Source organism: Aulonocara stuartgranti, assembly GCF_965226115.1.
Source record: "Aulonocara stuartgranti genome assembly, chromosome: 8".
NCBI lineage: Eukaryota > Metazoa > Chordata > Actinopteri > Cichliformes > Cichlidae > Aulonocara > Aulonocara stuartgranti.
In genome coordinates this window covers 16,453,569-16,572,103 of record NC_138959.1, presented here as the reverse complement: position 1 = coordinate 16,572,103, position 118,535 = coordinate 16,453,569, and the positions used below count along the sequence as shown (strand labels likewise).

Below are 118,535 nucleotides of genomic sequence, written 5' to 3'. Positions count from 1 at the left end.
CTTTGAGTTGAGTGGAAGGTAAGAGTAACTCAAACAACCACTTCTTACAAAGTACAACACAGCAAACCTTGAAGCAGATGAAAAAAAAAACACACCAGGGGCCACTCCTGTCAGCTAAGAACAGGAAACTGAGGCTACAATATGCATGGGCTCACCAAAACTGGTAAATGGAAGATTTGAAAGATGTTGACTGATAAAAACATGGATCCATCCTGCCGTGGATCAACGCTTCAGGCTGCTGGTGGTGTATGATGTGAAGGCTATTTTCAGTCATCAGATCTCAATCCAGTAGAGCATGTTTTTGACAATACAATACAATACAATTTTATTTATATAGCACATTTAAAAAACCACAGGTATGCCAAAGTGCTTCACAGAATGAGTTAAGAGCAATAATAAATACAAATATAAAGCACAAAATACAAATAAAATATACTAACAGGCGGGTGACATAACTAACCAATAATACACCAGGCATAGTAGGCACAACCCGAAAGGCTTAAGGTTAAAACATTATAAACATTAACAAAATTATAAAGATAAGTTCCAGTACACTAAAAATGTGGGCTCTAGGAGGCGGGGAAAGCAAGGCTAAACAAATAAGTTTTTAATCGAGATTTAAAAGATTGAATTGTATCAGACGCCCGAATAGCTAGGGGGAGGTTATTCCAGAGGTAGGGTGCGACAGCAACGAATGCGCGGTCACCTCTGGTCTTGAGCCGAGATCTAAGTCGCACCAGGAGCATTTGGCCTGCTGATCTAAGCGCTCTCCCAGGGGTATAAAAGCTGAGGAGATCCGTAAGATAGCTGGGCGCGGTGTTATTTATGATCTTAAAAGTGAGCAATAAGATTTTAAAATCAATATGAAATTTAATAGGGAGCCAGTGGAGGTCGGAAAGAACTGGATTAATAGACTCAAACCTGCCAGTTCCAGTTAAGAGACGCGCAGCCGCATTTTGAACGAGCTGCAGTTTGTGAACAAGGGCAGAATGGAGACCAGTATAAAGGGAATTACAATAATCTAACCTTGATGTAACAAAGGCATGGATAAGTTTCTCCAGGTCCTTACGTGGTATGTAGGGCTTGGCCTTAGAGATTAGACGTAGTTGATTGAAAGTCGATTTAACTACGGAGGACACATGTTTGTCCAACTTGAAGGAACTGTCCAAGACAACACCCAGGTTCCTCAGAGTGTCAGAAAGGGAGTCAGCAAAGGGCCCAAAAATACCAGTTAGTTCAGCCCGAGAGAAGGGAGTATCAAAGATTACAATTTCTGTCTTCTTATCATTTAAAATGAGAGAATTGCTCAGTAGCCAGTTTTTAACTTCATTCATACAATCAAAGAAGTGTTGCAATGACGACGTGACATCCTCAGCTAGTTCAAAATAGATTTGAATGTCATCCGCATAGAAGTGAAAAGAAAAGTTGTATTTATCAAAGATTCGGCCCAAGGGTAACAAGTATAAAGAGAACAGCATGGGACCCAGCACAGACCCCTGGGGGACACCAGAGGTGACAGGGGCAATGGAGGAGGAGTAGGTACCCATGGTGACAGAAAAGGACCTTTCTGAGAGATAGGATTTAAACCAGCTATCCGTGGAGGAACGGGATATTCATATTACTGATGTGCACCTGTGACGGCAAGCCACACATGGTAAGCTCCACACCTCACCGCCAGTTGATTCACTTTAGTTTACTTTGCAGTCACTACTTTAAATATATTCTATTTATTGTCCAATATTGTTTCTTTATTAAATGTATTTATTTTTTCATTTCACCTTCCAATGTTTGTATGGCTTGCACACATATTATCACCGCAAGGTCAAAGTTCTGTTTTATGTTATATTAATACATCTGTCTTTGCTTGAGTTACCTGGGGTTTGGCTTCCCCTTCCTGGCTGGCAAAAGGTGTGGCAAAGGGCTGGGAGAGCTGAAGAATAGCTGACAGCCTAATTGGGTGAAACCAAATGATTCAAGTTTGTTTAATTGTTTTGGATTAGTTAATGTTATTGCAGCCATTTTCCCCCCCTTGTGTGTCATTTGATTTAGCTAAACCATTAATTAAGTTCCCTTGAACTTGAAATGTATGGCTGTACTTATTAGTATAGTCAGACTGTGTAGATGACTGTACTATACATACAGCATTATGAAAAAGTCTTGAGCCAACCCTTAGTAGTAGTAGTATCATTATTTTCTTGACATTTCTTTAAGTAGTCTTTAGGAATAGTTCTCCGGGCTTCTTAGTGGACATTCAAAGCTCTTCTTTGGATGTTTGTTGGCTTTTGTTCTGTTCTCTGTCAAGATGATCCCACACTGATTCAGTATACCGAGGTCTGAACTCTGGGGAGACCAATCCATGACTGATACTGTTCCATTATGTGGTTTTCTAACACTGTATTGGCAGAAGAATTAAGCTGTTGCCAATCAGATGCTTTCTCAATGGTATTGCATGGTGGATAAAAATCTGATGGTACTTTTCTCTGTTCATTATTCCATCAATTTTAACAAGAACTCAGACACCAGTAGCTGAAATGGCCCCAAGCAAATTTTACTACTCAGACATGCAGCTACATGTTTGCAGTTTAACTGAGAAAAAAATATTTCATGTTTCTACAAGAGCGGATGCCGTTGAGCGTTCAGGAAGACTGTTAATGTCCTTGGGTGTGGACTAAAGTATGATCAACTAGTAACAAACAGAACTCATTTTACACTGCATGTTATTAGTAGCTGTTCTTTGATAACTTTAAAAAACAAGAATTGGGTCCATAGGTTTGACTATAGTTTGGATTTTGTCTCATAGACAAAGGGTCAAAAGTATACTTGCACCCCCATTTTACATATCCTTAAGCAAGGCCACTTCAGAAGCCTAATGTTAGCCTGCTTTATCCTTTCATAAACCAGTGTTGATGTGTTTGGCATCATTGTCCTGGTGGAACACCCAACTGTGTCCACGTTCCAACCATATAGCTGTTGATCTGAGGTAAAGTTGAAGAATTTGAAGGTAGTCCACTGCCTTCATTATTTGATCCAATACCACTAGCAGCAAAACAGCCCCAGGAGCATGATGCTACCTCCACCATGATTGACGGTGGTACCGTGTTTTCTTTTTTGAAAGCCTCAGCTTTACTTCTCCAAACATAACTCTTGTCATTGTGGCTAAATAGCTCAATCTTTGTCTCGTCTGACTATTTGGCTTGTCCATGTGGGCAGCTGCAAATTTCAGTTGAGCTTAGGTGTCACTTTTGGAAGGGGGCTTCATCCTTGGTCAGCACCCTCTCACTCTATAGCGATGTAAAACTTACTTCATTTTGGACGGTGATGCTGGTGTTGTAGCAGTTTCCAGTTCATGGCACGATTGAGCTTTGGTGGTTCCTGGGTTGTTCCTGAACATCCTAACCAGTTTCTTCTCATCTGAGGGTGATAGTTAGTGTCATCTTCCAGACCTTGGCAAAGTGGTGACACATCTGGATATCTTATACTTAATTGTTTGAACTGATGATCTTGGAATCTGCAGTTGTTTAGAAATGGCTATAGGAGAAATCCTCAACTTGTGTAAATCTACACTTCTCTTTCTTAGATCTTCACTGAGTTCGTTAGAATTTCCCATTGTTCTCTGTGTTGATTGATCCAATAAGTTCTGTCAAACAAATTCTTTTTATGCTGGCAAAGAGAAACTGGCAGTTGTAGTCTATCATAGTCAGTAATATGAAGTTCATTGGCCTTGGCCTTGTTAAGTTAAAAGACACTGAAGATTTAGGTGAGTATATGTACTGTATATATATTAGACGCTGTATATATACTTCTCACCCAATGTGGGTAAGAGAAAGTCCCAAATACATGTAAATGTGTAAACCCAATTCTTGTTTTTAAAAGTCATTAAAGACTTTGTACAATCATTCCATCCTGGAAAAGAAACAGTTTGAAGAAATCATTAAAATCACATAGTTGCCATAACATTTATGCCCATAATGAGTATAAGTAAACATCTGACCATAACTGAATAATGACTCCTTCAAACTCTGATATATATATCTATATCTATATATATAGATATATATATATATATATAGATATATATATATATATATAGATATTATAGATAGATAGATAGATAGATAGATAGATAGATAGATAGGTGTGTGTGTGTGTGTGTGTGTGTGTGTGTGTGTGTGTGTGTGTGTGTGTGTGTGTGTGTGTGTGTACGTATATTTACAAATGGCTGTACTTTATTCATGATTTAACGTCTTTACAAATCTGTAATAAACCACAAAATATAAAGAGTAATTTCACGAGCCTAGTTAGGAAGGTCACTCATGTTTATAACCTTCATGGCAGATTGCTTTTGAATTTCACCTTGGCTTATGTTTGCGTTTTACACCGACAGCTGGCATGTGCATGTGTTGCACATACATATACACATTTGCTACCCAGCACCAACTGAGTAGTGTTAGACATGGATATCACTGCCAAGCCTGAACAAAGTAGCATTAATTGTCCCGTTATCTGCAAGCTTCCCTGGCAAGGTCTGCCAGGCAGGGCCGTGACCCTGTAAAGACACTAGGCATGTCTGATTATGTGCAGCTGAGGGCTGATAAGAGATACATTTATTGGCTGTTGCTGTTCACTTATAAACAATGACTCTACGGTTCAAAGATGTAGCCTGTACCACAGAGAATGGGGCTTTATTCTTTGTGCACATTTTCAGTGTTTTATATAAACAGATTAAAACGTCTGTGATTTTGAAAGAAGCAGAGTTAATATTTGCAAACTAAAAATCGAGCTGAAATAGATTGCTTCCCTACGTGGGATCCATTCAGCGTTTCAGTGCACAGAAAACAACAATTTGCAAAATGCGGTGCTGTGACTGGTGCAAATTTCTCGTCATGACATGAGATGCTGCCGCCCGGACCTGTAGGAAAGTAGCTGGCGCAGCAGTCCAACAGTGTTGAGTCAACGTTGCATCTGGGAGGCTGAGAGAGGAGAGGAGGCAGCGGCATCTCTGCTCTGCTGTGGCGAGACAGAGGAGATGACATAGCGACTGGACCAGCTACAGTCACTCTGACACCTGTACCCGACTGCGCCATTGTCTTTTGTCATCTGTTTAATTAGATACTGCTATTTCTGTCGCATGCTTCCCACCGATGCCCTCGGTGAGCTGCCCTCATACAGATTTTGATCTAAGTTGAGGCACGCTAGCGCTAGCTCGCTGCTGCTACCCTTCAACATTGAAGTGGTCACATAAACATGCGGATCATCGAGGCGGAGACCCCCGGGATACCTCTAAACGCTTTCAACAGGACACGACTTTCGACTGGCCGCTGACTGGACTCTGCAGAGTCGCCGTGTAAATGTTGCATAACAATTTCTTCCTCTATTCTAGACATGTGTAAACTCCAATCCGCTAGCCACGGTTAGCGCTTAACGGAGTCTGTTAGCTGCGCTGCTACTGCTACAAACAAATAACAAGCTAACGAAACAGTTTAACGCCACCGTGTCTTGTCCATGAATTAGCGAGAAAATACAGACGGGGACACAGTTGACGATTAGTATTTATGTGGAGGTGCTAGTATCTCTCTAACTGTTGTTGTGGATTGATGGATGGTGTCGGTTGCCAAGCCAGTGGTGACTAAAGTACCACAGCTAGCGCTAGCTAGCGTTTGTACTCATTGTTAGCGGGCGGTTGAGGGGTGCAGACAGTTGCTGTTGCCTGCCGCGGGATGGCATATAATGTTGGCTATATCGTTTTGTACACTGAGCATACATGCATACTGGCTGACCCAGTTTTTGTCTTATTAGGACTTGGGAGAAGAAAACGGCAAATCCCGCTAACTCGCCTTGCCACTCTGCCGCTAGTTAGCTTAACTAGCTGTTAAATTTGGAGAGAAAACGTAAGTTAGCGTTTGCTCAGGAACAAGTAAATTTGACACGTGGTCTCCTTGAGTCTGCATCCCGTCAGAGCTTGGGCCAATTTAAAAATTAAAGGTTAACTGACTAGACTAGGCTGGGTCGCCAATGTTGTCAGCATAGCTTATTTGTATGTGAATCAAAAGCGTAACCTGTATCTGGTTATCCAGACAGGTTAACCTCGGCTAGCAGTGCTGCCAGAAGCTTTGAGCAGCAGTAGCATTACATGCAATGTCAATATTTTCGACGTTTGGGATTTTAAAAATAGCGCAATGCGTATTTTGCTAATGGACTTCAACTTTTAATGAGTCAGCTCCTCGACTATGTGCAAACTGTAAAAACCGCATAGTAAAACCACATGCTTTTATATGTATAGGTGTATATATATATGCATATAAATGCATATAGGTAAAACGGCATGTTGCACAAAGGCGTCTGCTCACTGACATCCTATCCCCGTGTAGTCTCTCAGCATTCAGTGCAGTGCACCCTTCCCTTACCTGAATCTTAGCTCTTCTTTGGCCTTTCAGTAGAAAAATCTATTCCCACCAATGGTAGTCTAGAATAGTATTTGCGACATGCTTACACCAGGGAATTGTAGTGCGCTCAGTATGAGCCCTCATTCACTCTGTCATGTCTCGTGTTTTTCAGAGAGGTGAAAGAGCGACAGATCTCAAGGACCAGATTGCCTGCTGAACTTTTTGCCTCAACCACAGATCGCCAGGGAACATGCTGGCCATCCTAGCTGCTGGCTCTATTTTCTTTCCAGGCCTTTTCCTGCTGTCCAAACAATGCCTGAAGACCATTCCAGGACTGAGATGGAGCGAAGGGGACGCAGTGATTGTATCAGCTAGGTTAGCCCCTCTGAAGTGCTTTTGAATTGCTGTGTTGTCTTATTTGCAGTAGATGTAGAAATGCCATCTAGAAACTCGACCCTCACTCTGTTTACCTTTTATGCCAACAGCATGCCCTCTAAAATTATAGCAAAGTGGTGCTTTTACTGCAGTGCGATCAAGGTTGTTTTAGACTAAACCTCTTATTTTTTTTATTTATTTTTTTGCGTAACAAGTGTGTCAGATTAATGTGGAAGCTATTATGTTTTTACAGGTACTTTGAGCTGTGTTATTTTGCACATTTTTAACATGTGTTAACTAGACAGTGAATGCTTGTCATTTCAGGTTGGTGTCCTCAATTCAGGCAGTCATGGCTTCCTCAGCAGGCTACATCATTGCCTCTTCCTGTGAAGACATCATTGAGGACCAGTAAGTCTATGAATACATTTCTGGAATATATTCTGTCACATTTGATCAGGCTTTGATATCATGATTGGTCATTTCCAGGTCTGTGTCTGGACTATGTATAGGCTCTCTGGTTTTCATGTTCTACATACAGATGAGGGACAGAGTTATTAATCCCTCTATTGAAATGCCCTTTAAAAAAAATTTTTTTTAAGTGTTTTCCAAGTGTTCTCAAACAGGACAAGGAATTTTTAACACAGCTTTTCCAAACATCCTAGTTTTACTTTGGATGCTTAAATGATTTCACTTTTCACTTTGTTGCTAAAAGCCAATACTGTATCCTTTTTGCTGGATAACAGCGTGCCGTTGTTTCTTCTTGCACATGTCTCGTGTAAATCCCAGGCAGTTGTTCTTTGGCGAAACTCTCAAGCCCCTCCAGATGCAAGGTCTTATAGCATGGACCTTGGTGTTCAGTTTGCCCTACAGATCTTTAGTGGGATTAAAGTAATGGCTCTGTGCAAGCCAGTCAGCAGCGTTCACTTAGTTCTTTACCGGGGCGATATATGTTTTTGGTTGTTGTCATGTTGGACGACAAAGGGACGACCCAGACCTAGTTTTACTGTTGAATGCTTGAAGTTTTATTTCAAAATCTTCCCATATCATTCATCAGATATCAAATATCGCCTTTATGATTCCTTCCACCTCAAGGACATCCTCAGTTCCAGATGCACTGAAGGAGCCCCACAACATAATACTCCCTCCACCACTTTTCAATGTATGGATTGTGTTCTTTGGGGTGAATGCCCCTCCCTTCTTTCTCTAAACAAAAGCAGCATTTCTCTGGCCAAAGAGCTCTAGTTTTGTCTCATCTGAGCCAAAGATGTGCCAGGTCATCATTAACATACTTCAATCTGGCTTGAACGATTCTCTTCTGCAGAAATGTAGTTTTTCTTGATATGAACCTCACAGTGCAGGGTTCCAGTGGTTGTCTTCTTTGACACTACAATCCATCTCATGCTTTGTGAGAATCAGCATTTGTTTTTCTTTTGTTTTTGACATAATACTTTTTTCAAGTGACAGCTCAAATCCTTGCCGAAAATTGTGACAAAAACTTTAAATGTCACAGGGGGGAGGGCCTAATAATTTTGTTCTCATCTGTATGTTTTAGGTGGGTTTTTCCAGTTAGTTTTTTCATTGCAGAGGGGGCAAGCTTTGTTTTATTAAGGGTTGTCATAGTTTATATAGCTAATTGTACTTGGCTCCAACTTGGCAGGCAAGTGCAGTATTAATGAAGTTGTGTTCTGACTGTTAGTGAAGCTGTGTCCCTCCTGTTATGCTTCCAGGCACTGGCTCACGAGCAGTTACATCATGTTCGCCGTTCCCTACTTTGTGTACGACATCTACGCCATGTTCATGTGCTACTGGTACAAGCTCCGGGTCAAAGGGCACGAGGAGGCCTCAGCGGCACCCCAGCACATGAGCTCGGCGCTGACCAGCTACTTGCGTCGCGAGTTCCTCATGGTGCTGCACCATGTTGTCATGGTCACCGTCTGCTTCCCCGTCTCTGTGGTAACTGTCATACATTGCTCTTTCTGTTGAGCACGGATCTGAGCAAAGCAAGAAAAGTATAGCAGTGAATTATCTACCCACACTCAGGTATTTTAGTCTTGTGAAAAGGTGCAGTGTACTTGTGGCAGAAGTGTTTCACGTTTTATTCCCAAAGCAAAACTTACTGTGTAGCACAAAAAGGATATAAGTCCAATTTAATAATCATTGTCTCATAAAGCAATTTATATGGTGTACATTGTATTTAATGTACTGTTAAGTCAAGGAAAAATAGCCCAGTGCCAAATAAGAACCTGATAATTCTCTGATTCTTCTTCTCTCATTTATAAACAAACTAAACTAAGCAGTACGTTTTTTCCAGGTTTTAAAACTATGCCCTTGTTTTAATAGATTTAAAGTTATTCACTGTTCTGCAGCGTGTTCACTGTTCAGCTTCTAGAGGCATTAAAAAGCCGTCCACATTTGTCTGACAGAGTAGCAATTAAGTCTTCAAACTATTTCAGTTGACTAGCTAAACGTTCACTTCCAGAGAAGGGGTATTTTTATTGCAGATGTACTAACAAGTCCACAAAGGAACAAAGCGGTCTAGACAAATAATCAGCCTTCTTTTCCCTCTCTCCCTAGTTTTGGCGACAAGGAAAGGGCGATTATTTCCAGGGCATAATGTTCATGGCTGAGCTCAGCACTCCGTCTGTCTGCTTAGGAAAAATACTCATCCAGGTAAGCATCTGAGTTCAGCCTGTAGGAAGACTGAAGTGCATTTTTATTTTAATTTTTTTTGCATGTGCATGTGTCACACTAAAGTTCTCCTGCACTCTCTACTGTTTTTTTTTTTTTTTTTTTCCTTCTCCCTTTTTTAATTCATCGGAGAGTATATTTCCAGCCATTCCCAGCATGCAGCTTGTTCATGCCCAGCGGCTCCTGTCAGCTGCGTCTTACATGAACAGCTCTGTCAGAAACATCAGTCTTTAATTGGTAACACAGTCCGCTGCTGGAGTTGCACGTCCCCCCTGTATTTGTTTTTAGGTCTGTGTGTTTCAGTGTCTGCTTGTACTCCAAAGTGAGGCTCCCACAGCTGTTTGTCTCTGAACATAGCCCCTAGATTTACACTGGATGTTCAGCAGATACACTATCTGCATGTCCTTCTACCCTTTATCACTTAGCACCCTGGCTCTCCCATTCACAGTGCACATGGCAGTTTGATAAACAGCAAAAGCTGTGTCCTTAGACCTCCCTGCTTAAAGAAATAACTAAAAAAAAAACCCTATGTAATACAAAAGGGTTCTTATTGATGGGATGCCATGTAATTCTAGCATGTGAGATTAGTGAATGGGCACGAGGAAAAACCTCTTAGGCAGATGTGTGTTTGTGCTCTGTGTTATCTCACGAAAACAGGTTCAAGATAAAGCTTTAAGCTAATGAGGGTGTAAAAAGGGGCTGCTGCAGCATCTCCCTGCCCTCCCACCTTTCCAGCCAGGAGCATTACACTGTGCTTTCCACCTCGTCTTGTTTAGATAGCATTAACAAATATAACAATATTAGAATTAACAGTATTACAGTCAAAGATTAACATCGGTGGCTTTCACCAAACTGTACCGCTTGCTTTTCTTTCTCCCTCTCTCTTTTTATTCCCGCTCTCAGTACAAACAGCAGCACACTCTCCTGCACAAAGTGAATGGGGCTCTTATGCTGATCACTTTTTTCATCTGTCGAGTCCTACTCTTCCCTTACCTCTACTACGTCTACGGAAGGTATGTCTTTCTTTCCATCTCTGTTCTGCTGTCTGGCTGAACTCGGGTCAGTGACTTGCACAGCCACTAGAAAGGTTTGTGAGCGCACGTTTTACAACCCTGCAATTTTTTTTGTCTCCTCCCCGTTTTGGGTCCAGGTACGCATCCATTCCCTTCCACATGGTTCCGCTGACGGTGCCCTGGCACTGTAACCTCGGCGCTGCTCTGCTTATGGCGCCCCAGCTCTACTGGTTCTCCCTCATTTGCAGAGGCGCCCTGCGACTGTTCACGGGCACCTCCCGCTCGCAGAGGCCGCACCCGACCGCCGCCGCCGCTAAGGAGCTCCAGAGGGATGGCAACGCTCTGCCCCAGCCCGCCAACGGCTACAGCACGCTCCCCACAGAGCCCGAGCTGGCCACGCACTGAGAGGAGCGGTGTGGAGGGGAGGCTGGGGGCGGGGGAGGGAAAGAAGGCGAATGTACCAATGAGTATGTAAAGGAAGGAACGCTGCAAGGAGGAAAGCGAGACTTGAAACGAGCTGAGACGGTGGCCTCAGATTGTGCTGAAGTGCTTGTAGCCAGCAAAACAGTTAAACGCTTCAGCGGCTAGCCTTCAAGTACTTCAGCCTCTTAGTTTGTAGGAAACATAAAGGAAGTGTTGGCGCGCTCAGTATTTAAGATGTCTTCGGGCACTGTGACAGACAGGAACATGCACTGACTAGAGAGGAAGTTGCCTGGATGTACAGCAAGCATAGGTGGCCGTTTCCCCTCACGTAGATCAAATTCAGTCCTCTCTGCCTCCTGGAAGAGCAGGAAAATAGGAATGTATTATATTGTATGTTAGTATGTTCGCTGTAGATGGAAGGCCTAATTCAGTTTAGTAATGAAGAAGACCTTCAAAAAAGAAAAAAAAATCCCAGCTAAACAGTATTTTGACTTGTTAGTGTTTATTATCTGTATCCTCTATGTAGTCACTGTCACTCTAACAAAAATGTAACCGACCTGCAGACTGACTCATCTTTAGAACGGAGATAATCTCATACGACTGTATTCTGCTGCCTTATCCCTCCCTCCTGCTCCCCTCCCCCTGATTCTTTATGTTTTAGTTTTTTAAAATATTATTATTTTTTACTCTCAAGAAAGAAGGAAGAGGCTTTCCCTCGGACAGAAAAATGTGATGGTTGTACATAGCAGATGTTTTAAAAAAGAAGAAAAAGTCATTCCATGTCAGTATTAGGTCAGTGTTTATTTATTTTCTTAGGCTTTGTCCGACTTCTGCATCCGACATTTTTGACAGTTCGACGTTAAGACGGAAACATTTCACAGTCTTACAGCTTAGTGAACGCAAACTACCCTCAGATATTTCCACAGTGGTCCTCGTTTCAGTGTAGATAAAGATTGTGTAGATTCCTTTTCATCACTATTATTATTATTATTTTTACATATAAGATGGTTACTTTTAATTGTTTGGTGTTGTACAACAGCACCAATTACTTTGCAGGAATATTTCACAAAGGGATCTGTGATGTTTGAGTGTTTCTAGCTCCGTTAGGGGGTCTCGTAATGTCAAAGTTTGAAGGGGAACAACAAAGACAAGGAAGCACATTTGTTACTTTTTTTTTGCTGTTAAGTCTGTGAGTTAAGCCTTTCAGCCCTGTATGAAATGTTCCAATCATTTGAGCCACTGGTTCTATGAACCTTCTTCGAACAAACAAGCTTGTTTTGTATGATTTCATGTTTGTTTTAAGTAGCTACACTTTTCTGGAAATGGGTCAAGGAAACAAAACAGGAAAAACAAAAAACTCAGACAGCTTAAAAACCATCAAAGACAGGGAAGTGTGTGCCAAAGCATCTGGAGAGCCATGGGCATGTTGAACACAGAATATCCATTCCCCTGTTCCATGACTTCATAAGGTACTGCTTCTTGACAATACTCAAAACATTTCAACTGATGTACTGTATATTCCACGAAATGCTTGTTATTTATTTGTAAGTATTTATTATTTATTTATTTATTTGGTTTGTGGTTTTGAATGCATATTTATGCATACATATTATACTCTATGCTTCTGAGCCTCATGTGAAGGCTGTATTGTTACTCAATCTTAGCTAAAATATACTTCTCTGTCCTGAACCTGTCTCGACTCTTTTTTTTTTTTTTTTTTTAAAGCTTTTAGTACTTAAAATCAGACTGATTGTGTAGCTCCATCACTAGGTAGGAATGAGCCAGTAGAGGGTGCCACAATCAGTGAAGTTGTGTGATTTTGAAAAGTTTATTCATTGTCACCACTGCAGCTCTGTACTTACAGCTTTCTTTACCCCCTGAAGGCCTACTCGGAGTAACCCTTGAAGCTGTTTTCTGAACTGAGATGTTTCTTTCATATTTGGGGCCTGTTTATAAAACAAAATGACTGGGTTTGCATCAGAGGTTAGTGAGGGTCAGTGAGGGTAGTCTGCCTGTGCAGCTACCCTTGGAAAAAAAACAAAACTGTTGTAATCAAATGTCTTATTTTCTCAAATATACAGAGGTATCAAATTATTAATGAGACCACATGAAGCAGATTTATGCATTTTTCTTTAAATTCTACGCCCTAATAACATCTATAATATTAGTCGTATAGTAGTTTAAATCAAACAGTCCAGATGTAATTGAAGTGCAGACTTTCAGCTTTAATGCAAATATTTCGCATTGAAGGTTTTGGAATTGCAACCATTCTCATTTTCAGAGTCTCAGACATAGTTTTGATGTCCAGATGAGGCGTGTTCTCATGTTATTTCATGACAAATGTTTCAAGCAAGAGATGTGGAGCTGATACCAAGTGCTGAAATTGAAATTGGAGACTGTTCAGTGGAACTGGCAATGTGAGCTCCAAAAACGAATGTGTACTAAAATATGGGAAGAGAAAAGTATGAAGAAGATAAGGAACAGCTTAGCATGTCTGCTAATTGAACCTGGTCTCTGGTGTTGATGATGTGACTGCTGACAGGAGTAGAAGGATGATTTGTGAAGTGTGCAGCACTGTGCTCTGCTCAGATTCAGCTAAATACTCCATAATTGATAGGTGCTAATGAATAATGACCCAAAGCAAACTGCAAAAGCAACCCAAGAGTTTGATTTCAATGCAAAAGAGCATGCTTTGGAGTTTGGTAAGACAAAACTGATGACAAAGAGACAAGCAAGCAAGCAACTGAAGGTGGCTGCAGCAGAGGACTTAGAGGGAGGACACGCAGCATTCGGTGATGTCCATGAGTTGTAGACTTCAGGACTTCATTGACTGCAAACAATTTTCATCAAGTACTAAAAATAGTCCTTATGTTTAAAGTTATATTAGTTTGTTCAATTACTTTTGTCAAAGCAAAATATTTGTAGAGCCTCAAAATTAAAGCTAAAAATCGGCACTTCAGTCATATTTTAATTGAAATGAAATGCTTTAAATTTCTTTGTACTTACAACATTAGCCTGCCAAGTTAGCACCTCATATTTATTGTTAGCGCCAAATCACAACAACAATCACCTTAAGGTGCTTTACATTGTAGGGTAAAGACCCTACAATAATAGGACCCCCCTTTTAAGCACTTGGGGACAGTGGGAAGGAAAAACTCCCATCAAACAGGAAGAAACCTCAGGCACAACAAGGCTCGGGAGGGGCAGCCATCCACCACAACTGGTTGAGGGTGAGGGGAGGGAAACGGGACAAAGACACAGTGTGGAAGAGAGCCAGATTAATATTAAATGCAGAGAGGTGTATCCACAGAGAGGGTGAAGAAGAACACTCAGTGGGCCCCATGACCCACCCAATCCTCCAGTGTAACTACAGGATTATTCAATGTCACCTTATATTTATCAAAAAGGAAAGGTTAAAGTCTGATCTTAAAAGTAGAGTGGGTGTCTATCTCCTGAATCCAAACTGGGAGCCGGTTTCCACAGAAGAGGGACCTGAAAGCTGAAGACTCTGCCTCCCATTCTACTTTTTACTGGAAACCACAGTAAGCCCGCAGTCTGAAACTAAAGGACTCTATTAGGGTGACACAGTACTATAAGGTCTTTAAAGGGCCTGATTATTTAAGAGCTTGTATGTGAGGAGAATTATTTAAAATTTGATTCTGGATTTAAAAAGGAAGCCAGTGAAGAGAAACCAATATGGGAGAAATACCTTTGTCACCAGTTGTTTCATTTAGTATATGAATTCTTGCATTACGGCCAAAAACACAAGTTTCATAAGATCAAAGTGACTCCATCAGTTAAATTACTTTGTAACGCAATCCTCATTAAATAGTGTTTTCAGGTACATTATATTATACCCTGCATAAAACTCAAATCAAAGCAGAGCTACCCACTGTGGCCACCACCTGTGACAAGGGAGCAGACAAAAGTAGCTTTATTATATAATTTAGAATCATAACGATATCATCATATTCATTTAGCCACAGATTGAAATAAACTGTCAGTACGCTCAGAGTATAACAGGTGAGGGATGTCCTCCAGGGTTAAAATTTTTATTGCCATCATACAAAACACATAAAACATACAAAACTTGTTACATTAAAAAAAATTCAAGTTTTTTAGAAAGCCTCAGGGAAATGCTTGGCTTTAGATGCCTTTGGGCAAGTCCTTGTCTCAAAAGAAACCATCAGTATCTCCTCTGTCGTGGTGAGAAGATGGTGTTGGGGTTGCTGTCCCGTTCCCTCTCCTTCTCCCGCTCCCTCTGGCTGTTTGGAGAAAGGGCTTCCTCCAGCTTCTTGTCACTCTTGAAGAGATCTCTTCCTGTGCGCATGATATGCTCCTCAATCTTGCGGTGGCGCTTCATGTCTGACAATACTTTGTCCAGCCGAGCTTCCCTTTTAACAGAGGAGCGGGCAGAAGATCCTGGGAGACAACAGGCAAAAATCATTATTAAATAAAAGACAAAAAAGTCCAGATTATAAAGAGACAACACAAATAATTGATTGTGACATACCAGGAGTCCTGCGCCGGCTTAGGAAAGCATTTTTTGGAGTGGTTTGCATTTTCTCCTCATCAAAGTCAAACTCAGTTGGAGTTGGAGGCCTGAAAAAACAAAACGAAACATGACCAACCAAAAGCACTCGAACCAAACTCCTTAATCCTGAAATGACCAAAAAGAAAAGCAACACTGACTTGCGTTCCCTCTCCTGCCTCTCCCGTTCCTTGGCTGCCTCCTCCTCTTCGTCTCTTTCGGGCGAAGAGGTCTGTTCAGGCGTGGGGGGCCTTCTAGGAAGGGGCACAAAGTTCAATTCCAGCATATCTCCTTTAGCGAGGAGCTCATAGAGTCTTTTGATCTCTGCGGGAGGAGGCATCCAGTTTTTGGGGTCCTCCATTTCCTCGTCGCTGTACGGAAGCTCCCAGTCACCGTCCGCCTCTTCGGCTTTCTGTTTTCCATCTTCAGCCTCCACCCCTGCGTCTGCCTGAGATTCATCCTGCTGCGCCTCTCCTCCCACTACATCTGTGTTCCCATCTGAGAAAAAAAAACGTACACAGTCAGTTTAAAATCTCTTTTAAAAACAATAATAAAGCGACATTTTATTGTGGATTAACCCTATACTGGGCTTTGATGTAGCTCCCCGCCTTCAATTTAGAGCTACATGCTTTTGTTCTGATTGGCTGCCCCTCAGAGGGTCTGAACTGCAGGTCCGTGTTGACGATGTGTGAGGCAACCACATAAGGAATACTGGCTTCCACTGACAGATCCATGTGTAGATTGTAGGCTGGACTTTTGAAGGGGATTACTTGTACATACACTGACCTCAATATGTGAAGGTTTAGCCATGTTTAATAGGAGCAATCAGCACTGCAAAAAGTACTGTATGTATGACAGAAAGCAATACACATAATAGGTCCAATTTAAACATCTTTCAGACACACTGCTTTGACTTCTCTGTGACAAGCTCTACGTAGGGACGGACTGATATGTCAACAGAACATCAACATCACACCCACTGATGGGCATCGGGGTGCAAATAGCAAAACTATTTGAAAATCAGTGGTGACATTTATTGATAGCAGGAGATAACATTTCTCTCGTGTGTAATATATTCTCTGCAGCAAGTGATACAAAAGCCAAAAGACTTGAAGTGATCAAGTACATCAGGGCACAGAACAACACAGACTTTTCTAATGAAGGCTGGATCAGTTACTGAGCAATAGTGGCTTTACTGAATAGTTTCATAGAAACCATTTTTTAACTTATATATATATATATTTTTTTTAAATTAAAAGACCTCCAACTTTCTTAAAGTTCACAATTGGATTGATTCTAATATTAATATTTTGTATTGATTTTTTGTTTTCTTTAATAGATGGTTTTTGCATTTTATTGCTGTCTTTTAACCCTGAAAAACAGTTTGGATGACTAGGTTTTTTTGTTAAGTGCTCTAGATTGGATAATCTAGGTATAATGACGCAGGGTCATAAAGATACTTGATTTCTGTATTTTAAATATACATTTAAATATACATCCCCCATCATAAATCCAGTTGACTGCAGTCTATATAGCAATATAAGCAAATATTACAGTTAAAAACAGAAACATCAGCTTATATCTAGTCCCAGCAGTCTGTTTGCTTTTTCTTTTTAACTTACATACAAAGAACTGGCGCAGGGTGTACCACACTAATGCCAACTCCAGCACCACACCCACACCAGACCCTGGGTGAATAAGCATTTAAGAAAATGGGCGGATATTTGTCCTTGCTGATACTTCAGACTCACACTAGTTACCTGTACAGGACATGCTTGTCCACACTGAAGACTTTTACCCTGATAATGAAACTTCCTGTCTACTGTGCGTCCTTTCACTACACCTGCCCATGCATGTATCTTTACGCGTGTACTGTACCTGTATCCTCCTTGGCTGTTGCGTCGTCCTCCTCTGCCATCTCCGTATCCGGTTGCTTCGTGCTGTCCTCGTCCTCTTTGCCCTCTGCAGCTTCCTCTGAGTCCTTCATGTTCAGAACCTCTATGCCCTCTTTCAGTGAGGTGTCTGTGGCCTCAGCTTGCATGCTTCCTGCTGGTGAAGTTTCTCGCAACAGATCTGCTGAACAGAAGCCTGCCATTTAGATCTAGAAAACATTTTAGTGCAGCTGAAACTAACTTCGGGTATACACAACTGTGTAGATTAAGAGGATTTTTTAGAGGCTATAACTTTTAGCCGTAGCTGTTTACTTTTGTTAAAGGATAAGTGAACGTACAGTCAACTAAAACAAGCGGCTAGCTAACGTCAGGCCTAACCGCCAGCTATTTCTTAAACAGTAGTTAATCTGCTAATAAGATACGTGCCTTAAATCGTCATTAACGGCTTCTTCCGGATCGGTGCTGCTGTGAAAGCGATTAAAACGTTGAGTCAAATACTTTTCCAGTAAAAACTCCCCATGAGAGTCACTAAGTATAACAAACGCTTATGCACAGACGTAAACATTGCGCCATTTTGGCTGTAGGGATCTGCCTGAGCCTCTGCACTGCCGGGGCGGGGGAGCTTCACCTCATCGCTGATACAACGTCATGTGGATAATCCACACTCACTGCGAGCGGACACTCCAGCAGTAGAGGGGAATGGTTTGGAGATCTACGCTCGACGCGACTTCCTGCACACTGCGCAAGCGCGAGCAGGTCTCCGGGCAGACAGAGCGAAATTTGTATTAGCTTCCTTTGCTTTTCTGTTCATGTTGTTCTTGTTGTTTTTAAAACGTACGTATATGTACGTTTGTGTAGCGTAAACCTGACAAATGTAATCAGAAAAGCCACAAATCACATTAATATGGACGCATGACGTAAAACAGGCGCCAGTATTTGTGCGAGTTCTGATTGGTTCAAAAAAAAATTCTGATTGGTTTACGGCCGCTTCCGGTTTCTGCGCTCTGCATTTGAAAAAGTGTTCGGTTAGTCGCTCAAGTTTTTAAGGGACGCGGTCGCCATTGTTAAAACCAAGCGTCCGAAATGTTGCTGGAAGGAAAATTTAGGGCATAACAAAGGTGTGGCTTGTCTCAGACATTCTCAAATAATATCGGTAAGCATATAGCAGGCTTTGGCTTTGTGACTATTATTAGCCAGTCGAGAAGCATCCGTTCTTTGGAGAAGTTATGACTGAGCTATCCAGCTTTAGCTTGTTATTAGCCGAGAGAGGCTTTCGTCAGTAAGGAAACACAGCTTATCAGGAGAGGTTTCATTTGAATGCCATGCGTTTTAATGCAGTGCTGTTATACACAAACTGTCATTTTCAAGCACGTTCGTGGCTAACTAGTTAGCTTATTATTAAACTTTATTCGGGCCTTTCTTTTTGGAAGCGCAATAATGGCGACGCGTGTGGCGGTATCAGATGGAGGAAACAAGAAGACATCCAGGGTCCGCGTAGCTGTTCGTCTGCGACCGTATATGAACAAAGAAGATGAGAAAAGCGAGGGACCGTGTGTAAGAGGCCTGGACTCTCAAAACCTGGAGATAATCAACTGGAGGAACGCCACAGAAACTGTTAAATACCAGTCAGTGCCTTCCTAATAATCTGTTATGTATATATGCATATCGGTAAAGATTTCAGTGATTGTCTAGCTTTAAATATTAAGAGAGCTGTGGTTGTTGTTATTGTTTTTAGCTTCGACGTTTTTCATGGTGAACAAACGACGCAGCAAGAAGTTTTCCTCTCATCAGTGAAGCCCATTCTGCCGCACATCTTTAACGGACAGAATGCCAGTGTGTTTGCTTATGGGCCAACAGGAGCTGGTATGTTGAAGCACAGTCTACAGGGTTTCAAGAAACGTGTATATTAGCTGTGCACATGCATTTATAAATTAAGCTGTTAAGACTTGTGAGAGGTCACAATGATTTTGTTTATAGATATTTTGGCTCCTCAAAGACACCCTTTTCTAACTCTAGGCTTTTGCATCCTCTTTCACAGGTAAGACCCACACCATGCTGGGGAGTTCAGAGCAGCCAGGTGTGATTCCCCGAGCTGTTCGTGAGGTCTTCAAGCTGGTGAAAGCCAAGGATGCGAGTGATGGATGGGACTATAGCATTGGCATGTCGTATTTGGAAATTTACAATGAGAAGGTATGAATGGTTTAAGTAGAAAGAGCGTACGGTTATTTCTGGCTTTCTGTTCATGATTAAGCAAAGTAATGCAGCTGGTGGTCATTCAAGTTGAGGTGTTAGAAAACATTGTCTTTGCTCTTAAGAAGTGTGTTTCTGCATTTTATAGCATTATAGAGAGCTGGGGGGGGGATTTGTGGTGGTTGTGTTCCTTTTTTTTTTTTTTTTTTTTTTTTTTTTTTTCTAGATTTAAATGGATCAAATGAACCTTTGGTATTTACTTGTTCCAAAGGTTGTAAAATAGTTTCAAATGTCTCTAAACAGCTCAGGTATTGAATCTTGGTTACCTTAATTGACAGAACTCTATGAAATTCCCTGTTATATCACCCTAGGAAGCGAAACTCTGTTGTATAAAACAGAAAATCATTATAGTGTGGTCAATCTTTTTTTTCAGCCCTGATTAAAACCCTGTATTGAAAATAAAATTGCCTTTATGTTCATTTTAAAAGTGGAAATATTTCCGTTTCCAATGGACACTTCTCTAGAAATGTTATTAATACCCTTAGAAGATTTTATGTTGACCAAAAGCTGACTCCCTTAATTCGGCAAATTTAAGCCAACAGTATTATTATGCAGATGGTGTATTCCAAACTAAGATGTTTTGGCACGTGCAGGGTAGCCTTGGCCCCACCCAGCAGAGCTGTATGTGAGAATGCAGATATCTGATGCAGTCGGATAGGATGTTAGCCAGCCTTTAACCTGCCAGCTCTCTAATAAAAACTCAGTGCATTGTCAGATTGGACAGCTCTTACCTGCTGTATTCATGCAGTTCCCTTTTGTAGACACCATCATACATCATACACATGTCGTAGTATGAAGCCTTTTGAAGCAGATTTATTTCCTGTTGCGCTACCTGTCAAAATGAACAAATGTGGAAAATATTTGAATCGGTTGACTTAAAATTTCATGTGTGAAAACATTTTCAGCCTACCCTTTCAGTTTCAGGTCACTGGCCCTCAGCATGATTTAATAAAACAAGGGGGCGCGCACAGCTTTTTAGCCTCCAGTCTTCTTGAATTTACTGAAAAACCTTCTAACTACATTTTCCACTGCATGGCCTCTGAACCTTTTAAATGTACCTTTTTTCTTTTAGTGTGCATCATTCATCAATTACCGCTTTCTTATTCTTGTTGTTCTGGTCCTTTCTCAGGTGCTTGATCTTCTGTCGCCAAACTCCCAGGATTTACCCATCAGAGAGGACAAAGACAAGAACATCCTTATCCCTGGCCTGACACACATGAACATTAGCAAATTCGCAGATTTTGACAAACACTTTGTCCCTGCGACGCTCAACCGTACTACAGCTTCTACTAAGCTAAACCAGCGTTCCAGCCGCAGCCACGCTATCCTTCTCATTAAGGTTTGATGATCTTGGTGTAGTTTATTGAACTGTTTTATTTGTTAGTGTCAAGTGGACAGCCAGACAGCATCTTAAGCAGGTCGTGGTCTCTGAGCAGTAGGCCAGGATTTGGTAGCTGGTGCTGAAATCAATTCTCTCTTGCAACAGTCCCACTAGCAACTTCTGTGCTTCCTGGGATTACTATGGGAGAGAAACACAAACCATTATCTGCTGTCCTTTTTCTTCATTTATTCTTTGTTTTTTCCCTTTGTTGTCATGTTTTCATAAAATGTAATCCTCGTATTTTTTTTTTTTCTCCTTTCACCCCATGACTCTTCACCACCTCCTCGTTTTTCCTGCCTGACTTCTGTGTCGCTGCTGCTTTTCCATTCTTAATCTCTGCAATGATACAGGTTGTACGGACTCAGCAGCAACTTCCCCACAGACAACAGACAGGCAAACTGTACTTGGTCGATTTGGCTGGCTCAGAGGACAACCGCCGCACCGGCAACCAGGGCATCCGCCTGAAGGAGAGTGGTGCCATCAACCTGTCTCTCTTCACACTCAGCAAAGTTGTTGACTCTCTAAACTCGGGCACTTCGGTGCGCGTGCCGTACAGGGACAGTAAACTAACACGGCTTCTGCAGGACTCTCTGGGGGGCTCGGCACACTCCGTCATGATCACCAATATTGCACCAGAGTACAAATATTATTTTGACACCTTCAGTGCACTCAACTTTGCGGCCAAATCCAAGCTCATTGTGAACAAGCCCTTCACCCGCGAAACTGTGGCTGTGGTGCCAGGTGAGAAAAGCACTCACTTTTTTCAGTTAGGGGCCACTAGAGTATAAAAAGGCATTTTATTGGGAAACAGGAAGAGCCAAAGGCCAACAGGGGGCACCCATGTCACATCCGAGAGGATGGTGACTAACAGTAAACGGCTGTCTCTGGGTCAGATGGATGTTTGTCTTTTTTGTTTTTTGTAAAACTGGTGCTCCACTTGCATTTTTGCTGTTCTGATGTTGTCTTTCCTACTGCACTCTCTCAAAGATGTTCCTCATGTTTACCTGCTGCGGCTGGCTTTAATTCAAGCACTGCAATGCAGCTTTGACTGATGCTGTGCCATTTTTGTCTGAGTTGCTTTACACTCTAGAGAGCCCCCACAGACACCGTTGTTACACTGCACTGAATACTAAACTGTTAATTTTCCATCTGCCGTCGTCTCCAGTGAAGCGGTCCAGAGAGGAACGAGAGACAGGGGGGTCTGGCACTGAGCCACAGAAGAAGAAGCATAAAGAGGAGAAGAAATCCGAACACGATGCCTCACCCTCTACACGTAACCACAGGTTATAGACCACACAGACTGATTATTTGTTTGGTTTGTATTATGTCTGACTGACGTGAAAGGCTTTGTGACGGAGAAAGATGCTGTTGTGTGTAGGTCTGTCTGGAATCCTGTAAACATGACTTTTTGATACCTGACTTGTTTCAAATCGTACTGTCTGCCCTGTTTTTCAGCCTCTTTGTCTAATATGATTTGTTTGTCTGCCCCTTTAGTTCATCAGACCAGTCACTGATGGATAGACTAATAGCTTTGGAGAAGAGAACGATGAGCTCCCAGGACAAAGAGAGACTGGCCATGCTTAAAGAGATCAAGGTGAAAATGCACATCTAGTTTGTCCACATGGCTGACTTGAAGAATGCTCTGTTTAGTTTAGAGTTGCTCTAAGCAGTGGTATCGAGAGGACAGTGAGACAGCATCTTAAGCAGGTCGTGGTCTCTGAACAGTAGGCCAGGATTTGGTAGCTGGTGCTGAAACTAATTCTCTCTTGCAACAGTCCCACTAGCAACACCTGGGCTTTGTGGGATTACTATGGGAGAGATACAAATCATCATCTGCTGTCCCTTTTTATAAATTGACATCTTCATGCATGCATACATGGAAATATCAAGTTGGAAAGGCTGTAACGTTGGCCGCCCTTTTCTGCCCAGTCAATATTTAATTGCTGTACTTGGTCTCTTTTGTTATGCTTCTTTGTTTTTGTTGTTGTTGTTGTTTTGTGCAGGAGCTCAAAGAGAAGCAGAGGGAGCTTGAGAGCAAGGCCATGCTATTCAGTCAGTTGGCTGGAGAAAAGTCGATTACAGGACAAGAGCCCGACTTCGAGAACAAGACAACTGCCCTGCGGAGAAAACAGTCAGATGCCACAAAACCCAATAAACAGCAGGCTGTGGTCCAACCGCTGCAAGGTCTGTTAGAAATCCTAGAGCAGATGATCGTACTGTAACTAAGTGAATTTCCATAGATTGTTTGCCTCATGAAGAAATTACTACAGTGTTAAAGACTATAGAGGTATCACACACTGCTGACCTTGACTGAGGACTCACTAAATTCTTTATTTGAGTGCTTCACTAAAGATTAGTGACTCGCTAATTCTGTCATGTTGATTCACTGCGGCTATTGATGGGCTGCAATGTGATGCAAAAGCTCAATCTACAATACTGGAGCCAGAGAAGGTATCAAATGATGATGAGAGAGAATTATTTTTACAACCCTCAGCAACACTGAGAGTGAGCCAGAGAACCTTTCTTAGTGCCTCCTGCATGCATTTTTCTTTAAAATGGTTCAAGTGATAAAAATTTGACTTTAATTTTAAAATGCAGTTGTTGGTTTGTTTGTTTTTTATATGCAGTAAGAATATTTGTCTTAGATCCTGTCCTAATGCAATGTCTTCCTGTTTCCTGCCCCTCAGTGTCCCAGCGCCAGCCCCTTCAGCAGCTTCTTGTGGTCAAAAAGCAGTCTGTATGCATCAAGAAGAAAGAGGAGACGTATTCAGACCTGATTGAGGTCAGCAACTGAGCCTTGACTGTGCTGTGCTTAACTTGACACATCTGCAGAGTTGCAAGCATCAGATACAAGCTGACAACGTGCATTAGCTTCAATGTGTTTATCTGACTCAACAGATGCAGAAAGGGTCTCAAATTTGTTTGGTTAAAATTGCCTTCCTCTCCCAACCAGTGGAGAGACGTTCAGATTTAAAGTAGATTGCTTGTGTTGTCTGATAGCAAAAATGTTTTAACGGCTTGGTTGTATATCTGTGCATTTATATTTCTTTTCTTGTCCTATCAGTCACCAGGTGGTAAAGAGAACAACACAAAGAGTGCTTGGGAGTCCCAGCTTGACCAGTCGATGGTGGATCAGTCCAAGCAGAAAATCCTGCAAATTCTGAACACAGGCTGCCTCAAAGAGCTGAAAAGTCTGCAGCAGATCGGTGACAAGAAGGCGAAGCTCATTCTGGGCTGGAGGGAGATCCACGGTCACTTCGCAAAGGTTGGAAAACAAACCTTATTTACTGTAGCTTCTATAATATAAATACATGCACAGACTATATGATTGCTATTCTGCAGGTGGAAGACCTGATACAAGTTGAGGGGATGACGGAAAAGAGATTTTCCTCCTTCATGAAGGTAAGCTAGGTTCTTGCTGTCATTGTAAGTGGTTATCTTCTGCCACTCTGCTTTTTGGTGGGTTGCTTCAGGTTCTTAGAAGCACCTCTAAAACCCTCCAAAATAAAAACATTCCCATCAGCTGATTTTGAGGTAGCAGGGGTTGACAAACCTGCTAAAACTTGAGTATGATCACTTTTAGCTTAGCAGCAGACGCTTTTACTGTGATTTACAATTCTGTCCTCATCAATTATTAAAATGGGATAATTTAGATGGAGATTATTGTACTGCATTCTGTTTCAGTGATTTTGCTTTAATTTTGCACGCTCCCTGTGGCGAGCTAGGTTAAATGGCAACTTCATTAGACTTTATTAATGTGTTAAACATTAAATAAAAATCAGGTTTGGTTACAAAAACACGTTTTCTGCTCCTAATATTAACCAAAATAAATATAATCCTTCCATAACTGAACATCTGATTGATATTCTGCTTCTCTTGGTTTGTATTCATTGTTCTTTTCTTCTATTTGCAGGCAAACATCGTGAGTGCCATGGGGAAATGATTTTTTTCTTCTTTTTTAATACAAGTCATGTACATACTTTACTTTTTATCTGAAGCCACCCCATTTTTCTTTTTTTTCTTTTTTTTTTAAATGCTTGTTGTCATCGTGTTTATGTAATGTCTGCTGTGTCCAGCTGGTGGCGTGTCCTTTTTTAATAAACCTCCCATATCACGTTATTGGATGCTTGTGTATTTATTTGACGTCGGTAAATAAATGTTATGGTCACCTTCGCCTGAGCTCCAGTGTCTCCTACCCTGATCTATGCGAGCTGACGCTCCACCGCCGTATCACGGTTTCTTTGTGTGAACACATAATTAGGCTAATTAGCATCGCACAGACAGCAGGTCACAGTTTAACACCGGCGGTAGGTGGATGCTATAAACCACCGCCCCCTACAGCACATCTCTCACACACACACCTTTTCTCTTCCTCCACAGCACGTACTCTGGTTGATTTCACTTTTCGTTACACGCACACACACCCCTCCTCTCTGAACCACCCTGATATCCAGGAGACTCCATCCATCCCAGCTCACTGCGCTGGCGCAAGGCTACACCAGCCCCACCGCTTTCTGTTTTTTCCCTCCCTCAGCTTTCACTGGACATAAATCATATGATCGGGCTTTTAAACGGAGCACGTCTAGAAACCCTCTGCGCTCTGGAGATGTTTGGTCACGTCTGACAGTTTTGTGTTTTTTTCCCCACCTGGGAGTGAGGTTACCACGATGCACAATCCAGCGACGTGATGACGACGAGGCAAGCGCTGGATTAAAAAAGAAAGGGACGGAAACAAAGGTCAGTTTGATTAGTTTTCCCTTTGATGGATTGATGGGTGCGAGATACACAAATGGCTGTTTATGTATTCCAGTCATTTCCTGTGAATCCAGTGCATGTGTTTTTCCTGCTTATCGGTGCAGTTTAGCAGCGCACATCCACTGAATCCAACCCATCAGCGGCAGGCTAATTAACGAGCAGCCTCCCTCCCTCCCTGTTGGCCTCTATCCGAGTTTTCTCCCCCCTTTGTCCTCAGCCTTTTTACCGCTGTGTCCTCTAGCTATTGTTCTGCGTCCGGCAAAACCGGCCACCATATGTCGGTGAGCGGTTGTGTACACACGGTGAAATAAAGCTATGTACACACCTGCACGGAGACCGAGGCAGGAAAGCCGTCTCCATCTGCCATACCTGTTTTTTTCCGCTCCTCCTTTTTGTTGACCTGCTTTTTGTTACCTGAGAAAGCGAGTCTTGGAGGCCTTATTTACAGTTGTGTTTTGCTCATCCATCCCTCAGCAGCTGTGAGCAGTGATCAAACGTGAGATGTCATCTGACGTTCAAAAGGGGATTATAAAGAGGCTTATGGGTGATATTGAGCCCACATCCACTCTGAAATCTGCTGAAACGGGATGTGTTTATGAAAACTGCTAGTTAGAAATCCCCTGCCAGCCATATAAATATTTCATTTCAGGGAGGCAGCGCTGCTCCCCAGCATCTGCAAACTGATTCAAACAAGTAGAGTTTTACTAAATAAACTGTAGGCAAACAACCCAACCATGAAGGCACCGTTTAATCTCTTTTAGGTCATTTGTGGCTCATTTGATACTATGCCCTACTTTCCTATAGCTGCTTTCTGTTGGGTTGAGACTGTGACCAAGAACTCAACATCTATAGACTTGCTATTATTTTGCTGTCCTCCAATAGCAAAAATTGGTCTAAATATTTGATTAAAAAATTGTTTAAATAGAAGAAAAGATTTATCTCTTGCTCCATCTGTCTGCCCTCTTCTCCACTGCAGTGATTTTTGCACAATCCCTAAGCAGATGGGAAGGAACAGTTTTTGTTTATGAATGTGTTTAAAACCACTTTCTGGCCCCAGGTGTAACTACAGACGTGCAGGACCGGACCACGAACACGGGCTTCTCTTTCTGTCAGCATGGCTGTGAACATGATGCCCGCCCCCGGCCTTTGGCCTGTGGAAGAACAACCATCGCTTCTGGACCAAGACGGCTCCCTGTCGAGCCAGGCCCCCGTCTCTGAGCTGTGCCTGCCAGTCAGAGGCGAAGAGCTCATCCACAGCTGCAGCAGCAGCCCGGCTGGCACCAGGCCTGCCCGCAGCAAATCCAAAGGAGAGCTCGTCATAGTCATCAACGAGAAGCTGAAGAACGGTGAGTGACTTGAGTTTGACCTCATAGCCAGGCAGCGGGTGGGGAGGGAGGCAGGGTCGGGCAGCTGCTTAGTCAGCTCGCTGGGGGAAAGTCAAATTCCTGCGCGTGGATGAACTCCCGGGAGAGCACGGGAGGCGTGTGAGCACTGGCGTTTTACCTCTTTGTCCTCTTCATCCTTCACACGCAGGTAACGGGATCCACTCAGTGTCCGAGGAGAAGAGCACCTCTCCAGTCGTCTCCTCTCCTCCGAGAAGGCAGCACTCCATCTCTTACCCTCATCACGGCAAGACCAGGAAGGGGAGCAGGGCGAGCTCCATTGGCTACACCGCCTTCTCGCCCAGGCCGTCGCTTTCTCGCCACTCCAGCATCGCCACCAACCCACCATTGGACCGCTCCAAAGTCAAAGACTACCTCCTCCTCTCCGTGCTGGCCTGCTTCTGCCCAGTCTGGCCCATCAACATTGTTGGATTTGTCTACTCCATCATGGTGAGAGCAGGATTTGTGTGTGTGTGTTTGGTTTTTGGAGTTTATTCTTTTTAATCACGCTGATGCTAACAGACGCTTTGATCTTCTCCCTCAGTCCAAGAACAGTCTGGAGCAGGGAAATCTGGACGGCGCCGTGCGTCTGGGACGCGTGGCCAAGATGCTCTCCATGGTCTCACTAGTAGGAGGGACGATCATTATCATCGCCTGCATTGTCAACCTGGCCAGTGAGTGTCCCAAATCTGACCTTTAAACCCCCCCTAACCTCTCCTTTTTAACCTCCTGTGTTGCTGAGCCGCTTCTTTCCTGCGAACTCTCCTCTCGTCTCGTGAATTACTGAAGGATGTGTCGCAGCTTCCACAACCTGCTGTTGTCACCGTTTATCCCATCATACTAGCATAATATATTCAGCTCTGTTGGCACAGTCTGACCTTAATCACTGATATTATTACTATCTGTGTTTGCACAGTAGAGCGCTAGCCCCAACGCCTGCACGTGGCTTTATACACTGCAGCACTTTAGCCTTTAGAAACCATGTCGCCGCTGCACAGAGATCAGAACATATTAAGCCCTCCCGAAGCAGACGCAGATCTACATTTTCTGACGTGTTCCTCCATGTTTGCACGGGTGGCCTACAGCTGTAACCGACCGCATGCCTCGGTTTTGCCGTGTGTGTATCTGTAGAGTGACGTGTGTAGTCCACTGTCTTGTTTTCACGCCTTGCCCTCTCTGCTTGTACAAAATGTGAAGCCTTGTTGATTCTGTACCACATGTATAACCACTGTATGCCCAGCTCGTGAGCTGCTGACCGGCTCGGGAGCTGGACAAATGTGCTTTTTATTGTACGTTTGCAAATAAAAAGGATTCTGATAACAGATCAGTGATTATTTCAGTGACTCGCAAAGAAAGGGACCAGCCTCTGTCTTATTTTTTGTTTTGCTGTTCTTCTACATTTAGACACGTGCAGTTTAGTCATTCTCAATCATGCCTTTTCACTTCAGATTACACTTATTTCTGCTTTATTTCTGAGCGTGCCCATTTGCAGCCTTGTGGGTCTTATTAAGCCAAGAGATGTGCTAATTAGCTCAATGACTGGAAGAACAACTGTAGACTCAACTTCAACTTGAGTTGAAGAGCGCTGGGATTTGGCAATCCTTGTTTTTTCTTCTTCTCTCATTATGTAACTGTCCTCTGTGGTCTGTGAAAGTTTATACATCCATATGAAGTTGCAGAATATAAAGCTCTGACTAATATGCTTCCTTTTCTTTTTTTAGTAAATGTGAAACCCTGAGTTTCATCCCAGGATGAAACCGGATAAGGCAACAGACCGTCTGGCCCCGCACCTGCACCACCATCTTTACCTGCCTAGTCATTACCTGGATGTGTGACAAATGTGCCCCACACCCCCTTGCCCCCCACCTCCCCGCGATATACAGCGCTTACTTATATTTCTGTAATCGATATAAATCCCCCTCCTGCCCCCCTGTTTTCTTTTCTTTTCTTCTTTGCTAATGGAAGAGAATAAAATATGCAAATGCTGCTACTCTAAATCTGGGGAGGGTGTGAGGGGAGGGGTCCATGGGACGTTAGATTGGAGAGAAGGGAACAGACAGACTTTAATCAGTCCCTTCGTATTCCGGCCAACACGTTTGGAATGATTTCCAACACAGAGACACTCGAACTCTTGAAGAGATCTCATCACAAGCCTCCAAACTGGTGGACTAGAGCGCAGCGGAGGGATCGCCTCTCAACTTCCCAACAAAAAATGACCTCTCTGGTTAAATCCCCCTCAAACGCACAGAGAGGCTCCGGGATTTTGTGTTGCGCACATGAACTCACACGCGCAGCGGAGAGGAAACCCTTTGAATCCCAGTTATGTCCTCTTGTTTCAGACTGTCTCTTGCTCCGTGGCTCAAAATGACTCCATGATATCTTGTGTTTGAGCGTACGGGCCGACTAAAAGGAGGATGAAAGCGGGGCTTACCAAGCCGTGGGTGCTAAAACGGAAAAGGGGATTACGGAGGCACAGTCGACACAGCGAGGAGGAAATATGTGCCAAATAAAAGAATTTAGAGCAAGGGGATAAAAAAAAAAAGTTTCTTGCTTTGCAAAGACCTCACTTCTCACCAGTTGATGTGGAGGGAAGCATCGAGATGTGCTTTCGCTCTGTGCAACTATACTGTGTATCTGCTCGACACCTGCAACCACTGTGAGCTGGAGAAAGGAGGGAAAAAGTCACGCTGTAGTGATTAAAGCTTAAACAAAACAAAACACACAGACTTTACAGGGAAGTCAGTGATGCCGCACCATCTGTCTTTTGATAATCTTTGTAAGGGATTGATTTTGAAACTCTGGAAGTGCTGCGCCGCAGCGGAGCGGCAGCTGTAAGGCAGTGCGGGCATCACTATTTGGTTAACAAATTAAATAGCTTGTGATTGTTTAGTCAAAGATGCGGCTGTAGCCTCAGGTAGCCCGAGCTTTGAAAGCAGACAGATTGTTCTTATATTATACTTAAAAAAAAAAGAAAAAGAAATAAAATACCCTCCGTAGTTGATTCCCACCTGGATGAGTCAGCACCTTTTCGTTGTAGGTGTTTGTGAAACACTAGATCAGACATGGGTGGGGGCTCTGAAGTAGCAGTGTCGTAGCATTTTAGTGTGAAGAACATCATTTTAAAAGCCGGGTTTGTTATCGTTGTTCTAATATCTCCTGTGTATCCTTCGCTAACCTCTAATCTTTATCTACTTGTGGTTTTCACTGTGATTTAATCGATAAAGTGACTAAAAACTTTATTTTGCTGTGTCCCAGATTTTCCAATGCCGCGACTTCAAGGGTCTCATCATGAGTTCTGGCCCTGCAGATAGTTTTCTGTCGAGACAACTGCGGCATATATATACAAACCATCCCCGCCCCCCTTTGTTAATAATGTAAATTTACTGATTGTAATCTACAGTTGATGTACTCTGCAGATATTGTGCTAATCCTCCAGTGGATATGAGTTACCTTTACGTAATTAAGATCTGATGTAGGCGCTGAAGCTGTTGGATACCCTCCAGACAGCCACTGTATTCCCACCAGGCTTCTATGATCTTTGTGGTTATTGGCATGTTCTGTTTTCTTTTTGTTTATTTATTGATTTTTTGTAATGTATGATGATGGAAGTTTCAAATTGCAAAGATAAGCTGACACTTGGAATATTATACTTCTGCAGCACATTTATAATAAAGACACAATGCATGTGACCTGTTTTCAGTGTTGCTTTGGAGGGATAAACAGCATCAGCGGCTGTGCAGAATAAAGGCGGCGTCAAAAGTGAGTGAAAGGAGAGCTAAGCCGTTAAGGAGAGACTGTGTTTTTGCATCAGTGGAGTTAAAAAAAAAAGGGGAAAGGAGTGTAGTTGGGGTGGAGGGTGGGGGAAGCGTTGGTGTAGTCCTCAGTGCCGTGATGGCGTGTAAGCTGCTGGGATGGAGAGCGCCTGCTGTTGTCAGGCAGCAGAGTGCAAAGACAGCAGGAAGAGCAAAATGCTGAAGGCAGAGGCCTCGAGCCAGAAGGAAACACTGCACTGCATGACCGCCAGTAGAGCGAACATAAGCCTCAGATGACTTCAATGAAATCAAAGCAAAAAATTTCCTTCATTATTTCCTCCTGAGGTTTGTTTTTTTAACACTCTTTAAGAAGTGGTTACTAGCTTTCTTCTTCAAAAATCATTCATGAACAAGAACAGCAACTGGGCCAGTGTCTTGAAATATTAAGACAGTATGCTGCTCTTTTTTAGCTCCAGATTTTTGGTTCTCACTCTGCTGGATTAGCTTTGCATGACTCAGAGTTCAGGCACTGCTCTGCTTTCAGCTGCTCTCACTTTAAGGGCCACCCTTCCTTCATGTCAAGTTTCTTCTGATGGACTGCCCCATGCAAACAGAGGCAGCTGGATGGTGCTGCTGTGCTCAGAGACAGAGTTGTGTGCCTGAGATGAATGTATTGAGGATATCTGCTCTCTGTGTAGCAGGGTGGTAATGACTTGTCGGACTAAATCGAGTCTAGAGGAGCCTGAAGTCTGAGCTTTTGGCTCGCGGGGATTGCTTACGCATTCGCTGATCTCATTATGTGAAACTTTGGCCATATTTAATATGAGCATCCAAAAGTAGGAATTGCTTTATAGCTCCTCTTCTGTAACACAGTCCAATTTTAGGGTGAAGTGCAGTTCAAAAGTCTTGAGACATCCTTAATTTATTTATATGTTGCTAGAAAAATGGGAACTGGGCGTAGCAATTCATAGAAACATGCACACATGAATGAAAATACAGTATATAAATATAAATACAGTACAAAACAAATAGTCTATGATTCTAACAAGCTTGAAAGTGAATATTTGGTAATGACAGCCTTTATTCTTCAACACAGTCTGAACTCTCTTAGCTTTGTTATCATTTCTTTAAGTCATCTTCAGGAATAGTTCTCCAGGCTTCTTGAAGGACATTCAAAGCTCTTCTTTGGATGTTGGCTGTCTTTTGCTCTGTTGAAGTCCAGGCTCATCTATCCAGGTATGCTTTTACTGCATTGGAAGTGTGTTTATGATCATTGTTATGCTTAAAAACGAAGCTTTTGCCAATCTTATTATACAAAATACAAGGCAAGCTCACCAACAACACTGGCTGAAATGTAGCTCCAAACCAAGGCAGAACCTCCACCATGTTTTACGGAGGACTGTAGACACGTCATGTTGTACCTCTTTCCTGACCTCTCTAAGCAATACTGACTTGTCCGTGATTTCCGGTGCAATTCTTGTACACTCGGGTATACTTCAGCCTTTTCTCCCCGTTTCCCTTCCATAAGAAAGGCTTATTGACAGCCACTCTTCCACTGAGATCTGATGAAGCTTCATTAAACAGTATATGGATCAACTAAAGGGCAAGATGCATCTCTCAGGTCCCGTATCAAGTATTTGCTCTTGGTACAGGACCTACATACAACATACAAGAGAATTAGGATTAGGATTTTTCCCTTAAGAACATGACTTTCAGATACTGTTCATCTGCTGTAGACAGTTTTGTAGACAGGCCAGGGCTGTCTGTAGACAGCTGCTGCTCCTTCTTTTGTCCTCCACTTGTCCAGTTTCCTCAAGTTTTTTAAGGACACACTGTACACACTGCTGACGTTTGCCAGGTTTTCAGCCAACAGCTCCTTGGAATCACCTTGTTGGGGCAAAAAGTATAATTTTATTTTTGTGAAACCGTGTTAACCTTGGAATTTTTCATAGATTCAGCCAATGAAGTTGGAACAAACAATGTGTTTTTGTGACAAGCTTTTTAAAACGGGTTCTTCTAATTTGTCTGTTATGTGTAGACACAACACTGGTTCATCCCTTGAGTAAGCCTCCTTTATTATTCCTGACTGATTAATAGGTCAGCATTAAGCGTTTAACTGACATTTCTAATTGCATTAAGTCATTTGGTAAGGAGTGAGACTTTAAAGTCAGAAAAACACCCCCAAAGCTCTCAGTGCTGCTGAGTACATTTATACTGGTTAGAAATGTAGCAGGTGCTAGCATGGTAACAACTGGTAAATAAATTAGCACTAAACATTTACTTGAAACCAGTGGTGATGTCATCAGTTTAAACCAAAATTCCCTGCATTTATTTTCCCATCTTACTTCTAATCTGGAACATGAGCTGCTTTAGAGAAAAAGTTCTGACAGCCACAGTGTCCTGCTGTGTGCTGCAGGTCACTGAACAAATTGTGCTTCAGTTCTGGTGAGTGAAATTATTTGATCTTAGTCTGTTACTTACTGTAGCACCAATTAAATTAGCACCGGTTAGCCGATCTGCGTGGCTATGCGTTGCATTTGAAACTCTTTAAAGAGTCCAAAGAAAAATGCTGATGTGTTTCATTGATATACTGCAGCAGAATTCCTTCATAATTTTGTAAAAAAAAAATCATCAGGATCAACCAATAAATCCAGGTGTAGTACAGAATGTAGTACCCTAACAGTTTGATTGGTGTAACATCTCCGAAGATTTGTGTCCCACCCACTAATTTGAAAGTAATCCACGCACAAAACACTAAAACCTACATTTGTTGTGTAAATTATATATAAAAATATAAACCCAGATGTTGCAAAAGTGGTTTCAAAATATTATTTTAAAATACAAAATCGCTCTTCTGGCATTTTTCTACTTTTTGAATTTGAACTTTTATGCCAATTTAAAAAAAAATGTAAATGTACTTTTTAAGTTTTGAGTTTTTTTTTAATTTAATAACAACTGAAACGAGGTAGATTCTAAAAGTTAAGTCTTATCTGAACTTGAGGATTCAGTATCTTTGACTTAAATGTCAAAAATGTATTTAAAAAACTGTTGTAAAATCTACTTTTTCAGGTTGCTCACTAATTTGTGTAATTATTTTAAAACATTGTTTACATTTGCTTTCATTCTGGTCTCGAAACAAGTTTCTTCTTTTATCTCTGTAAATTATAAGCCCACTCTGTTGCTATCTCTCCCATGCAAGCGATATTCCAGCTATTGACCTTGACAGGAAAATGTATTTTTTGACTTGCAAAAGTGTGCAGGATAATAAAGGTGCCAGCATGTCCTGCATTGATAACATGTTTTCCTGTTCTGTCCTTGGTGTGAATGCAGGACACAACAGTATCTACATACAAATGTAAGCTTCCAGTGAAGAAAATGCTCTGTTGTAATAATAAACTTAAAAAAAATATGTTATGCACATAAAGTAAACATGGCAAAGTTTCTGCAATACTTTCAAAAATAGTCTTACTGTGCCCCAAAAGGGGAAAAAAACCCCAACGTTAACAAAAACAGCTTTCACAACATTTGACAACAGCAAATTCAAACCCACCAGCGTGATTTCTCTGACAGTTACTTTCCTGTGTACTCAGCTAATTTTAGTATGTCTACAGTACAGTAACAGTTCAAAAGGGGATCAGTGTACCAGACATAGTCGCATCCAGATGCAGTAAGTGGGTCATGGATTATGCAGCTGGGTCAAACAAACACTGCGGCCGTGAGTCAGTTTGGCAGCGGCTGGATGCATCGTGATCGTCCTGTCAGTCTGCATCGCAGAAGCAGCATAATGAGATCTACTGACCTGCGGCGACGCTGTTCTCTTAGTGCCCGCTTAATGTGCAGAGAGAACTGGGGCCGCAAAATAGCCACTGTGAGTGGGAATTAACGCTCGGAGACGGATTGCTGTGGATCTTTTTTTAGAGAAACTGTTGACGGCTCCGCCGCAGGAATGTTGTCTTGTCACGGCTGGGGTGGAAAAAAGCCGAGGTGTTACAGCAAGAACCTGTGACACTCAGTCAGAATCTAATTTTATTATTTACACTTGGAGAGAGATCGAGAGAGTTACAGCGTGTTTCCTTTGCTTAGATATTTGTTATTTCCCTGAAGGCTGAACTAATTATTAATTCAGCTCATTATTGATTGTATATTTTCGTCAACATGTGTCACATATGTTCAGATAACACGTCCTCAGTGCAACAGAGGGCAGCACAACCTGCTTTCAGTCTGCATCACCTGTGATCATGTGGAGGAGAGTATCTTTGAACCTGACTGTGTCACCATAGCAACTAATGCTGCCTGGTCCAGAGCAGGTAATGTTTGCAGTTTAGAATCAGCTGGAAGCGACACACTTTTACTGTGTTACAAAAGGCCCAAGGAGGTTTTTCCCGCTTAAGGAATACAACATGCAACCTGCTGAGCATGTGTTACTAATGCTGCAGTGTAAAATATGACTCGTGGTCACAGGAAATCACAGCACACGTTCGGAAAACAAAAATATTTTTATGCTTGAAGTCTCGTTTTCACTGCTGGAGTTGAAAGGAGTAGAACACAGATTAGTAAATGAATCAGTCCATTTGTAGGATGTCTATCAGTAAGATCATTGAATCAGTACAAATAATCTGACTTTTTCCACACTTCCATCACTGGACAGTCAGATCTGAGCAGACTGATGTTTAAATACGTCACTTATAAAGTTTCAGAGCACTAATGTGCAGCTCCGTGTCACATTACTGTTTCCCGAGTGGGAAACATCAACAGTTTTCTTACTTTGTTTCCTTTTGCCATTTTACTTGTATAGCTGTTTCTCTGACTGAAGCAGGCGACGCTCAGTTTGGTCCACTTTCCTGCCGTTTGTGCAGCAAGAGATTCAAAGTGCCCTTTTATGTGAGCGTGCACTGAGCCTGAAGCTGGAAGCCCTGAATTAACGACAAAGGTTGATAACCACTGTCATGTTGACCGTTATTTCTGACAGAGCGTTTAGGTTTTGCTGAGCCAGCTAATGTAAAGAAAGCCTGGATATGCTGAGCGTAGTGCTTGCCTGCCTGATAGATATCACCAAGAAACTCCCCAAATCATCAAGATGTTATGTTTTGTTTAGTGTTTGTGCAGTAAAATAAACACATTTAACTGTTATTTTAGGCTTTTTTGTGCATTCTGAACAAAATAAAACATTTTATGGAAGCAAAATAGTCAAAAATCTCAAAATTAGCCGATGCATGAAAAACTGTATTTAACTTCTTGCTCTGAGCCTGGTGAAAAGGCAGTTTTTTTGAAACGTCATTTGTACTGATTCCCATTTGAAGCCCTTTGTTTATATTTTGCATGGACAGTTTTATCATCTTTAAAGCAAAAACCATCTCCAAAGTTTTCCATGAGCAAGCATGAGAAGATGAGAGAAGCTGGAATTGATTAAATCCGTGCAGTTCCACTCTTGAACTGGGTTATCATTGAGTACTTTTATAATATTCACACAAATGCTTCTTAATAGAAACTGGGAGCTTCAGGCCCTTGTGTGGCCCATTATTACCGTACGGCACTGCTGCCACACATCCAGCACCCCCCTGCTGTAACTGCACCCTCTGAATTTTCATCACAATCCCAGCTAGATGGCAGTAATGCACCCATAATGGCTCTGTAATGGAAACTGCTCTTCATTGTGAAAAGTGCATGAGGAGTGTTGTCCTCCTTTGCAGGAAAATCACCAAAAATATATATTCTTGAACAAATCTTAGTTTGCTTGCACCGTCGGAGATAATTTTCATCCTTACCCACTTTTATTTTCAGCAGCTTCTTTGCAGTTTCCTAATAAAAAGCATTAGTGTTATGATACAAGCACACAGCCCTTTCAGAGGACCACACAGCAGCTCTCATATTGCATTATGTGTGCTCTGCTGGCACTAATCCCCACAGACAGGACACAATCTGGGTTTGGCTAATACACTCAATTTTAAAGGAGTTTCCTTATGCAAACATAATTTACATTTGTTATTTTCACATTTTTGTACAGTTTTTTTATTGAGTTTAATTCCTCTTTCTATCGACTCGCTAAATGCCACTGTGGTGTTTTACACCTGGTGGCTGCTTCATTTAGATGTTATTTGTGGAGCCTCTGTTAACCGCTGATCATTTGCTTTTAATTAAACCTCTTTATCACCAGGAGAGGCTTCGTTTCGCCTCACAGATGTTTAAAACTTTAATGTCCTCAAATGCTCCTCCACTTTTGTTTTTTGTTTTGTCCTTACAGTAATCTCAGTTTTGATCTCAAAACCAGCAGTCCAATTTTCTTTCTTGCAGCTTCGGCAAAAATAGGAGATTTGATTTTTTTTTCTTTTCTTTTCTATGAGCTGCAAAAACTTGCTCATGTTTTTCTTACAGCTGGAAAATTCCTGTTTATAGAAACTATTTTAAATAACTTGACGCCACCAGAACAGAGTGATGATAGCTTTAAAAGTACTTTGCTACATTTGTAGAGAATAGATGGTAAAATTTGATTATTTTAAGGCTTATATGGGGTTACATTAGCTTGTGAATATGGCAATGTGGAGAAAATCTTGAGCCACACTCTATTTAAATGTATATTTTGCTAGAAAAATGGACCCCAGGCTTCCTGAAGGACATTGAATGCTCTTCTTTGGATGTTGGCTGACTTTTGTCCTGTTCTCACTGCACCTCACTGCCTCTGGGGAGGCCAATCCGTCACTGATAGTGCTCCACTGTTTTTTCTATTCAGGTATTCTTTCACTGCCTCGGCAGTGTGTTTGGGATCATTGTGATGCTGAAAAATTAAGCTGCTGCCAAGCCTATGTTTTCCAGATGTTACCACATGTTGGATCAAAAGCTGATGGTACTTTTCTGAATTCATAATTCCACAAATTTTGACAGTCACTGTTGTACATCTTTTCTTACCACCTCTACAAACTGATGAAGATTTGAACCAAGGATTTCATCATCTCCATCAGACCCGTTGCCACTGACTTTCAGCCTTAGACCTGCCGTTTGTCGTCCACTTGTCAGTTTTCCTCACATTTTTAAGGACACGCTGCACACCATGCTGAGACATGCTAGGGTTTTGTCTAATAGCTCCTGGAGAACACAAAAAGTATTATTTTATACCTGTTATCTGTGTTACCAGTATTATGTTTGAGATTTTTCATAGACTCAACTAAAGAGACAAGAATGCACAATGCCCGCTAGTAACAGATCATTTTAAATTGGTTGTCTGTTATGAGTAGGCACAGCACTGGTTCATCTCTTGAGCTGGGTGCCGTTTTTATGCTTAAATGATTCTTGGGTCAGTGTTAAGTGACTTTAAGTGAAAAAACAAGAAGAAGACTTGTTCAATACAATATGGAAATTAGTAGGTCACTGTTTAGTGTAAATCCTTCCTAATTGTGTCCCTGCTGTTAGAGGAAAGTGACTTATGAAAATCATTTAAATCTAAAATCACATTATACAAAGTGTATTAGACTTTTTACCGTGTTACCTGTATTTGCAATAGTAGAATCACCAAAATAAAGCCATTTTATTTCCTGTAATCACAGAGCAGTGATGGTGTTGACGTGCGAGCAGATCCAGGAACAAACAGTGACTAAGATGAAACCGTGGCAGCCTTATCTCATTTCACACAGAGCTTCTTTCTCGCTCAGGCTACTGGAGAAAATGCACAGTAATCACAAACTGCACAGCTGCTGGCAGCTTCACGTGTTTCTCTGAAGCCTTTTTTCCCAGTTATTATCTGGAATGAACTTCTGTCTCACTGCCCGTAATGCTGAGTCAGTCAGCTAGCTCACGTCAACACTCAGGGCGTCCTGCCCACACAAACTCGGGTACACAAGGTATAAAAAGGAAGTCTCAATGCTAGGCTCTCACCTGCCTGTCAAATGGAACAAGTGAAACATTCAATAAGTCATGATGATACTGTAAACTAATTTGATCTGGATGAGAAGAAATGCTTCAAAATCTTATTTATTATCTTTCTTCATCCGATAAGTGAATAAAATAAAAGTCCACCCAGATCTGACAGAGGGATGGAAATAATTCAGAAGTTTAAAGGATAAGATGCCTTTCATTAAATTTGTAAAGAACATGCAGAGACAGGCAGAAGCTTTTTGAGGCCAGTGATGGCAGGAAAAACCACACTGCACTAAGGGGACTGTAATGCACGGCGGTGGGAACGCATAAGTGCGGCAGTCTCCCTTACAGTGATGTCGGTGAACTCAAATCTGTTGAAGGAGTCATAAATTTTAAGATAATCTGCCCAAAAGAATGATACAAGCAACAGAACTTGGATTTTTGTTTTGTTTTAGAGCCCAGAGTCTTCCACTGATCACACAGAGCATCTGCGTGAAGCCAAGGAAGGAAAGAAAATAAGGCGATGCTCTTGTGTGGATAAACTGAAGATCCTCACCTCGCTGCCATCACAGAGAGAAAGTAGTTTATTTCATACATGCTAGTGGCCAATCAGTTCTACAGCTAAAAGATGGTAAATAGCATTACTACAGCTCCTCCTCCTCCTAAATCCTAAATGGACAAAACAGCTCTGCTGCTAAAAGCTCCACTCTGCTCACCAGCCAGCTGTTAAGTGTGTCTGTGTGCAGTTCGGTGCTGAGCTGCTGGTTGGAGCTTTTGTAAGGATTTTCACTGAAAGCTGCTGACAGTGAAATGAACTGAAACGGAAGCAATAATGTCGATTCATTGCTTCATTTTCTCATTGTCAGTAAGCATAGTAAAAATCACAAGACTCAAACCCAGAAAGATACGTTTTACAGCAGATATTTCCCACTATAAATTCAGCAGCATTTGAATTTACAAAAAAAAAAGTTGGAAAGCTGTGCAAAATGTTACAAATATAAATGAATCTCGTAAATCACAACAGAACATAGAAAACAGCAAATGTTTAAACAGAGAAAGTGTACCATTATTAAGAAATAATAAAGGTTATTTTTGAATTTTATGGCAGCAACATGTCTCAGAAAAGTTGGGAGAGGGTCTTGTTTACCGCTGTTTAGCATCCCCTCCTCTTTAACAACAGTTCATAGACATCTGGGAACAGTGGAGACCAGCTGATGGATTTTTGTCCCATCATAATCTGACATGGATCTAGCCGCTGAACAGTCCTGGGCCCATGAGCCAATGCTTGAGTTGTTGAAAGGTCTGGATAGCGGGCAGGCTTCTTCAGCTCCCTGACTCTTCTGCTGTGATGCCATGCTGCTGAAATACATGCAGTATGCTATTTAGCATCACCTTGCTGAAATCTTCTAGGCCTTCCATGTCTAGGCCAAACATGTCATCTGGATTGGAGCTTCTGCTGCTCTAAAACCTGTAAATACTCATATACTGATCATATATCCAGTGCAAGCTACCAATTTCACAGGCACTAATGCACAAACCATCAGAGATGCAAGCAAGTCAGATCATCGATCTAGTCTTAGTCTGGACGATGCAGCGTCCATATTTGCCAAAAGGAATTTCAAATTTAGATTTGTCTGACCACAGAAGAGTTTTCCACGCTGCATCGACACTCTCTCACCACAACAGTGTTTCTGACTCCTGCCCACATTTGGCTTCTTCAGTATAGCTTTCATAGCTGCTTCCATTCCAATTTTTAGACATGTTGCTGCCACTGAATTCAAAATTACTAATATTTTGCTTGAAGTAGTAAAATACCTCAGTTTAAACATGTCACATGTTTTCTATGATCTACTGTGAATAAAATGAACTTTGCAAATCACTGAATTCTGTTTATTTTACAAAGCATCCCAGCAACATTTTTTTTAATTGCAGTTGTATTTATTACATTTTGTAAAGATTCAATTTATGTTTTAATTGCTGCAGTTATTGTTTACTGGAGCAGAAAGTTGGTGTGTGTGTTGGTTTCCTTTCACCTTACACATTTGATGGATGGACTTCTGCTCTCTGTAGTCAGAGAAGAGGCTGCACTTACAGTTCAACAACACCAGGTGGCAGTATTAGCTTTACTGGCTTCCTACCAGGCTGTGTGATTGAAGGAGTCCACTGTGGACTAAAACAAAGATAAAAACAACCATGCAAGCTTTGCAAAAGACAAACATCCCAAACAAGTGAAACAGCGCACATATATTTACATATTAACACCAATGGCATTGTGAGCATGCCTGTTCACCACACAGAGAAAACCTGCAGCTGAAAGCAGTCGACAGTAAAGCAGCAGCCATGGAGTCACCATAAAGCACAGCGCTCTACACCGGTTCATATTTACAATTTGTATATGAAACAAAGGCATGTGACTTTATTTACTGTGCCAGAGTACAGTCATGCATGGTTCGCCGTAAAACGCTCTGCTGCTGTGAAACTCCCGTTACTGACGTTGGCCTTACAAAGTAGGGAACGTGAAGCAAAACCGACCGACACCGATATCAGAGCTGACACGTCAAACAACTGCGAACAACATTAAAGAGCCATTACCGTTAAATAAAATACAGTTTCTTCTAGGGAACAACACGTTGATGAACATTTCCAACCTTTTTTTTCTTTTTTTTTTTAAAGTTTGCTCCATCAACACCGAACATGCAAGTAGATCACACACGAACCATCGACGTGGAAGAACCAGTTTTCTTATCAGCTCGTGCTGTCAATCCAGTGACGATCAGAGGAAAAAAAACATCCGCCAGTATTAAGACCACTTGGAAATATCTTCGGAAGCATTAGGCAATCATTATTGCACGGAGAGGTATGTGCGCTTTGAGACAGATGGGCATGACCGCGGAGTTTTAATGTCATGAATTTAATAAGAGCAAGCAAACCTGACATGCGGGACTGCGCGAGAGAATAATTAAACATTTCCCCTCGTCAAACGTCCCGGCGCAATTATTCTTCGTGAGTGGGCTCTGTCCACGAGGAGCATTTAGACCGATCTTAAAGCACTGAAAGGATGTGAATGCTTGCCAGTACTGTGAAGAAAATGGTTTCAGCTTTGTGTTGGGACTGTTTAGATCCGAGATTAGAGTATTGATCTGTGATTGTGGACAACCCTCCCCCCACCCCATCCCACCTGTCTGGGCATGATGTTTTGAATTATGACACAAAGGAGGATATGGATCCGTCACAGTCATGCAGAACAATCCTTAAAACATGCGATGAGACGTCCTTCATCCCGGGTCTTCAGGCGGTCCCTCTGGTGTCAGTTATAGGGGAGGAAGCTCGGGTTCATTCCTGCAGCGTGGATCCGGGCAGCTCGTTGGTCAGTGTGTGCCAGCGCTCCACTTTCTTGCCCTTGTTCTTCAGACAGTCTATCCAGTGCTGCAGAGTGTCTCCCTGTGAATGACACCCTAAGGATACCCCCCCTTACAAAAGCAGAAACAGAGCAGACAGTCAGAGGTCAAGAAGAGCAGGCACAGCAAGCTCCAGCACACAGCTTCTGAATATGTCTTGTATTGTTTTGTATTCCATTTTATTTATAATAGACGTCTAAAACACAGAGGATCAACAATGAAACCTCATGTTCCAGGCTTTTAATGGGTTTTTTTTATTCTGATCAGGTACTAATTAGACCTGTACATATTTTTTTACCTTTGTCTAATGAAGTGTGTTCAGATTGGCCATTAATTGTGCTAAAAAATTAAAACGTCAGTAATGTTTTTTCTTTCTTTCTTTCTTTCTCTTTTCTTTTTTTTTTTTTTTTTTAAAGCTTAGGTAATGGGTTGGGAAAAAACAGCATTGTCCAAAATACACCCGCAATAAAAGACATTTGCATAACGAACAATAACCGAAAAAGCAGAAAGACTTCAAGCCGGATTGGTTTCTAAGTAAAAAAGGGGAAAAATGAACACGGCTGAGTCAAGTTCCCCTGCAAACAGCCCATTGTGAATGGCTCTCCAGTTTTAGATCTAAGCCCCATCTTGTTTTTCACATGTGTTGAAGCACCTAGAGTGCGTATTATTTCAGGTCGGGAGATGTAGTTAGTTTGACTCATGAGCTTGGAAAGTGTGTATCCATTTCCATATGAAAATAATCCTTAACAAATGCCATTGTTCCAATTTGAGGAACATATGCCCACAACCTGACTGCCCATCTGCTTCAGAAAAATACCACAAACTGTATTTTTATGCAACATTTTCACAGTAGAAGAAGGTTTGGTGCTGAAAGTCTTGAACTAGGGCATGTTTGTCACTGTTTCTGTTCAGAACTGTTATCCACAAAAGACGTTTGGTTTGCTGGTGTCAGGATCTCATCTCTGCTTTTACCTATGATGTTAGCACAACAGAGTCTGAGGTCAAGGTCCTCAGCTGGAAATAGGTGGAGTGCCCACTCTGGGTCAGCGAGAGCTGAGTGTGAAAGCAAAGCTGTCGGTGAACCGCTCGATCCACGTTCCTAACATCACCTGCGATCACAGGCTTTGTGTAGTGACCGAAAGAATAAGATTGCAGATACAAGCGGCAGAAATTAGCTTCCTCCTACACGTGTCTGGACTCTCTTTTAGGGAAAGGGTGAGGATCTCGGTTATTTGGAAGGGGCTCAGAGTAGAGCCGCTGCTCCTCCATATTAAAAGGAGCCAGTTGAGGTGGTTCAGGCATCTGACCAGGATCCCTCCTGGAAGCCACCTAGATGAGGTGTTTCGGGCATGTCCTACAGAGGATGTCCCGGGGTAGACCCAGGACATTACACCTCTCAGCTGGCCCCATTGTCCCCCATAGAGCTGGTGGACGTAACTGGGAACACTGTCTGGGCATCGCTGCTAAGACTGTTGCTCAGAAAAACAGCAGAACATGGACGGATGGACGGACATCTTCATGTGATTTGCAAAATAAAAATGTAGAAAAATGCCAATGAAGAATTCAAACTTTTTACCTTAAAAGAGATTTAAAAGTGGAAGTAAATATAATCAAATGCAAGAATCTTAGGCTAAACATCTAAAAATGACCTGTAGCCTCACTCGTGGCATGAACTTACCTATGAAGTCATTGGATTTTCCTAAATCATAGTCCCACACGGTGACCTCCAGCGTCTTGGTCGCTAATTCTGAGAAGGAGATCTCATAGAAAAACTCCTGAGTAAAGACAGAGTGAACAGTCAGAAGATCTCGAGTCTCAGAAAACCTTTAATGCAGCTAACTGGTTGGAGGATACATTTAAAGCTTCTAAATGAGCTACGCCTTCGCTTTCAGTCATTACTGAAGTGGATGATGCGTACCTCATTAAACTCCGGGTTGAGAGTCTTTTTAATGACCGCTGTTTTGTGCTTGGATTTCTTGTGAACGTCTGGCTTCAGGTACCTGTGACAGAAGAATGTTTTACCGTCGTGTATACGATTCATTACTGTTCATATGTCAAAGCAGTGGAAGAAAGAATAACAGTCACGGCTGTAAAGGTCAGAGGAGGAAATCATGATTTTTCTATAACTGTTGAGGAAGAGGAAAGAGTCAGTGATTGCTGTGTTACTCTTACTTCATTCTTTATTCTAAATGAATACACCATATTGAAGCGCTACTAAGCATTAGATCAGCTGATTATTATTTTTTGCACTAATCTCGCCAGCTGGTAGCTGTAGCTTCATATTGAACAGACAGTGATATCAGTCTTCTCTAATCCAAGTCCCCCATCGATCCCCTGAAGGTTTCATGTATTATTTGTTAAACCCACAGAGGGGACTGATCAGTATGTCCTTCACCAGCACAGCACAGATTGTAAATTCACAGCCTCCCTTTGCGAGCTGTCATTAAATTCTCGGGATATTTTTAAGCCAGCTGGAAGCAGCGTGGCAAAAATCTCTATTCACATTTGCTTTCCACCCACCACCCACAGCTCAGGCTCGAGCGTATGTTCCCACACACTCTCAGACACAACAAAGCATCTGGGAAGATGCTCCCGCCAAAGGGCAAAGATGTGAGCACGCATCCAAAATGAAACAAGATGCGTGATGTGTTCCTGTGGATGTGTGAGGGATGCATGCGTAGGTTTGGTGCATGTAAAGCGGGAGAGAGAGAAAACCGGAGTTTGAAGCATAACGGGAAAAGGGAAGGGAGATTAGTATGTGCGTGAGGTGAGGCGAGCGTGCTGGCATTTCTGCGTTTGTGCGCGTCCGCGTGTGTGTGTGTGAGCGTGTGAGATGGGAGGTTGTGGAGTGTTTTACTTATTGCAGAAACAGCCTCAAAGCCAGAACCAGCACTCAGGAAAACACTGACACGAGACGAGGGGCGATTTTTAAAGCTCATTTGTCCACTTTATGTCAGTTTGCATCATTCAAAACAGATACAGACACAAACAGACACACAGTGACACACGCAGTCTTCATCAGTGAGTAATGAATCTCCAGAGGACCTCTCTGACAACAATAGCACCCACATCTGGTTTTTTTTTCTAATCCTGGACCTCCTCATGATCCAACGCACCCATAACATTAGATCATGTCACTGCCTTTCAGTCAGTTTCAAGCCTGTCAATACCCATACAGTCTCATAGTTGTCTTATAGTCATCGTGATGAATGAGTGACACATTTCCCAGTGGCCTCTATTTGTGTGAAAAGCTGCACTCATCCCTCATCGTTACCTGATGTGAGGTTAACTCGAGCCATCGATCACTCGTGAGTGGCAACAAAAGGTGATTTATAGGGTCTGTATGAGCCAAGAGCCAACCTGAGGTATTAAGGTGTTGAAGGAGGGAGACGAAGATTGTCCTGAAACGAGGATCGTGACATGTGAGTCCATCAGTCTGATCTGTGTCACGTGTTTTAATTAAATGTATGCATTATTAAAAATAATTTTAAAGACTTGATAATTAGAAATAAAGTCCTTAAATATCACAGACAGGTAGCTAAAGAGATGACAATTTGTTTTAGTAAAGCTGATAACGTATGGCATCACAACCACCTGCAGCAAGTACAGATGTGTGTGTGTGTGTGTGTATTTCTAATATGAGTTACTATGAGGGCAGTGATCTGAGGTTAATTGATTAGCCTGCAGGTACATTTAGAGTGACAGCCAAGATTTGAATCCAGTCGAGTGCAATTCATATTATTAACCAAGGAAATCAATACGCTTACTATATCTCTTTCAAAATGATAGGTTAGAGGTGTTTATGTTTTGGTGATTATCACCTCCTGCACCAATATCACAGTATTCCAGGCAAACATCAAAGGTTTATGCCTCAGCTTTTGTTTGTCTGAAAGTCGCTAGTGAACACGAGTAATATTCAAATATCATAAAAGATACCATGTGACGAGTGGATCTTTTGCTCCCACTGATAGTCGCTAGGATTAGGTACCTTTTCATATTCAAACAGATACCTGGAAATTTGTACTGTACAGTTTTTGTGTGTATGTGTGTACTTTCTCATGGTGAAATAATAAATTGCCAACTTCATCATATAATTATTCTCTTAAAAAATAAGTTTCTGCTTCTATATTTAAGCATTTTGTTATTTATTTCATACATTATACACACCATACAGAATAAAACCTTTGTGTTTGACCAGGTGTTTCACACAGATTAGATGTGTTGCTATGACCACCTTTGGATTTTGCATTTAAAATATTTGTTGTCTGAGCAAACTCGCAACACGAACCTTTGACGAGTTCTAATTTCAGTGATCTCAACGTAACATTCACACATTAAGTTTTATTAAAGTCTTAAGTGATAACTTGATGAGGAAGTCACCTTGGATTTTCAGATATATGCGATAGAGAATAAAAGTGTACAGTCAGTAGCAGCCAGCACCATTTGGTTGGTATGCTGAAAAGTAGTGAATACTGTACCCGGCCCCATTGATTCCTCGCCTCTAAGCAGGTATGCGCCCACTTCGCAATGGCGGTGTTTATTTTCCCATCTTTGCTACGAGGTGCTCAGTTTTTCTGGTATTCTCTGGTTTCTGGTTGCCACCTCCCTGCTGAGATCTCTTAAAATTTAAGGGGTTACTTAAGCAAACTGCTGAGGCTTTGTTGCTGCTGTGGGTTGGACCATCGAGAAATAGGAATGGCGTTTCAGGGGCGGTTCAAGGACATGGAGGCTTGGTCTAAAGTATTTTGGCTCTTCATGAAATTCATGACTTGATGGCGTGCTTACGTTTTAACGTAGGGGTCGGAGAAACCGTTGACGTCCATGGCTGCCAGATGGGCGCAGCGCTTGACGCCCACACACAGTCCGCCACGAGCTCTCTCCTTGGCCTCGCCCTTCAAGTCGCCATCGGTGGATGGCGGGAGGAACTGGAGGCAGAGCAGCAAGCGTCCTCTCTCCTCTAGACTTCTCTGCTGCTCCGTCTCCCACTGAAAGAGAGAAACAAATGAAAATCATAGAAACGCCAAACGAGCGGCCTTTGTAGTTCACACATTAGTGACTCGGCCTAAGCTTCAGGGTCAATAATGAAAATGAGGCAGCAGTTTTGTTCCACGACCTTCAAATCTGCTGCAATCAATGAGGTTTTTTTTTGTTTTGTTCTGCTTTTTGCATTATGTGTGATTTTAAATGTGCAGTGTAAGAATTAGCAGCTGACTCCGGCCCTGCTGAGCCTTTCACTAACTTGTGGCTTATTGATTGTTTTAGAGGCCCCACGACTTTATTGTTTTTTTTTCTCCCTTTTGTTTTCATCACCGTTATTTCTAGCCACAGAAAGCAGCTGTTTACAATGAAACAGCCCGATAAGCTCGATGCATGCTCCCTGCAGCACTAAATGACATACAGACAGACAGTCAGCGGCAAACTGGTGAACAGAGTGGTGTGTTTGGAAGCAAAGGAGCCAGATTTTCCCTCAGGAGTGAGTGGAGAGCTAAACAAAGCTCTAAGGAGTGTTAGGACTGGAGTGATGGACTGTAACGGTTCATTAGTGATTTTTCCTACCTTGAAGCTGTTTCCTGCCTTGGTTCTAGGCAAAGCTAACAGTGCAGACTCACTGAAACATGATTCAAATGAACGCTCATGTATTGATCTGATATCCATGACTGATGTATGATCACAAAATCAGGCTCAGTTTTGGAGTATAGTATAGCTAGTTCTCCTTCTCTCTTAATGGCCAGCTTGTGTTTCTCACCACATTCAAGGCTGTTCAATTAGTCCGCCTGTTCTCACATCTTTCAAACCCGCCCACAAATTTATTTCCTTCCCATTTGTCTGTCGCCCTGCGAGAAGCTGGCTCCACACTTGATGTATGTTGATTTCCACCTCCCTAATGAGCTGCTCTCTATCGATCTGTGAAGGTCCGAGCTGTTTCCTTACCAGGTACCCGGTGCAAATTATCCTCACTAATTACAAGTTTTTTTAAGTGCCCTGATTGCTGACGACAGATGGCAGAGTGGTTGTTGGTCTCAGAGAGAGACACAAAACATGGGAGACAGGAAAGGCAGCGTGGTGACAAGAAGGGGCGAAGCTGTTGAAACAATTTAAAAAAAAAGGGAGGGCGGATCTCGAAGGAGATCAGTATGTGTGACATATTGATCTCCTTTGCTGTTTCCACCTCTTGCCTGAAGATAAGACTTAATGAGAGATGGAGAGATATTACAGGAGACGTTTAGTGGAGATACAGTAATGGTAGATCTGTGGTGCACCAACAAAGACAGCTTTTGAAAATCAATGCACCTACAGCGATGCAAATCAAAAATAGCAAATGCTTCTTTCCTATAAATACCGTACATGTACTGCTGCTGCTGGCCATGAGGGTGAGTCATGGGCCCGTGAGAGCGCCGTCTTCCCTTTCTTCACCCTCGGTTGTTGCTTTCTTTCTTCCTTTCATCTGTCACTTTGAATCTATTCTGTTGTTCCGCTTCTTGTCAAACGCTTTGGTAACTATTTGATGTTGTCCATAGAAAATACAAAAGCCGGGAGCGACCAAGTAAAATGACTTAGAGGCTGATGTTTCACTTTGTCCAGGACGGGTCTTTGCCGTTGGACTGAGAGCGCTCCTGAAGTTTGTATCTAAGCTCTTTAGATGAGCTCAAGTGTTAGATGAAAGTCAATGAGCTCTTTAGGTGTGCCTGCTTAAATAGGAAAGCTACATCCAGGGATGAGCATAAAGTCCACTTTAAAGCAGGACTGTATTACCAGTAGCCTGTGGCGTCTACTTTAGCACATCGTCGTGTGTTTAGTAATTAAACAATGTATTTTAGCCAGAGTGTAGTCAGTGCATGATATTGGCCTAAGTTTACTTGCAAGAAGGGGCAAAGGTAGCAACCCAGAGCAGCACACAAAGACGTTTATTTAGGATTCCTTTATCATTTGATTTAAATACACTTGATACTCCTAAGTGTAGTTTTTCAGTGTTTGGGGTGAGTGTTGTGAATAGAACTGCTTTAACCCCCAAATTCTTACCAAGTAGTTTTGGAATCTAAACTAATCCAACAGTAAAGGTAAAGAACGAGTGACGACAAACAAGTTGCACAGATCCCACTTAGGGGGGAAACCGCAGTGGTGTTCTACCAAGCGAGGTTAGTGGGTTTAAGTGGCTCTTTTTCCTGGCTGAATCACTGTGGTAGCTGTGCTGAACACATAATCCGGTCAGGTTCCAAGTTTCCAGCAATCAGCAGGAAGTTTTTACTGATTCTTCTGTTTACAGCATGTTTTAAGTGCAATATTGATTCTCTATCGGTTGAATATGTCTCATGTTTAGCGTTTAAAAGTATCCAGTTTAAAGTTTCAAAGCTGTAATGTGCAGCTGTCATGTCAGAAATCCACAGCAGCACCGAGATCGCTTTCATCGATGAAATAATTAAAGTGTCTATTTTACCACCCAGCGTGATGTAACCCAGATTAATGACTTCGCTGCAGCATTAATCTCTCGTTTTATTTGTAACAGTGATCCATTTTACTGATAAGATCTCTGGAGTAGGTGATACTCACAGGGATCATTTTGTGCCCAAGAAGAGTCATGTGACCTCTGCAGAGAACCCAGCTTAACAGAGAAAGCTGATAACCACCATTGTGATGCCTGTTATCTCCACCTGGGATTTGTGGTCTTGTCAAACATAAATAAATCCTGACTGTGCTGAACGTCGTTGGTAGTATACCTCTCTAGTTGACAAACTAGAAAATTTAAAGAAATTATAGTTAACATGAATATACACAAAATACTGTACAGTGCACTAGTTACAGCAGACTTTCAGCAATTTTTCACTCCTGCTCAGAAGACTACCCTAAACCTTGTTCTTCCAGTTCACCAGTGCAACTGTCCAAATGTCCACACACCTATAATCGAGAGATATTTGCAGACAGTGAGGATAAGAAATACTGGAAACATAAAGTTTGGCTGCTCTCGATTGCGTCATAGCTCGACTCTTTTCCTGCACAGCTGGGATTCTGCGTCTCATATCTGCGATGTAGCTTTCACTTTTTGAGGGTTGTCAAACACACAAACAGATCGGATGAAGAGGCCGCTCGGAGGAAACATTTGTTCTGCTTCATTTCTGCTGCTGTAAGAGTTTAAGTGAGAATTTTCAGGACGGATTCGGTAAACTCGACATTTAACGGCTTGTTACACGGTTGTGTTCCTCTCTAATTTACAGACTTGATTAGGAAGAATTGTCAGCGTTCCTGCACTCCCCCACCCCTCTGTCTGGTGTGGACAAGGAGGCATGCTGCATTTCAAAATTCCCCCACGCGAATCAAATCTATTTAGCCAGGAGCTGCTCATTTTGGCCTTTCGGTGTTGCAGCTGTCACTGACTGACTAAATTTAGGGATAATGCTTTTTTTTCCCTGGTCATTTAAAAAACAGCTTAGGGCTTAAGGGGTAAAAGTCAGTGTGTGCATGTTAGTTTAGTTTATGCAGCTTTTAAAAGAACAAATAAAAAAGAATCATTCTTCAGCTTACAAATGAAATTTTGATTGGATTCGAAATAACGTAGCTCTGCTGAATTATTTCCACTCCGACAGCTTTGTTTGCTTTGTTGTGTAATTATTTTCAAAGATAATATTTTTTATACTGATAAATTGGATAGAAAAGTAAATAAGTATTAAGCACATGTACTTCTGCTCTAGCTAACTACAGATAAATATAGATCACTAACTTTATAGAGGTTTTTTAAAAATGTATCACTACCCTGCTTCTAGTTTAACACTAAAAATGCAAATGTATCAGGAGGTCACTTCGCCCTGTTTTGGAAGTGGAAGATAAAAAATGGGTGTTGTTCTTTAAGACAGGATGAAAAATGGACTGAGGGGACAGACAGGAGGGGGGTCATGTTGAACAGAACAGACAGAGGACTCGGGGTGTTCACCTCTCGCAGGTAGCAGGAGATTCCTCTCAGGGCTGTGCTCATCGCAGTTGGTGAAGGCAGCTGGAGTCGAGCAGAAAAAAGAAGAGAGGTAAATATTGAGGTGGAGATGCCTGAAAAGCAGGCAGGTTGGAGGAGCAAAGAGAAAGGGACGGCTGCATCGAGCGGAGAGGGGAGCCACTTTGAAAATTACATTCCTGACACAGCGTCTGTTCGCGGGATGACAGAAAGGCTTTAGCGTTTGATCGCAGAGTGGGCACCGGCCTCAGAGGGCCAGTCCAATACCAGCAGCCTTCCCCAGCTCAGAAAGAACAAAACCCAGCGCCCTCGCAACCCCTTTTAACACCTCTGCCCCCGACCCCTGTGCACACCCCCGCCCCCCACTTTTATTTTTTAATCCATTTGTTTCTCATCTCTCTGGCTTGCTCTTGCTGTCTATTGACAATTCTCCGCCCCCCCCTCTTCTCCTGCTCTTTCTCCTCACCTTTTATTCTCCCAGTGTTTGCAGCTTTTTTTTCTTTTCCCCCCACATGTGACCCAGTTGACATTTAACCTACATGAAAAGCTATTTGTGGCTCATGGGAGTGGAAATCAAATCCACTTCTTTCTTTATCAAGTATTTGTAATTCCAAGGAGGCACAAATCATCTCAGACTTCACATAACGAAATCATCAATTTCCAGAGGTTTTGGTAATAAGTAACATTCAAATTACTAATGATAACAATAATAATAAATTTGCCAACTTAGTCATACATTAAGAAATGCTTAAGTGGCAGAGTTTTTAAAGAACTCTTTTGTTATTGAAGTAAAATATAAGTTATACAGTAAGCTGTAGATAAGTAGTTATTATTATGCTCACTGCTGCTGTCTTTTATTTCATTACAATAAAAGATACAATTTTAATGTCTGTTCAGTCAGGCAGTATCTGTCAATTTAAGCAGGAAAACTGAAGATTTGCTCTAATACGGTTGATGTATTGAAGCATAAGAATATTTTGAGAAAATTATCTGATCGATGTAGCGAGTGCTCTGATGCTCCTGGATGAATCCCGAGCGCAGTGGTTTTATTTCCAATGATTTTTCCGAGCACAGCAGCTCATTAATGCCGTTCTGTTTGCGGACAAAGCGTTCAAGTTTGCTAGATAAGATCATTACGACAAGTCGGAAAATGTAAATAATTGATGAACTTGCAGCTGCTGTGCCACAACCTGATTTATTGATTTATTTTCAGCCAGTATGGATCAGTATTATCACTGTACTGTTAAACTAAGCCAAAGGAAACACGGTGACATTGACCGTGTGAACCTTCAGCACATCTTAAAGCTGAAGTTTTTACTAGTTACATGCAGGCTGGCGATACTATCATACTGAATGATGCTGCGCAATAATACGATGTTGTTATCTACTTTGCAGGAACTGTTTGGGAGAGGCCTTTTTTCTGTGTTCCTATGCACAAAGTGAGCTCTAAAATAAATGGGCTGCCCAGTTTGTTGTGGAATACGTTGCCTGGCTGGCACCGAGCCCTGACCTTCACCTTCTCCCACACTTGTTGGATGAATTTCAACAGCCACCGAGAGCCGCGCTTTATCCAACCCAGTCATTCAGATTTAAAACTAGGTGGAAAGAGTTTAGGGTCTTACATTTTTAAATGTAACTTTTTTTTCATAAACATGAAAAACATGGGTGCAGATTTGCCATCAGCATTCAGTATTAACATTTGAAAACTTCGAGGTCATTTTTCTAAATCATTAGCGCATCTTTCTTTTCTTTCTCCCTAATCAATACCTTATAGCGCTCGGTCATTTCACACCATGCGCTGGCAGCTGGGATAGGCTTCAGCTGCTCTGCAACCCTTAACGGGCCTTTTTAGAAAATGGATGGAATTAATGCTTAATAAGTTATTGGATTTTTCACAAACTGGCAATACAGTTTATTTCTATAAATGCAGTTATTGATTTATAAATCTAAAGATGGCACAGATGTTGCACAGCCACGTTGCTTGTTTTTTAAATTTAAATATGATGAGACCTAGATGTGTGATATTCATCCAAGTGAAATGATACATCGATCAGGCACAACATTAAAACCACTGACGGATGAACTGATACGGTTTATTATCTCAGTACAGTGCAGTTTTCTGCTGGGAAACTTTGGGTCCTGGCATTCGTATGGAAGTTATTTTGACACCTATCACTCACTTGAAACTTGCACACCATCCACACCTGACAGTGGCGCTCCCCGATGGCAGCTGCTCTCCCAAATAGGACATCCTGTCACTTTGCAAATCTGCCCAAGAATGAGTTGGGGTAACACAATAAAATGCCCAAAGTGACAGCCCAACCCACAGACTCCCATCTGATCCAGCGCCAGAACAATCATGAGTCACATCCTGCAGCACGCAGGATGCACCGCCGGTAGCAGACACCGCAGGACGCCTCCAGAGGTCCTCTGTCCGAGACCCAACTGGTCAAGGCCGTTGTGACTCACATGAAGGGGTTGCTACACAATATTACAGATGGTTTTATTGTTGTGGCTGACCGGTGTGTGTTACCCTCTGTCATCACCTCATCCCCTTCTTTCTCTGTGCACCCCCCATCTTTACTCACAGCTGTGAGTCAGACAGGATGCCTCAATAAATACTGCTGTACCCCCTACTGTAGCATTCATCTCCCTTATACGCTTAGATTTTCCTTTTTCCTAGTTTTATAGGTTCTGTCTTTCCTTTTTTCCCCTCTCCCCCCCGTTCTTCTCACAGGAGGTGGATGCTCCAGACAGATGTTAAAGTGTTTGGTCTGGTCAGGCTTCACACGGCGCAGGGCCACCCGAGACTCCCCAATGAACTCATTATGTGTCAGCTTGTCTTCGTCGCACACGGACACCCTGGGAGTGAGAGACAGGGAGGGTATGGGGGGGGGGTAAAGAATGAGAAATGAGGAGAGAACGATGGGCAGAGCACGAAGCATGAATCAAAATAAGAGTAGCTGGTTACTGCAGTGGCATAATAGGGCCATTGTAGGTATGGAATTCAATTACAGAGCTGGGTGAAACAATCTATTTACGAGGGGAAAAACTATAATTCTGAAATTTTACACATTTTAAAAGAAAGGCTTAAGAAAACACATCGCATCACTCTGCAGGTGGATCAATGTCACCGCACCACAGACGCTGGTGAAAGCACAAGAAAAAAGGGAATGCCGCATCCACATGTTGGCGCAAATAATACCTTTGCAGCTGTTCTTTGTTTCTGATGCTCAGCATATAAATGAGTATATTGTTTTCTTTTGAAGAGCATTAGTTCACAGTAACATTTCTGCAAAGTCTGGATGATAATGGCTAAAATCACAAGGATTTCTTTATTGGAGAGTCTTGTTTCAATAGGCAGTGTTTGGACCAACATGGAAGGCATCTTTACAGGTCTGAACAGCACTGTGAAAATTTCTTTAGCCACACCACATTTCTTAAGACTTTGCTTCCAAGGAGACGGGATGTCTTGAAAATTCTTAAAGTGGTCTTGAGAATAGTTCTCCACGCTTTCTGAAGGTCTATCAAAGGTTTTCTTTGGACATTGAAAATGTGTGAAAAAGCAGCCAGTGTATTTTTTTTTGTACCTGGTCATTTTTAGAGGATTTATTTTTTTGCTAAGCCACTTAACAGTGTTGTGTCTACACATAACAGACAACTTAGCGAAGCTAGTAACAAAATACTTTCAGGGGTTTTGACACTAAAAGCCTGTCACAAATGCATCATGTGTCCCCATTTCTTTATTCGAATCTATGAAACACAAAGAGAACGCTGTTTGACAGATAAGAAAATATTTTTGTACCAACAAAAAACTTTGTACCGATTGCCAAAAAGCACTTGGACCAAAACTTCGCATATCTCTACATGCTGTCAGGGCGTCTTTAAAAAATATGTGGAAGCTGGACTGCATTTCAAACTGCGTTTCAGGCAGTGGTGTTGGCCATCTTGTCAAAAATGATGGATGCAGAAAAGAACCATCTGAAAAGCATGAACAGCTTCATTTTTCAGCATGACAATGCTCCCAAACACAATGCAGCACAGTAAAAGCATACCTGGATAGGAAACCGCACAGTAGCGCACTATCAATCATGGATTGGCCTCCCTAGAGCCCAGACCTCAACCTTACTGAAGCAGTGTGGGGTCATCGTGACAGAGAATATAACAGAAGGCAGAAACATCCAAAGAAGAGCTTTGAATGTCCTTAAAGGTGGTCACACCAAATACTGACTGACAGCATTTATTACAAGATTGAATTTCTACATATGCTTGCACATGTTTTAACAAGTCACTGCACCCATTTCTCATTTTCTGAGCAAAATATAAAGAAATGAGGGGTGAGTCAAGGGTTTTGCATAGTATTGTATAATATCTGAGATAATTCAAAGTTTTACTAAAAATAAAAGTTTTTTGTTAAGTCATCATCTGCCTCCCCACCACCCTTTTTATTTGTTTAGACCTACAATGACCCTGATATGACAGAAAATGTAAAGTAATCAGAGGGAGAGTGCTTTTTGTGTGTGATGGAGTGTGGTAGTCAAACACAATATCATGAGTCATTTTAGGGAAGGGAAATCACTGACATAAACACGACCTGAATAAAGTAACAGAGTCAGAAAGTGACCGACGCTACATGTAAATCAGGCCTGTGTGTGAGTGTGTGTGTTCAGACTAGAAGTAATTACCATTTTCCTCCAGCAGGAATTTATATAATGTGAAAGTGCATCATGCTAGGTTACGTCAATCCATATTTATGGGCCTGGCAAACTTTTACACCTGCCATAATAGTGCCTGAAATAAACTAGTGGGCGGGTGGGGAGAGTGGAGTGAAGGAGATGCAGGGATGCTGTGTCTGTGAGGATTTGAGTGACGTGATGAAAACAGGCTAGTCTATTTAAATGAACATGTGAAGTGATATGTTACAAGCTAACTGAAGCCCAGCACCTTTTCTCTTTAATTTATGTAAATATGAATGAAAGACATACAATGGGAGGAAGAAAATCAAGAAAGCGATCGGCCACAGGAGAGATTGGTATATAAACATGCTGCCTCCCCATCTACTGCTTCATTTGACTTCTTACTAAATTCATAACCACAGGTGTAACGTTTGTCTTCAGTTTCTGATAATAAAAGACAATAATCTGTTAAAATACCGAGAGTTAATATCTAGTTTAGTGACTTAAGTTTCCTCAATCTAAAACATTGAGTATCAAAAAGACAAAACTAATGATGAAGAGAGGGGGGGATGGGCGCAGATGAGAGCAGCAGCTGGCGCTAAGGGGAGAAAGATGGTGTAAAACAGCTCGAGGGTGAAGTGGTAAGTGAGAAAATGATGGGTCAAAGAGGGAAGAAAGATGGAGCCATTATAATACCAGCTGGATGTAAGGCTTCACTTATAGGACATCAAGTAATAAAAACATTTAAGTGTCATTGTGACAGCTCGTAATTACTGACGCATCAGCCATCATCCATAATGTGAACCCAAGCAGGGGGGTGAATCTGATCTACACATACCAGCATCACCTTATATACAGATGAAGTCTCATTGTGACTGCCTGCTGTCTATTTCCGGCTAAAAACGTAGAAAACGTTATCAAAACCTGTGACTTTTTGAGTCAAACATTGATAAATAATAAGATAAAATAGCAAAATGTTTATTCTTTAGTTCCACATACTTTTCTTCTTCTTTTTTAAACCAAATTGAGCTTCAGAAAAAAAACCTTAATTGGCTTTTGGGCTGTGGTCCTACACACGGAGTGTGATAGCGCATTCATTTGAAATGACCACAAGGAGGCGACACCTGTGGTTACAAAAACAGTTGAGCTTGATTTAGACTTCTGCGGGATGCCGTAACCGCAACCATCCACGGCATTTAAGTTGTTGTGGTATGCGTTGACCGGATGTGTAGTTACATCACATCAGGTTATGTGGACGGTTACAGCGTAGGGTTAAAATGAGTTTCCCATTTCTGCGTAGTTAGATATTTCCTGCTGAGGCATAATTCTCTCAATAAACCCACCCTGTTGGTCACTTTGCGTGCTGCTAGTAACGTCATCATAGTCACATCCTTTCAAGTTCAGTGTTTTGGTGCTGGTACTCCCTACAATATGCTCCTGAATGATCAGTGTCCCCAATCAGACAATACCTTCACATCAGCACTAGTTAGCAGGAGAAGTGGTCAGTTTTTTAACACTGTTGCAGCATCCTGCTCTGTGTAATCTGTGAATCTGAGTTTCCTGCTGATATGTCATTAAAATGGCAGTAAAAACTGACACGATCCTAAATACATGTCTTCAATCTGGCTGCGACAGCAACACAAGTTATAAAAGAGAGGTACAAGACCGGCAACTTTGTTATAAGGTGACGTTACGATCATGCAGAAATCTGTGGTAAATGGCCCTTGACTTTTCCTTTTACACTTTCCTGATGAGTTATGGACTCAGTCGCTCATTTCGAGTGGGAAAAAAGCCTAAGGTGTAAATTTTGTTTCTCTAACTTTCAGAAAGATAGATCGTGCAGAGAGATGTGTGATTTCACAGTCAGATCAACTCCTTGCTGGGCTAATCTAGTTTCAAAACACCAAGATTCTCATGTGGCTTAAAAACAGGATTTAACAAAGCAACAGGTGACGTCACAGCAGCTACATCAATTTCAAATCATCATAACAGGATAAGCTGTGCAGTCTCAGCTTGTTGCAGGGCAACACCTCCAAAGCTTAGTGTCACCTGATGCTGGCGGCTATAACAGAGAATATTGTAAGTGGTGTGTGAGGAAGTGGAGGCAAATAAGAGGGCGATATGTATTATACTAAAAACAAACCCTTCTCAGCCGCCTATTGTATCTATCCTGCTCTCCAGCATGGCGACAGCTGTTAGTCACCAAGAGCGTCAGCCATCATTATTTTACTGTTTAATTCATTGTTGGTCTAAATATATGATTTTTTCCCCAGACTGTAGAAAAGAGAAAACATTGATCTGGGCAGCACAGTTTGTTTCTTTGTGGGCGATCACTGACCATCACCTCATCAGGTACAAAGGATATGGGCGCTAGCTACTTAGCACGCTAACTCTGGTAGCTATCCATGTAACTACCGTAATGACATTGATACTTTTTTCCTGTTTATGTAGCTAAGTAATTTATAAAATAGTGATGATTTCTTCTTCTGCACGTTGATTTTGCATTTTCTTATTGTCCCTTTTAAAAGCTTTCATTTGTCACATTATGGGTCAGTCACACTAGAGTTAAAAAAAGTTTTCCTAGCAACTGAGAAAAACTGGTGGTTGCCCAGTGACTGCATTAAATTTTTATTTTAATGTATTTAATTTTTTTAGCTTTTAGACTAAAGTTGCTGCCCCGCAATAACTTTGTCACTGTTTGTGGAGGAATTTCTCTTTCAGACCTATGAGGTTTTGGCTTGACCCTGAATATCAGAGGCAACAGCTTTTTGCTGATTTATACCATTTACCTTCTATAGTTACACAAACAGATCGCATGTAATTGCCAACTTGACCCCATTCAGTTGCAAACCAATGGCATCTCATTGCCAGTTCTTTGTCGTCTTGTTCCACTAAAGTTGCTCTAAAGACGGTAGCTGAGTTCGAGTGATTGCAGACCTGGTCTTTATCTTCAAATATTTCTAATCCAACAAGACCAGAGGTTCATTGCACAGACTTACAGCAATTTTGGTTGTGCCATCATCTTGAAACACTGTTTTCCCCAGTGTGACTGTAGCATTAGCTTGTTTTGGAAAAATCAGAAACTCTTAAATTCTTAGGAGCTGACACCAAACGTGTCCACAGTGACTGCTTGAAACAATCCTTTGAATCTCGTGCTCTCAGAAGTTTGTCAATTTTAAAGACACTGTATTTCACAGATCGATGGTGACATGTTTCCATGTTTACCTAAGTTCAACTTCCCATCTCCTGATCTTTACATGTCTCTGCTGAATTAACACTGCCAGATTCTCTAATTTCCCTGGAGAGATCATCCGTCGATCCTATTTAAATCCCACTCCCATGTGTGCCACGGCAAAGTTTTAGTCACAGGCAGAAACAATTCGCAGCTTTCGTCACCTCTAGAGGGGGGTCAATGAAATTAAAACACCCCGCGGAGCTCAGTCTGACCTCAATCTGTCACTGCAACTTGGATAGAGAGAAAGCAAGGAGCCAGATTGAATGAGAGACAAAGAGAAAGGAGTGGTTCAGAACGAGTGAGGGGAGATCTTTTCTGATCCTGGTGGACAGGAGAGTGTGAGGATGGGGAGGAACAAAGGTGAAGAGGATCTCAGTGGAGATGGAAACAGAGAGGAGCAACATGGCAAAATGGAGAAAGGCAAATAAAACCAGGAGCTGTGATTGAGACGATGATAAGAAAATCCTTTGTAAAGCACGGGTCAGCTTTGCGATGGGAAATGATAAACAGAAAGGCAGGGCATGAAGAGGACAGAAATAGCCTTTCCTAGAGCAAACATTTACCGGAGTGTTTTGCGGTACATGTCTTCCTCGGTGATTCCACAGTAGGTGAGCGTCTCGTTCCACATGGGATTCAGCGTGTTGCGAACAGTCTTGGTCTTCAGTTTATTGGCCTGTAAGTGATGGGCAGAGAGAAGAACACATCAATTTAATGCCAGGCTTTGTCGAGGAGAGACAAACGGAAAACAACCTCCGCGAGGAAAACAAGTTCAGTTCCTACAATCTACAAGGTCATTTTGCCTCATTGCCGATTTATTGGTCTGCACTTTAGTTTTCATTGCATAACGCTAAAAAATGCAACATGAATTAAATCTGCACTTCAGAGTCCTTGTGACACGATACTGAAGGCATCTTTCATTTAGGGACAAAAACTCTGTTCTGATAAGAAAATCAGACCTTGCAGGCGCCTGGGAGCAGATGCAGCTTGACGTAGGGATCGGCCAGACCATTGAAATCCATCGGCTTTAGACCCTTTTCAGAAAAGATACAAGCCATGTACAAAAGAAGATCGCAGTACAAATGTTCAACATTTAAAACGACTAACAGACTAAGACTTGAAGGGTTCTTTCTTCTTCTTCTTTTTTTAATCAGTAGAACAAAAAACACATGCTGTTGAGTTGTATCTTGGTTCAGCTGCAGTGGCTCTAATGGAGTTTTCCGAGTTCGGGATTTACCTTTGCTCTGAGGACTGTGCAGTGCAGGGAGCTGGTGGCTTTCTCGTACAGTAGGTCAAACTCTAGCGTCCCCAAAGAGGCTGGAAGGCAGTTAATAAAAAGTCACACACACACACACACACACAAATCTGCGCCATTTACTTTGGTAATTGCTTTTGAGCTGATGACTTTATTATCTGCAAAACAGATGGAGAATGATGGCAGGGAGAAACACAAACAGCAGATGAGAAGGAGAAATTGAATTCGCTCAGACTTTTATGAAAACATCTTTTCTTTGTTTGAAAGGAATACATAAAATATTTCCCTTCTTGTTGGGAGTTGATAGAGAAAGATTGAAACTGCAGTGCATGTACTGCAGACAGCAGCTGGGTGGCTGACCTCAGCATAAAGCATGGAAACAACCTACACTGCTTCTACCCAAAAACACATAAAAACCCATCTCCTAGCAACTCTTAAACTGAATGACATGTCTTTCATTCATCCTTTGTAATGCTATTCCCGTGTAGAGGTTGACCTCTAATGTAGTACCCGGAAACTTCTACAAAACTTTATACTCAAGTCTTGGTACATGTTTATTAAACGATCTGTCCTTTTTTATCCTTGGTGGTATTTTTCTTCTGGTGGTCTCCGAGGTCCCTGTTAGATTTACAGTCTTACTTTTCATGACTGTATTTGTAGTTTCTGGTATTTTCTGTTTTGTTCTGAAGGTTTTCTTGTGTTGTTTTAGTTCCTGTTTTTGATGCTTTCTAAACCTTTATCCTTGTATTTAATTGCTTCCCACCCCAATAGGTCAAGGAAAGGTGTAAAGGGGAATTTATTGGGACTTGCACAGAGAATCCCACTGCATTTACATGAGACGCTTATATTCCTCTAAAACTACATGGTCCTGAAGATGGAGAACAAAAAGCACATCGCTCTGCACGCTTTTAGTAAAAATAAGACCACAGCCTCCTTGCAACTAAGAAAACTGAGAGGTTTCTTGGTGACAGAATTGAATTTTTTAATATTTATGGACTCACTACAAGTAGCTGCAGCGACCAGCTGGTTCGTCAGAGGTTTATTGTGCAACACCCTCAGCCTGCAAGGCTGCCTTCCACCAGGCAACGTGGTGATTAAAAACCTTGGGACTCTCTGCCAAATAGCTGTGTTCTGGTTACTTTCTTATATAAAAACAAGGTTGTCAAGCACCTATGTCGTTCAGCAATTAAATCATTGCCCTGCAGACTGTACCTCAATATTAAAGCAGGAATTTGTGAATTTCAGATCTTTGAGGTTCTGGCTGGACTCTGAATGCTTGTAGTTTATGTGAATCTACCGATTTAGCCAATTTATTGCAGTTAATTGCAAACAAAATTGCTATTTTATAGCCAACCTGATGTACAAAGGTTGCCCTGAAGATGGCAACTGACTGTGAGCGATTGCATGACAATGAAATTGCAAGTTCATTGCAGATGTCCAGCATAATTTTGGTCATGTTGTGGTCTCAAACTACTGAATTCACCGGGGAACTGTAGCTTTAAAAAGCCAGATTAATAAACTTTGATATATTCTGAGGTAATCTGATAAGGAAAGTTGCTTTTTTTTTCTTACAATAAAGTTGGAGTCCTTTTGCAGACTATGCATGGAGCACTTGCTGCAGTGCAAAGTTCTTTCAATATTTCAAGCGGTGAAATGATCCGCAGTAAACCAGATGTGCGCTGACTTAATTTTATTTGCTCTTAGATTAGGTTGCTTCAATGAGACTTCCAGGTGACTCACTGTTATCATCGCTGTCACAGCTGTCGATCTCAATGGAGGTGTCCATGCTGCTCATGGCTGACAGGGAGCCCCCTCCCCCCGTCGCTCCCGGTAACTGTGGCGACAAAAGGCCACTGCTCCCCCCTCCTCCTCCCATGGGCCCTCCAGCTTGACCTGTGCTGCCAGGGCTGAGCGTTGTGGGCGCCGCCACCTGATTGGGCGAGAGTGGCTCGGAGAAGGAGGAAGTGGGCGAGAGGCGAGGGAAGTAGGCAGAGATTTGACGAATGGGGCGTATGGGGCCCGGGCAGACATCGATGGCCATGTGCTCCTGGATGGTGATGCCCAAACGTTTTCCTTTTCGCACAGTCATAGGGCTGGAAAGGAGAATATCACATTAGTGTATGCACACAATTTTGAATTGCTTACCAGTGTAGAAAGAGTGAAGACGGGCCTTTTCTTTTCCTCAGCACTGAGCTCAGTGAGGTGTTTGATTACAAACAGTCTCTGCTCCTCTAGGATTTTCATTTTCAAGAACATATCTAAGGATGTTTTTTCCTCACAGTGCTTTCCTGGTGAAAATCTTTCTAGTGTAACTGGAACAGTTTTAAAAGATGACATTACATTTAAGATGTGCATACATTTGCATTTCAATTAAGCAGATCTGAATAAACCCAACCCTATCAGAGAGGATAAAAGATAATGGACAACGGGGGTCTCCTCCATATCCTAATCATCCTCAATGAAACAGCAGTGTGTGTGAGAGTGTCTGAGCATGCATCTTATCTATAAAAAGCTTTTCAGAATGCTCTGCAGACACAAAGGTAATTACATAAATCTTTACAGGCTGAGATGGAGAGAAGATTCCTGATGATTATATAGTGTTGTGGTTCCAAGGAGTGGAGCTGACCACGAGGCTGATGTGGCTGCTCTTTTCCCAAAATAAAAAAAAGAGGGGGTGGACAAATATCTCATAGCTTTTGTTTTCTCAGCAGGGCTTGAGGGGCCATTCTGTCCTCTGCAGCGAACTGAAAATCCCCCCCTGGACTCCCATCGCTGCTTTCTCTGCATTAATCGATTGGAACTGAGAAGTTAATATTTGCACTTACTCCGTGTTTGCCGTGCACGCCGAGTTCAGCGAGATTTAGAAACATAAAAATGAGAATTCAGACAGGGAAAGCTTGGTGTTCTGTTTAAGTATTTTTCATGTAATAAATTCTTATTTTAAGCTCATTTTCAACGTCTTATTGGATGAAAAGTAAAAAGCGAGACTGTCTTCATCTCTCCCGGTTACCTCTAATAGCCTATAAAAACATCAGAGTTTCTTTAAGGTTAAACATGAGAATAGAGGCATTTTAATTATTAATTCAGACAGTACACCTCTTTACATTCATCCCTTCTAAAGAGCAGATGCCAGTCTTCTATAACACAAATTTTTAGTGAAGGTCTTGCATCAGATTTTGTATCAAATTCAAAGGACTCGACTGAATATAGACACATTGCCACGAAGCCCTCCTTTCTCTGTGAAATTACTAGTTATGTAACATAGAAAACTACTTGGATAAGGTCAGTATATTCAATAAGCTTACTGCTTTCAAATGGTTTCACCAGAGAACTATTAAAAGGGTCTGAAATTACATGTCACGAACTGCAGACAGTATGAAAAATTGGACGCAGCTTCTGGGTCAGAAAAGTGGAGCTGTGGTTGCAAAATGATATCTAGTTGTATAGAAATCTTTGTGGACATGGCCCTCACGCCGTGTCCACCTGTGTAAACCCTTTGCTGAAAAGTTTATGGGCTCAGTTAATTATTTTGGGGTTATTCCGAATGAAATATTAAGTCAGTTTGTACATTTTAGTGAAAATCTCGTGGGCCTCACCCAATCTTATATTTTTTTACTAAAAAAATGCAAAAGAAAGTGTTGTATTGAAAATTTTATGCAAAAAACATAGACAGCACAGGCAGTTGGTTATAAATTGCTAATGCTACCTTAGTGTTAAGGTCTGTGTACGACCCACATGCCACTCTGAGACAAACTTCAATCAGTCTCGTATATTTAGGTCAGTGTAATGAGTAATATCACAAACTGACCACCACCTACTAACAGTTTTAATTCACATTTTATATAAAGAAATACATAAGGCAGCACGGTGGCACGGTGGTTAGCACTGTTTCCGCACAGCAAGAAGGTCTTGAGTTCAATTCCACCATCAGTCCAGGGTCTTTCTGTGTGGAGTTTGCATGTTCTCCCCTGAAAAAGGATAAGCGGAAGCGAATGGATGGATAAATACATTTATATACCTACCTACTTCAAACATGTACCTGCAGTGCCTCCACAGCCCACCAGGGGGCTCCAGCTGCAGCTCACAATCCGATTGTTCAGTCTGACGTCACTAGCCGTGTCTGGGCCTAAACTCCGCTGCAGGTCCATATATCAAACGATCACTATGGCATTACTGAGAGTTGAAAAACTATCTAAAGTCTTTCATCTTTAATAAAATGATCAGCGTTCTGCTCTACCAGGTGTAACAATTGAGTTTAACATCCAGGCATCCATGAAAACGGAATTTATGACATTTAACGGAGTTAGAAGTTAGCAGGAAGTTAGCTCGCTAGCTTCTATCTAAATACAATATAGCACGTCCTGACTGCGGGGTTTTGGAAACAAATTAAAACGTACAGCTCTGCTATCACTTCCAGCATAAATGAAGACAGAAAACTAAACAGCAGTGACGTTTGTAGGGTTACTGAAGTTGGGCTAGCTGGTATATAATGATGTGCTACGTGACTGCTAGCGACACAGCTATGTTAGCATAATATAAACAAGCTAACTTTTTTTCCACTCGATAAAAGTTACCGTGAGTGTTCTCGGTGGTCAGGAACAAATGTAATCGCATGGCAGGATGCTGTAAAAGGACCAAACTTCAGCCAGGAGAACAACTGAGATAATCCATCCACAATACGAGGTTAGTCAGTCATATACTGCTGCATGGGCTGGGCTGTAGTTACATCCTAAGGTTTTAAAAACTGAGTTTAAATAAATGATTAGTGGTAATAAAAGCAGAGGGAGGTCAACAGGGATCACTGACTGTTTTAGGAGCTTTTTGAGATCAAATAGAAGAAAATACATAACATTAAACATGTTAACAACACAAAAGCCATATTAAACGCAGACTACTTTAGACCCGGAAGTAGGATTCGTCGCGTCATCACTGAACAACCGGATAGCATCGATAATACGGTTGACCTACAGTGTACTCATTGAAACGTGTTTTTGATAGCTAGCCGATGAGTATGTGGGTTCACAGCCAGATCTGCTTCTCGCTTGTGACATCTGGTTCTAAATCACCAAGACGGCGGTGACAGAAACGCTCCACTGGGTCACATCACATGCCACCAACAAACATGGCGGAGAAGTGGGGATGTTGAATTTTAGACGAGCCTGTTGTGTCCATATTACCGGAGTCACTAACCATGTATTTATTGTTGACAAGATTTTGAAAAGGACACTCACGGGTGAGCAAAAATGTAGCTACAGCAAGCAGGCGGTTACACTTGAACTGTAGTAAAAGGCTAGCCGACTATAACCAAAGGTCGAAATCAGTGTGAAAGTAGCTACCAAAACCCCACAAAGTCAGAACATTTTTGTACCCTTCCGGTAAAACCACACCCTGCTTTACACTTGAACAGAATCAGACTAGTTGTTTTCCAGCTACCACTCTTTATGCTAGGTTAATGGCTGCAGGCTGTTTTGGGGGTCAAACTAGTAAACAGATCCGTTTCCGAGACTTCTCTCATCAGGACTCCATCATTATGACCAACAACTCCCCTGGCTGTCAGTGGCTCTAAATTTGTTGCCTCTGACCGTTGACCTTGAGTAGAATTGCGGGCACCGAGGGTCACTCGTCATACACAATCTGGTCTCACCGCTGTGAGCGCAACAGCGGGTAATATACACCACAGATAATCCAGCTCTTTCTTGGCCGGCGTTGAAACAAACTGTTGAAGCACGCCGCAGTGTGCCATGCTGCAAACTTCCCTGACTCATTTGACTGAAAGGACTTTGACAGACTTCTGGCTCTGGGATGGGAAATGATGGACATCTTGCCTTTTATAAACCAGCAGCTGTCATGTTTTTGGTGCCACAAGAGCACATTTAATGACATCAGAAATCCTGAAAAACACGGAAAAGCGCCGCCGCTCTGTTTTACTGTTCAATTAAGCAGAGCAGAGATATCCTAGACTTGTTGCACGCAGAGTCAGAGGTAAATCATTTAGAGAGAAAACAAAGCAATAAATCACTTCTGCCCGACAATAAAATAAACAAAACAGAAGCCGCCCACGGGTGAAAATGAACTTAAGAGGTGGATTGCTTGATATTAAGAGGAAGGTGAAAACGAGTCAGTGAGCTCTGAGATGTTGATTGACTAAAATTTATTGATGGATTAATTCAGAAGTTCTTATAAGAAAAAATAAGCCAGGAAAGCACACACACACACACACACACACACACACACACACACACACACACACACACACACACACACACACACACACACACACACACACACACACACACAGTGCCATATCAGCATGCACATCTGCAATCACACATGTAAATATAGTTCTATGAGTTATTAATTCCCCTAAAATTACACACAAACACACACACACCCAGCAGCTTGTTGGAGGGTATTGGCTGATATAATGTGTGCAGTCAGTCCCCCCCACCCCCTGTTTTTGGCAGATGTGGCTGTAAGCTGGAGCAGCCTGAGCACTACCAGCACCACAGGCATCAACAGCAGCACACGTACACCCTAGAGGCCCGGTGGCTCGCAGCTCTCTGGGAAGCAGGAGCTCTCAGGGAGCTCAGGACTGATCGCTCTCACGCTGCCAGCTGGAATCTCTCTCATCTTCTCGTTTCCTCGTCATCTTGTTGCTGAGAAGTCTGGCTGCACGCGCGCAAGATAATAAGATGCCGATTTCAGCGTTACACTTTACAGGTTTTTATGTGCTGAAGCACTACTTTGCATAATTCCTATATGCTGCAGGATAATGTGCCACTGGTTCCCTGCAGCTACACACACTATCCCTACATCTATTAGTTATGCAACCATATACAGTAGAGTATTTTATGCACGGCCCCCTTGTACTTATGTTCATGAGGTTACATAGGTTTCCAGCTTCAAAAGGGGGGGGGAGCGACGCTGCCACAGTCTGGCGGTCAGAAATATTTTTGCGCAACATGCAATCTCCCCTCCTCCCCTTTTAGCTCCTTCACTTTAAATTAGAGTCATATCACAGGCATGGGAGCTCTCTTCTTCAACCTCTGTCTTCTCACCTCCCCTTTCTTCTCCTGCACTCTTTATCTCTCATTATCTCTCCATTAGTCTTTCACAGACACCTTTATTCCACCTGTAGGTGCGTGAGGATTTCTCTGTCTCCCGGCTGGTTTTCGTCTACTTTCCCCCGTGTCCTACATACAATGGGGCCCCTGCGGCAGGCTCCATTCACCTTTAAATAACAAGCTGCTGGCTGACAGGCAGATGGTATAGTACTGTGCTTTCAGAGTGTAGCTGCTCATTAGAGCTTGGTACTCAGCATCATCTACAGCTAACCATCGTGACAGTCGGCACTTATAAATTAAGAGCCAAGTTATTTTCAGGCAGCCAGGAACGGGAAAACTTGAGTGAGAGTGTGACAGGAAGGTGTGAAAGAAAAGTGAAAGAGCAGACACATGCCACATGTTGCACCTCACTGCTGTATGCAGAATGATCTGCCTGGTTTGTGATGCATTAGTTTTTTACCTTAAAAAGAAGCAGACATGCACATGAACCTTACAGACAAAGTGAGCATGCAATGACGGCAGTGGAAGGTGGCCAACAAAACCTAAAACCAAACATCTGAGAAGAAGTGCAGGTGCAATTTAAGAGGAAAAATTAACATTTCCAGCCTTGGCTTTAGAATCAAACTATCTGCATTTCAGAATAAAAGAATAAATACGGTGTCTTACCTCAGTGATAGCGTAAGTGTGAAACTCCTCATAAAAGAAAAAGAGGAAGAAGAGGGGATTCTGGTGTGAAGAGGAGAAGGAGACTAACAGGTGGCGGAGCGGGGAGCAGAGAGTAGGGACAGAGCTGGAGAGAGAGAGGGAGAGCAGGGACGGAGCGAGCGCAGATTAAGATGAAAATGAGGAGCTGAGGGGAGAGAGGAGAGCGGCATGCTGGAGGAGGCAGAGGAGGAGGATGGAAGGAGTCAAGAGGATGAGAGAAAAAGAGAGAGAGGCAGGGGGCGAGTTATTCCTTGACAGTCTGCTACGCATGTGACCATTTCGCCTCACTCCCTCCTGCATCCCCCCACTGTCACACACACACACTTGTTTTTGCCATTTAGGAGGAGACTGCTTTGAAATCTACACATTCCCCTTCAGAATTAAACCAACCTTTGAGAGTGAGGCTGATTATCCTTTTTTTTAATGCAATGAGCAAAACCAACATTGGATTATCCTGATGGATATTTACTAATGTGGAATAAAAACAAAGAAACAGAATCACTTTAGCAGCAAAAAACAGTTTTTCAATTTGTTCTTAACCCTTTAACTGAAACAGCACAGCTGTTTATATTTATGTTATACAGGATTTGATTGATTGAAGATACTGGAAAGTTGTGTGAGCTTAAGCCAGGAGATCGACATGATTTGATTTGTTATTAATTATACCATAATTAGACATTTCACCTTCTCCTTTCCTCTTGAGGGGTTGCTTTTAATCACAATACATCTAATATTGAATATTGAACATCTAAAAATGAGATGTTTGTTCGATTTTTTGTAAACAGAAGCATGAAATTAAAAGATTGAAAAACAGCCTTGTGACTAAGATGATTTCATCTTAGTTAACTTAAACTGTTGGCCATTTATCTACATTTTGGTGTTAAAATGACACTTGCAAATTTTGCTGAAGCATGGCTTAAGTTTGAAAATGTGTTTTTGTTCTAGAATTATTGAAAGAATTTTTGTAAAACCAAAATAAAATAATTTCTTTGCACGATTTAAAACCACAATTAATGACATTATTCAAATTTTAAAAGAAGAAAAACGTTTTATTGCTATAGGTGGAGCAGTGTCATTCCATCAGGGCAAGCAAGACGAGCAGTGCTTGCCCTTTAAAAGCTAAAAAGAGACATCAATTAAAACAGTCTCTGACATCTAACACAGTATTCTGTCATAAAGCCTCTTGCTTGATTCTGTCTTTTAAATGACTTCCACCTTGTGGCAGTTGGCTATTGTCTCTGGAAGCAGGTTGACTGCTTGACTGGGATCCCATTGAAATCTCTGTGGGCAAGCGATTTAATCTGGATGCCCGTTAACAATGACTTTAGCGCGCCAGCAGATTTTTCTAGTTGCTTGCACATGGGCTTTGTGGATAATCCAGCGGGCTAGACCAGTGTCACCAAGCTGTGCCTGGCTTTACTTTCACTGCTCTGAGATCAGTTATTATATGCTGTTTGTAGAGCTAGTATTAGCAAGTAAACAAGCCCGCTTAACTGTTCATTTAAACCGATAAGTTTTCTCTTACTTACCACCTTGCCCAAAATGTGTGATATGTATAGAGGAGTTAGTGTGGTGTGATGTGAAAAAGGTCTTGAATGATAACTCCTGCATATTAGCACAGAAAGCCTTGATAATGGAGGGGGCCTGGGTTGTCTGGGTTTTAAAAAAACAGTAAAGTTAGCAGCAATTTCACAATAGCATATCTAAAAAAAGAGTTTATCCAGTTGTATTAAGTCACCACCTTAAATTTTCCTGAATATTTTTTGAATCCCCCGTAGATATTAATGATTAACTGTGTCACACATGGTTTAATTCACCTGTCATCATCTCTGCTTGCCTTTCTACAAAATTCACCACATGCCACTGAGGTGAAATAATGTACCGGAGCTGGAGAGGTCAGTACCTTCTAGCTAAATCTGGTAAAATTGACCAAAAGTAAAAGTTGTGCTCACCGACTGCATCAGCCTTTCCAAACTAATGTTTGAAAAAACATGAGGAATTAGTCATGATGGAAAAATTAATCAACTGAGCAGTCCTCCCTCTGCTTTTAGTCTTTAAGCTAATGCCCCGACCCTGTATTTGACGCACAAGCATGAGAGTGCTTTTCATCTTTTCAGTCCTGTAAAGAAAAAAAACCCCACATTTCCTTTCCTGCAAAGTTTAAATATTCTTTCAACATGTTATCCACCTAACTTCACCCTAACTTAACCCCAAGACTGAGAATTTTTCCTTGTGAGGAAATTGTTTGTCTCCCTGTGCGCGTATGAGATTGGTTATTATGTCCTAATAATGTCAGCCGCACAGATACACAAACTGTGTTAGTTTTCAGGGGGAATACATCTAATTAAACCTTTCCATCTTTCTGTTCGTGTTAATTCCATGCCAATACACTGCATCCGAATCCAACTGTCGCTCTCTCAACCACACACACAACCACACACACACACATACAGTCTGTTCAGTCTCTGTTGCTCTGTATAATTAAGCTAGTAGCTCTTGAGTCTGTGATGGACAAGGGGAAACATGCTATTTCCCCCTTGCGTCAGCTGAGAGGGCAAAATTGGTGTTCTCTCTGTCTCTTTTTATCTGACTTGCCCCCCTCTTTCTTTGTCTCTTCCTTTCAGATTTAAGTCCACTCTCTGAAACTCATTGTCTATCAAAAAGAGGAGCCAGAAAACTGTCACACAGCACGGGATGATGAATAGACGTACTGGCGGGGTTTTTTTGTTTGTTGTTGTTGCAATCTTCAAAAACTGCTTGATGTCTTTGTTCAGTGGTGTTCATCATGTCTTCTTTCTTACTTCTTACTTCTTACTCCCCCTTAAGTTATCTCTCTCTTGCTTTCTGTCATGCAAACAATCACACCCACTCTCGTATATGGTCGCACCATAAAATTTATGCCATGCAACAGACATGCGTGAACGCGTGAACGCACGCCAAAAATTGGCACAGCAGCCTCTAGAAAGGATGACTCCCACTCCTTCATGCAACACACATTTACGCAATCGCACACACAGCACACACATTTCAAGCCAACACTCTACTGATGTTGTGAAAAGACCCTTCAGTCCTTAAATTTGGGATTTATTCCACTTCCCTCCCCTCTTTCTCCTCTCCGTCCTTATCTCCACTCTCCTGCCTGCTGTTTATGAGAACAGAAAATCTCCTCATTAGAAATGCATAGTCGTTACATGCTTTCTCCACACCAGTTATGGCAGGGACGGGTGCTAGTGCTTCAGTGAAAACAGCTGACCGCAACAGAGTCCACAAAGGCTCTGACAAGAACAAATGACATCAGCAAACCAGTTGGTCTTGTTGCACATTGATGACAAACACTGACAGGAATAGTTTCTCTAACCAATTATAAAGTTCCTGATACAGTACACGGTGATTATTCAAAAAGAAAATTGATATGGAGTACTACAAGACACTTCTTTTATCTTTTTACCCCTTAAAAGCCTACTAGCCTTGAAGCTGTTTTCTGAACTTTGTGGTTTCTGTCATATTTCTGGCTTCTTACATAACAAAATGCTGGTGTGTGCGTGTCAGATGTTAGCGAGGGTGGTCTCTACTTGTGCAGAATACCCAAGAAAAAACCTGGAAACTATTCTAATGGGTGTCTTCACTTATATACTAAGATGTCAAAGCTATAGGTGAATTATGTTTACAGGGGAGGTCATCAAATTCGTCTTAATGTGGGAAAGGATTAAAAAAAACTCCATACGTAACCGCTCTTTGCAAAAGTACCTATCCTGGTTTTAAAAGTGCTCGTTAATACTTTGATTCAGTTTCTTATAGTGGCACATACTCGCTATGTTTTCTGTGCATCCTACATAATCTGCAAACAGCAGATCAGTGCTAATTTAAAATGGTAATTATGCTGATTGACACACACATTTCATAGGAGAATGAATAACTGATGTTTATCTGTGCTAAAATGAAAAATGTTCCAGTTTTTTACTAGAAATATTCCAGGATATCTTTGTCAAATAATCCAGGAAATAAACTCAAGAAACGTTAGTTTACTCTTTTATGGGGTTTTTTCTAAGGCCGATAAAAATAAAGTCAAATGAGATTGAGTCTGAAGCTAACCGAACTTGTAATGGCCACCAGCGAGAAACTCCTCTGATTAAGAAAAAGGAAGTCAGGTCATCTCTCCCATAAACTTCTATTAAAACTAACATATCACATGATTTATTTCCTTGATTTAAAAAACGGTGCTACTGAATTTATAAACCCAGTCACTAGTTTCAAGGCTTATTTGCATGATATTAGTTTTGAGCATGCAGTGTTCCTCATTTTTAGTCCGATCATCCCCTGGTTTGTCACATTTGGTTTCACAACAATAACATGGCAAATCCCCGAATTCTCAAATATATCCTGCCAAAGGATTTCACAGATCAGTGCATGATGGCTTCATCTATTTTTTTTATATATATATATATATTGGAACAGAGAGAGGGAAACCTGCACACGGCTACTAAACTGAACAGGACTAAATCTCATAAAGTTTTTATCTGTCTTGTATGAAACTTGTATGAAAAGCATACAAGAGTGAAAACACATATAAGATCCCTTGAAAAATGATATAATGAAACTTGTATGTTTTGTATACTTACTAAAAAAATATATGAAAGTAATGAGAAAGTGGCCACTTTCATGAGTAAATCATATATGTTTTTACTATTTCTTTTCCATATGGGTATACTTGGTACAATGCAGTTAGACTTTAAAATCCATTAGACTCCAAATCCATTAGCGAAGCATGATTCATCATTCCAGAGAACACGTCTCCTCTGCTCTAGAGTCCAGTGGTGGCGTGCTTCACACCACTTCATCCAACACTTTTGCATTGCACTAGGTGATGCAAGACTTGGCCTCAGCTGCTCTCCATGGAAACTCATTCCATGAAGCTCTCTACGCACTGATCTTGAGCTAATCTGAAAGCCACATGAATTTTGAAGGTTTGGAGTGATTGATTCTGCAGAAAGTTGTCGAACTCTGCACACTATGGTCCTCAGCATCCGCTGACCCTGCTGTGTGATTTTATGTGGCCTACCACTTTGTGGCTGAGTTGCTGTCAGTCCCAATTGTTTCCACTTTAACAGCTGAGTGTAGTGTTGAAGTAGTGAGAAAATTTCACAACTGGACTTGTTGAACATGCGGCATCCTATCGAGGTAACATGCTGAAATTCACTGTGCTCCTGAGAGCGACCCATTCTTGCTCAAATGTTTGTAGAAGCAGTCTGCATGCCTGAGTGCTTGATTTTATACACCTGTGGCCACAGACTTTATTGGAACATCTGAATTCAATGATTTGGGTGGGTGAGGGAATTTGGTAATATATTGTAAATAAAGTAAAAGGAATATAAACAGTATTTACCAATTAAAAAGATTTAACTGTAAAAAGAATTGCAGGAATATTGCAATTTTTAAGCATCAGGAATAATCAGAAGATTCTGTTTCTGTTTGTGTGAAGGCCTCCTCCATATTACAGCTAAGAATGATAGACAAGACTGCACACATTTATTTATTTTTACACAGCATATATTTAACATGAGACATACAGAACACGACTCCTACAGCGTATTAAAGGGGGATTAACTCCCAACTGCATACTTCTATTAATGACGGCAGGCATTGGCAAGAAAAATGAAACAATCCAAGCTCTCCAAGGTCGTCTTTCATCCGGCTCTTCGACATGTGACTGCAAGGTCGTTGTGTACTGATTGGAAAGTAAAATGTCTCAAGCTTCTCACAGCGCTCTTCTGCATTGCTTCTTCATCACTTACTGGGATGAAGTGTGTGTTCCACTGGCCCATAAATGTGCAAAAGGAAAAGAAACACTGGGACTTAAATGTACCTCTATATGTTCCTGTTTAAAGGGATGAGTGTGAATTGAATATAGAAACACAGTAACTGATCCCAGGTGGGAAACTTGAATTACATTAAAGTAACACATTTGTAGAAGACTGAAGGTGTCTGCAAAGGAAGGTGAGGAGTTTTACTCTATTCAGAGCCAACAACTGCTGAATTGATCAATAATCCTCATAAAAGTGAGGTGCTGACATTTACTTAAAAAAAAAATCCAGGAATTAAATGTCAGCAGATCATGTTTTAATAAGAGCGGTTTAATACCATTCAGCCACACACGTCACACAATTAGATTTTATTTTTTCCTCCCACTTTATCACGTAGTCGGTATGTAACAGGATTAAAATGAACACCTCTGAAAATACAGATGCAAGCAGTGTTTATCCTTTGTTGTCAGCACTTTTCTTCATGGATTTGATGCATGTAATCGACTACAAGAGCTCACAAATGCTGCTTGTTAAAAGCGACTGCTAAAACCAAACGAAGTGCCACAATTTTCTCCCACATGGACTCTAAAAGCCTTCGGATGTCGGGCAGAAATTTGCTTTACGAAATATGAAAAACATCCAGGATGATAGCAAACCAGCGGTCACGATTCTGATCTCAGTGGAAACTAAAGAAAAAGTGCATTGGTCAGCAGATACGTGGGAGACCGGTATTTGTAGGCCATGTTTCTCTGTGTGTGATGGTAAAAAAATAAAAATAAAAAATAAAAAATTGGAAGGGAGCTATATTAAAACATTGAATGCATAGACGAGTAATTGCCACAAAGCCGCCACCTCTGATCACCTCTGATCACCTCTGATCACCTCTGTGGTCTTTTATTGACGGACAGTTTCAGTTTGGTGTGTTTCCCTCCTCTATTATTTTACACTGAGGTTCAAATCGAAAAAGTTTAACAGCAAACACGTTTGTCTGGCTTTAGGAATCAAGACCATCGCAATAATCTGATGTCAAAAATGGCAGCCTACAAGAGTTTTTTCAGATTTTATAAAAATGTTACAATAAATACACTTTTTTCAAAATGGAATTACATTATAGATATTAATGGTAATATAATAAACTACACATATCTTTAGTTGTGCTTTCTATTTAAGGGAACATTAACCGTTATTAGCCAAAACAATTATTTTTTTGTTGAGATGCCCTCTTGAGGTGAAATGCTGCAATTTCTCATCTTCCTTAAAAGTCTCTTTGGCAAGTTTTTTTTTTTCTTAAATTTTTAAATTTTTTATTTTTTAGGTAGATCATAACGTTACTGTGATACGCCAGCACAACCACTTTGTCAGCTTAGGCCTCAATCACACGGGCCTAGAGCCCAGTTGGCGACCGCCTGGGAACCACCAGTTGCCAAGGCAAAGTGAGTATTCCCAGACTGGTTGCTACCACTTAAACTAGTGGCAGATTAGATTGCTAGCAGGTTAATGCAGTGCAGCGGTATTGCAAATAACCATGCACTTAACTACGACCTGGTGGTGGCGCTAGAGTGCTTCAGGTGCAGACATGACTCATTTTGCCAAATTTCACAACCTATTAGCACACGGATCAAGGCTAAGATAAAAGACACACATTAAAAATGCCCATGCTGCTTTATTGATTGGTCTCCAGCAAAACTGAAGTGTCTGCCTTAAGATGTCTTTACAGGCCTGGTTCCTTTCAGTTAATAGCTGAATATTCAGTTTAGTTTCCAAAGACTTACTTCATGAGTCCACTCAAGCGATGGTAAAACAATTAATGAAAAAACAAAACAAAACACAGTTTTCTCACAGGTGCTTCTCTGAATTGAGCATGCTAATGAGCTTCTCTCTATATTATTGCATATAGGATGTGCCTTTGCTCTGCATATTATCCTGGGTGCTGTCCCAGTTACCCTCTCTATTTTTCCATCTCGTCCCCTATGGAGCTTTAAATCCAGAGATGAGAGAGCCTCTGCATAGATGTTAGACCTCCATTCGTGCAGGTACAATTTGGAAGTAAAACATAAAACGCATCTTGAATCTTTCTTGTTGAAAGGGATTTTCTCGGGTTAAAAACGTCTTGTTCAGTAACAAACAGTCAGTGGAGAGATGCTCGACCGTGGACTCATTCAGCGAGCAGTCTCAGTTGGCAGATGAGCTGCCGTAACACTCATGGAGGGCAGAAAACAAGTTTACATGAGCGCCTGACTGACTGTGACGTGTGCAGATGAGTGTGCTTACGAGCCCCGCGGCATCCACACAGCGACATGTTTGTTTGTCTGGGTACTCATGAGTGTTTTGTATGAGTGTGTGTGCATATTTATGTTTACAAACACCTATGTTGATATAATTAGAGCACGTACCTGAATCTCTTTGACGGGCACAGAGGAGACTTTTATGTGCCAGAAATGAGCAGCTCACACAATTTTAAGACTTATTAGATCCAAACTGACACTGCAAAAATCTTTATCGCTGAGATCTGTATTATACACAAGCCTGCAGGCTGGGAAAGATGACTTGAATGAGCATAACTGTTTCAGCTCACTAATTTTCTTATTGAATCGAGGAAACTACTGAGCAGAGGCAGCTATTAAAGATTATCGCCATTAGCCAGCCTTTGTGGACAGTAATGGCTTTTTACCACTCGACTGGAGTTTCAATCGTTACTCAGACACTTACATTCAAATTGGTATCTGTCACCATTACTTTGTGTTTTGGTGTAAAACACTACTTGGAAACCTGATTTCACAAGTGCCAGCATGAAGGAGTCAAAATTAATTGAAAGACAGATCCTCCTAATTAATATTAAGGGCATCACATAGATTTGCATTGTGGTATCACTGTGGTATGTAGCTGAGATGCATTAGATAAGATGATAATATTTTCCTTTTTATGTATAGTAATGATGAAAATGTGTAACTGTGGCTCCGCTTAAATTGAAAGGTCTTGTGATAGTTTGCCACGGTGACCAGGTTTTTGTTTAATTCACCAATCCATGAAACATATTAGTATTTTAGGCACTACGCTTAAACATAGTAGCTATAAAGCAGCCTATGTAACAATTAAATTCAATTTTTTTCATATAACACTGATCTACAGCATCCGTCGCTTCAAGGCGATTTGTATTGTAAGGAAAATACCTTTCAATATTACAAATAAAACCCCACCAATCACAAGAGCCCTATGAGCAAGCACTTGCCAAAAGTGGGAAGGAAAAACTCCCTTTTAACAGGAAGATACCTCCAACAGAACTGGGCTCAGGAAGTGCAGTTATCTGTTGAGACAGGACAGGACAGACACTGTGGAGAGGACCCAAAACTAATAATTACTAATGATTAAATGCAGTATTGGTGTATAAAGTTTAAAGAGGTCAGTGAAGAAGAAAAGCTCAGTGCATCATGGGAAGTCCCACTTGCAGTCAAGGCCTATTGCAGCGTAACTAAGGGAGGGTTTAGGGTCACCTGATCCAGCCCAAATTATAAGCTTTTAAGGGTTTAAGCCTTTAAAGTAGATAATGCCTTCCTCTACAGATAGCAGCCTTGAAGCTTTTAAAAATTACGCTAGTTTTAATGTAATTTTGACTACATGCAGTCCACACGCAGTTCAATGATTATTATCACATTAGGCCAGGAGTGTTGATGAGTTTTTTATCAACTGTTAAACTGTCTATTTTCCCCTGCAACCTTTACTCTTTTGGATTTGGAATCCATAGCTCGGGTGATGTAAGAATATCTGTTTGTGTATATGTCCCTGGTAGCCACTATTGAGGTTAGCAAAATTTTAAAGATAAATTGCATGGTGACAGGCACAGGCTTAATACACATATTCAAGCATTTTAAAAGAAAACTCAATGTATCAGCCAGACATTTTTAGAAGAGGAGAATGAAAAAAAACATATCCAGTGTTTATTTCCATTTTCATATTCACTAATGTTTATGAAACATTAAACATTAATGAATGTTTAATGTTTCTCCACTGGTTTCCTTTGCCCACCTCCAAAGGAAACCAGTGGAGGTGGGTAAAAGAGAAACAAATTCACAACCCCTGACTGTGACTACATGAAGGATTTGATTAAATCTGCCAGTTTGCCCTTTTAGCATCTACTCATTTATGACTAAATAGCATTTTTAGCTCATCTGCAAGTAGTGGCTAGCATACAGGTCAATCATGTGATCACTTATGATTTGATGTGAATTTGTCTGCTGTTTAGAACGTGTACCAATGTAGGAGTAAGTTCCCAGTCACACAGATGGAGACTGGTCCGTGATCATCTGGTTGCTAAGGAAAAATGTTTATTCCCTGACCGCTCGCTAACTGGTCGGTGAATACATGTTTTCTCAACTGGTGGTTGCATCCCATCCAGCAAGGCAGACGACAACTCAAACAATTTCTGCCTGATGGTGAATGACAGAAAACTCTATGCCAGATATGTAAAATGCAACAAACACAACAGTACCTCAGTTATGATTTTCAAACAAGAGACTTGCAGCAGCTTAAACTGAACAAGACAGGAGGGAATAAATATATTACTGCACCTTTTTCCGTGAATGCAGGAATTGACTTCCAAGCCTTTAAAAATATTAAACATATAATTGTTTTTTAAAGCCAATTCATTTAAAAAGTAGTATGGATTACATGCATTGTGCAGCTTTCAGAATCCCTTCCTTGACTCCCTTGGTTGCCTCTAACAGCCTGTTTTCTGTGTGAAGCATGTGGGACATTGTGGGATTTTCTGTGAAAATCCAAAGGATGTGACGCTTATGCTCCCAAGTGTCTTGCCTCTGTGCTTCTATTTGGCACCTAGCGTCAACAGTGAGCAACACTAGCTAACAGTAGCTTATAAATGGAGTCCACTATTCACTAATGCCAACAAACAACAGGCTCCCAGGAGACTCCAACACAAACTCCAAATAGGAACAAATAAAACTGGTGTGACTGCTGATTCTGCTGTTTTGGGTCATGCAAACAAGATGAAGATGATGTCGTACACTTTATGCCAACAGGTGTCATTAATAACAATAGTTTTCTGAAATTTACACAGAGCACCTTCAGCTGCACAAGAGCTATGAGTAGAAAGTAAAGTAAGGAGCCGTGCTCTATTCAAAACTCTATTGAAGCAATAAAATTGCTATTTACAGCATATATGGCATTCATATATTTAGATAGGCATACTTTGTGTAGTACTTTGGTCAATGAAAGTAGGCCCTCAAATAAAATTTCTAATTAAATGTTACTTACTATATAGTATGTTGAGTTTTGAAAACCTTACATCATTTAAGTTGCACAACTTTGCATACAGTTGTTTACAAAATGCAAGCTGACAAGCTGCTGTGTCAGCAGTGCCTAAGGTAAAGTTTAACATGTTCTCTTGGTTTATTTTCTTCTCTCATAAGTACATACATGCCGCCTCAGGTAATGTGCAGCCAGTTGCTATAAAACTAGACATTCATATGCAGAAAGGCTTGAAAGGGCATTTGGAAAATTAACATTTTTACTCTGATGTTGGTTTGCTGTCGCCGGACAGTAGAAATGCTAAAGAAAAAACAGTTTTATTATCTATTTAGCACAAATAGAATTATGTCATAAAATTAAAAAGGACTAAAATCTTCAATCTTGACAATTAAAAAATAGTAAGACCTAATAATTCACAATGACAGCAGTGCAGATTTCACTGTGATATTTGTCCAACTTCAGTTTTTATCTGGGAAAAAATAAAAAACAGTTTTATGTAGTTTTTTTTTTCTTTTTAATGCAGATTTTATGGCTCTCAGCTGAGATGATTTGACGGTTTAATTAGATAGTGGCAAATGATGAGATGAATTTCATATGGGAATCTCAGACATGCTGTAATTTTAAACTGAGGAACTGACAGGGTGCTGTCTAACATACATGACACATGGTCCTAATTATTGAAAATCTGACAAATATAAATTAAAAATGTTTTTTTGAAGCGGCATTTTGTCATATTAATTTTTTTAAATAATTAGTTTTTTTTTTTAAACTACAGGGCAAGCTTAGGATCTAATCAGCAAGAGCGTAGTGTCAGTGATTTCTGAATTTGAATGATGGATACAAGCAGAATACAAAAAAAAGAGTGAGGGGAGAAAAGAAATGGAGAAAAAAGACAGAACGACAAAAGTAATGTAGGGGTGGGAATCAGATGAACTGCTTACAATGCTGAAGAAAATGTAAACAGTTTTATTTCATCTAAATGTCCAAAATAAGGATTGCAAATATAAGGAAGCCTTCACACCTGAAACATCCGACTAATCAAATCAGAAAAGTGAAGTTTTTCCAGCTCCGTGCAGATATTGATTTCATCAGGGACACCATCTACCTGTTTGAGAATGCCTCCGGGACACAGGATTTATTGAAAAAATATTATTTTGTTGAGGAATGACAAATGTGTATCATCACACAAATACAATAAAGTGAAAATATATAAATATATAAAAACATATTCTCAGTAAAAACATTTGAAACCCCTCTGTTTACAGATTGCCTTATATATTACACAAGCAGTGCTCCTTTCCATTTACACCTCAGCCTTCAAGGCGCCGAAATGTTATTTCACAATATAAACCTAATTTGCAGCTGAGGCAACAACACAAATGAGAGAATAAGAGGAAACATTATCTGGAAGAGCCGCCCTTTGCAATTTGAATTTTCTATACCAAGAGTGTGACCCCTTAAAAAATACCTGAATTAGCTCTGTTAGATGAAAACCACATCAAGCCATGGCAGGAACATTAACTTCAAGAGTGAGCTTTCATTATGCAGCAGGGCACTCGTGCTTTCACAGCAAAGCTCACGGGACAACTCTCCGAGGCAAACTGATGTAAAGGGTTCAAATTATGTTTTATGTGAGAATTGGAAGAAAGTTGAAACAAAAGTTAAAACAGGAAATGTTATTTAAAGCAGTCGTTTTGCTTCTTTGATTAACTGAGATGGTGTTTGTTTATGAAGTCCGTAGCCTCGCTGCCAGTTAGCTTAGCCTAGCATAACACTGCCACAATGATTACATAGCTAGTCTCGTTATGTCCTGTTTAAATTTTGTGCATATTGAACATCTGAAATATAGCATGTTGATTTTTTTTTGTTATGTTGAGCTGACTGCTTTCTGCTCATGACTTCATGAGAATTGTATGTGTTATCGTGTGAAAAATAAAGTTTTCACTGAAGTCTGTGCAGTCTTTGGAAAACTAACTATACCCTCAAAGCTTCCATAGTAATTAAGAGTCTCAGTATGTTCTAGGTGCTGTTTATAACCAGCAAGTGTAAGCACCTCAAGCACCTCTATAAATGTAGATGTTTTAGCAGTTTGATGGTCTGGAGCATTCAGGTTTACATTAACACAGTGCTGCAATTTTCCGAGGAGCGCTCATCCCAGCAGGCTCGCCCCAAGGTCAGGTTGTGCAATGCTCAACTTGATTAAAACTCTGTGTTGGGACCTTAAGAAAGCGAATGACCACAAAACTCGATAATTTTAAGAAACATTGTAAAGAGTGGGTCCAAAATATCAAAAACCAGTCTTTCAAGATGGGGAACAGTTAAGTCCGGCACACACTGATATCCCAAGCATTGCAATCACTCTTCACTAGTTTGCAAGTAGGTACCTCCTTCCAGTTTTGTCTGCTGTGTGGTGAGGTAGTATACAAAGAAAGTAAAGAGCCTTACAGATACAAGTAGATGCAGGTTTGAAGACGTCAGCAGGTAGATTTGGACAAACTGTCATATCCTGATGTGTCCAGCAAACAATAGGTCACTTATAAGTCAAATGTTTAAAAATGCTTCAAGAAAAAGTTCTTTTCTGATAATGTCTTTTGGTTAAAGCCATTTTGCTAACCAACTTTGACAATATAGTAAAGCACCTCATTAGATTTAGGAAAAATAATGACTGACGTGGTAAAATCTAATGTTTTCCAGCTATCCTTTATCCAGCTAAAGTCTTCTTTTATTGCGATTTTAATGTTGAAACACCAACAGTTGTTTTCTCTTTGGGTGGGCAGGGTTTTCAGAGTAATACACGTGGTGCTCCGCCTCAGTAAAAGCTGAACATATCCAGAGATCAAGATGACAGACACCTGGTCATCTACTTTCTTATGATCACACCTGCGAGGAAGTTTAGTAGCGGTATATTTCCTGGAAGTTACAGGAAGAACAGGGCACCGGTGATACATTTACATACGGTTCATACATGTCCACACATCCCTCTGACACTAGTTCCCTTTGCCCCAACAGACACACCAATGCATGCAGACACATTCACGTACTGTTTAAACACGCTGACACCCCCATAAATGGTGTTAAATCTCCAACACATTCAGCCCCAGTTGTATTCCGCCAGCCAGTTGCTAGGCAACACTGGAACCTGTAATAGCACTCGGGTCTCACGGCCCGCTACGGGTGGGGTTGGGGGTGCGTGTGTTGACAGGGGTGTCGGGTGAGGAGGATGCAAGGGGTTTTTTATTTTTGTTTTTTGAGAGGAAGCCTCTAAACTGGAGTGAGATGCCATGGTGGAGACTGGTTAGGCTGAACCATCTCTAACTGCTCTGGGACCCAGAGGTCTATGTTAATGTAGTTTCTGACATGGCACGTCAAAAAGGATGGTGATGATGTCAGGTGAGGATCTGAAGTGCAGCGATAGATAAGATGTTCTTTTAGTCTTTTTTTTTTTTACAGCATCTTCTCACAGGAGAAATATTAAGAGTAGGGATGGAAGCAGGTGGTTATTTCGCTTTTACCAACCCTGGGATCTTTAGATTATTATCTTCATCTCTGCAAAGCTTTAGTCAGAGCCTCAAGCACTGACAATGAAATAAAATAAATGGAACATCATACACGTCTCAAAAAGGAATGAAAGGATAACTTCAAAGTGGAGTGCAGCATCAATTTCAAACTTTGGAGATACTGATCTGGCCAGTTAAATATCAGAGCAGGTTGTCAATCCGTTTCAGCTGCTTTGGTGTTAATTAAATTAAAAGCAGGTGTGCTAAAGGGGTTACAATGAGACAACCCCCAAAACAGGGATGGTTTTACAGGTGGAGGTCTCTGACATTGTTTCCCTAACTCATCAGTGTCACTAATGGTAGCGTGAGGTAACACCTGGACCCAATTAGGTTGCACAGGTAGTCAAACTGCTCCAAGATGGTACATCAATACGTCTAAGGAGTTTGGAAAGAAAAGCGTCTGGACTTCTTTGAGTTGCTTGAAATGTAGTTTCTGACAAAGCTTTAGTCAGAGCAACTTTCAAGCAACTCAAAGAAGTCCAGATGTTTTCTTTCCAAGCTCCATAGACTACGATGACCTGGATGACTGAGAACCTTCACGGACATACATCAATACGTGTCATTGTGTTGGGAGACACAGCAAACCTCCTGGCAGTCTTGAGAGTATGGAGGAGATTCCAGGAGACAGACAGTTAGTCTAGGAGAGCTGGACGGGGCCCTAGAAAGTCTTTAACTCATCACCCCGCTCCTCCAGCCTAAATCCAACACCTCTGGGACACCTCAGACTGTTCGGGAGGTTTAGTGATTCCCTAATCCAGATCTGGGAAGACATCCCCCGAATCATCCACATTTGTTTTCTCATTAGGAGCATTCCTCGACATTGCCGGGCATACATACAAGCATGTGGGGTCCATACAGACTCCTCAGTACCCCCCACAGGTGGAAGGAAAAAACTCCTTTTAACAGGAAGAAACCTCCAGCACAACCAGGCTCAGGTAGGGACAGCCATCTGCCATGACCAGGGGTGAGGGGAGGGAAACTGGACAGTAGTAGTAAAAAACAAAACCTAGATTGTTTAGGTATACTAAGTCTTTAAATGTCTGGGTAATTGTAATCAATAACCAAAAAGACCCAAACATGACTAAGAAAAGCATCAAAGATTCACTTTGGAGCAGCTGAAAGCAGAGTGTAGAGCTTTTTTAAAATTATTTGGTTGCCAGTACATTTTCAGGCTAATTGTTTCAAATATAGCCAGTGTTAAACAAACATGGGGAACATGCTCTTTGTTACTGGAAGCTTTACTGTCTGTAGCCTGAGTAGTTAGATCACAAACCTTCAAGGACACTTTGGTTGTATGGAGATAATCAGTCTGCGCGGACAGAGCATTGCAGATTGCATTTGCTGAAATGTGATTGCAAAGCAAGTCAAAACATAGTTTTTATGCCTCCCCCCCTCTTGTTTTCAGTAGTCATGAACAATGACTGCAGTTGCCTGTTGCCTCCAGATGCTGAAGTTGGCAGACAGCTTAATACTGAAATAACTCTGAAGAGTACACAGTGTATTTAAGAGCAAGGTTAGGCGATAATAAAAATGGCAAATTCTGATGTGTTTAGAAGTCCACCAGAGACCGACGTGTGGAAAAGGAGGGAGAGGAAGCATTAGAGAATATGATTTGGTTGCAAAACCACACTCCAGCCCGTGTCCCTAAGAGGCAACCTGGGGGCGAGTTTGTCAGGCTTAGTCAAGCAGACTGTACCTTCTGCCTTTAACCAACCACCCCAGCAGAGAAGCAGTACTGCTTACTGAAGCTCGACCATGCCAGCGGGGGCAATTTAAAAAACATTATAATCACATGAGGAGAAATTTCTCTGGTTTCATAATTAGAAATGGCAAGTGGGGAATGAACTTGATGGCATTTGGTTTGGCCACAGTGCAACAGGATAACGGTGCTGCTTTATTATCTCGTTTTCAGTGTAAAGGGAATGAATGAATGAGTGCAGAGAGGGTAATGGTCTTTTCTCAGTGTGTGGATTAGCTGTGCAAAATTACACATGGCTATACCTCCAATTTTAAATAAAGCAACTCGTACCGGTGTGGTGGTACATGTCACAGTGTTGGATTAAGCAAAACGGGTAAAAACATGTTTGTTAAGGAGCTTAAAAAATGGAAATAGACAAGTTTTTGGCACAACCAAAACATGACCAGGGTGGCGCTTTAGTTTGCCCAGGAGCTTTCTGCAGATGGTGGAAATGGCACACTAAGAAAAACTGTGGAAATTCTGCCAGACAAAAGTCCCTCTGTCGAAGGAAGAGAAGAAGAAGAGGAGGGAAAGGGATAGAAATCAAAAGAACCTGAGAACAAATGGATGCAGAGCTGAATCAGTCTGCATTAATTCTACAGCGAGGAGGCAGCAGAACCTGCCTGCTTTATCCTGCTACAACCACGTGTTTTTTATAACTAAACAAATAATGGTTTGCAGTCTTTGTGACAGAGGCACATGGCAGTGAGGAAAGAAGGGGAAGCTGTCTATTGCCACTTTATTAAATAGCATTGATGGCTGATTTTTTCTTGTCTTTTCTTTGTTTACTTTGCACAGAGCCATTCTTTATCCTGTCTGCTGGATAGACATGGAAGTAATCAATGTTCTCTGTGGTTGCTTAAATAAGAGCGCTGTGTATACCAAATCAGTTTGTAACCTGGACTGAAGGACATTTGTTGTGCAGCCAGCTGCCTTGGTATGACATGTTTTTGACTGCTGCAGACATTTCTTATCTTCTTAAAATATCTTATCAGCACAGCAATGCAGCTACAACACTGCTGAGACAGTCCTAAACTGCAGGCACCTCCACAATCCATCCAAACATATCTGCACATGCACCATCCGTTTTTATTTCACCACTCTTTCTCTCTGTGGCTCTCTGTACTCACCATAGTTTTTATGGCCCCAGGCCTGACAATTCATATGACAAATAGCCTCCAGGCCTTCTCCCTCCTGATACATCACCTCCTCAATTTGCACTTCCCCTTTGATGATAATTGCGCGGTATAGTGAGGAGTGACCATGCGCATCAGCCATGGGGAATCACTGTCTGGCATCAGGATCCACCAGCTGGCAGCATCAATCACCGGGTCTCTTTAAAAGCAGCTGTTGATTTGTTGCAGTGAAATCATGCCACCCTGTGGCAGGAAGAGCTTCAGAACACATCAGATTGATGGGCAGATCACTGGCAGTGGAAGCTTTGGCTTCATCTAAAGTGGACTCTAAGAGCATAGAATTGATTATAATGTGATGTAATGCTTTTCTGAACCCCGAAGGAGAACTGTGGAGTCATTTCTTTGAAGAGAAAAATCCTGACAGAGCCTTAAATGTGTTTAGCTGTAGTCACTCGCTGTTATTTCTATCTCCTAATATCCTCTGTACATACTGACGATGATGCGAACCAGCAGTTTCACACTTCCATCAGACCTGTTGCCACGAGCTTTCAGTCCAGTTCTTGTGTACTTTGACAAACCTCAGCCTTTGTTCTTTGTTTCTCTTCCTTAGGAATGGCTTCTTGACAACAACCCTTCCAATGAGATCATTTCTGATGAGACTTCATGAAACTCTACATGAATCAACTAAAGTTTCAGATGCATGTCTCAGGTTTGGTGTCAAGTCTTTGCTGGATTTCTTTTTCTATTTCTTAAAATTGATTCTGATTTGCTTAAGATGCTATAAGGTCATCACTGCAGTGTAGCCGGCCTGTAACTGTGTGTGTTGTCCCTTAACCTTTATGCATCATGTACTGTGTCTGGGACTGGTTCCCTTGATTTTTAGTGTTTTGTGTAATACATTGACCTGAAATCTGTGTGTACGTATGTTTCACAGACTTATGTTTTGAAGTGATATTTCGGGGAGCTGTGTTCCTCTTTCTCATCTTTATTTCCTTCCCGTCCCAAATATACTTGAATATAAAAAATGACATTAAATATTCAGCCTTTCATTGATATGTGAGTCTTTTGTCTGGTGACGAGCACTTACAGACACTGCCTGTCTTGTTTCTTAGGACTGCTTCGTGATTTTCAAGTTCCCTTAATGGGACTTTATAATTGAAAAAAGAAATCCTTCAGACTTGTGTAGTTCAAGATGTGAAATGCTTATCGTTTAAAGGTTTTCATATATTGTGTGTGTGTGTGTGTGTGTGTGTGTGTGTGTGTGTGTGATCCTTCATCTGAACTGCCAAGATCATCATCTGGCATGCTCTGCTCGCCAAACTTTTATTGTTCTTGTAATGCATATTCAGGAACTCTTTTCTTTGTTTCCACAGTTTATGTGTGCTGTTTATCTTCAGTGAAGTGATGAAGTGTCTTGAAGCATTTTGTTTTAAAAGCAGTTTCTCTGTGAGATCAGTTAATGTCACAAAGCTGGATACAAACTGATTTTCTGATGCAGCTCACAGGACAGAGATGCTACAAACATCTGCTCACATCAGGCCACCCATCTAGTGCTGTGCAATACTGCAAATTTAGGTATTGATCCGACACCAAGTAAATACAGGGCCAGTATCGCTGATGCCAATATTGATACTTTTAACCTATAAAAGCAGCTTATGTGGGGGATAGCAGCGTATCATGATTTATGAGGTGAATCGTCATCACTTTGCCTAATTCTGAGCACATTTGAATGACCACTGTGATGTGACTGTGATTTTTAGTTTCCACAATAATTAACATGACATAACACACCTTTCAGTTTATCATGTATAGTGCATCTCGCTTATTTTGGAGATCTGAAATGTAAATGTGCGTCTCTCTAAAGCACCTTGGGTCAGCTTCTGTAGATTAAATGTGCTGTATATGCTATAAATAAAATAGACGAGACAGTCGTGGTTCAGACATTGGGGTGGCAGTCAGGAGGTGGAGTGGGTCACCTACTGATCAAAAGGTTGGTGGTTTGATCATGACATCCAAAATGTCCTTGGGCAAGATACTAACTCCAAGTTGCTCTCTAATGCATCCATCAGGGTATGAATGTGTGTGAATGATGGGTAGAAAGCAATGGATGATGGGGTATGTTGTATAAAGCGCTTTAAGTGCTCCAGGAGAGTAGAAAAGCACTATATAGAAGCTAAGTATCGATGCTATTGGGCTAGTATTGATTTAATTCCTATACCAGCACTGGTATAAATACTCTCAGTATTTGGATCAATCCACTTATACATATTACACTTATTCCTATGCTTAGGTGGAGCTGATGGTGGTGTCTGGTTGTCAGTAAGGTTATGCAAGCACCACTTTGGTGCAAATGTGAAGAATGGACAAGGAAGAAACTTGATCAAGGAGAAATGTCTGTATGAAGAAAATACCAAACAGTCAGGTTTTGTCCAGAAAAAATCCCCCTGACATTTACTGACCATAAAAATCCATCACCTTCAGATCTCCACACACAGAAATGATGTGTGTGTGTGTGTGTGTGTGTGTGTGTGTGTGTGTGTGTGTGTGTGTGATCGGTGCTTGGGAACTCGTCAGAGATCGTGCTGTTAAACATTTGTCCCCATCTTGCCAGCTGGAGAGCTAAACTTGGTTCGTCTCTGTGTCCTTTTTTAGCCCGCACGTTTTCTCGCGAGTCCGGCTGTTGGCTGTGGTTTGAAAAGTAGTTGTTACCATAACTTTTCTAAATGAACGCAATTTTTTGAGCTAGGAGTCTGAGCTACTGCTTGCAACAACCAAGCAGGGCCCGTGTGCAGCCGCGGTGTTAACTGGACGCGTGTAACCGCCTCCTGAGGATCGTTTGTGGGAACAACACGCTGCAATGGAGCGGTGAGGCTGCAGCTGCACGGAGGGAGGACGTCCTGCGTTACTTAGTTTGAATCAGGTTTCTCTGTGATTGACCTGTCCTGTTAGATCAACTCTCTTCACACGTGATATTGTTTATATGTGACATATCATGACTTCTAGAGACACAGTTTTTGCGATTTACGCTGAATGTACAATGCACGTTAACATATTTGGATATTTATAGTTACAGTGTATGTCTAGACTAGACATAAGTCTAGTACTAGACTTATGTCAAGTAACTGTAAATTAGCCTCATAGTAACTTAGAAGAATGACTGCTTTGACACAACAGCGCATTTCTCCTATAAAGCACATTTTTAATTCAGAGCTATTATTTAAGGGTTAAATGTTATCTGTGAATATTGCTTTTTAAAAAGTAAACGTAAATTACTGTGCAATTACTGTTCTTTATATTTTGCTAGAAAAATGGGAGATTTGTTGAAAAAAATGTGTAAACTTCAATAGAGTGCAGTGTATAAGACAAAAACAGAGTTGGTACAATTCCAACCATGTTGTAAGTCAATATTTGCTATGACCAAATTTATACTTCAACACAGCCTGAACTCTCTTAGGCACACCTTTAGGGGGCTTCTTAAAGGACATTTGAAGTTCTGTTTTGTTTTTTCATGTTAGCTGCCTTTTGTTTTTGTTCTCTGTCAAGATAATCCCTCTAAAGTAATGTTGAGATCCAGCTGCTGGGGAGGCCAATCTATGACTGAGCTAAATCAAGACTTTAGCTCATTGACTTCTCCAATGAGTTTTCTTTATTTAACGTAAAGTTAAAAGCACTATGAGCTGATCGGGTTGTCCGTCTGTGGCCTTTAGTGCAGCGGTCCCCAACCTTTATGCCCGACAATATTTTCATGGACCGGCCTTTTATTCATAACACACGTGAAAAGACCCAGGAAAACCGAGTAAACGATAACAAAATAACGCTGAAAACCGATAAAAACCCTGAAAACTATACATTTCACACCTGAGCCTCAACTCTCGCGGCCCGGTACCAAACGACTCACGGACTGGTACCGGTCCGAGGCCCGGGGGTTGGGGACCGCTGCTTTAGTGCATTTTAGGTGATCTTTGCAAAGTTCAGCAGGCTAACTGTGATCTTTTCAGCCCCAGCAGGTCTGCTACGCTTGAGCTCTACAAGGCAGCCATGTTGCTGAGTGGAGTTGGTGATGCCTTGGGCTACAGGAACCAGCTGTGGGAGTACAATGAATCAGGACCAGCTATTCACCAGGTCAGTACTGGACCAGCAAAGCATTTCCATCCAGGGTTCCTATTTTTTCTTATGCATAAAGATGAAGGTATCATCTAATTTATGAGTTACATGTAGTTTTTATTGATGATGACTTAGAAGGGAGTTATTAAGAAAGGAGTGTTCATCATCATCCTCTCTGTCCATGCAGGAGCTTCAGGAACTTGGTGGCCTAAAGAACATCAAGGCTGAGCTCCCTGACTGGCCTGTGAGTGACGACACAGTTCTGCATCTGGCTACAGCTGAAGGACTAGCAACAGGCGAGTCCAAAGCCACATTAAAACATTTTGTTCTACTTGGTTTTTCCTCTGTTGCACATCTTGCTGGAAGCGAGGAGCTGATTGGATTGACCTTACAGCCGCTGTTCACGCCTCTTCAAGAGCTCCACAAAAAAAGGTCAAATCTAATTTCCAGCCTTGCCTTGATTTAGCGCTCTATTAGGTGCTACCCAAGTGGGGGAAAAAGAGGCAGAAATTCAACTTGACCTTTAGTGGGATACGGCAAACCAGGCAGTCCTGTTAACAGATCAGTTACCTCTTTAAAGTCTGCAGTTTGAACAATGTGTGTCATCCTAACAGGAAAGACTGGGGAGGAGCTCATGCATGAGGTGGCTGCTCGTTATGTGGAAGCCATGAAGGACATGGAGGGCAGGAAACCAGGGCCTTCGAGCATTCTGGGTAAAACATCATTTTGAAGTCATTTAACCCTCCTGCCATCCTTTAAAAAACTCACACCCATCACCCTAGGGACCATTCTCAGCCACGCCATAAAAAGACCATATATCCATATTTTATTCCACTTTAAATTAGCCAACCTTGTAAAACTACTTCTCCCTGAAATATTCATGTAAAGTTTTAATTATATTTTCGTTGTTTTAACCCTTCAAATCCCAGTGTTATTACATGAGCGCCCTGTGTTATAAGCCCCAAAACCCAAAAAACGAAACTAAATATTTCCACAAAAAACCAGTTGAAGTAATATGTGATTGTCATTATAAGTAGGCCTTTAGATGGACCAAAGATTGGCACCAACATACATTTTGACCTGCCATTATTTTTTTTTGCATTTTTTTTGCAATTTAAAAATTAAAACTTCAAGGCCCTGAGTCTTCATTGACATCCAAGAAAAGAAGAAAAAATAAAATCATATGATGATAATTTGGGGTTGAAAAATAGCGTTTATAATGGAAGTCAATGGGCAGAAAATGGTCCCCAGGGTGATGGGTGTGGGGATTTCTGCTGCTCAGCCATTTTAGGCTGATTTAAGGAATTCACACTGGAATATTAACATTGACAGGTAAAAACTATCCTGTGGCAAGTTTGGTTATATTCCACTGAACACAGTGGAAATGGCAGCCATTTAACACATAGCAGTGGCACAAAAAGGTCCCAAGAAGGCAGGAAGGTTAACATCTGTTTATGGAGGCGATATAGAGCTAAAGCTTTGTTCTTTTAGGGGTTTCCCAGCTAAAGCCTGGGGAGGAAGGGGGATACAGAGTGGCATATAACCCTGACGGGACAGGCTGTGGAGCAGCCATGAGGTCCATGTGCATTGGCCTGAGGTAAAAAGCTCTTACTTTTCAATCTTCATGTTGTTTGTTCTTTCCCTGAGTCCGCAGTGGGTTTGGTTATTACTTTTTAATTGGCAATAATTCTGAAATATGGCTGTCTTGAGCAGATGCAGCACATCTTAATCATGAACTGAGTCTGAGTCGTGCTTTTTCTGAGAGAGTGTTTTGCTGTGTTCTCAGAGCAGTTTTTTAATAAAAAAGTAAGTGAAAGGCGTTCCAAATTATTATTATTTTTAATTAAAATTTTTAATTACATTAGGTTAATTAGGTAGTCCTATTTAGAACTCTTATTCGAGTGAGAGTTGTGTACAAAACCCACATATAAAAAATGCACAGAAACATGCATGCTAGTTGAACATAAGACAAGGATACATTGTGCATGCTCATAAATGAAGAAAAGCTCATGCAGTGTAGTTGGAGATCATTTATAAAACCATTAAAATATTCCAATCAAAGCAGAAATTTTATTTTTTTTCTTTTTTTTTTAAACTTGTTCTATTTATCAACAGCAACATATTTCAATCCGTGCCACTTTTTTCATAAAAGACACAATTTTGACTAAGAAAAGAATGACCCATGATAACATATATGAGTGTATATATTAACAATATCACCACAATATCACCATAATTGTGTATAATTAATACGTAATTGTATAAGTGCAGATAAAATAGTTAAGAAACAAGATTTGTTTCTCTATAAAAAGCTCATCTTTGTCTTTAATTTTCTTTTTCTTTTTTTTTTCTTTTTTTTTCCTTTTTTTCTTTTTTTTCTGGAAGTCTTTAATTTTCTTAACAGGTGTTCCACATGGGTCTTAAAAGCGAGTCTAGCATCCAACCAGGGTCCTAAGTATGCAAAGTAATTAACAGTTTAAAGACTAAGAAGAGTTTGAATATGGACTGTACCATCCCATACTCTTGTCTTTATCTAATTCTAAAACAAGCTTATGTTTAATAAGAGAATTTTGAAATGTATCAATAGCGAACTGTAGATTTTTAATGCAAAGGAAGAGACTGTGGTATATATAGTGGTGTCATCTGCATAAAAATTGGCATTACAGTTTTGGGTGGCAGAGAGTATTATTTGTGTAAAGGGCAAATAAAAGAGCTCCAAGAATAGATCCTTGTGGAACACCTGTACAAATGGCAAATGGACTTGACCTGAAGTCTTTTGGAGACTATTTTAATTCTGTTAGAAAGATAATCAGCAAACTAACCAACATCTAAACTGAGAACCATCTTTGTGCTAAATGCAATACAGATGAGGACAGAATTATTTCTGTGTTTCTAGTTTTATTTTTGATCCTAAATTATTTTACCGAGCACAAAAGTCTAGTATTATAATGTAAAAGGTAAATCCATTTTTATTTGTGTATCACATTATACAAGAAATAAGTTTAATATCCTCAACGTTACAACCACCCAAAGACAATAATGATCCCAGATCCAGGTCCAAGTCATCAGTTATAATAGTCCACATTGGCTGAGAGTAATATTTTTCTCTTGGACTCTGTTTATCTGTTTTTGAGGTGCAAAGTGTTGCCCTTCTTATGCAACTCACATGACTTTCAAAGGTGAAGGTTTCCTGTGGAGTTTTTGACTTCTTTGTGGGGTTTTTGTCTCCTGCATAGAAGAGGAGGTCACACAGGTGATCTCACGTTATTCTGCTCATCTACATGTAGCAGAAACAAGGAGCAATATTTAATATATGTATACTTTACTTATTTTAAGTTTAAGATCTCTCTTTCAGGATACCCCCGGGGGCAAGAAACAAAAATCAGTCATGACAGTTAATGCAGTTGAGACAAATCTACTAAAATAAAACTGTTATTTAATATTAGGAAGGTGATCTGCAGTTCACTCCATTGAAATAGTTCTTAGTGTCTAAAATGAGTGATTCAAGTTCATCTGTTAACGTAGACTGCATTAAAAAAAAAAAAAACGAGCTTATGACTATAATGCTGATTTTGACTCTTTGACAGTGCCAGATATGCTGAGTTTTTATTTTTATTTTATATAAAAACACAGAAAAAGTGAAAAATATCTACTATTAGCATTTTAACAACAAATAATTTACTAGTTTTTTTTTAGCTCTCAACAAATACTGATAATTCAATTATTGGAAGAATAACAGCTTCTTTATGGAAAAAACATGTTTTTCCAGACGTATTTATCTGCACCATACTAACTCAGAATGATGATGCTCAGAAGTTCTGTGCATGTCAATGAGAAAACCTGAATATTTCAGGTGATAGATATTATCTTCCTTAATAAATACTGATAAGGTCTTTAATATTTCATCCCCATCAGGTATCCAAAGCCCGACCAGCTGTTGTCATTGGTGGCGGTTGCTGTTGAGACAGGCAGAATGACCCATCCTCACCCCACGGGCTTCCTGGGAGCCGTCGCGTCAGCCCTTTTCACTTCATACGCCATCCAGCGCAGGCCAATCACAACTTGGGGTCTGGGCCTGATAAACGAGGCCTGCCCAATAGCAAAGAACTTCGTTGAAGGTCGAGGCTATGCCGTGGAGGAGACCGAGAGAGACTGGGGCTACTTCTGTGACAAGTGGCAATGGTATGGGCTGCTGAAATTGAGCCTTGTTAGGCTGTCATGTTGAATTCAGATTAAAGTTTCCAGCATCAGCAAGTTCTATTAACCTATTTCAGCGTCAAGGTTAACAGACGGTGACATGAAATTGTACTAAAATGTCACCGGTCAGGTTTACTTAAGCAGAACAAATGTCATTTTTATCCTGCAGTACTACATCCTCTGACAAAGATCAATGTAAGTGCAAAACACTATATTCAGGTAAATGTGCGAAATGTGCCTTTTATATTTCTGGTAACTTGATGTAATATATGCTTGAATGAGATCATGTGATATAAAGGAAGAGTTTGTTATTTTGGGAAATAAACTTACGGACTTGGTTGGCTATATAGTGATTACACTGGAGGTACAGCCATCCTGTAAAGTCCAGTATTTGAGCTTACACTAATAAATCACATTGCAAAAGAAAACTGATGACAAATGCAAATTAAAACATGCAGAATACTTTTTAACATGAAATTCTTAATCACAAAAAGTAAGAAAACTCAATTTTCCTTCAACTTTCATACCGAACAGAAAAACTGCTAAGTTGTACAACAAAAGCAAAATGTTTCCAGATGGTCTAATTATAACTGAGAAACCCCAGAGTGAATCCTGCAATTATTGCAATATATATGAAAATGCTACACTGATGTTCAGAGTACCATCTGGAAACGCCACAATATTTGGATTAGCTGTCTAAAAATCATTTTTTAATGACTAACACATTTTGTGACAAACATTTTCATATTAAAGTATTCTTTAATATATATATTTATATATTAAGAAATTATCGCTAGTTGAATTTTGCAATGTTATTTTAAAAGTGTGCTCAAATATGGGACTTTAGAGGACGGCGTTATTTTTTGAATATTCGAACTAGCCAATTATCAGACATGTTTTGATATTTTATTTTTATATTACATATATGAAGCTAAAGAAATTCACTGCGATTATTATTATGTATGTTCACATTTTAAATCTGGCAAATCAAAAATGATTGAGTCATTTTGGTGATTTGAGATGGAATGACGAGTGATTAAATGGTAGGAGTAGCTACTGGACACAGAAATATATTTTGATTTTGTCCAAAGGTAATAAAAAACAGACCTTTTTGTAGAAACAGTCATGACATGACTGCATTGTTTTATTTTTTTCATTTTAACAGAGAGAGAATGACACAGGTAGACCGTGTAGATGCTGTGAACCCCCCTTTCCTGTCTGCAGGTACTTGGATCTGAGGGGCCTCGCTCACGGTGTGGGCCCTGTGATTTGGCCTGCCTCTTACAGCCCTGCTGAAAGAGACGAAGCCTATAAGAGCTTCAGCTTGTCAGGTTGGGCCGGACGCAGTGGCCATGATGCTCCAATGATAGCGCTGGACGCCTTGCTGGGCGCAGGTTCAGACTGGGAAGAGCTGATGAGCAGGGCCGCCTTCCATGGAGGTCAGAGGTCTCACTGGTGTAATGTATTATAAGCTGTGAGTGAAGTCTTGCACTAAATGTAAAACCTTTACCTAAAATATGTGTTTAATTATATTAACACAAACTCAGCTTTAGTTTGAAGTCTGCTTTTTCTTTTTGACAATCTTTGGTTTAGTTTGATAGTGACTCCGGTAACCATCATGTTTATATATTAGCCAGCATTCCTCTCGTTTCAAACATTTACACACAGTCACTCAGAAAAAGGTGTTGTTGTTTTCAAGCAATGGATTATTAAATCCCTGTACAAAGTAAGTTATTAAACTAACAGCACCACTTGAGATGCACTTTCACCTAATTGCTAAATAATGTAACTACAGGGAACTATGAAGAAGGTATTTGGTGTATCCACTGACAGAGGAAGAAGACGAGGAGACATGATGGAGACAAATTGAGGGAATTGTGGCTGAGATGACAGAAAGTGGATAAAAGATGTTGTATTTGTAGCTGCCAGGCAGAGGAAAGGAGGCAGACCTCAGGGTTCATGGAAGTAGTGGAGGAGGGCCTGCAGAGGGTTGGTGTAACAGAAGGGTGCTGATCAGCTGTGGTGACCCCTAAAGAGAGCAGCTGAAGGAACAATGTAACCTTTCGTACAACTTCAAAGAAATCTTGTAAATTCCCTGGAAATTTCTCTCCCATGTAAACTGAGTTCGGCTGGTTGTTGCTTAAGCAGTTTGTGTCTCAAAGTGCAGATAATTAGAAACTAATGTGATTTCTGAACTCAGGAATGCAAATGTGTTGCAAATGCAAATTGTACTGCAATTGCACCCAATACTGGTCCGTTTTAAGGAAAGTAGCAACTTTGTGAACATGGAACAAGACTTAAGAAGTAAATCAGACATTAAACGGACAGCTTGATGTCAGCTGACAAAGTAAGGCATGAAGATTAAGCTGCCAGTTGTTTGACTTCTCAATAATTATGCAACAAGGTGTGAGACAAACTGTGTGAATGAAAAAAAATCTGGTGTCTTTGTTTAGTAAGAGAAAAAACAAACCAGAAGTACACCCTGGACAGGATCACCAGTTAACCCAACCTCACTCTGTTTTCTTTGGATTGTGGGAGAGAACCTGTGAACCCCACACAGAAAGGCCTCGGCCAAATGGTGGGTTTGAACATGGGACCTTCTGTCTCTGAGGCAACAATATTAATCCCCACCAAAGAAGCCAGTCTAGTGATAGATGGATGGTTATTATTTCTAATAATAATATTAAAAAAAAATCATTAGTCACTTTTAAGATGGCCACAAAGATAAATGATAAATATCAGTGATGCATTATCACGCACACTAACTGCTCACTCTGCTCTCATCTCTCTTGTCCAGGTGACAGCGACAGCACCGCAGTGATTGCGTGCTGCTGTTGGGGTCTCCTCTACGGATTGCAGGGGGTCCCCGAAGGCAACTACGCCAACCTGGAGTACCGGGAGCGACTGGAGCGCAGTGCCGAGCAGCTCTACGCGCTGTCACACTGAGGAAGGTCGCTGCAACCCCGCCGTGCTGACAGAGCGTGTCCCGGCCCGCTGCGGCAAGGGGGAAACTGGGCCACGCACACTGACACACTGAAGTAGAGCTAGCTGGTGTGCTCAGTAGTACATTGATTTAGAGAGCTGTCACTGAGCCACAGTATGTTGTCATAGTCGCCTAAAGGGGAAGCAGAAGCAGTGTCCTACTAACCTAAAGAGTCCTCTCTGCCAGAACAAGGACAGAGTGCCTCGTGATGTTGGCACGGAGGCTAGCGTATAAGCAGGGGTCCCCCTAGTGACCGTTTTAAATCAACATATTTGCTCCTGTGAGCAGAACGAATCCAAGCTAATGAGAATATGAAATGAATGAGCAGCATCCTCTGGGAGGTAATTTGCTTTGTTTTGTTCAACCTGACATAATGACAAACGCTCCAGCCTCAAATTAAATGTGCTTTTGCTAAAGGATAATGAAAAATAAATTGGTGTGCCTCATGGTCGTTAACTCCTGAAGTGAGAAGGCAAACTAATGCTCCAGACAAAAACATAATTAACAATACAATAAATTAAACGCTTTGTAGTTGAGTTGAAAACTTTATTTTTTTGGTCATTGTTTATTTTTAAATTTTTTTTGTCTTGTCCATTTTTTTGTTTTTTAATTAGATTTTCCTACAAGGGAAAAGAAGGGGAAAGGGGATGTTTGTAACTACTGGATAGAGTTTAAAAAAAATTTGCTAAAAGTCCTCATCACGTCTTCAAATCCCTCCTTTCCTGTATTCATGAGAAACAGTCCGTTTCTCATTTGTGTCGTAGTACAAGGCTAAAAAACAATTCTGGAAGATAAAGAGTCTGCTGCTGTTTTCCCTCCGCGCCTGGTCCTCCCAGTAAGGTGCCTCGTGTCTCTGAATAGGGTAAATAAAAAGTCGGGGAGAAGAGCGGGACAGCACCAGGGGTCAGGCGCTGCTGCCATCCTGTCACCTTCATCGTTAGCATTAAAAAGCTCCTCCTAGTGCCGCACGGACACCGAGGTTTGTACTGAAGAAGCGTAAGGTGCTGCGAGGTTTCTGATTTCTTCTCTGCTCCGTGTGATCCTGTCAGTTTCTTTGTTTTAAATGAGTCGCGTTCACTCTGGGCCTCTCATCCAGCAGACGGGGATTGGGAGAGGGGGAGAACAATCTGGGAGGTTGCAGAGAGGCTTTAGTTTCCAGGCGGATGGAAGGAAGCGGGGTGTGGCTGGACCTGCATCGCTGTGGGAGGTAAACAAAAATAAAACAGAGCCTGTAAAGCCCGCGCTTCAAACGACCCCTTTGTTTGACCCATAAAAGGGAAATCTGAGGGAGGGGTTGTGTGATACCTTGCTGGATGTAGAAGTGTTGGTGTGCTCCTTGCTGAGGTCCGTGTTGGGGGTGCTGGGGCACTGCACCAGGGCCCTGCTGAGGCTGTAACATTACTATTTGGGGCTGACCATGGCTCCCCGAATGGTGGGGACCCGAAATGGCTCCTTGAACATGAGCCTGGGGGACAACAAGATCAGTTGACATGGTTTAGATCAGAAGTTAAAACACCACCTGCTGAGAAAAGGGGGAAAACAGGAAAATGGAGCACATACCTGTGCTATCTGTCCAAGGGGGTAGGTGGGTGGGATGCCCTGGTGACCATGGATGCTGTACCCCGGAATGGAGTAAGAACCCTGTGGAGACGTGTGGCCAGGCGGCATGTTGGGTGGGGTGGGTGCTGACAAGGGGCCTGAGTGGTACAAGGACTGGGGCTGTGGGCCCGACTGGGCGTTCTGAAAAGCACATCAAGGTGTGAAAATTCATCAAGGGCCATAAAAATAAAGCTGTAGAGAAGGAAAAGGTGCACATGTGCCTTTTCCAAAAGTGAGATTAGAACAAGTGCTATGCTTTTCAGCTTATTATTATTATTATTATTAAGTCAACATATCTAAATAGATCACCAAAAATCAACCTGATAGTGCAAGCTGCTTAATTTCAGAATTCATAGTCTAAGGAGCTTAAAAAGAAAAAGCATCTGGACTTCTTTAAGTTGCTTGAAGACGTTTACCTCTCATCTGAGAAGCTTCTGCAGTTTTAGGGTCAAATGATGGAGAGTCCCAGATTTAACCCCTGTGGGAGTGTCCCCCCAAGAGGGACAATGGATCCCCTATTGATCCTCTAACTAATCACACGAGCCAAGGTGTGAAAAACGGTGTAGGTCACAATCAGCCAAGGTTTTGGATGAGCTCACTGTGAAACCTAGCCCCACCCTATCATGTGATCAAATGGCCCAGGATGTGAGCGGGCGCTAAGGTGTCTGCCATCTATTATCCAAAACTGGATTATAGATGGCAGACTCTGTTCAAAGATGGTTGTTCACGGCAACTTAAAGAAGTCCAGACGCTTTTCTTCCCAAGCGCCTTAGACAACGATGACCTGGATGATTGAGAACCTTCACAGATATAATTGGAATGAATTCTGAACATATTTCACACAATCCAGTCTGAAAATGTAAGGTGTGTCGAAGCTGTTGACATAAAGCAGCAATGAGCAGCCCACACTGCACAGACCAGGTGGACGGTCCCTTCTCCTTTTCGGGGGCGTCCTACCTGTCCAGGGCTAGGTGCAGTGTGCTGGGGTGGGGGCTGATTGCCTGTTGGTGTACTGGAGGGCTGAGGCTGATGAACTGCGCCTGTGTGATGGGAGAATGACTGTGGAGCTACAGAGGAAGAGAATTCACGTCAGGGTCGACTCTGTATCTACAAATCAATCGATTCGGGTCACGTGGATATTTTGTCGTTCACATCCATCTCCACTCACCGTAGATGCCCTGCTGTGGGCCTTGAGGTCCATCTCCCTGTGCAGAGAACTGGGGTCCTCCTGGTGGACCGAGGGCTTGTGGGTGGGGACCCCCACCTTGACCTATCATCCTGGCTCCACCTTGCAGCATTGAGTACATGGGCTTTTGAGGATGGAGAAAAGAAAGGAAAAAGGTGTTATTCTGCTGAATGAGAAATAATGTAAAACCCCGACTACAGAATGTGTTTGGAGGGCAGACGTGCTACCTGTCCAGGGTAGGGTGTCATGGCCTGGATGACCTGCTGCTGGCCATACTGCTGAGGGTTGTACTGAAGGTAGGACTGGGGGTAAGGGGACGCTACCAGCGGGGCCCCAGCAGCTGATGCAGCTTGCAGCATGGGGGGTGCTGAAGAACCATGGTCAGAGCGCTGAGCCACAACCGAGCCTAATGAGAGGAGCCAATCATCAAGAGAACAGAAACATGGAGGACAAAAACACCATCTTTCCCGTTCCTCACTGCAGATTCCAGAGTTCAGTCGTCTCTAATTTAAGTGTTTAAGCGTTTCTGCAAGTTTAAAGCATGACGGCTCTGTGTTTCACAGCAGATCACAACTCAAGGTTAACATTGAGGTAACAGTCAGCACTTTCTCTGGAGCCGAAAGTCAAGCCTCTGACAAGAGCTGACAGGAAATTCATTTTAAATATGTGGGAAACAATATAAAAAGCACACGCTGCAGTTACCTTTTGCTCTGGGGTATTTTCCCTGGCCCACTGTAGACATGGTGTACTGATACATTTGTGGGGGCTGAAAGACAAAAAGATGAACAGGTGAGCACAAGAACTGTGGCTTTAATGTGAAAAGAAAAACTGCAAACAGTATCCGATTGCAGTTCCACGTGAATATTTGGCTTTTTATTGGCATGTTTCAAATGCCAGCAAGATATTTGTAGAAGGTGTTAAGCACGACATTTAGAGAAAGACGCCTTAAGTGACCATGTTTATTTATTTTTGGCTTGCGTACCGGCACAGAGTGGATCTGTGAGATGTAGGAGGAGAGGTAGGGTTGGGGGTTGTAGAGCGGCCCCTGTCCTCCTGGATGCTGCAGCACCACGGGGCTCTGAGGAGTTGGCCGAGGTGGGGTGGGCGCAGTGTTGGGCTTCGTCTGTCAGAAACACATCACGGGTAAATAAATATAGATTCAATATATGAAATAATATCTTAATTTCTGTGTGTGTTTTTTAAGTTTTAATGACTTAACAGATTCAAGTGTCTTACCATAGGCATCTGAGGTTTGATAGGATTGAACTCTTTAGCATTTGGGTTTAAGGTTGATTTCTTTACTTGGCTGCAAAAGAGAAAATAGTTGTTATAAATTATGATGAGTGCAATAAACTGAGTTAAAAAAAATAAATCACACAGTTCACAGTCAGAAATCTTTAGTCCTTTTATTTAAACTCACTCTGCTACGCCTTCTGTCCTCTCCGCTGCCTCGGACCTGACCTCCTCACTTCCTGGGGTCCTGGCAGGCTGAGGGGTGGCTGGGGACTGCCTGTCTGAGAGGGGTGCCGTGGCGGCAGCTGTTGTGGTGCCCAGTGTAGCTGCAGTGTCCTTGGAGGGGTCCTCGGAGACGGCTGGCAAAGGCTGGGTCTGGGAAGGACTGGGAGCTGCAGGCTGAGGTTTAGACTCTGATGGAGGATGAGCGTCTGATGGCGCGGGGTTGGCTGCGCTGGGCTGGCTGACCTCGCTTACAGCAGGAGGGGTCGTCCCTGCTGCAGGAGAACTGGGAGAGCTGGAGTTAGCTCCGCTGGGTGGGAGCTGGAAGATAAAAAGGAGTCGAGGGATAAGCAGTTGGTCTGTAAAAGCAAAATTGTTGTTGTTTCATCCAACAAATCAAATAATTAATTTACTATCAGACATGACAGCAAAGCCTCACAACTGAGGAGCCTGTTATAACTACTGAGGTTTAATTAAAGTTCACAAGAATATAAAACGTGTTGATTAGCAATCCCGCTATAATAGGTCATAATAGTATTCAAATGAGGAGTACTGTTTCTAAGAAAAGGTGGAAAAGGAGACTGTGAAACACAAGAATCTTGAGTCCAATCCAACAATGTGCACAGAAACAGAGTCATAACAGATTAATCTGAGGCTTTGCAGCAGCCTGATGTCATAATCAACTTTCAGCTCAGTCACATTTAATAACAATCGAGTATTGTAATCTTATGTGCCTTTTATTTTAGACATGTACTGCCTGTGAATTGCTGGGCTGACACCAATGTTGTAAAATAATTTAATACTGATCATTGTTTCCTTTTTACTTTGTTACTGTGGCAGTTCAATTGAATAAAAGCTGTTACTGGTCAGTGACACTGTAAAGACCGAGATGGATGACTAGCATTGAGCGTCATCTGCTAAAGTTGATCATCACAACATGATTAAGATGGAAGTGATGTTGGAGGGAGGTCTGACATCACTGATGTCAGCACGCAGCCTTGTGATTGGTGACGGATTTTCTCATTTCACACGTCGCTGAAACACTCTTACCCTGAACTCTTTGCCAAATTTTCGCAGCTCCTCAATGTGGGACCTCTGCTGAACCGACGGCGCTGGTGGAAGAGAAAAGAGTTTTGAGAACTTCAAACAACAACACAAAGGGTGCGTAACTAGGCAAAAAGCTCACTTCCAGCGTTTAGCCAGCACCAAACTTAAATACCTTTACTCGTCTTGCTTTCCTCTGTTGTGCTCGGGCTCTCGCCGGAGCGTTCCTTTGCAGCTGCACCGAGGATCTCATTCACTGTGAAAACGGCACAATAATCCAGTTAGTTGCAGAATTTCTAATTCCAAGCTGATGCATACTGTTAAGAGCCTCGTGCTTTAACTTTCGTTTTAAAATTGTTCTATGAACACAAACATTAGGAGAGACTGTACCATCTACAGGGAAGAGAGGGGCGGGGCCTGATGTCTTCTGAGCAGGCAGCGAGACAGAAGATGTGTCCAAGTAAGGTGTGTCCTGGGAAGAGCCTGATTTAGGGGAACGAGTAGCTGTAAGAAAATTGAAAGTGAAGTTAGTTTGATTGAATTTCATAATTAACATGGGGGGTGACCAGAACGTCACTGTACCTGTGGACTGAGCGTGAGAGTTCTGAGTGCGGCTTGTCCGGCTTGACTGTGGAGGTCTTTGGGCTTTAGGAGAGGTCCTTGCAGCAACTGAAAGCACAGAAACATCTGCTTTAGCGACAGGCATAGATGCTACAGCTGTGAAGTCGATCCTGAGAAAAGTTAACACACTCACCTCCATTAACTGGTCTGCTAGCGTCGGACAGCGAGTGCGGGAGTGAGTGGGAATGAGGAACCGTGTGTCCGTGTGGAGCGGGCGGGCTGGCTGGGGACGGGACAGTTGAAGCGGAAGCTGAACTGGATGATGGGCCGCCAGGTGAAGCAGGCGTGTAGGGGCTGGCTGGGCCGGAGCCTGGACTCGGGCTGGCGTTTCCCTGTGGGTGGTGAGGGGCGTAGGCACCGACACGACCCGACAGAGGGCTGCTTCTCTCTGAGGGGGTGACACCGGGCTGGGGCCCAGCTGCAGAGGGCAGGGGTGGTTTTGGGGACGAGGAGGATGGAGGGTTGGAGCGGTAACCTCCACTCAGGCGATTGTGAGATGGAGGCCCGCCAGAGCCTCTCTCAGCTCGTTCCCGGTTCATCTCTCTTTGACGCTGAGGTAATGGAATGTACTTGCCCTCCCTGGTGGAGAAAAGAGGGGAGCAAACGCGTTTCAAACTTTACTCTTTAGCTTTAAGTTGGAACCCCCCCACAAAAAGAGGGGGAAAAAAGTGAGTGAACACCTAAAATAAGTACAACCCTTATATCTATGTTCCTGACAAGCATTTCAGAATAAACCTCCTCTCACCTGTTGCTGGCTCCTGGACTGTCTCTACCCCTTTCCCGTTCTTTGTCACGTGGGCTCTCACGGCCCCTCTCTCGATCATTGCCGTCCCGCGCCACGGCGCTGAACTTGTCCTCCTCGGTTCTGCCCTCATCATTTTCCAGGTTGACACGACTGCGGTACTGGGGGCTCGACTCAATCTCTTGGGCCAGGCGGGCAGCGCGTGCCTCCCTCTGCCGATAGTTCTCAGAGTTGCCCCTCTCCAGCGGTACACTGGGCGGTGGGAGAAATAAAAACTGACTTAATCTGCATGTTTGTGTCAGATGTGTGTCCTACAGTAAAAATACTGATACTTATAACCTTACCGACTAGTTAAGGGAATGTTTTTGGCGTATTTTACAAACTGCTGCAGTAACTTACGTGTACATTGAGAGGCTGGAATCATACGTTGATGTGACACCATATTTGACTTCATTGTAACGAAACATCTCGTTGGCATCCCAGCCGTTAGACTGGAGACAAAAAAAAGGGAGATTAATGGGGTAGTAAAGGAATCAGCGCAAGAGTTAACAATAAGTAACAGTCTGTATACACAGAAACTTGACAGAGTGTATGAAACCTACTGTATCAGTTTCCAAATCGTAACTCTCTCCGTTGCTGTCACCTCCGTCCCATCTCTGCAAAACCTTCTCTTTATGTTCTCCATTGATGCGGCTGGAGCTGATGGCTGTGTCTGTGAAGGTGTCTGAAAAATCAAACGCAAGAAGACGTCAAAACAAGGTGGATAAATCTGAAATAGTTTCCCCATTACATCTGCAGCCATTCAAACTGAATGAAGAAGCGCCACGTTTACATTCTTTTAACCAGATTGCAGAAACCCAGAGCCTGCCCTGACTTGACCCTCGGCACACGTGCATTTTCATACCTCTGGTGGCGTAATTGAGGTCGACGTCTCTGCAGATCATCGTGACCAGGTCTGAGGGGCTGAAGATCATGGTGTCGGTGATGTCCTCCCTCCGTGGCGGAGCTGATGTTGAGCCCTCCTCCTCATTGCGTTTGTGTACAGCATCCACAGCCAACTCGCACTAAGGACATTGAGAAAGCACTCAGTGCTCAGCAAGTATTAAACAACCACAGAAAAGATGACCATCACTCTAACCATCACTCTAACAGCCCGAATAAGGCGGCAAACTGATGTGCATGCCTGTGTGACCTGAGCTTCTTACCTTAGAACTGAGAGTCTTAAATATGCCCTCAAATGCACTGCCATTCTTCACTTTTATGTCACATGTGGATCCCTGAGAGAGACAAGACAGTCTTTAAAAACTATAGCTAACCAGAGAAGTGTTTATATCAGTATTAAATCAATAACTGCTATATTATTTGTGGAAAAACTGCATAAAAAAGTGAAACAAATTTAACCAGTGTACAGATCCCACCATGAAATAAAGAGTGCCTTTACAGTAGGTAAGTTTACCTATAAGACTATTGTTTACAAAATAAATAATAATAATAACAACAACATGGTCTGAAGAAGACAACAACCAGCCAAATGACTCACCACAACAGCTGTGAGGAAATGAAGCATTCTGGCATTGTTATAGACACCCTCAAACACCTACACATGGGGAAACAAGGATTTTCAAAACAAAGCTTTACAAAGACGCAATATATTTAAATTAACGCGGGCTGACGCTGACAAACTAGAACAGAGTTAAACATTAACCCTCAGAGGCCCTTCGCACCAAGAAGTGCTTATTCCTGGTCTTAAGTTAATCCGTCATAACTTGGCTTTTTAAGTCCGACCCGGCAGCTATGCCTGTTACATCATCAGCTTAAACCGTCTTCTGACTATGACCGTGTGTAAATCCTGCAATTAGTCCAGAGCAGGTAAGGTAAAAATTTTTCTGCACAGGTTACGCTAAAGGTGACGTCCCGTGCCATATAACAGACTTTTTGTTTTTACACGTGGTGGAGAGAAGAAATCATAAATTACTCAAGACGTGTCACTGGATTTAAAGTTAGTGTCGAACCGCGACTCAACATCTGGCCACCTCGGCTACTTTACACGACGAACAATCCACGAGGCAAGGGTAAAACCTCTTTTCAAATGCCTCAAAAACACCAACGTTTATATTGATTTCAATATCTTTCCACTTTTAGAAGCTGCCAGTGTCTAAACAATGACTTGTTTCCTGGTTGCGTTTTTCAAAAAATTTAATCTGTCCTTGGTGTGTTCTTGCGCTGACTGGACAGCTTGACTCTTTAATTTCACTCTTACTCAACTACCTTTACTTTCACTTTTGATCCTTTACATCTGCCGTATCAGATATTAACCAACCTCCACAGTCTTGTGTACAATCACATAACCGCACACGCAGTTTTAACCCCAATCTGATGACTGGTCATAACAGAGTAACTTTGTGGATCGGATCAGGTATAGTAAAGACCAGCTAATGCAATCAGCCACAGCTGAGTGAAGAGCAGCTGTAGATAAACCTTTCAATGGCCCTTTTACAGAGGAGGACTTTATCAAACACAGGTCATACTCATATCTGACTCCACAGGCAAAGGGCTTAATACATTGACCTATAAAATGGGTTTTACACCAGCGATGCTTCTAAATGAGTAAAATTTATTAATTATTATAAAAATTTACCCAGTATCGCCACATATTTTCCCTCCCAAGAATATTTTAAAAATGTAGTGTGTATTTGCAGTTTTGTGGATCGGGATACTTACAGGAGATGACTGGAATGATGGCTTTGCAGAAGATCGATTCCTGAAAAACAAAACAAACGTATCGCTGTTCAGAAGGAGAAGAACTTGTTTAAGTCTGAGGAGTCAGTGTCACAGTCCACATCACACACTAGAAAAATTGGTTATACGAGAAGCAGACAAAGTTACTCAGAGTGGCAGGACAAGTTCTTATGTCACTCCTGCTCACCAGAAAAGCTCCACGGTTAATTTATTCTCAATCCACGCACTCTAACTGAGGGACTTAAAGGAAAAACTGGCATACGAACATAGATATTGTTTAAAGAAATAATATTTGTTTACAGATTAATCTCCCCCCCATCTGTCCCATCCCCCTTCACCTCACTGCAGGTATGTCTGGCTCTAGAGCTTCAAGTTTCTCCCCAGTGTTTATTACCACACTGTTTGTTGATTCCCCTGCCCTCTCCCTTTTCCCCTCACCCCAACCAGTTGAGGCAGATGGTCGACCCTCCCCGGGGCCTGGCTATGCAAGTTTCTGTAGGTTTCCTTCTGTTTAAAGAGATGTTTCTCCCAACTCTCACTGCCTGCTTGCTGAAAGGGTATTGATTGGTTTCTCTGTAATATTCGTAATCCAATTTGCCCTATAATAACTGCTGACATAAATAAAATATAATTAGACATAAATAACGTATGTCAGTTTAGTTTGAATTTTTTTTTTTTATATGCGTCCTTAAGATAGAAAACAGGAAGTCTAAATCGAAAATTAAAAACACATTTCTGCCCAAAGACGTTTGATATACGACTGGAAAAGCCATGAAAGGGTGATGTAGACCAATCTGCATGCTAAACGTAACTCCACCGTGAATGGCCACTGTGGCTCGTATCAATGCTTGCTACATGCTCGGTTACAAAACAAAGACGGAGCTAACAAGACTTCAGTAAACGCGCTCATCTCACAAATCAGCAGCACACGCGACCTCGTACTGGTCATAACAACTGTGTAATGTTAACACAGCCATTGTATCAGGCGTTTTTATTAAGCATTTGGGACGTGAGGTTATACATGTAAACAGTTTCTCCCTCCCCTCTCTTTCGCCCCTTCTCAACCAAAAACAGGCCAAATAAACTTTGTATCACCTCTATGCTGATTTGCTACTCCTAGCTTTCGCCACTTCGCTGATTCGGTTGAGGTTCGATTCGAGCGTGCTGATTGGTCCACATATGATGCCAATCTAAGAAGAGTGAATCCCATTGGCTCCTAGGTAAGCTCTATTTTTGGGGTTACGCCCACTGGGAAACAGCGCTTTAACCGGTAGGCCTTTAAGTCACGGGACAATCCCCGGACTGTCCTGAAAGAAAAATCCCAGCCCTCTTACCTTCCAGCCGGTGCCCTGTTGGCGTTGTTGATCCCGCTGACTGGAGAAGACATACCGGCAGGGCCCGATGTCCCGTTAGACGCCTTTCTCCCGCCGGATCCGGGTTGCTGTTGTTTCAGCATTGCGAAGCACAAGGCTTAGACAGTATCAAGTGTAAGCTCACTTAAAAACACCGATACCTCCTATGTGAAGTAGCTTTGAAAGCGAACTCTCTTTAGCAGTTATCAGCTGCCCTAAGAAGCGCAGAGCCGGTGTAACCTCCCCGGCTATTGTGGCTAATCTTGCTAGGTGAACACCAGTCGCGTGTGGCCTAACATGTAAAAGCAAAAACACCTCGATAATATAACTAAATCGAACACATAACTTAACAAATTACCCCACGCTATCTACTCTACAACCACACAGGCTACGCCAAAGCAAGCGACAATTAAAAATTACACCAGCTTCCGTGTAATTATTTAGCCAAGGCTGGCTAGGTTAGCATTAGCTGTGATCCTCGGGCTCACTTCGGACGCTCTCCCTCCGGGGTTTACTTTGTATCCTCGGCCGCGTCGCCTTAAATCCAACACCGCTGAACCGTCGGTTAAAAAATTACTGCTCGGCGTTACTGTCCTCTGCCGTGGAACTTAGATTTTCAGGTTTCCTTTGGAAAACCTGCTGCGGTCGGTCAACACCTCCTCTCGCTAGGACAGCTTGACTGAACCCGCGCGCGGCTGACTGCAAACCGGCTGAAAGGGGGAGGGGGCGTTGACGTGAGCGCGCTTACGTGGAAGAATGTGTGCATTGATTAAATCAGGACTTAATCGATACCACTGTATCGCTGATATAATCAAGGATGGGTGGTCCCTGCTGTAAACGTGGCAGTCACCATACAGAACACTTAATGTTTTGTTTACAAATCACCACCTTGGTTTCTGTTAATTTAATCATCTCCCATTATTTTTTTCCTATCTGTATTGATCGCATGTATTTATTTATTAATTTATTATATTTGATTCATGATTGTAACATTAACCAAACGAAGACACCAACAGCACAGGCGAAAGGCTGAAACATGCTGAGCATCGTTTTTTTCAGTGCGTCTGTAAACCAGTTATTACGGTTGTGAGCTACAGACATCATGGCGGCCTCCATAGGGAGACTTATGTAGCAGGAGTTTGGTAATTTTCCTAAATGATCTTTGCCTTTCTGTTAGTCTCAGTTTCTGCTACAGAGAGTCTGAAATAAAAACAACAATACGCCTTCTCCCAAATAAACCGTAAGTGCATTTCAAACCTGAGGGGAGAGTTTGTTGTGGATCCACACGTGCGCTGAGTAAACGAAGCCGTATTTAAACTGTTTACGTATTTGTACGTTGTGCTCTTACTAACAGAGAGCGAGGATGCGGTTTGATTCACAGCTGTACATGTTCAACATAACAAATTTTTAGAATTAAATTGGATTTAGGGCCAAAATGCTTTGTTGATGCCAGAGGTCAGAGAAAGGCGTACTGTTTCCAGCTGGCAGGAAGGCAACAGTAACTCAAACAACTACTCCTTGCAGTCAAGGTACACAGAAGAGCATCTCTCAGTGTGTATAACGTGGACCCTTAAAGCAGATGGGCTGCAGCAGCACAAAACCACACCTGGTGTTACTTTAGTCAGGAACAGGAAACTGAGGTCAAGTTTGGAATGAACCAGCTGATATTAATCTGCAATAAATGCCAGGATTATTTTCCAGTTACTGACAGATTTCAGCCGTTGTCATCATGGCATCTATGTTTTGATTTCTTTGGATGTGTGGATTGGATGGATTGTTACTGAAATCTGGTGAGTTTTTTTATGTCAAAATCACCTTTAGAAATATATTTACTTAGAAAGTTGGTGACATGTTCATTGCTTATTTTACCCACTGTAAACAACAAAGTTATTTTTCCAAGTTGAGAGTTGAAATAAAGCTGATGGGTCACGAAAGTAATGGAGTATCTAACAGGGATACACCATCATTTAACTTTTACTCTGACAGGTGTGCGTCTCACATGTTGAGAAAGAAGCTTCCCTTCCTGCACAGTCTCCTCTCACCGGTTTCCAGACATGTCGGTCACCTCACCGGACATCAGTATGATGTCATCGTGGTGGGCGGGGGTCACGCAGGGACCGAGGCAGCGGCGGCAGCAGCCAGAGTTGGGGCTGAAACACTCCTCATCACGCAGAAAATTCACACCATCGGTGAGGATAAAGGGACACCTAAACAAAGAAGCTCTTTTTCCTCCAGCAGGGAAAACTAGACTTCTCTGATAATATTCCCACAGGTGCTCTGTCCTGTAACCCCTCCCTGGGAGGAGTAGGGAAGGGCCAGCTCGTGAAGGAGGTTGATGCTCTGGATGGGCTGTGTGGTCGGGCAGGGGACTGGGCTGGGATTCATTTCTCCATCCTGAATCGTAGAAAAGGGCCTGCCGTGTGGGGTCCGAGAGCCCAGCTGGACCGTCAGCGCTACCGAGACTTCATTCAGGTTAAGAAAAAAACCCAAAACTTGAATTACTCGTCCATTAAAGTAAAATATTTGTCTGCGAGTGAATTAAAATGTTTGTTTTCTACATATTTTTTTTCTTCAGTCCGAGCTGCTGTCCACTCCCAGGCTGACCGTGGTGGAGGGCTCAGTGGAGGAGCTGTTGGTAACAGAACCAAACCCGGAGGAGCCCGGGCACCACAGAGTCACTGGGATACGTTTGGGTACACAGCAGATTACCTCTTTTAAGGACAAGGACCTAAATGGCAAACGGTACATATTATACACTGAATTTACTTTCTCATGTTTTTTGCACTTCCTGAACAACCAGCTAATGGCAGCCACGCCATCTCAGCCAGATCAGTGGTTCTTACCACTGGTACGTTCCTGTCTGGCTCCCTCTTTGTGGGTCAAACTACCTCCCCCGGGGGTCGGATTGGAGATGCTCCATCAAGCGCTGGGCTGTCCCATACGCTGAGGGAGAGGCTGGGGCTAAGGACAGGCAGACTGAGGACCGGTACCCCTCCCAGGATTGTGAAGGACTCAGTAGACCTGTCTTTGGCTAAGCTTCACCTCCCTGACAGTCACCCGACTCCTTTCAGCTTCCTCAATACCCACACCCACTGCAAGGTACAGCTGAATGAATGGACTTTTATTCTTTAACTCACTGTCTAGTTTATTGTTCCTCCTGCTTTATTTTGAAACGTAACCCTCTGTAGCCAGAAGAGCAGCTGCCTTGCTACCTCACCTTTACTACACCGGGTGTGGAGAGAGTGGTGAGGGAGAGCCTTCAACTAAACTGTCACATACAGCAAGACACCAAAGGTCCCAGGTACACACACACACACACACACACACACACACGCACACACACACACACACACACACACACACACACACACACACACACACACACACACACACACACACTTTGGACTCAATGGTTTGAAACTCAGAAGGAATCACTTCAGTTATTCCATCATTTTCTGCTCATTAATGCAAAATAAAGCATGTAGATTCGTTTTAACATGAAGGTTTTTGCAAAGAAAATGCCACAAAAACAAAAACATCAGTGTAACTGTGTATCATAAAATTTTTATGCAAAACTGAAACAATCGAGCTGAATTGGAATGACGTGCAGTCTTCGTCTCTAACAGGTACTGCCCCTCCATCGAGTCGAGAGTGCTGCGCTTTCCAGGCCGAAGCCACCAGGTGTGGCTGGAGCCCGAGGGCGTGACCTCTGACCTCCTGTATCCACAGGGTCTGTCCATGACAATGCCCCCTGACATACAGCTACGCCTCATCAGAGAAATCCCTCCCATGCGCAGAGCTGAGATCCACACGCCAGGTAGGTCTTTAGATCCTGTTTGATCTGCCTAGTAACAAGTGAGAGCAGTGACAGTTCCCTCAATTCTTCCCTAATTCTAAAAAAAATGGATTGACAGAAGTAAGCTGGTTTCCAGAACTGAAAGTCTAATGTTTGTTTTCTGGGATTTCCAGGTTATGGCGTGCAGTACGACTTTGTGTGTCCCACTCAGCTGAGCCCGGCGCTGCAGGTGAAGAGCACTCAAGGTCTGTTTCTGGCCGGTCAGATCAATGGAACCACGGGGTACGAGGAGGCTGCCGCACAGGTAGCTGCTTCTTTCCTTAAAGACACACACACACACACACACACACACACACACACACACACACACACACACACACACACACACACACACACACACACACACACACACACACACACAGCTGGAAGCAGCTTAGGAGTAACTGATTTTTCTTCTTCTATCTGAGCAGGGTTTGTGGGCGGGAGCAAACGCTGCCCGCTCGGCGCTCTCCATGCCCACAGTGACGCTGTCTCGAACAGAGAGCTATATTGGAGTTCTCATTGATGACCTGGTGAGTCGAGGCGTGACAGAGCCTTACCGCATGTTCACCAGCCGGGCCGAGTTTCGAACTTCTCTAAGGCCGGACAACGCCGACCTCCGCCTGACCCCGAAGGGTAGGTGTAGCATCTTCAACGTGTCATTGTGCTTGCGTTTGTTTTGTTTTTTCCCCTTCTTTTCCTCCTCTCATTACCTTTTGTTTCCCATCAGGCTTTGAGGAGGTGGGATGTGTGTCTTCCGTGCGCTACCAGGAGTCTTTAAGAGTGAGGAACAGCCTCCAGGATGCACTGACAGCCCTTCAGGCTCTCTTTCTGTCTACATCGAGCTGGAAGAAGAAGCTTCCCAGTGTTCCCATCAGTGAGACCAAGAGCACCTTACTGACGTGAGCGATAGATATCTGCCAAGCTAATAATTAAATTTTTCATGTCACAACAGTTTAAAAATGTTTCCCGTTAATGTTTGTTTTTCAGTGGCTTAAATCTTCTTCAGTACAACGACGTGACCTTTGAAATGTTGGCATCTGCCTTCCCCGAGAGCCTTTCGTCTTTTATGGAATTCGCACAGAGACTTAAGATAGAAGGTAAGAAAAAAATAACCCCGCCTGAAATGTTAATCTACAATAAAACTCTTGCTAAAACGTTTCTCTTGTCTGTCACGCAGCTGTGTACAAGCCTCACTGCGACTTAAACAAGAAAGAGATCGAGAGAATACAGAGGGAGGAGAACATGTCCCTGCCGCAGGACATTGACTATTTCTCTCTGCCGGTGTCGCTTTCCGACGAAGTTCGAGAGATCCTGGACAGAGTTCGACCGAGCACAGTGAGCCCACTCCTTTCAAAATAATAGTGTGAAATATTTATTTTAATAAAAGAGAAAAAATATGCCCTGACTCTTCTGCTCTGTCCTCCAGCTGGGAGCTGCTACTCGCTTGGAAGGTATAACTCCCGCTGCAGTCGTCAATCTCCTCAACTATGTGCGCGTCACAGAGAAAAAGAAGGAAACGCACAGAAACCAGCGACAGCAGGAGGTGCAGAGAGATGAGGAGCTGTGTGCAAACAGTGCCTCTTTACCTCAGTGATGCAGTCTAAAAATGACTCAAACTGTCTTGTGAAAATGTATTTATTTCTGAGAAATAATTGAAACAATAAATTAGGTATTTTAGAAAACTTTTCCTCGAGTTCCAGTGCTGCTCCAGTTACCCGTCAAGTTACCTGCAGAGGAATTCTAATCCTGTTAGTGACATGACTGTGAGCAGCATTAAACTCCATGTGACCTTCTCTGTGCTGCTGCTGTTCATAATAATGTGGCCGTCCAGCTCAGCGGAGCCTCTCGTGAAGAAGCCAAAAGGAAACTTCCAGAAAGGCTGAGGCAAACCCCTGGGGGGTTCTGGGTAGACTGTGCTGTCAGCGAACGTAACTCTAGTGGTCAGAGCGAGAGAGGATGACAGAGGACACTGAGGAGGAAAAAGAAAACAAAAAATAAAGACAGGAGGAGAGGAATGTTAAAGGTCAATTTGTCAGAAAAAACAGAGAAAAAAGTGAGATGTAGAGAGCACACCTTGAAATTTTGACACTGGAAAAGGTATCTGGCCCCTAGGATGTAGTTTTGGGGAATGTCGAGGGGACCCAGGCGAGCCCACAGTACTTCGATGGAGAGAGAGTGAGGGAGGACACAGCCTGATTCACACGTTTCCTGAGAAGGAACAACATAAATGTCTCTGTGAAACGTGTCTGTGTACAGATACTCAGGTCAGTTTTATTTATATAGCACCAAATCACAACAACAGCTGCCCCAGGGCACTTTATATTGTAAGGTAAAGACCGTACAATAATACAGAGAAACCCCCAACAATCAGATGATCTTGTATGAGCTAGCACTTTGGCGACAGTAGGAAGGAAAAACTCCCTTTTAACAGGAAGCACTTGCTCATAGGGGGTTTGATTGTTGGGTTACAGTATAAAGCGCCCTGAGGCAGCTGTTGTTGTGATTTGGTGCTATATAAATAAAACTGAATTGAATTGCTGCGACTGGCTGAAGGGAGATACAAAGCACCGACACTAGGTGCTGCTGCAGACACCAGAACAGCTGTAACGGTGTATGGGGGTCAGATTTCGGTTATACCTGCAGGCTGAAGGGACACTCCTGTGTGAGGACTCTCGCCCAGTCTGGCTGGGAGCCCGAGCTCATGGCGATCTCATCAGGAGTAGCAAGTCCCTGCAAAATCCCATAAATCTGCGAGCGCAGCTCTGAGCAGTCGTTGGCTGGAGAGCTTGTAGCACGGAAATAAAAATTTTTTAAAAAGCAGAGGATATTGCTCATTATTTTAGCGACATCTCCACTTGTCCTAATGTAAGCTAACTAGAACCACAGACAACAGAGGCAAAAAGAAATAATGCAGACTCACCTGAATGTGCAGCCAGTGATGATGTTGTGCGTGAAGAGGATGGGCGTTCGCGTGGTTGTATCAGGGGAACAGGTCCCACTTTGTGACACCCCCAGTGAGGTCAGCTGGCTCACTGTTAAGGAGCCAAACTTCCCCGAAGCTTGGCAGATAAATTAAAAGATACAATCTTAAAATTGTAGTTAGGATACAGGCATCGCTTCCTTTAAAAAGCGACCGATGAGAGGAGATCCAACTTTAAGTCCGACTGCAGGGTTCAGTATTGCGGGAGTGGGAATCGGTTTGGTCAGCTAAAAGAGAAAAACGACATTACTTGGCACATTAAACTGTTTAAAATTAGTTTTTTTAATTCTTTTGGCTCTACCTGGAACTCTACGGAGTGCATCTGGAGCAACAGCTGACTCTGATTCACGTCGGCTAGGGTTACATCAACCGTTGCGTTTGCGAGTTCCCCTCTGCCGGTGTAAAATATGACAAACTTCACCTGCAGGAAAGGCAGAAACAGCAGAGTCAACGTCAATGTTTCGTCACACACTTGAGCACTCGTGGTTCACCACACAGTTGTGCACTTGTTCACCTTCTGCACTGCATTAATACAGGAGCTGTTCCGCAGCGTTGGTGAAGGCCAAACTGACAGGTTGGTCACTGGGATCTAAAACAGTCAGGAAAACATTAGCCTGTAAGAATAATCAATAACTGTGAAATATTAGCCCAGCAACAACTATTAAGTCCTATTTTTGCCTTTCCAGTGTAGTACATGTACTATAGACAAAGTATTTTAAGTGGAGTGTCAAAGCGCATTTACAACAGCAATGTACGACTTACCAGAAAATCTGACACTGGTGCCATCTCAGCTTTTGGGATCTGTCACAGAAAAACACGATATTAGTCCATCTGCGGTGAGAGTCTCACAGCTAATCATGCACTTAAAAGGATTTAGTGCAAATGGACTCGCTGACCTTGACGAGATGCAGGTCGGAGAAGTAGGAGTTGGCGCTGAGGCTTGGATCTGTGATGCATGACTGAGGAGTCACCATCCGTGCACAAGACAGAGACACAGACCTCAAGAACTCTACAAGAAGGGGAGGAATTAAGGTGGATAAAATGTGGCGTAGGAAACAGCGTGTTGTTGTAATAATTCTGCATGTGTGTACCAACTTTTGATAAGTAAGACATTGTTTACAGTACAATATGAGCAGAATGTGGTTGTGTGCAAGTCTTTTCCTGACAAAGTCATCACCTGGATGGCAGCACACATCACTCTAACACCTGTAAACACCTGTTTAGTAGTGATGGAGCCTTAAAACATGTGCAAGATTTCCTCTGAGCACCCCCACATGCACACAAATTGGTGTGGTGTCTCTGTACGGACTGTTGTCGTGACAAGAGAGCTGAGTGTGAAATCAGTCTACATTCCTACCGTCACCTATGGCAACAAGCAGAAAGAATGATATTGCGGCGTTTCCTCTGAACAGTGTTTGGGCTCAGCCTGGGACACAATGTGGAGATTGGTCCTTGATCAGGAGGGGCTAAGAGATGAGTCAGTTATAGGATACTTGCTGGCCTCCCCAGTATAAAAGGCTATCATGTATACTGCCACAAACCCACACGTCTGAGTTGGGCTGCTGTGTCTAAGACATCTGTAGAAAATATCCTAAACTAATTCTCCCAAAACTGTCCAAAGTAAATATGAAGAAGCAACTCTAGGTGGCAGGGCTGCACTTAAAATGGTGTAACAGCACTTTGCCACTCAACAGTTCAACATTTAACTTTTTATGTGATCTTACTTGCAGGGTTGCGGTCGATGCAAAAAGCTGACGCTGCCGGTCCTGGAGATGGCTGACGGAGGAGACCCCGCACGGAGGAGTTGGGGAAATATGTCTGGATGACATCATCAACCTACAGAAAAAAAGTTGTGATGATTTCAAATATCTTACGTTTTTTTTGTTTTAATTATTTAAGTCTGTGAGCACTTACCATGTAAAAACCTCTGCTGGGGCCTACAGTTGGACTCTTCTGTAGAGAGAAGTGGTACGAGTCCCCTAAAACTGGATGCTGAGGTTGGGCTGGGAAAGACTGGGACGTGTTATCTGTTTGGAGGTTGGAAAACGATAATGATATACGTTGACCTTACCTGTAATTTTTAAAAAAAAAAGTTATGCCATTTACCTGAAGGCTGCACACAAAACAGAGAGTCGGTCACTGTGATAAGAGACGAATCCACATTGGCTCTGAACATCAGCCATTTCTCAATGCAAACACCTGATCTGTAAAGTTAAAAATGGTATTTTAAATGCTGAAGCTGTGTACTACACGTGTTATAGAGCTAACGACCAACACTCACATGGCTCTCTGCGGACATCCAGTGAAGACAGCGCTCAAGCTAGGGACCCCACAGTCAGCTGTGTCACAGCAGCAGCCGATGTCACAGAAACCAGGGGTTAAATCACAGAGACACGCTGGAAAACATCAGGAAAAGGGTTGGACATGCTTGGGAGTACTTATGCTAGGTGTGGTATCACCGTCAGATCCACAAAGTCTAGCTTGAGTAATTAGCGGGAAGCCTGATCGAAGCAACAAAAAGACTTAACCGCCCCAACAAACGATGTAGGTCAGGGGTGTCAAACTCAAATTCACAGTGGGCCAAAATTCAAAACTGGAACAAGGTCGCGGGCTAACATTAATATTTATTGGAAAAAAATCTTCCTCCAGATTTAAGAATGAATCTTTTCTTATGGAGTCAAACAAGTTTTGCTGAAAAACTGAATATGGAACAAGCAAAGCTTAATACTAAACAATATATATATTAGCTGTATAATACCAGTAGGCCAGCTCTAATAATAATTTGGTATGGCTTCGCGGGCCAAATGTAATTAGGCTGCGGGCCATATTTGGCCCGCGGGCCAGAGTTTGACACCTATGATGTAGGTGGAGGTGTAATTTACCCTGTGGAGACACCGCACGCTGGACGGTGGTTGCAGTTGGACTCTCGGCGGCCGCAGTGGGCGCTTCGGTCGCGGACAGCGTCGTGTTCATCGTGGAGTTCACGGTGGCAAGCGTAGGGACCTCCGTGGTGTTGACACCAGTGGAGTTCACGGCCTCCGTACCGCTCGGTTCAGGGGTGGCAGAGCTGATCGGTTCCCCATTAGCGGGGGTGGCACTGATGGAGGAACTCCCCACTGGGTCTGTAGCTCCGTGTGCCAGACGTCCACATATGACCGTCAATATAAGGGGTAAAAAACACCACTGGATGGAAGTCATTTCCTCTAAAGAGCCATGAAAAACGAGCGGGAATATGGACACTTTACCCGAAGAGTTTCTCCGCTGTCTCGCGTCACAGTAAAATTAAATTAAAGGTCAAATAAATTTTGTCTTTATGACTTAAACACGTTGGAAAACGTAGCAAGAAGGCTACAAGCTAAAAAATCAACACACAATCGGAGTGCGAGCGTCTTGTAACTAAGGAAGTTCTCATTGAGACTTCCGTTTCTAAGAGAAAATTACCGTAAAGCACGTAAAAGAGAAGACGCAGTCATTTCAGGTTAATGAATTCACCACAATCAGTAAACGAGCAAGGTTAACATAGTTAACTAAAATCAAACTAAAAACTATAACTAAATCTGAAAAAAGAATCATTTTTGATTGAGATATTATTTAAAACTAGACTTAGAATATTTGTTAATAACTGTTTTTAATAATGTAACCAACACAGAATACATGCATAATAGTCTAATGACTGACACATGTAGCATGAAGAGACATTGGGGTGTATGTTTATCTGAGCAAAGTTTTTATGTTATAATAGCTGGTTTGGAGTTCTTCAATCTCACCTCTTTCTCAAATACCTCCCATTAAAGAAACTAAAACTAACCCTGGATCTATATCGGACAACCATCCATCTAAAAGTAGCGAAGTAAGGTCCGAAAATCTTTTGAAAAGTAAAAGGCCACAGGGAAAGCTAAAGGCTAGGCCTGAAACTCTGATTGTGGGTGACTCTGCCGTAAAAGATGTACAAAGGATGTGCGGTAAGAACACTAAAGTCCTCTGCTTTCCTAACGATATGGTCAACAACCTGAAGGAGACAGTCTTATTTAATGAATCATTTCAATGTAAGCAGCTATCTCCTGGAAGTTTTCAGTCTTTTTGAATATGTGGCTTTACAGCTGAAGGCCCCATCCAAAGTTGTGTTTCTTAATGTTTACAGGCCTCCCAAATACTGCACAGACTTTTTTAATGACCTCAGTGAACTGCTGTCTGTGATCTGTGTTGATTTCGACTGTGTAATTATTGTTGGGGATTTTAACATCCATGTGGACAACCCTC

The 118,535-nt window shown here is 42.0% G+C and overlaps 9 protein-coding genes across 20 annotated transcripts; 5 read left to right on the top strand and 4 right to left on the bottom strand.

Annotated features, from left to right (window-relative positions):
• Positions 1 to 4,648: 4,648 nt before the first annotated feature.
• tlcd3bb (TLC domain containing 3Bb) lies at positions 4,649 to 12,571 on the top strand. 4 transcript variants are annotated; one of them, XM_082543009.1, is made up of 7 exons: positions 4,649 to 5,150; positions 6,556 to 6,758; positions 7,083 to 7,166; positions 8,486 to 8,711; positions 9,333 to 9,428; positions 10,350 to 10,459; positions 10,597 to 12,571. In XM_082543009.1, the coding sequence occupies exons 2-7, from the start codon at positions 6,634 to 6,636 to the stop codon at positions 10,862 to 10,864; spliced, it is 909 nt and encodes a 302-aa protein (XP_082399135.1). In that variant the 5' UTR covers positions 4,649 to 5,150; positions 6,556 to 6,633; the 3' UTR covers positions 10,865 to 12,571. The 4 variants fall into 4 exon arrangements, with proteins under 4 accessions (XP_082399135.1, XP_082399133.1, XP_082399136.1 ...); XM_082543007.1 differs by having other exon boundaries at positions 4,650 to 5,344; XM_082543010.1 differs by lacking the exon at positions 4,649 to 5,150 and adding an exon at positions 5,351 to 5,560.
• Positions 12,572 to 14,897: 2,326 nt separating this feature from the next.
• Positions 14,898 to 18,181, bottom strand: pagr1 (PAXIP1 associated glutamate-rich protein 1). Its single transcript, XM_082545293.1, has 5 exons — positions 17,732 to 18,181; positions 17,292 to 17,486; positions 15,575 to 15,911; positions 15,396 to 15,484; positions 14,898 to 15,304 (listed from the first exon to the last, which is right to left on the bottom strand). Exons 2-5 carry the CDS (start codon positions 17,452 to 17,454, stop codon positions 15,069 to 15,071), a joined length of 825 nt encoding a protein of 274 aa, XP_082401419.1. The 5' UTR covers positions 17,455 to 17,486; positions 17,732 to 18,181; the 3' UTR covers positions 14,898 to 15,068.
• Positions 18,182 to 18,333: 152 nt separating this feature from the next.
• kif22 (kinesin family member 22) lies at positions 18,334 to 25,055 on the top strand. Of its 2 annotated transcripts, none has more exons than XM_082545282.1 (13): positions 18,334 to 18,458; positions 18,736 to 18,930; positions 19,041 to 19,168; positions 19,344 to 19,495; positions 20,685 to 20,894; positions 21,287 to 21,677; positions 22,102 to 22,219; positions 22,431 to 22,530; positions 22,940 to 23,120; positions 23,624 to 23,718; positions 24,001 to 24,201; positions 24,279 to 24,338; positions 24,850 to 25,055. In XM_082545282.1, exons 2-13 carry the CDS (start codon positions 18,743 to 18,745, stop codon positions 24,877 to 24,879), a joined length of 1,854 nt encoding a protein of 617 aa, XP_082401408.1. In that variant the 5' UTR covers positions 18,334 to 18,458; positions 18,736 to 18,742; the 3' UTR covers positions 24,880 to 25,055. The 2 variants fall into 2 exon arrangements, with proteins under 2 accessions (XP_082401408.1, XP_082401409.1); XM_082545283.1 differs by having other exon boundaries at positions 18,335 to 18,423.
• Positions 25,056 to 25,144: 89 nt separating this feature from the next.
• prrt2 (proline-rich transmembrane protein 2) lies at positions 25,145 to 30,755 on the top strand. 2 transcript variants are annotated; one of them, XM_082545295.1, is made up of 5 exons: positions 25,145 to 25,673; positions 26,749 to 27,037; positions 27,225 to 27,523; positions 27,618 to 27,747; positions 28,795 to 30,755. In XM_082545295.1, exons 2-5 carry the CDS (start codon positions 26,806 to 26,808, stop codon positions 28,809 to 28,811), a joined length of 678 nt encoding a protein of 225 aa, XP_082401421.1. In that variant the 5' UTR covers positions 25,145 to 25,673; positions 26,749 to 26,805; the 3' UTR covers positions 28,812 to 30,755. The 2 variants fall into 2 exon arrangements, with proteins under 2 accessions (XP_082401421.1, XP_082401420.1); XM_082545294.1 differs by lacking the exon at positions 28,795 to 30,755 and having other exon boundaries at positions 27,618 to 28,750.
• Positions 30,756 to 41,568: 10,813 nt separating this feature from the next.
• On the bottom strand, positions 41,569 to 68,305 carry LOC309713559 (double C2-like domain-containing protein alpha). Of its 3 annotated transcripts, none has more exons than XM_082545286.1 (12): positions 64,747 to 65,238; positions 64,195 to 64,308; positions 61,913 to 62,265; positions 60,155 to 60,234; positions 59,877 to 59,951; positions 59,484 to 59,593; positions 53,745 to 53,871; positions 50,995 to 51,054; positions 46,857 to 47,056; positions 43,990 to 44,071; positions 43,750 to 43,846; positions 41,569 to 42,143 (listed from the first exon to the last, which is right to left on the bottom strand). In XM_082545286.1, the coding sequence occupies exons 3-12, from the start codon at positions 62,259 to 62,261 to the stop codon at positions 42,007 to 42,009; spliced, it is 1,317 nt and encodes a 438-aa protein (XP_082401412.1). In that variant the 5' UTR covers positions 62,262 to 62,265; positions 64,195 to 64,308; positions 64,747 to 65,238; the 3' UTR covers positions 41,569 to 42,006. The 3 variants fall into 3 exon arrangements, with proteins under 3 accessions (XP_082401412.1, XP_082401413.1, XP_082401411.1); XM_082545287.1 differs by having other exon boundaries at positions 64,212 to 64,308; XM_082545285.1 differs by lacking the exons at positions 64,195 to 64,308; positions 64,747 to 65,238 and adding an exon at positions 67,903 to 68,305.
• Positions 68,306 to 87,963: 19,658 nt separating this feature from the next.
• Positions 87,964 to 97,268, top strand: adprh (ADP-ribosylarginine hydrolase). Of its 4 annotated transcripts, XM_082545289.1 has the most exons (9): positions 87,965 to 88,063; positions 88,182 to 88,300; positions 89,434 to 89,557; positions 89,727 to 89,835; positions 90,154 to 90,252; positions 91,031 to 91,136; positions 93,455 to 93,721; positions 94,961 to 95,175; positions 96,534 to 97,268. In XM_082545289.1, the coding sequence occupies exons 2-9, from the start codon at positions 88,293 to 88,295 to the stop codon at positions 96,680 to 96,682; spliced, it is 1,077 nt and encodes a 358-aa protein (XP_082401415.1). In that variant the 5' UTR covers positions 87,965 to 88,063; positions 88,182 to 88,292; the 3' UTR covers positions 96,683 to 97,268. The 4 variants fall into 4 exon arrangements, with proteins under 4 accessions (XP_082401416.1, XP_082401418.1, XP_082401415.1 ...); XM_082545290.1 differs by having other exon boundaries at positions 87,964 to 88,355; XM_082545292.1 differs by having other exon boundaries at positions 87,964 to 88,300; positions 94,961 to 95,210; positions 96,534 to 96,633.
• LOC309713555 (ataxin-2-like protein) lies at positions 97,252 to 108,219 on the bottom strand. Its single transcript, XM_082545279.1, has 23 exons — positions 107,440 to 108,219; positions 106,088 to 106,127; positions 104,907 to 104,963; positions 104,572 to 104,643; positions 104,271 to 104,430; positions 103,969 to 104,090; positions 103,766 to 103,857; positions 103,370 to 103,618; positions 102,758 to 103,203; positions 102,586 to 102,672; positions 102,394 to 102,507; positions 102,179 to 102,259; positions 102,010 to 102,071; positions 100,925 to 101,280; positions 100,741 to 100,810; positions 100,487 to 100,627; positions 100,207 to 100,270; positions 99,732 to 99,910; positions 99,487 to 99,628; positions 99,276 to 99,385; positions 98,280 to 98,459; positions 98,025 to 98,184; positions 97,252 to 97,917 (listed from the first exon to the last, which is right to left on the bottom strand). Exons 1-23 carry the CDS (start codon positions 107,559 to 107,561, stop codon positions 97,868 to 97,870), a joined length of 3,156 nt encoding a protein of 1,051 aa, XP_082401405.1. The 5' UTR covers positions 107,562 to 108,219; the 3' UTR covers positions 97,252 to 97,867.
• A 133-nt stretch (positions 108,220 to 108,352) lies between these two features.
• mto1 (mitochondrial tRNA translation optimization 1) lies at positions 108,353 to 112,977 on the top strand. 2 transcript variants are annotated; one of them, XM_082545280.1, is made up of 13 exons: positions 108,353 to 108,697; positions 109,444 to 109,646; positions 109,730 to 109,929; positions 110,033 to 110,150; positions 110,258 to 110,556; positions 110,646 to 110,758; positions 111,084 to 111,274; positions 111,427 to 111,557; positions 111,724 to 111,928; positions 112,023 to 112,194; positions 112,283 to 112,392; positions 112,473 to 112,630; positions 112,722 to 112,977. In XM_082545280.1, the coding sequence occupies exons 2-13, from the start codon at positions 109,457 to 109,459 to the stop codon at positions 112,887 to 112,889; spliced, it is 2,055 nt and encodes a 684-aa protein (XP_082401406.1). In that variant the 5' UTR covers positions 108,353 to 108,697; positions 109,444 to 109,456; the 3' UTR covers positions 112,890 to 112,977. The 2 variants fall into 2 exon arrangements, with proteins under 2 accessions (XP_082401406.1, XP_082401407.1); XM_082545281.1 differs by lacking the exon at positions 108,353 to 108,697 and adding an exon at positions 109,118 to 109,247.
• On the bottom strand, positions 112,913 to 118,222 carry LOC309713558 (tectonic-3-like). Its single transcript, XM_082545284.1, has 14 exons — positions 117,158 to 118,222; positions 116,557 to 116,671; positions 116,382 to 116,479; positions 116,190 to 116,302; positions 116,000 to 116,111; positions 115,172 to 115,284; positions 115,038 to 115,076; positions 114,790 to 114,864; positions 114,577 to 114,696; positions 114,404 to 114,502; positions 114,216 to 114,319; positions 113,933 to 114,080; positions 113,369 to 113,503; positions 112,913 to 113,264 (listed from the first exon to the last, which is right to left on the bottom strand). Exons 1-14 carry the CDS (start codon positions 117,471 to 117,473, stop codon positions 113,019 to 113,021), a joined length of 1,833 nt encoding a protein of 610 aa, XP_082401410.1. The 5' UTR covers positions 117,474 to 118,222; the 3' UTR covers positions 112,913 to 113,018.
• Between the last annotated feature and the right edge of the window lie 313 nt (positions 118,223 to 118,535).

Excerpts from the sequence above, each read along its gene's own strand:
- adprh (XM_082545289.1), top strand. Across the intron at positions 89,558-89,726 it reads CAGGACCAGCTATTCACCAG|GAGCTTCAGGAACTTGGTGG; the intron begins GTCAGTACTGGA and ends CTGTCCATGCAG. Across the intron at positions 95,176-96,533 it reads CAGGGCCGCCTTCCATGGAG|GTGACAGCGACAGCACCGCA; the intron begins GTCAGAGGTCTC and ends TCTCTTGTCCAG.
- mto1 (XM_082545280.1), top strand. The coding sequence starts at position 109,457 with ATGTTGAGAAAGAAGCTTCCCTTCCTGCACAGTCTCCTCTCACCGGTT. Across the intron at positions 111,275-111,426 it reads AGCTGAGATCCACACGCCAG|GTTATGGCGTGCAGTACGAC; the intron begins GTAGGTCTTTAG and ends TGGGATTTCCAG. Across the intron at positions 112,195-112,282 it reads ACCAAGAGCACCTTACTGAC|TGGCTTAAATCTTCTTCAGT; the intron begins GTGAGCGATAGA and ends TTTGTTTTTCAG.
- LOC309713559 (XM_082545285.1), bottom strand. The coding sequence starts at position 67,934 with ATGAGGAGTTTCACACTTACGCTATCACTGAG. Across the intron at positions 59,952-60,154 it reads GCACAGTCCTCAGAGCAAAG|GGTCTAAAGCCGATGGATTT; the intron begins GTAAATCCCGAA and ends TTTTCTGAAAAG. Across the intron at positions 43,847-43,989 it reads TCAACCCGGAGTTTAATGAG|GAGTTTTTCTATGAGATCTC; the intron begins GTACGCATCATC and ends GTCTTTACTCAG.
- pagr1 (XM_082545293.1), bottom strand. The coding sequence starts at position 17,454 with ATGCAAGCTGAGGCCACAGACACCTCACTGAAAGAGGGCATAGAGGTT. Across the intron at positions 15,912-17,291 it reads AACAGCCAAGGAGGATACAG|ATGGGAACACAGATGTAGTG; the intron begins GTACAGTACACG and ends TTTTTTTCTCAG. Across the intron at positions 15,485-15,574 it reads AGGCAGGAGAGGGAACGCAA|GCCTCCAACTCCAACTGAGT; the intron begins GTCAGTGTTGCT and ends TTGTTTTTTCAG.
- tlcd3bb (XM_082543009.1), top strand. The coding sequence starts at position 6,634 with ATGCTGGCCATCCTAGCTGCTGGCTCTATTTTCTTTCCAGGCCTTTTC. Across the intron at positions 8,712-9,332 it reads TCTGCTTCCCCGTCTCTGTG|TTTTGGCGACAAGGAAAGGG; the intron begins GTAACTGTCATA and ends CTCTCTCCCTAG. Across the intron at positions 9,429-10,349 it reads TAGGAAAAATACTCATCCAG|TACAAACAGCAGCACACTCT; the intron begins GTAAGCATCTGA and ends TCCCGCTCTCAG.
- prrt2 (XM_082545294.1), top strand. The coding sequence starts at position 26,806 with ATGGCTGTGAACATGATGCCCGCCCCCGGCCTTTGGCCTGTGGAAGAA. Across the intron at positions 27,038-27,224 it reads CAACGAGAAGCTGAAGAACG|GTAACGGGATCCACTCAGTG; the intron begins GTGAGTGACTTG and ends CTTCACACGCAG. Across the intron at positions 27,524-27,617 it reads GATTTGTCTACTCCATCATG|TCCAAGAACAGTCTGGAGCA; the intron begins GTGAGAGCAGGA and ends CTTCTCCCTCAG.
- LOC309713555 (XM_082545279.1), bottom strand. The coding sequence starts at position 107,561 with ATGCTGAAACAACAGCAACCCGGATCCGGCGGGAGAAAGGCGTCTAAC. Across the intron at positions 100,628-100,740 it reads TCAAACCTCAGATGCCTATG|ACGAAGCCCAACACTGCGCC; the intron begins GTAAGACACTTG and ends TGTTTCTGACAG. Across the intron at positions 99,629-99,731 it reads TGACACCCTACCCTGGACAG|CCCATGTACTCAATGCTGCA; the intron begins GTAGCACGTCTG and ends CATCCTCAAAAG.
- LOC309713558 (XM_082545284.1), bottom strand. The coding sequence starts at position 117,473 with ATGACTTCCATCCAGTGGTGTTTTTTACCCCTTATATTGACGGTCATA. Across the intron at positions 116,480-116,556 it reads GGATGTCCGCAGAGAGCCAT|ATCAGGTGTTTGCATTGAGA; the intron begins GTGAGTGTTGGT and ends TTAACTTTACAG. Across the intron at positions 115,077-115,171 it reads CCGACCTGCATCTCGTCAAG|ATCCCAAAAGCTGAGATGGC; the intron begins GTCAGCGAGTCC and ends TTTCTGTGACAG.
- kif22 (XM_082545282.1), top strand. The coding sequence starts at position 18,743 with ATGGCGACGCGTGTGGCGGTATCAGATGGAGGAAACAAGAAGACATCC. Across the intron at positions 20,895-21,286 it reads ACGCTATCCTTCTCATTAAG|GTTGTACGGACTCAGCAGCA; the intron begins GTTTGATGATCT and ends GCAATGATACAG. Across the intron at positions 24,202-24,278 it reads TCCACGGTCACTTCGCAAAG|GTGGAAGACCTGATACAAGT; the intron begins GTTGGAAAACAA and ends GCTATTCTGCAG.